The sequence below is a fragment of the Perognathus longimembris genome, chromosome 20 (assembly GCF_023159225.1).
Source record: "Perognathus longimembris pacificus isolate PPM17 chromosome 20, ASM2315922v1, whole genome shotgun sequence".
In the NCBI taxonomy this organism is placed as follows: domain Eukaryota; kingdom Metazoa; phylum Chordata; class Mammalia; order Rodentia; family Heteromyidae; genus Perognathus; species Perognathus longimembris.
In genome coordinates, this window is record NC_063180.1 from 37,727,268 (window position 1) to 37,870,852 (window position 143,585).

General features: G+C 45.9%; 2 protein-coding genes across 6 annotated transcripts; one reads left to right on the forward strand and one right to left on the reverse strand.

Moving 5' to 3' along the window:
• Positions 1 to 10,457: 10,457 nt before the first annotated feature.
• On the reverse strand, positions 10,458 to 24,600 carry Lins1 (lines homolog 1). 4 transcript variants are annotated; one of them, XM_048329462.1, is made up of 7 exons: positions 24,563 to 24,600; positions 20,805 to 21,292; positions 20,624 to 20,713; positions 18,728 to 18,869; positions 16,824 to 17,411; positions 14,891 to 15,062; positions 10,458 to 11,340 (listed from the first exon to the last, which is right to left on the reverse strand). In XM_048329462.1, exons 2-7 carry the CDS (start codon positions 21,186 to 21,188, stop codon positions 10,470 to 10,472), a joined length of 2,247 nt encoding a protein of 748 aa, XP_048185419.1. In that variant the 5' UTR covers positions 21,189 to 21,292; positions 24,563 to 24,600; the 3' UTR covers positions 10,458 to 10,469. The 4 variants fall into 4 exon arrangements, with proteins under 4 accessions (XP_048185419.1, XP_048185421.1, XP_048185418.1 ...); XM_048329464.1 differs by lacking the exon at positions 24,563 to 24,600 and adding an exon at positions 23,833 to 24,255; XM_048329461.1 differs by lacking the exon at positions 24,563 to 24,600 and adding an exon at positions 23,662 to 23,757.
• Positions 24,601 to 24,961: 361 nt separating this feature from the next.
• Asb7 (ankyrin repeat and SOCS box containing 7) lies at positions 24,962 to 63,805 on the forward strand. Of its 2 annotated transcripts, none has more exons than XM_048369219.1 (6): positions 24,962 to 25,504; positions 25,703 to 25,799; positions 32,573 to 32,693; positions 35,216 to 35,477; positions 49,611 to 50,138; positions 59,696 to 63,805. In XM_048369219.1, the coding sequence occupies exons 4-6, from the start codon at positions 35,267 to 35,269 to the stop codon at positions 59,833 to 59,835; spliced, it is 879 nt and encodes a 292-aa protein (XP_048225176.1). In that variant the 5' UTR covers positions 24,962 to 25,504; positions 25,703 to 25,799; positions 32,573 to 32,693; positions 35,216 to 35,266; the 3' UTR covers positions 59,836 to 63,805. The 2 variants fall into 2 exon arrangements, with proteins under 2 accessions (XP_048225176.1, XP_048225175.1); XM_048369218.1 differs by having other exon boundaries at positions 24,967 to 25,504; positions 49,611 to 50,216.
• Positions 63,806 to 143,585: the final 79,780 nt, after the last annotated feature.

Consider the following 143,585-nt stretch of genomic DNA (forward strand, 5'->3'; position numbering starts at 1 on the left):
GCCAATCAATAAATAAAAACACAAAAATTATTATTGCAATTTAAAAGTTAAAAATCTGTTATCAAAACCAAAACCAAGAGGTTGGGAAATATCACTCCATGGTAGAATGCTGGCTTAATGTGGACAAGGCCCTGGGCACAGAAAAATAAAAATATAAAAAGGAAAATTGCTTGGCTGTCAATATAAAACTCCTACAGCCTCAAGAATACAGTACTATATACAGCCTAAGCTTTATAAGAAAGTAATATAGTACTTAGAATAGAATTATTGGACTGCAAACTATTCTGCTGGGTTTCAGCAGGGACAGAGTAAAGCAAAGATCTGTGTGGCTACACTTACCAATAGAAGAGGAAATCATGTATTACTTTCATGGTAGCCAGGATGGCTTAGTTTCCACAATTGACACCTACCACAGTGACTCATTGCACACATTGATTCTCTTTCATTCCTTACGTGTCAAAGCTGATAATGTACTTGATATGACAGACTGGATACCCAGATACATGCCATGCTAATACTATTTAAAGTTAATGTACAAAAACACCACTTGGGTCTACTCAGTTTCAAGCATGTAAATCATTACTATTCAAGATAAATGATTACTACTGCAAAGGAACTTCCTGAATGTTCACATTTATCCAGATCCAGATAACTTAACTTTAGACTCATTCTATTAAAAATGCTGACTTGGATCCACTACAAGTTCCATCAACCCATTTCTTTTAATGCTTCTTTTAATTCCAATTGCAAAAGCCCAGGAAGGGAAAGGCAAAGATGAAAAAGCTACAGAGTCAGCTAATGGAGTTTGCAAGACAGAGTACTCAGGGGGCTGACATGAGGGAAAAGGTAACCCACACTGCTTCAGGCCAGAAGCTTGGGATCTGGGCTCTGCTTGCACAGAAATATAAAAAAAAACTTTTTGCATCACTCTGATCAAGGACAGGGGATGGGCTATGGAGATGACAAAGATGTTTTAAGCCTGCACCGGAACTGCAGGTCTTGTCCTCAGCTGAGCAGCAACAGCAGAGACCAGGCCCTCCATTGACAGAGAGCACAGGGAAGGCCTTGGCCTGTATGGGGAGCACGTGGTCAAGCCTTAGCCTGAACAAGGCCCGTGACTGGAAGGGCAGTCTGGGCCCGTGCTGGGACTACACAGATTAGGCATCCACCTGTGGAGAGGCATGAGGGGTTAGGACAAGACCAGACTTTGGCCTACACTGGGCCCACAGGATTTAGGCCTGAACAAGGACCACAAGGCCAGGCTTCAACCTATGCGGTGATTATAGGAAACAAGCCTCTGCCAGTAGGAGTACCAGAGGGACCAGGCCTTGGACTACATGGGGACTACAGGGACCCACAGAACTAGGCCTCAGCCTACGTGAGAACCATAGGGCCAGGCCTTGGTCTGCGAGGGGACCAGAGGACAGGGCCTTCGCCTGCACTGGGACCACAGGCCCAGGCATGGCCTTCATGAGAACCAGCCACCTGGTTCCATGCTGGAACCACAGGAACCAGGCCTCAGCCTTAGCCTGGATCGGAGGACCAGGTCTTGGTGTGCATGGGAAGCTCAGGACCAGGCCTTGGCCTGTGCTGGAACCACAGGGATTAGGCCACAGCCTATGTGGTGACCACAGGAACCAGGCCTCGGCCTGAGCCCGGACCAAAGGGACTGAGTTTCGGCTTAATCTGGGACCACAGGACTGGGCCTCGACTTGTACTGGGATCACGGAGACCAGGCCTCGGCCTATGTGGGGACCACAGGGACCAGGCCTCAGCCTGGCTCAGGACCAGAGGGACCAGGCCTCGGCCTGCATGGGGACCTGAGGACTGGGCCTCAGCCTGTGTAGGGACCAGAAGACCAGGCCTCGGCCTGGGTGAGGACCACAGGGCTGGGCCTCAGCCCGAGCGGGAACCTCAGGATCGGGCCTCAGCCGGCGAGGGCCCAATGGGAACCATACAGACAGCCTGTGTGGGGACAGCGGGACCAGGACACCGTGGCTTAGGCTGGCTCCACTCTCCGCGGGCTGGTGTGACTGGCACACAAGTGGCCAGCAGCCCCGGCTCGCTCACCTTCCCGGCCTGGTCCCCGGCAGGGCGGTCCTCGACGGCACGGAGATGGCGCCGCAGTGCATCCTGGGAGGGCTGCGCGCTGGCGACGCCGGGGGGCCCGCCGCTGGGCCTGGACCTGGGACCTGGGCCCTGGGCCCGGGCCACAGTGCAGCACTGGGCCGTGGGTGCCCTGGACCCCTCTCTCCTAATCACAGCCACCTCAGCGGACTTGTCCTGGTCACCCTGAATCCCTGGTGGTTCAGAGGGGCTGCATTGTTGATTGTCCAAAAGATCCCGCTTGGGGGAGACAGCGGGCTTGAACCTGTGTCCTTTTATGGTTGGGAACCCAGTGCCACTACACAACTCCTCCAGAGGACAAATAATTTTTCAACTGGTCCATGGGCTATTGACCATTCCCAGAGAGGGGGGCAAGGAAGGGCATAGCAATCTAGAGGAGTTCCCTTAGCTGCCATGTGCTCTTTCTTTCAGCTGGCAGCTCCACTAAAAAGGTAAACACATTGCTAAGGACAAGGCAGACACACCGCCTGGAGTTCAAAGCCCAACCCACAAAAATTAAAATACTAGAGTGCTGGAAGGTCAAAGCTTTTGATGCTCCCTGTCCTCTGTGTCTAGATGCTGGCAGGGATTGGGTTGGTTGATGTTTTTGCAACTGGTTAATAATTCTAGCAACACAGGGAGAACGAACTATTCACATGAGTCAGGGGTCCAACATACATATTGGTGTTGTGGGTGGCACGTTATTGTGTGTGAACTTAGCCTCCCACACTGGGTGTCACCACTGACCTACAACCATTAGAATGACACATCGCTCCTGGTGGCAGCCCTTTACTATAGCAGACCATTAAAGAACAAAATAAGCAATGGTATTTATTGACTTTTTACAAGACTGTTTAAAGAAATGCCTGGGATGAAATCCTGCTGGCTCCTTTCTGTTTGTCAACCCAGGAGGTGCAGAGTGCTTACTTCTGATCTATTTCCAAATCCCCAACTGATAGGTTGCTGATATTCTCTTGGCTATGTTGATATACTCTAGATTTTCCAGAGAATCAGGCCCTGTGTTTCCAGCCCCAGCCTCCTTCTCCCTGCCAAAAGAAGAGGGGCCATATTCTATATTCAAGCAAAGACCAAACACTGCAGACAGAAAAGATCTACTTGTCAACAATGTACTGAATAAAGAAACCTTTTCTTTCTTCCTTTTTTTTTTTTTTTTTTGGCCAGCCCTGGGCCTTGGACTCAGGGCCTGAGCACTGTCCCTGGCTTCCTTTTGCTCAAGGCTAGCACTATGCCACTTGAGCCACAGCGCCACTTCTGGCCATTTTCTGTATATGTGGTGCTGGGGAATCGAACCCAGGGCCTCATGTATGCAAGGCAAGCGCTCTTGCCACTAGGCCATATCCCCAGCCCCTCTTCCTTATTTTTATTGTGATGGTTTGATCACAGGGCCTCATCTCACACTACCTCTGGCTGATATTCTACTACTTGAGCCACTACTCCACTTCTGGCTCTTTGTTGCTTGGCTGGCTCGGAACCTTGACTTTTAGATCTCAGCCACCTGAGTAGCTAGGATCATAGGTATTTTCCACTAACTCCTGGTTACCTAGTCTCATTGTGGGGAAGGAAAAAAGAAATAGCAAAGTTGGGGGAAAATGCTTAAAAGTACAAAACAATGAGTAGTTAAACTTTATTTTAGGCAAGTACTCATTTATTTTACCAGGGAACAAACAAAAATACCAAGTGATTTAGAGATTGTTTTGGGAAACCTACTCTTTCTTACAATTTGTTGAATAATTTAAAAACAAAAATCGTGGGCTGGGGACATAGCCTAGTGGCAAGAGTGCCTGCCTCGGATACACGCGGCCCTAGGTTCGATTCCCCAGCACCACATATACAGAAAACGGCCAGAAGCGGCGCTGTGGCTCAAGTGGCAGAGTGCTAGCCTTGAGCGGGAAGAAGCCAGGGACAGTGCTCAGGCCCTGAGTCCAAGGCCCAGGACTGGCCAAAAAAATAAAAATAAAAATAAAATAAAATAATAAAAACAAAAATCACTAGTAATCCCAAAGGTGTTGCTATTCTGTTCACATCCCTGGGCCTCAAGGTAGAATTTTGTCTGGCAGGAAACTTAAGAGCATACACACACACACACACACACACACACACACACACACACACGCACGCACGCATGCACACACACACACACATCCAGACATGTCAATCCGGCACTCTAGGAATTGTGGTTTAAGCAACCCTTTCTTTTCTTTTTTTATTTCTTTATTGTCAAAGTGAAGTACAGAGGGGTTACAGTTTCATATGCAAGGCTGTGAGTACATTTCTTATACAACTTGTTACCTCCTCCCTCATTTCCCCCCTCCCCTCCCCATTTCCCTCTCTCCCCCCGTGAGTTGTACAGTTTTGTATAACTCCCTTATTTTAAATATCATTGCCTTCAGTGTTCACACAGGCTCTTATCTGAAACTTTTGAGCTTTTCTCCACTGAAGGGAAAAAAGGTACAGACCCCAAGTCACTTCTCAATGCTTCTAAGTCCAAACAAAGCAAATATACTATGAAAACTAAGCAAAACTCCTGAAAAAGGAAAAATCTGAACAATCCACTGCAGGCACAATCATGGATCAAACCCAGTACAAAATAAATAGCTTATTCCAATGACTTGCTAACATTCAGTCCATAGAAAATTTACAAAGAAAATCATTATTGGCCTTTTTTGTTGGATCTGCTTTTGTTTGTTTCTGGTGCTGGTACTGGGGTTTGGACTCTGGGCCTGGGCACTGTGCCTTAGCTTTTTCACTTAAGGCTGGTGGTCTACCACTGAGCCACGACTCCACTCCCAGCTTCTTTCTAGGTAATGAGAGGTAGCTTCAAACCTTGATCCTCATATCTCAGCCTTATGAGTAGCTAGAATTACACGCATGAGCCACCAGCACCTGGGTTCGCTGTTGGTTTTCTTCATCTAACTTTAAGCAATAAATACATTCATGACCTTTACAATTAGGAGGTGGTACATGCCATTGACTGTGAAGAGCTCTATTTAGTCTGGGAACTGGTTTGCTACTCTGACCTATGGTAATACAGCCAAGATAGGTATTTTACCAACTATTGTTTTCAAATGGCTATGTGTAAAACAAGGCAATTTTATATACTGTGATAAATGTTAATTAATACCAATCAAACTTCAATGTGTAGGTCATGTTTCCAAACACCTTGGAGCTCCAAAGCTGCCCACCCGAACTGCAGTAGGTTGGGCTGTGTGCAGGGTGAAGTGCTTACATGGAGAAAGAGGAAGGGTGGATACCAGGTCATGTATGCATCCAAAAGGTGCTTATGGGTTGGTACAGTCCCTTCCCATGGTAGACCTGGTTGTTTCTGACTTGATGCCATCATCGTTCCAAGCCTTTCTGATCCAAAGATATCACCCAAAGTGCTAATGAGGCACCAAGTGCAGAGAACACAGGTTAGATAAAAACCTTGTGGGTTCTCCCTCCTCCCTAGTTAGTGCTTTAGCTACACAGAATAGGGCAGGGGATCTGGAAGTAATTGTTCTTTTTTGGGGGGCGGGGGGAGGTTGGTTTTTGTGGACAAGGTCTTATTCTGTAGTTCAAGTTGGCCTCAGATGCAGGATCTTTCAACGCTGACCTCCCAAGTGTTGTGATTGTACTATGCTCTGTTTGGGCAATTTTTTTTCTTGGGTAGGCTTTTTACCCACTACCCCTTGGTATAATGAAAATGTGTATCCCACAAACTGCTGAGCCTTCAGGATGCTGCTCTGCAGTTCTTCATCCTAGATAGGCTTTAGCTTTCTGGGGTCTACTCAGTCTGTAATTAATTGAAGTTAAGAGATAATCTTCCCTCTTATCTTTTGAAAGTGCTTCCTCCTTTCCTGCTTCATCTTGGTGTATCTAGTTGCTTCTTTGCTATTATTGTCTTAGTGGGGGGTTAGAAGCGGGAGGAGCCATACCTGGAATTTAATCAGAAAGCTTGGATCTTGTTTCCATGCCCATTACCCTAGGGCCTGGGAACATCTTACAACAGACATTTGCAACCTCTTTGCTTGCCCTTTTACTCTTGTATTTCCATGTAAATTACTTCTTTCATTTTACTCAAACAAAACCACAGTAGCTCTTCATTCTGTGTTGTCATAATTCTTTAGTCTGGGAACCCTCGATTCATGGATAATCTCACCTTAATTAATATACTCCCCCCACTTTTTTTTTTTGATGCCAGAAGTGGGGCCTGAACTCAAACTCAGGGCGTGGATGCAGTCCCTTAGGTTTTTTTTTTGTTGTTGTTTGTTTTGTTTTTTGCTTAAGGCTGGAGCTCTATCACTTGAGTCATACCTCCACTTCTGGCTTTTTGCTAGTGAATTGGAGATAAGGGTCTCACAGAATGGCAGTCCCCAGATCTCAGACTCCTGAGCAGCTAGGATTACAGTCCACTGACAGCTTTTAACATTCTTTTCTAGTATGATTTAGCACATCACTATCCACCACCCAGATCCAAACAGCAACAACTTTAATCTGAATAGTAAACATCCATCCATCACTTTGTGACTAGAGGACAGGGAATAAATTACAGAGAATGACAGAATGCTGGAACCAGCCTACCTGGGTCCATTACCTCAGCTCTCCTATTTTATCAGTTGGGTGATCTTAGGCAAGTCTCTTAATCTCTATCTGCAGGGTGTGGTGATACATGCCTGTAATTACAACTACTCTGAAGCTGGAGACTGGAGGATCTTGCCTAGCTCAGACAAAGGTATCTCAAAAACCCTATCTGAAATAAAAATAATAATAAAAGCAAAATGAGCTGGGGATGTGGTTCAAGTGGATATTTGCTTTGCAAGCATAAGGCTGGCCTCTGTCCCCAGGTTTGAAAATAAAATTTCTAGTCTGCAAAATAAACAGGGCTTATAATAGAGCCCAACTTCTAGTTTTATTACCAGGGGCCTGAAGAGCACTTACAATACCAGGCAGCATCTAAGTGGTGCAGTGTAATTCACATTTACAACTCCCAGATGTCTCCCTTCCCCAGGAGATTATAAAGCTCTTGGAGAGGAGTCCTGTCTCCCTTACTCAATATTTGTGGTGGGCTTATCTTGTTTCCGTTGCTAGCCAGTGGGGACAATGGAGAAAGAAGCCAACAAATAGAGACAGGGACTCAAAGACAATAGAATCAAGATAGCCTAGAAGACAGAGCAATGTGCTAAGAACACATAGCCTATTAAATTAAATGGCCCAGAATCGATGATGGGGACTTCCCAGACCTGATCACCCCAGTAATGGAGGTTTGGTGAATGACTATATAAGCACAAAAGGTTGAGCTGCTAAACACAGCCACTGGGTGGGAGGACCAGAGGTGGGGCTGGAGAAGCAGGTTGGGCCCAATTGCACAAGGCCTGTGGAACCTGTTTGGGGCCTACCCATCAGGGACTCCTGTTTGTCACCCTCAACATCCAAGTGCTTGGAGCCTGCTGTAGATAATCTTGAGGAGTCCAAAGCAGTATGCTGACAAAATGTACTTTTATTTTTCCCTTTTGTGCCTCTACTAGGGCTTGAACTCAGGGCCTGATTGTTTTCCTTTAGGCTTTTTCATTTGAGGCTGGTGCTCTACCACTTGAACCACATACCTTCATCTGGCTTTTTGAAAATCAAAGTATCACAAACTTTCCTGTCTCTGGCTTTGAACTGTGATCCTCAGATCTCAGCCACCTGAGTAGCTAAGATTACAGCATGAACCATTGCTGCCTGGCACTAATTAACGTGAAAAAATGAACAATGATTAGGCTCCCAAAACAATGTTGAGTAAAAGAAGCCAGAAACAAACATATCTACACACTAAGATTCCAGTTTTACAAATAAAAGGAAACTAGCAGGCAAGGCTAGTCTATATCCTTAGTTGAAGATGAAGTTGTCTTTAGTGGTGGATACTGACTGGAAAGTCAAAGGAGTTGAGCGACTCACTGACGGTTTTGAACCTGGGTGCTCATACTGGGTGGCCCAGTTCTAAAAGTTCAACTAGTTGTGTACCCACATTTACAAGTTTCTGTATCTTGTACTCCCAGTCAAAACAAATAGAGTTAGATCATTCTGGCTCTCTGTGCTTACTTGTTTTTACTGGGAGGAAGATTCTAGATTGTTTTCCCCAAGTCCACTGGCAACACACCAGGCAGACAGGCAAGATTTGTTCTGTGCTGGGATCTAACCTGAGACCAGGTTCTGGATGCTCTGAAAAATTACGGGCAGTGTCACCATAGGCCAAAGTCATCATGGGTAAATGGAGGTCAGCCTTCTCTCACTGTGACCTCAGAGGGCTCTGGGCCTGCGTTTCCCCAGGACTGGGATTCAGCCGATTCAGTATACCCCGGACAGCCAAGTGTGCAGGCACCCATTAGGCAACCCTCCACCTCACCCCCACCCACAGTTGTTTGGGCCTGGGTACGCATGTGGTGCCTCCAGGGGCCACCCCTGGCCAGGTGCTGCTTTCAACCGAGGTGGTGTAGGCAGGTACCATGGGAGGACAGGGTGCAATGGGGTACTGCTGCTGGCAACAGGATGTAAGTTTGTGCTGACGGGCCTGTGAGTGACATTCTCCAGCTACCCGATCAGTGATCAGTGAATGAATAGAAGAGCCCGGAGTAAAACCTTGACCTCTGTCCCTACCTAGCCCCAGCATCTTTGCCTGAATCAAAAGGAGAACGTTTAGCAATGTGTGTACCCACGTGAACTGACTCGGACCCAAGAGTCGATCAGACATGAAGAAATTCTGAAGTATTACCGCACTCTCGGAAGCTCATTTTCATTCCTCACTTTAGAAGGGGTGGTGTCTCATTAATCTCATTAAGTGTACATCAAAACATACCTGCAGGACTTTGAACCCATTCAACACTCATAATCCTTAGCAACATCTTCAGCTTCTTTTATTTATCCAGCTACAAAAAAAAAAAAAGTATGAGAAGTAACATTTCCTTTTCTTACTTCTATGCTGGTACTAGGACTTGACTCTCCTGCCAGAGCTGGCTTGAAAGTACAATCCTGGGATCTCAGCCTCCTGAATGCAGGCCATGTACAGGGTTCTACCCACAACACTCAGGATATGGACTCAACCAAGACAAAGGAAAGCTTGTCATTCCCAGCAACATGGCTAGAACTAGAGAGCATTATATTGAGATGAGCTAGACTCAGGGCACTGCAGATCCTCACTCATATGTGGAAGCTGGAAAGTATAAAAGCAGAAAACAGGTCCCAGAGACAGCACAGCTGGGAGGATAGGAAGGGCAGAGACTGGAAAATGAGAACCAATGTACAGTGAGACATAGAAGTTATTCTAATGTTTTATAGCATGAAAGGGTAATTAAGGCCTACAAAAGCAGACAGAGTTCAAAGTAATGAAAGGAAAAGTGTTTCAGGGTTCTCAGCACCTAAAACGGAAAACATTTGTGGGGACGAGAATGCTAATTATCCTAACCCCGCCATTATACATCATAGCTATGCACCAAATTATATTACAGTAGCTCATATATACAAAAGTTAACTGAGGGGCTGGGGATATGGCCTAGTGGCAAGAGTGCTTGCCTTGTATACATGAGGCCCTGGGTTCAATTCCCCAGCACCACATATACAGAAAATGGCCAGAAGTGGCGCTGTGGCTCAAGTGACAGAGTGCTAGCATTGAGCAAAAAGAAGCCAGGGACAGTGCTCAGGCCCTGAGTCCAAGCCCCAGGACTGGCCCAAACAACAACAAACAAGTTAACTGAACTTTTGAGTGAGTGCGGCTCACGTGGTAGAGAGCCTACCTAACAAGTTCAAGGCCCTGAGGTCAAACCTCATGATTACTAAAAATAAGTCAATAAAAATCACGCTCAATCCAGGTGCCAGAGGCTCACACCTGTAATCCTAGCTACTCGGGAGGCTGAGATCTGAAGATCTTGGTTTGAAACCAGCTTCAGTATGAACATCTGAGACTTTTTTTTTTTTTTGGCCAGTCCTAGGGCTTGAACTCAGGGCCTGGGCGCTGTCCCTAAGCTTCTTTTGCTAAAGGCTAGCACTGTACCATTTGAGCCACAGTGCCACTTCTGGCAAAAACTGTTTGTGTGGTACTGAGGAATCAAACTCAGTGCATGCTAGGCTGGCACTCTACCCCTAAGCCACATGCCCAGCCCCCATCTATGAGACTCATTAATGCAATTAACCCCCAAAAGGACAGAAAGTAGAGGCCATGGTTCATGTGGCAGAGTGCCAAACTGCTTTCTTTTTTTAAAAAGATCATGTTCGTAGAGCACCAGCTTGCATCCAAGAAGACAAAGACTTTACTCAGAACATACTTTTTCATTCCTATTATTCACCGAGGAAGAATTTATACTAAGGAAACCCATTTCTAGAAATAAGATTCACACTTTATTATACATATCCTCTATATGTTTTAACAATCGCAAAAGTGCAGCTGGATTATATGGGAAGAGATTTCTTTTTTGCAAACGGTAGATGGCATGCTGTAGCTCTTCAAAGCATCTCACTATTCTGTGAAATATCCCCACTTCCAGGACAGTATTATCTGGGCTTAGTTCATGATCAAGGGAAGAGGGAAAAGAAGATCCCTTTAGAACCAGCAGTGCTGACTGAGGCTGCAGACTAAGTTCATTTGGATCCCTACTGTTTCCAGTTGAGTCTTGAATTTTCATAACTGCTTCTTGGAGTACAGATATGGGCTCATTGTGAGCTATACACTGGTCTGTGGATTCTGCCTCAGAATCATCGGAGCTGTCATAAGCCACCAGACTTCGCGAAGCCTGGGATGGAGGCAGGGGGTAATCGGTTCTGGGGTGGGTACGCTTGGCGGTCACAGCCTCAGCCAGCAGCTCAGGACAATCATCAGATGGCCTCAAGACTCCAGAGCAAACATTGGAATGGTTTTGAGAAGCACTCAAACAATGAGGTGCTGTCTGTTTGGTGCTTTTGTCTTGGACCCCTGAGGGAAACTGACCATGGTTATTTATGCCATGCTGATATTCTGATGCATCAAAGAACTTGCAAACTGTGAAGAAGTGATCCCAGTCCTTTTGAAGTAATTTTAAATACCTAACAAAGTACTCAAGAAAACAGGTCTCTGAGGAAATCAAGAAGTCCAGAAGAACGGTACAATCAAACCCTATACTTCTGAAGAAGAACAGGAAAACACAGTGAGGATTATAGCCATTTTCATGTGTGTGATGTGTCCAGGTTTCCTTTTCTTGGGTCAAACTTTCAGTAGCATCAAAGTCTCTGAAAATGAAGATAACGGAGAAATCAGATTCAAGACTTTTCTCCAATAGTAATGACATGTAATTCACACACCATACTCACCTGTCAGAATACTTTTTGTTCTTTTGGTGCCAGTACTGGGGCTTTAAACTCAAGGATCTGAGTTCTTTCTCCCTCACAGCTGGCACTCTACCACTTGAACCACTCTTCCAGTTCCAGCTTTTTACTGGTTAATTGGAAATAAAATTGTACAAATTTGTCTTCCCGGGCAGGCTCTGAACCCTAATCTTCAGATCTCCCGAGAAGCTATGACTTCAGGTGTAAACCACCAGTACCCTGCCCATCAGATTACTTTTTTTTTTGGCCAGTCCTGGGGCCTGGACTCAGGGCCTGAGCACTGTCCCTGGCTTCTTCTTGCTCAAGGCTAGCACTCTGCCACTTGAGCCACAGCGCCACTTCTGGCCATTTTCTGTATATGTGGTGCTGGGGAATTGAACTCAGGGCCTCATGTATAAGAGGCAAGCACTCTTGACACTAGGCCATATCCCCAGGCCCATCAGATTACTTTTTAATATATGCATTCCTTTAAAAGGAAAAAAAAATCTAAACCAATTCCTTTCCCCACAAACTCTAAATAAATTTGACTCAATAAAAAGCCTGATGACTTTGTTAGATCAACAAGTCTTCGGTCATTCTTTTTCTTCACGTGGAAGCCCTCATTCTCAAGGACAATCAAGGTGGTACAGGAGCTTAAACCACCTCCGGATGCAACGCCACACGGCTGGTCATGTGACCCAGACTGACCAATGGGAACACTTCATGCTCCTGGGCTAGTCAGATCTCTAGCAAAACTTTTGCTGAGTCTGCACATGATTCTAAATGCCAAATGGATGTAAGCCTGAGGAAGAACCCAGGAAACCCAATATGGTAATATACTGAAGAAGAGAAATAAATGTTGATTCCTTAGAATTCCCAATTGTGGCCGGTAAATTCTGCTTTTTTGTTTAAATATTTTAATTTTTATTGTTTTTATTATTTATTTATTTATTTACAGTACAAGAGTTTGAACTGGAGGCACTGAAATTGCTAGGTAGACAATCTACTACTTGAGTCACTATGCCAGTCCTTTTTGCACTGTTTCCCCCCCCCCCCCTTTTTTTTTTGTTGGTTGTGGGGCCTGAACTCTGGGCCTGGGGTGCTATCCCTGAGCTCTTCAGCTCAAGGCTAGTAGTACTCTACCACTTAAGCCACAGTGCCACTCTTATTTTTGAGGTCTTACTTTACACCCAGGCTAGCTTGGGCTGTAATCTTCCTATCTGTGTTTCCTTGAGACACTGGATTACAGGTGCAAGCCATGGGGCCTACTTACTGTGCTTGCCCACAGCCACCGCGTCCAGCTAATTGTCAAAATGGAGTCTCAAGAACTTTTCTTTTCTTGAACCACTGTCCTCTGAACTCTGCTTCCTATCCCTAAGCTAATAGGCCTGAGCAACTGAGCCTAGCCATTTTTGTCACAACTCTCCAAATATTAACAAATAAAATGATGTTAAAATTAAAAGTATATATGGGCACCAGTGGTTCACACCTATATTCCTAGCTGCTCAGGAGGCTCAGATCTGAGGATCATGTTTCAAAACCAGCCCTCGCAGGAAAAGTCCATGAGGATCTTGTCTCCAATAAATTGTTCAAAAACATAAAATAAAATATGGAAGTGGAGCTGTGGCTCTAGTGGTAGAGCAATAGCCTTGAGAAAAGAAGCTCGGGATAGTGCTTAGGTCCTGAAAACTGGGGGAAAAAAAGAAGTATGCTGTGCATTTATATTTCTCTGGAGACAGTGAAATTATGTTAAAGACAATGAGAAACTTACATATTAAACAAATTTAATCCAGAGGCTTGCTTTTTCCTGAGGAATAAGTTCACTTTGTATACAATTAAGATGCACTCTTCTGGACATGCATTTTTTTCAGTCCCAATTTATGTTTCACTGTCTTTGAGCCCAATTCAAATCACACGCAAGAATTCTGTGTTCTTGATTAGAAACTTCTGAAAACTGGACCCAAATACCATTAGTTTAACGGCGACATGGTCAGTACTGTCAGAACATAGTAAGTACTGGAAGGACAATGCTGCACAGAGCGTCTTTAGAAGAAATCCCTTTCTCCCAGGCCAAGACAGGCATGGAAATGAAACAAATACTTTAGAGCTTTAATAAAGCAGAGCAGAAAGAAGGGGAAAGGTAATCAGTTCTTAACTTTGTACACAAGTACAGATATTTGCCACAAAAAGATACTGCCACCGTACAGCTGTTTGGGGAAAGCACAAACAGAATTGCTACAAAATGGCATTGGAATCCTAACTCCATAACCAATTTCAGATTGCCTTTAAGAGGCAGCAGCCCAGATATGCAAATGCAAATTAAAGTGAACATTTGGAATAGTTCCTTGGACTATTTACAAATATATCAACAAAGCAAAAAAAAAATCATCTTGTAGAAATGTGTGTGTGTGTGTGTGTGTGTGTGTGTGTGTGTGTGTGATGTGCATAAGTACTGGAGTTTGAACCTACAGCCTTGTACTCTTGCTTGGCTTTTTCCTCAAAGCTGGCACTCTACTACATGACACGGCTCCACTTCCCGCTGTTCTGCTGATTAACTGGAGATATTAGTCTCACAGACTTTTTGCCTGGGCTCCCTTTGTAGCATGATCTTCAGATCTCAATTTCCTTAGTGGCTACAAAAAACAGTCCTGAGCTACCAGTGCCTGGCTTACAGAAGTTTAATACAGTTACAGAAAAGTCTCAGCTGTCAAGACTAAGAAACATACTAGCCTTTCCCTGACCACAGAACTCAGGTTCTAAACAAGAACTCGGGTTTTCAGATCCTGATCTAGTTCTTTTCTCAGAATAACACAAATGTAATTACATTTTTTTTGCATAAGGCAGGTTAAAAAATAGAGTTGGAGCCAGGCACTAGTGGTCGAGTCTGTAATCCTAGCTACTCTGTAGGCTGAAGTTGAGAGGATGCAGTCTGAAGCCCAGGCCCCCAACCCCAACCTCCAAAAAAAAAAAAAAAGGTTCACTAGACTCGTTCACAACCACTACCATGTAGTCATGGTGGCGAGTGCCTATCATCCCAGCTACATAGGAAGTTTAGATCAGGAGAACTATAGCTCTAGGCCAGCCTGGGCAAACACAGTTCATGAGGCTCTCAATGGAAGAAACAGGGCATGGTTGGCATAGCCCTGTCATTCCAGGACTACATTGTTACTTCAGGCAACCATGAGAAGCTACAGGAAAAAAGAAAAAAAACAAAAATAGAAATAACCAAAACCAAAGAAAAACAAAGCAGTGAGACTCTGTCTCCCAATAACTAGTGCAAAAAAAGAGCTGGAGGGAGGTATGGATCAACAGTCAAGCACCCATCTAGCAGACTAGCAGACATGAGGCTCTAAGGTCTAACCCCAGTATGGCCAAAGGAAAAGAAAGGACTTGGAAACCATAAGATCCCACCCCACACCCCCAGCACATTTTCTGACAGTTTCCAGATAATCCAGTGGTTCATTTGCATATTTACCTGGTCAGCTTCAGGTAGATGCCCAGGGATGCTTTGGCGGCCTCCAGCATGTCGTCGTCTTGCTCGATGAAGACCCTGGACAGCCACTCGCATGGATTGCGTTCTTGCAGACCCGGCTGAAGCTGAGGCTTTAGGAAGGCCAGTAACTTGGACATGAACCTCTGTAAGTCAGCTTCAAAAGATGCAAATGTCAAGGGCAGGCAACAGTTGATGAACACATGAATCCTATCTTGCCTATATATACTTTTATTACTCTTAAGCAGTTGTACAAAGAGGGTTTCAATTTAAAAAATTCAGTTTATGAGTATAACGCATCTTGATCGGTGTCACCCCTTCCATTATTCTCCTATCCCCATTCCCTCAATATATATAACTTTCTAGTTTCTTAGCACCTTAAGATGCATGATCAGAACACATAACTTTAGGGAAGTGCTGGGAATTGGAGATAATCTGTTTTTACAAATGAGGAAACAGGCTCAGAGAAAAAATGTGACCGATTCTAGAACATTTGTTTAACACAGAGTCAGGTCATCTATTTGCCACAACTAAGCAACCAGTTAGTTTGTGAGAAATCACAGGACTGCTTGAAAAAAGTGTTAACATAAGTGAGCCAAGAACTAAGATGTTTCAGGCCCCGTGGCCTGAAATTTTATTAGGTAATTTTACCTAATCAGGAGGCTGAAATGTGAGACTCATAGTTTGAAGCTAGCCTGCGTAGACAAATCTTAACAGATTCTATCTCCAGTTAACTAGCGAAAAGCCAGAAATGGAGGCATGGCTCAAACAGCACAGCATCAGCTGTGAGGGAAAAAGCTGAGGGAGAGTGCAAGGCCCTAAGTTCAAACCTGGTACTGGCAGACACATAAAAAAAGAAAACCAAGATCTCTTCTTCAGATACCAAAACTGCACAAAGCAATCAAAGACACAAAAAAACTGCCTTCTAAATAACAGAGAAAGATATTTTTGTTTGTTTGTTTATAGTACTGAAAGAAAAATACTGCTAATTGAGCTAAAAAGCCAACTGCTCCAGGTGATTCAACTACAATTTAAAATTCTGAATTATGTTAACAGGTGCCACCTAGTGTTGTAAATTATAACTGCATAGAATTATAAAAAGCTCGGTGATAAGGGAGAAATCACTGCTCACAATTCAGACAGGTATCTTAGAAAACACAACTTGTTGAGAAGTATTTACTGTTCAGGTTTCTCAAGGGAAATAAAGGGCTTGTCTTCCCAATACCTACGCTGAAAATCAGGTTTCTTGGAAATTACATGCAAAAATTTCCTTGTCAGTGTAACTTCTTATGTATTAGTTTCACTTTCGAATTCTCATATCATAAATATGTACACTGATTTTATAACATAAAATACTATATTTAAACAACTGTCTCATTGTTTTGTTATGACTTTAACAGCAACTTGTTTAAACCTAAGACATCCATTATGTTATAGATATTTATTTTACCCCCCAAAAGCTGACATGTTTAAGTTCATTTCAGTTTTCCTCATACTTATTCTCCCTCTTTCCCACTCTCTCTGAAAAGATATTTATTAAATATTCTGGATAAGCTAGGCACTGGTGGCTTATGCCTGTAATCCAAGCTACTCAGGAGGCTGAGATCTGCTAATCAAGGTTATGAAAGGCAGCTTAAGCAGAAAAGTGTGCAAGACTCTACCTCCAATTAACCAGCAAAGTGCTGAACTGGAGATGTGACTCAAGCTGTAGAACACCAGCCATGAACGAAGAAAACAGTGAAAGGACAAGGCTCTGAGTTTGAGCCTGTGAATGGACAACAAACTAAAAGTAACCAACCAATCAAAAAGCAAACAAGGTAACAACAATTTATGCTGTTCCTGAGACTGAAAAATTACAAACTATTTTACTATTATACTTGCATGTTACTTTGCATGAAAGAGGAGTTGGGAGAATTACCTCTCATTTCATTTGCTGAAGTGCAGTTTTGGAACTTGATTTCTAAGGATTTCACTGTAAGTAAGCTTGCTGCTCTCAGGATCACGTGATCTGGACCGGAAGTATGTCTGCATCCAGGCTGAATCTCATCACCTCCAAAGCAGGAACGCTTTCCAGGAACAGAGAATGTCTTCAACAATCCCAGATGCACAGCTTGCAAAACAGCCTTAGCTAAAGCCAGCGTGTCCATGTCTAGAAGACTGTCTGGGGCCACTGAGGCGGGCACAGGTCCTCGGCAGAGATCTTCCCCCACTTTTCGGATAAGGCACTTTTTGATGAACATGATCAACTTCCTTTTGACAAAAGCCTGGACAGGCCAGGTGAGAACGTTGATAACACAAGGTTTCAAAAACACAATCCTTTGGCTCCTCAAATGTAACTCCTGGAAGCTTCTAGAGGCTATGAGAAGTTCAAGCAATTCTAGGAAACATATCAAGCTGTTTATTATTTCAGAAGGCTCCTGGCAGTTTTCAAAATGCTGAGAAAGTAAGGAACTGTAGAATACTTCCAGAGTTGTATCAAAAGGAGTCAAGAATTGCTTCAGAATTTCTGCAATTATGAAAACAGTAATCATATGCAACAGGAAAAACACCTGGCTTAAACACAATTGTACACTTCAATTTTTATGTGTATCACTTTGTAAGATGGAAAAAAAACCACAAACAGACAGAATGCTTACCTTTAGCCAGGTGCCAGCGGCTTATGCCTGTAACTCTAGCTACTTAGGAAGCTGAGACATAAGGGTTGCAGTTTGAAGCCAGCCAGGCAGAAAAGTCCGTGAGGCTTTTATTCCCAACTAACCAGCAAAAAGCTGGAAGTGGAAGTGTGGCTCAAGTAGTAGAGCACCAACCTTGAATGAAAAAGCCAACCAAGAGCATGAGGCTCTGTGTTCAAGCCCCAATGAATGGAAAATAAAAATTCAGAATGCTTACCTATAACACAAGGCAATAAGGACACAGATAAACAATTGTGATCATGGTGAATGTTTACAACTATCCCGTGTATCAGGCCATGCAAAGGATATATAATAGTAATAATAAAAGCTTTAAACATTGCCCATACAACCTTTTGTTTCTTGTCAATACTAGAGTTTGAGGGCCATTTGTTTGTTTTAGGCAGGCTCTGTACTACTGGTCCATGCCTCCATCTCTGCTTTTCATGGATTGTTTTTTGAAATAAGAGTCTGGATTCCTGCCCAAGCATGGGTCTGGAACATAATCAGCCTATTTAAGGCTGGGACCACAGGAGCCTACCACCATGTCTAGCTTCTTCCCAGACTTTTCTTTTTTTTTTTTTTCTTCCCAGACTTTTCTTCTTTCTGTCTTGGCCTGACTACCATCCTCTCAATTTCAACCTCCCAAGTATCTTAGGATGACAGGCACACACCACGGCACCTTGTTAGGGGTTCTGCCCAGACTGGCCTTGATCCATGATCCTCCCATTCTCAGCCTCCTGAGTAGCTAGGATTACAAGTGTGAACTATAGCTTCCTTTTATTTTAAAAGAGGTTATCTTAAATAAAAAAGACATGGGGGAGGGGCTGGGAATATGGCCTAGTGGCAAGAGTGCTTGCCTCCTACACATGAGGCTCTCGGTTCGATTCCCCAGCACCACATATATGGAAAATGGCCAGAAGGGGCGCTGTGGCTCAGGTGGCAGAGTGCTAGCCTTGAACTGGAAGAAGCCAGGGATGGTGCTCAGGCCCTGAGTCCAAGCCCCAGGACTGGCCAAAAAAAAAAAAAAAGACATGGGGAAGGATTCTACAGTTTTTCAATAAGGCATAAGATAAGTTTTACTGTGCAGTATATATACAATGCTCCTGTAATGAGATGTTAGTGCAAGGTGGAAGAACAATGTTATTCATACCTGTTTTTTGTGGACATGTGTCTTTAAAGACTTCCTTGATTACAGCCGTAAGAGTCCAGAGGCAATGTAATACTGCACCACTCTCGGGGTATTCAGAAAGGGTTTTTTGGCAAAAAGTAATCCAGGAGTTACTTAATGGTATCTATAAGTGAGAGGATAAGAAAAGGTAGTTATAAACTCATCATTTTCTTCATAATTACAAATTACCTACTACATACAACTACATATGATACTGTTTACTTGTTTACCTGAAAGAAATATAATATCTGATTTTTTTTTAAAAAGAAATTGCTAAGCACCTGTAGCTTATGCCTATAATCCTAGCTACTCAGGAGGCTGAAATCTGAGGCTAACACGTCAAAGACAGACTGAACAGTGGGAGCCTTATTCCCAATTAACCAGCAAAAAGCTGGGAGTAAAGATACAGGCCAAGTGGCAGATGTCAACCCTGAGCATAAAGCTAAGACCCTGCATCCAGGCATAAAAACAAACAAATGAAGCCCAGAAATATCATTACATTCTTTAAGTCAAGAAATACAATATGCCATGGAAATGAGGCCATGAAAGTATTAGCAGTATTATTTACAGCTGATGGAGTAATGCATAATTTTGACTTTGTTCTTTATGCTTTGTTTCAGTTTCCAAATATTTTTACTAAAACACATTTTATATTCAGAAGAAATATCTTTATTTTGGACAGCATTGGGATTTGAACTCAGGGCCCTGCACTTGCTAGACACATGTTTTACCACTTCAGCTATATCTCCACCTATTTTTGTATTTTTTCTTTTTCTCTTTCGTCAGTATCAGAGTTTGAATTCAGGGCCTCATGCTTGCTCCACTCGAGCCATTGGAGGCTTGTGCTCTACCACTTGAACCACACCTCCAGCCCTGCTTTATGTTGGTTCTTTTAGAGAAACAAGATTTTCCAGATCTCAGTCTCCTGGGTATGTAAAATTACAGGCATGGCCATTGGTTTCCTGAATAGAGTTTTCTGTGTGTATGCCTTGGTTTGTCTGGACCATGATCTACTCATTTATACTTCGCCTGCAGTTGGGATGACAGATGCATACCACTGAGTCCAACTATTGACACAGGGTTTGGGGGTATCTCACATCTGAACCCAGGCTTGCTGTAAGCCACCTGATCTCCACCTCCTGAGTACCTAGGATTACAGGCATGAGTCGCTATTCTTGGCCCAGAAAAAAAATATGATCTTAAGAAACAAGTTATTATTTAAAGCCCTAGGCGAACTTTCTTGGGTATGGCCACGTGGCTACTGTATATGTTCACGATACATTGTATATTGTATATATGTCTACCTGACCTAGAGAAGAGATAGAAAAACAGGATGTAAGATATCACAAGAAATGTATACACTGCCCTACTATGTAATACTGTACCCTTTTTGCACAACACCTTGTCAAAAAATTTGTGTTCAATTAATAAACAAATAAATTAAAAAAAAGAAACACGTTATTATAGCAGAATAAGTTCTTAGATGATTGAATTTATTAAGTAGTTACAAAAGAAAATAATCTGATACTGAATTTTCTCATATTATCTTTTACTCTATAATCAAACTTATGCCAACAGCCCTGGTCTCAAACAGAAGTTCCTTAACCCATTTGTTTTTGAAGGGGAAGAGAGAGAGGCATTGTTTGAAGAACAGAAAGAAAATGATGGACTCTGTGATATCAAACCCTGAGGCTAAGAATGTGATTTATTGTGACTTACTATGTATTCAAGAATCTAACCTTTGACACCAGCCTTTGTTACCATTCTAATGATTTTGTGAGAAAATATTTTATTAGTACAAACCTTGAAGAAGTCTAGTGACAAACAGCAACTTCAGAGACATCATACCAGAAACAGTTGTGCGATTCCTTTTCTTACCTTCTCTCTCAACTGGAAATAGAGAAGCATTGCCAGACACTGGGCAGCCATGTGAGACAATAATTTATCCGGACTTTGGAGCATGCAGATCTATCGGAAAACAAATACATTATATCACCACTGGAAAGTATTTTTTTTTACAACCTTTATGTTAAATCATCTTTGAAAGAAAATGGCTTACGATTTTAGAATCTATTTCGGCTGATTGTAAAAGCATTCGAATTACATCTCTGTATTTCTCCTTTGCGTTGGTCTCTGTGCGGAGGGATGCTGTCCTGGTTATGATCATTTTGATCACAGTTAACTGAAGGAGCATCACTTCCTGGGCGAGGCTCTCCACACACGCAGGCGGGGCAGGAATGGCAGTCAGCATAACAGGGGACAGCTTGTGATTGCCCTGTGTATGCTCTGAGTTGGACCATTCGAAGGAGGGGGATATAGAGCAAAGAGGATCTGAGAAAGCTGGGTTGAGATAAAAGGCATAATCCTGGACTGCCCTGTCAAGTGGAGCGCCAGCAAGCACTTTCTGGTATAACTGTCCTAGGACTTCATAGAATGCTTCCATGTTGGTTTCGCCAGTGTATTTGGAAAGAAGGTTGACAACTACAAGCTGTATATACTGAGGGCTAAGAAGTAGCACACATCTTTCAGCTGTTTCGTCAGTAAAGCCTGAAAGAAGAAAAGCAAGTTAAAAATTACAATGTTGCACACACATGGCAAGGGAAAGACTACTGTTGCTACCTCATCACTGAGTCATAAGCTAAAGGTAATGTTGATCCCAGCATTTCTGTTTTTGTTTAGTGGCACTGAGACTTGAACTCTGGACCTCATAGTTCCTAGACAGATGTTTTTCCACCTGAGCCACATCTCCAGCCCTCTCTGCTTTAAGTTACTTTTCAGATAGTATTTCATGCCTTTTACTGGCGTCAGCCAAGTGATTCTATGACTCCTGTGTAGCGGGATTTATAGATATGCACCACCATAATCAGCTGCTTTTTGGTGGTATGGGGTTTCACTCAGGGCCTTGTGCTTGCTAGGAAGGTGTTCTACTTGAGCCATGCTCTCAGCCTTTTATAAATACTGTAGTTATTTTTCAGATAGAGTCTCAACCTTCTTGCTTTATCCGGACTGGACTGTGATCATCCTGTTTATGTTTTCTGTGTAGCTGGAAAAACACATGTGCACACCATGCCCAGTTTTTATTGATTGAGATAGGGGAGGGGAGTGTCTCTTGAACTTTTTGGTCCTTGCTGGCTTGAAATGGTGATATCCTTGATTGTCTCCTGAGTACCTAGGATTACACGCATGCTCAGATCTAGTATTTTTATTTTTGCAGATACCAGGGCTTGTACCTAGCCTTGTACTCGCTCAACTTTTCTTGCTCACTGATAGCAATCTACCACTTGAGTCATGCCTCCAGTCCACTTTTTTGCTGGTTAATTGGAAAGAGTCTCATATATATATTTTCCAGTTCTGGGGCTTGGACTCAGGGCCTGAGCACTGTCCCTGGCTTCTTTTTGCTCATGGCTAGCACTCTGCCACTTGAGCCACAGCATCACTTCTGGCCATTTTCTATATATGTGGTGCTGGGGAATCGAACCCAGCTCTTCATGTATGCGAGGCAAGCACTCTTGCCACTAGGCCATATCCCCAGCCCCAATATATGTATATATATATTTGCCAGCTTGGATTTGAACTGTGATCCTTCAGATCTCTACCTCCCATGTAGCTAGAATTGCAAGCAGGAGCTACTTGCTCCCGGCCAGTTTATTTTTTTGACATCGAGTCCTTGTAACTTTTTTGGGGTGGGAGCCTGGGTTGGCCTTGAATTGTAATCCTCCTATCTCTGCTTCCCAAGTGGCTAGATTGCAGGCATAGGCCATCATGCTCAGCCCCTTGACTGATGAATTTCTGAATGTGAAAACTGTAATAAGAGTATTGTTTTAATACCATAATGAGACAATATACACTTTGCATATAGATTCAAGAGCATAAAGTTAGTTGCAGAAATGATAGCCTTATACTAACATTTTTCAATGGTTGCCAGGATTTTCACCTTTGCCATGGCTGACAGGTGGAGCTCGATTCTTCTGCAGTGGAGGAACTGTCTTAGGTACTGCAGGATGTTAGTAACATTCCTGACCTCTACTCTGTGCATACAAAGCTCTTCTCACCTCAGTCACTACACTTGGACAACAAGGACTGTCTATAGTTATTGTCAGATGTTCCTTGAAAGGCAAAACCGTCCCAGTTCAAAACCACTGGGCTAGCTAGATGCCAATGGCTTACCCCTGTAATCTTACACAGGATACTGAAATCTGAAGATGAAGTGAAAAAAACAACCCAAGCAGACAGATCTATGAGACTCTTATAGTCAGTTAACCAAGAAAGCTGGACATGGAGACATGGTTTAAGTGGTGGAGCACTAGCTATGACTGGGAAAGCCAAGCAACAGCACAAAGTCCTGAGTTCAAGTCCCAGCAATCACACAAAACCAAGGAACAACACTCCCCCCCCCCCCAAATCCCTGGGCTAAGTCAAATTCATTCTTCTTGTCCTTCATTCTATACACTGAAGAAGATAGATTGCTCTATAGTTAAGCTGATTAAGATCCACCTTATAACTATATGGTAATAACAAGAATCAATGGCCATCATATCTGCCACAAAATTGAAACAAATTTCCACTAGGTATCAGTAGCATCCTAGCTACTCAGGAGGCTAAGATATGAGGATCTATGTTAGAAAGGTCAGTCAGACTCTTATCTCCAACTAACCAGCAAAAAGCCAGAAGTGGAGGTGTGGCTCAAATGGTAGAGTGTCAGTCTTTAGTAAAAAAGCCAAATTGAGAGCGGGAGGTCCTAAACTCAAGCTGTGGTCCTGGCACACACAAACACAAAGTAGCTTATACATTAAAAATGCTTCCTTTGTATACAACTGAGTAGCCCCTCCCCGTGTTTTTTTTTTTTTTTTTTTTAGTGACCTTGGTGGGAACCAAATGTCTGGTGTGTTGGGACCTTAAATCTAAGACACCCTCACCTCTTGCCTGGATTTGAATTCATCTAGCTCCCCAGGGCAGTTTTCTCTATTGAACAGCTATATATTCCCCCCAATAAAACATAAATAAGAGACAACAGCAACCAAGTCCTTCAAGCCTGCCACACTCTCATTTCTGATCTCTTCCCCCCCCCCCCACCCCCACACACTTACTATGTGTGCTTCAGCTCTGGTGATGTCCCAATCGCAGGGCTACCTCGGGTAAAGGGGTTCAGGAGGGGACTCAGGAGATCTCAGGGCTGAGACCCCAAGTCATGCAGGATTCCAAGTGCTAGCAATGGGGGTGTCCAGTCTGGGAGCTTTCAGGATGCTGTTCAGTCCCTGCGGGCAGCAAAACGTATCCCAACACCAGAGGAGTTGCCCTACCTGCAAATTTCCTTGCCCAGGTCTTTGGCTTTGCTAGCTCTGCGTCTTTCAAGACTGCTGCTCAACTGTCAACTTTCTTGGAAGGCCTTTCCCGGCTACCTAACACGGTCTCTCTCCGTCTGGAGTCAAATTCGACCCCCTTAATTTGTTTCTCTAACTCGTCTCAGGTCCTCTTGTGCTCATCTCCTCGATGACAGCACACGTGTTCGCGGGTACCCCGTTCTCAGCGGTCGCCGTCGGTGAAAGGCTAGCTCACGCCCCCCTCGCACCCCTCCCCACGCCCTTCCGTCCGCTTCATTCAAGGACAACCAGGGGATCGCTGTCCTGCGGGGAAAGTCCTTCGCGGGGGCCAATGACAGGCCGGAGCTCCCGTCGGTCGTCGGAGAGGAAGCTCCATCCTGCGGCCTCCGAGACCCACACACTCACCACGGCGCAGCCATGAGGAATCCTTGAGGGGAAGCGAGGGCGGGCAGTCCCTCCCCCCCCTTCTACTTCCTGGAAACTTCCGCCTTCCCACCTCCTCCGTGTCCCGCTTCCCTCGCCGCCGAACGGAGCTGGGTCAGTACACTAGGCCTCGCCACAGCCATTCGCGCCCGCAGATGTCCCATCCGAGCCACCGTAACCGCGCTCCACAGACATCTCCCGCACGCGCAGATCGCCTCTTCGCCAGCCCCACCCCCCCGCGTCTCTTAGCAACCGCTTCGAGTCCCTCGGCCGGAGGGGGCGGAGTCTCGGAAGCCACCGCGGGGGTGGGGGCAAAGTGAGAGAGACCAATCAGAGACGAGTCCCCGCCCCTATCGACGCGCCTCCTCTCACTGTCGCGAATCCGCAGGCAGCTTTACGGCACACAGGAGGCGAAGGCTGCTGGGGTGAGGAGGAGAGAAGGAAGCAACCAACCAACCAGGTCGTCCCCGCCCCCCCTCTCGCCCTCCCCACCCCGAACCTGGTTTACGGCTCTTGGCTCCAGCTCCAGTGCGGCTTCTGATTGGCTGCTGAAGACTTGGTCCCACCCCTGTGACCCCAAAGTGCTGAAGGGAGGGGGCGGGGGTGGCCCAGTGCAAAGTGCATCCCGAAAGCCCCCGGTGCGGACACCCCTCGCTGCTAGCATCTCAGGCCCGGTACGGCGTGGGATCTCGCTGTCCCGAGACCTCCTGAGTCCCCCCCTCGGTAAGGTGGGAGCCTCCGGCCCGGAGCGCGGCAGCCCCCGGCTCCGAGTCCCCCACACCCCGAGTCGGCACTTCCTCCCTGCACCCCTTCCCCTGGCTTGCCGGCGGGGGGGGGGGAGCTGAGACCGGCACCCCTAGTCTGCTGGAGTTACCTGGATGCTCCCTGTGCTGGGGCACTGAGAAGAATCAGGAACCACCGTGTCCGGCCCTGCCCGTGGTGCTTCTTCAATGGAGAAGTTGGTGAATGTGGAGGGGGCTGAGAGGAGGAAGAGAAGCAGCAGCTGAGGGGACAGGTAAAGTCAGTTGCCTTCCTCGAGGGGGGAGCTGGAGGCTGTCGGGGAGGTGGTGGGGGGCGAGGGAGGAGAAGCCCTGGCTCTTGATGTCTGACAGTCCTTGCCACTCTTCCAGCCTTTTCCAATGCTTCCCCTTCCCCAGGTCTCTCTTGTCTTCCTTGGAACACTGTGCCACTGACTGTGCTTTCTGACTGCCAGGTTTGAGCCGGCTGGAGGAATATTGCCAAAGGGGTCTTGCCCATCCACCCGCAGGAATCAGTAGGCAGAGTGCCTCTGAACAGCGTCCTCCGTTAAGGTAAAAGATAGACCGTCCCCTCCCCCATTGTTTATTCCTGGACCCTACCTCATTAAGCCATGCTTTATTTTCCAGGTTGGTTGCCTGGGAATGCCGATTTTGCTAGACCCTAGTTTCCTAGCAAAGATGAAATAACATTGCCAAGTGTTGTGTTGTTTTTTTTTTAACAACTTGGTAACTTTTGTACCCCCTCTTAAACTGTATCCTTCCCCATGCCCACCTCATCCTGTTTGGTGTGTTTCCCGGTTTTATTATATTTTGGTACACTCTGCCATTTACTGTAGCTGCTCTGAGGCTTTGAGACCTTTGGTACCTCCCCCTACCCCCACTTCCTTATTCTCTTAGGAATTCTTCAATTCCATGTTAATTGCTTGTTAATTCCGAATGACTCTGCTTTTTAATTAAACTACAGTTTACTGGGTTCCCCCCCCCTCTTTCCTCTACCTCCCTCAAGAAATCATTTGTGTTACCTATCTGCCAATGGTTTGGTAGAGGGAAGATACAAATTAATGGCTTCAAATTGAGAAGCTTCAGAAAATATTTTTTGTCCTAGAAAAAGTGAATTTGTACCTTAAGTGTATGAAAGCAGTATTACCCCCAAAGGCCTTAACTCTGGGATTTTGTGTGTGTGTGTGTGTGTCTTCAGTGTTACAGATATGGGTGTGCACTAAAACTGTAATAGAAATACTTGGGTGATCTAGGTGAATTTGTTTAAAAAAATAAAAACTGAACAGTGCTGTTAATAATCACCTGACAAGGTATCTTCAAACAAAGAATATTTTGATGTATTTAGATATCTATGTATGGTTCAGTATTTGGCAGTTGTCATATATAAAGTTTCTCATTTTAAAACCTTTTCAGAGAATTTGCTAGCATAAAATTTAAACATCTAGTTTGTGTCACATTTCTGCTGCCTATTTTGTTGGGGGTCTCTGAAAAGGCATTAAAAGTAAGTTTAGGAGTTTAATCCCAGAGAGGATGCAAGAATACAAATTATGTAAGAGTTAATTCAGAAAGCAGCCAGGAGTCATTTTCCTACCATCCACAACTAGCAAGCATATTAAGTCACTTGTTAGCCTCAGAGTTATTTTAATATCTCAGAACGTTTAGGGAATTTTTGGTACCAAGACTTACTTAAAATAGCAAAAAAATCTTTGACTTACTGTGTTCCACTGGACTTTCTGCTTTCCACATATTAATCCTTAAGACATAGCCAAAGATACTATCAGGGGGATCTGAGAGGCTGAATATTCTTTTTTAAAGCCTATTTGACTTGTGTTTGTGTGCTGGTACTGAGGCTTGAACTGAGAGCCTCTGGCTCTTGCTTGGCTTTTTCTGTTCAAGGCTAGTGGTCTACCATTTGAGTCACAGCTCTACTTCCAAGTTTTCGTACTCGTGACACTTGAAACTGGATGCAAAAGATAGTGTATTCTGAATGGGATTTGCAATTAGTCTCATCTAGGCGTGGCGGAACATGCCTGTAATCCCAGCATTTGTAATCCTAGCGTGCAGGAGGTGGAGTCTGGGAGTTCCGAAGGGGGAAGGATTGAGTTTGAGGACAGCCTGGACTCTTGTCTCAGACAAAAAAGCAATTTGTGTCTAGCAGTAACTGTTCCATGATGAAATTTTGGGGCAGCTTTTGTGTATTCATAGGAACCAAGGGTAGGTAACAATTTTAGTAGAAAGTGTGCAGAAGATCTGTGAAGTTAAAGGTTAGCTTTTATTATTTAACTGGAGTGACTACCCAGGTGATGTCTAATGGTGACTTCAGGACTTTTAGAAAATACTGAAATATGTGAGGCATATTTTTAAAGTTCAAGATGAAACATGTATTTCTTACTCAAGGCTTTTCTGTGAAGTACTTTTTTCTGTTTTAAATTTACCTCTAGGATGTTTCCTTAGGCTTCCTAGGTGAGGGAGGGATATTTTCATGTTAGTGGGAGTTGGGGGGGGGGGAGCTGTCTCACAATAGACTCAGAAAAGGTAGACATTACACATTGCCCTGATTTGCAGGCAGTTCTCATTGCTTAAATAATATTCCATGGAACTACTCAGCTTTAATAGTTTTTCTAAGACTGAGATATGAGTGTGTGTTTGGTGTGTGCGTGTGTGTGTGTGTGTGTGTGTGTGTGTGTGTAGTCATGATTGAGAATGGCTGGCCTAGATTATGCCGTACTATTAAGATAGAATATTTACCAACATGGCCAGTTAGGTAGTAATTGCTTTTCAGTCCAGCAGTCAACATGGTGTCAATTCTATGTCTAGTCACAGGATTCAGAAAACCTTAGCATTTTTGTTTGATAATAAATCTAGATTTATAATCACATAGGGAGAATTATGGATGCTATTCAATGTTGTTTATATTCATCCTATCTAATGCCTGGCTCAGCTTCATTCTCTTCATGCACTCATTCAGTGCAATACACTGAAGACATTGAAGCTCTGACCTGAGAGGCTGTTCAGATGGAATTGGCTGGCATTGGGAAAAGGACATTGACCAGGCTGCCCCATTTGTGATACTTATACAGACTTTGAGTTGAGTCTGGAAGAGTGAATTCTAAAAGTTCCTTTACCTCCACACATATAAACGGTGTTTGTTTTGTCCCTGCTGGTGCTTGGGAGCATTAGATGAGTTGGGCCTGATATAGCTTCATGGTATACAGACCCAGTGTTTAGGAACATAAACACCCTAGGATGTGGAGTGATGTTGAATAAACATTTCTCTGTGTTTATTTGGGGTTGCTGGCTAGGTCATCTACGTAGAGCCCCCCTACCCCCTTCAACACGCCTGCCAGCTAGGTAGGTGCTTTTTGATGGGGCAGTGTAGCATTTGTGTCTATCTTTCCCTGTTGCTTGTGAGCCATTGGTATTCCCCTCAGAGCCAATGTCTTTGCAGCTTGCTCATTTATATTTCTTCAGCCTGTGTCTTCCTTTACAAGAAATGTTGCTTCTGTTTTTTGAGTGACAAACTTACCTTGCTTCTGGTTTGTGTGAAGACAGCAGAATTCTGATTTGTATCACTTAATTAAAACAAGAGTGGCACTTTCAGTGAAACTAATATGCAAAAGCTAGTATCTAAAAAGTTAGGAGAGGTCCTAAACATGCTTTTTTTTTTTTTTTTAACAAGGATTAAAAAAAAAAAATCAACCTGGGGCTGGGGATATGGCCTAGTGGCTAGAATGCTTGCTTTGTATACATGAGGCCCTGGGTTCGATTCCCCAGCACCACATATACAGAAAACGGCCAGAAGTGGCACTGTGGCTCAAGTGGCAGAGTGCTACCCTTGAGCAAGAAGAAGCCAGGGACAGTGCTCAGGTCCTGAGTCCAGGCCCAGGACTGGCCAAAAAAAAAAAAAAAATCAACCTAATCAGCCAATTCTAGGTAGTCTTTGGTCCATAAAGCAAAAAATTGGGGGTTTCCCCATTTGAAGTTCATTACATCTATTAGAAAGAGAGGAGGGAGTTCATCTTAGTTTCTCAATTTGCAGTTTCTAACACAGTTGGGAGCCCACCATACTTTTGACCATAGATAGAGAAACAGAATTACCCAAATACCTATCAACATTGTAAATCTTGGGTTAGGAAAGACCTATAAGAAGAGTATCACTGAGAAACTAATGGCTATGATACAAAATTTCAGAATCTTGTCCCTTTGGTACCCTTCCTGCTTTTCTTCCTGACTCAAACCTGTGTGGAATTTTGAAACATTGTACCGTAAAGGGTTTGAGAGCCCCACTTACTATGAACTGAATTAACAATAAATTGTCTCCTTCGCAATTGTTTTGTGCTTTCAGAGGTCACTCTCAAGAGCCCCTTCCAATTTCAACTCCCAGGGGGAAGTAGCCATTTACCCATTCTCTGTGGACTTCCTTGATGCTTTCTTTTGTTTTGGTAGTATGAGGGGTAGGGGCTTGAACTCATAGCCTTATGCTTGATAGGAGGGGTGCTCTACTTGACTGTGTGTGTGTGTGTGTGTGTGTGTGTGTGTGTGTGTGTGTGAATATCAGGGCTTAAACTCAGGGCCCCAAGGTCTTGCTTGGCTTTCTTGTTTGTAGCTGATGCTCCATCACTTGAGCCACACCTCCACTTCCAACTTTTTACTGGTTAATTAGAGATAAAAAGAATTTCTAAGGTTTGTCTTCTGGTGCTGGTTTTGGACTGTAATTCTCAGATCTAAGCCATCTAAGTACCTAGGGATATAGGTGTAAACTACTGCCATCCAGTTTACTTTATTGTTTTAATAGGGTCTCACATTTATGCCCAAGCTAGCCTAGACTAACATCCTTCTATTCAGACTTCCTGCGCTAGCTGGAATAGCATATGTGTACAACTGTACCTGGCTTCCTTAATGGTTTCTAATAAGCACCTTTACCCCTGGAGACTATATTTGTTCTTAAATTTAATCTTTTTTTCTTTTCTTTTTATTTATTCCTACATGAATAACTGCTCTAAGAGGTGCAGCTCTCATAAAGCACCAAGAGAAAAGTAATTATTGCTTTGATGCTTGGGACTACTTAGTAGTAACTTGCTCCTTCATAATTGAAAGTGATACAGCTGACTGGTCACGTACCAGATAGTGCAAGGAGTGCTTTCTCAAAAATTTGAATCTCTGATTGACATTGCTTGGTATCACCAGAAGAAAAAAAGATTCTAAAATTTACAGGATCAAATATAAACCCAAAAGCCAACCACTTGTTTGAAGTATACTAATTGCCTGTGAAAATAACCAAGGCCAAGACCTCCCATGTTATGCCCATGGTGTTCTGAGGACATTGATTCCTCTGATGGAGGCTGATAATACAGAAGTTTCCCAAGGTGCTGTCCTTCCTGCATCTTTCCATGGGGGGCGGAGGGGGAATAACTGCAGTCACATAATCTTCAAATACCCTGTGTTCTGATAATGTTAATAGCTACAATTTCATATTTTCCCCGGCTCCCAGCCCTCCCTTCCTCTGTGGAAGTAGTGGTAGATACTTGGAAGCCAGTAAACCTCAGCGGGGGAAGCCTCACAGGCTTGAAGCCACATTGCCATCTCTGGAGAGGTAGGGGGTGCAGAGGGCACGCTGGGGGACAGACTCTCACAGCGCGCTCATCCTTGGCAGGTAGAGGTCACTCCAGTGACACTGAGGTCATACGTGGAAAGCATAAGGTCCACCTTTAGAACTCTTGATTTGCATTTTAGAAAGAGATTTTCTTTTAGCATCTCTAGAGCACAGAATTCCAGAAACTGACAACACTGTACCTTCATGTGGTTCCTTTTCACTGGTGCGGGGATTGTAAACAATTCTTTCAGAATTCTGAACCAAAGTCTCATTCTTTTCCCCCCTCCTCCTATTTACCCAGTTCTTATATCAATACAGACGCCAAGTTTATTTTACACTTTGGATTCTAATCCAGTTCTATTTCAAGTATTTCCTCGCTCTGGTGATTTCCATCTTGGACCGTGGAGCATCCTCTCCATTGGCCTCTTGTCACTCCGATGGAGTTCACTTATTTGTTGTATCGTGCTTTCTTCTTGAGGATGTCCTTTGTCTCAGTAAGAGTAAGGGAGGAGCTTCAGGCCCCTTCCTTTCATAAGGATTATTTTGCATCCTGTACACTTGGGCCCACCGAATTGTTCCTGATTATTCATTTGTTTAGAAATATTTCTAAGCTCAGGTAAACAGTCTACCTTCCTTAGGGAAGTTTGATAAGAAAAGGAAAGGAAGGACCTGGGCTGTTCAAACTTGGATTAAATTCTAGACTACAGCCTGCAGCACCTACAACTCTACTTTCCCTCTGCAGTATATTAGGTTGGCAGGTGGTCTTCCCTTTCCTCCCTTGAGGGTTTAAGTGACACAGGGCTCAGCACCCTCGACATTACCAGCAGGGGTCGCCATTCTCCCAATAGTTAATACCTGGAGTGATGGATGGATGGAAATCACTTTTCACCTGCCCTAACTATAATGCCTCATACTATTGTTCCTCATTTCTGCTAAAGGCTGCTAGCACTTGAGCCATACCTCCACTTCCAGATTCTTGCTGTTTAATTGGAGATGAATCTCAAGGACTGTTCTGCCCAAGCTGGCTTCTAACCATGATCTTCAGCTCTTCACCTCCTGAGTAGCTAGAATTACAGGTGCAAGCCACCAGAGCTTGGCCAAGTGTACAGGGTTTAAAAAATTTTTTTTTCAGAATTCCTGGAGAAGCTGGCAGAAATCGTGTTGGCTAATGATTCACCCAGTTTGTTGCATGCAAAATGTAAACTTCCTGACTTGATACTTTGGGGCACAGGATGAATCCGGGGTTCAAGCCAGTCTTCCTTTCATCACCCCATTGCATTTTGGCCCTGGGCACCTGTTGTACTGAATGCAATGGGTTCCTTTTTAGTCTTGTTTCCAAAGATCCTGTGAGTAATATTGCAAGTTAAAAAGCAATTGAAATGGGAAGTCTGAAGATACTTTCTCTGTAGAAGAAAAAGAGTATGTGCCTACATCCAGATTCCAAATATATGATTTATTATTTTCTTCGTTTTTTCCCGTGACCCCAGACTACATTGTTAGGCATGAGGGGCAAAGAACTCTAGAAGGTAAATCCTGTTGCATACTACCTTGATAACTAAACTAGGTAACAATATCATTTTCTCTGAGTTGATCTGGAGTTGCTTCCCTCTCTGTAGGTTTGTTGTGAAGTTCTGAGATGTGAGGGTATCATAGCTGGGCACTGCAGGCATTTGTGACTCTTTATTACTGTTTTAGGGAATTTTGCTGTGAATGCTATTTGGTTTGTTTTTAGGTTGAGAAGGCACTTCGCCTCTGGAGGCTGGACACACTCAGAACGTTTTCCCATGATGCTGTGTGAGCACCATGGTTACTAGACAGCCCATAGACCAGGAGAAGGAACCCTGTTCCATGAGGTAAGATGGCCGAGCCTGGGGGTGGAGCTTCACAGTCAGGCGGGCCTGGCTTCCATGAATGGCACCTAAAAGAAAAATAAATCTGGTAAAGCTTAAGAATCTCAAAATAAAATTAATCAGCTAATGGATATTACGTACAGCAGCCACTAAAAGAAAATCTGGGCTTCCCTATTGTTTTTCCATTTTTTTTCTAACATAGAAGACTTCTAAGTGCCGAGGTAATCACTCCATTTGCATACATACATTCTGTTAAAGATGGCTGTTGTGAGCCTAGAGTAAGAGTTTCCACAAACCGTCTGGCCCTCAACATTTTCTCTACGATTCTGGGAATAAGCATGAACCGCTGCTGAAAGAGTGTGTGTGTGTACATACGTGCATCCTGGGGCTTGAACTCAGGGCCTGCTCAAAGCCAGTGCCACACTTGAGCCACAGCTCCACCTCTGGCTTTTTGGTGCTTCATTGGAGAGAAAGGTCTCATGTGGACTTTCCTGCGTGGGCTTGCTTTGAGCTTTGCCCTTCAGAGCTCAGCCTCCTGAATAGCTAGGATCACAGGCATGAGCCACCAATCCCCTGGAATTTTTAAAAGTGGGTTAATATATCTAAGATAAGAGAATTTCATTGAAGTAATTCAGAGAGGGGAAGCCTTGTTTATAAAGAGAACAAGTTGTCAATGTGTCTCTCACTTCTCAGTTTTGAGGACACAGCTGTTTGTAGCATAGCTTGCTATTTTTTTTAATTACATTGCTTGGTGTAAGAGTGGTGATGATTATGGTATGTAATAACAGTGTTTTCTGAGGATTAAACCCCACCAGAGACTTATACGTACCCCGTGATAATTTCACTTAAATTTGATTTAGTTTACTTATGTACAGTCAAAGTGTGAAACTGCAGGATGAATTATGATTGGTGGCAAAATTATCCCGAGATGGTTAGCATACATGTGAGAACAGAGTGTCTTTAAAGACTTAATATGTAATTTTTGTGTGTGTGCTTCTATGCCAGTACTGGGACTTGAATTCAAAGCCTCGCACACTTTGCTTAAAAACATGTGAACCACACCTCTATTTCTGGTTTGAAAATAAGAATCTTTCATATTTGTCTGCCCAGGCTAACTTCAAACCTTCATCCTCATATTTCACCTTCCTGAGGATTATGGTAGGAATCAAAAACCGAGGTAGCTAAGATTATAGTCCTGTACCACCACACCCCACCTTAAGAAATCTCATTTTATATTAGTTTTGAGTACACCTTCATTTGTGACTTATTAAAGATTGTAGAAGTCTCCTGTACCGTATTTAAAAAATAGAGTTGTATCATGTGTTTAAATCAACAGGCTTAGATTCCTGAGAGTTTAAAAATATATTTTATGAACTTGCTACTTGAATATTTATAGATTAATACTTACAGGAATGGAAATTTCAAAAAAATCTTTACAGATGTGGCAGTTTAAAAAGAGGGGTAGTAGCTAGCTGCGGTGGCTCAGGCCTGTAATTAATCTCAGCTACTCAGGAGGTGGAGATTATTGGGAGGGTCATGGTTGGAGACCAGCTGGACAAAAAAAGTTCCTTGAGGCCTCATCTTAGTTAATAAAAAGCTGGATGTTACCATTCACACCTGTCATTCTAGCCACAGTGGAATCTTAAGGAAGATGAAGGTCCAAAATGGCCTTAGCATAAACGAAAGATACTATTAAAAAAAAAAAAAAACTAAAGCAAAAAGAGCAGGGGACATGACTCAACGAAGAGTGCCTGTCTAGCAAATTCATGGTCCTGATTTCAAACCCACTACTCCCCCCCCCCAAAAAAAGGTAAATTTACACATTAATCTGACATGGAATACACTGATAGAAATAGACAAAGAGGAAATAAATATAATCCATTTTTCTCCCATTTACCTAAGGCAGCCTACTTCTCTCCTCAACCTTCTACACCTTGAGCTAAAAATAAGATATTGTTGAACTACTTTAGAGAACCAGCCTAAAGGGTTTTTTTTTCCCCCCTTTCTTTTCTTTTTTTAAACTCCTCTCTGTAGATAGAGCGCCTTTAGTCTTTATATTGTAAATAGATTGATCATTTGGTCCTCCATATTTGCTGGCTCTGACCTGAGAATGGGATCCAGGACTCCACAGTGGGTCACGTAAATCAGACATGTACTGAGCAGACCCTTAACGGTGCGTGCCATCTATCACGTGCCTGTCTCCGCCCCCCCCCCGCCCCGTCCCCCCATTTTCTCTAAAGCTATCATGTTTATACAGTGTTTATTGTGAGTTTTCAAAAGGCTACAGAAGGAATTTTCTGTTCTAGAAGTTCAGAGCTTTCTGCCTGGCTTTCCTTTTGAAGTCATTTGTCATCTTAACAACAACAACAACAAAAAAATTGCAAGTTTGGATCTGAAGAGACATGTGTTAACCAGTGGTCTCGAACTGCTGGCACTTTGAGTGACTAAGTTCTGTGACCTTGGGTGCAGCAGTCTCAGAAGCCACCTACATTCTAAACTTGCTGTGTTCTGCCTTCCCCCAAAAGGCTGCTTCCTGTGACTTCATGACTCCTTTGTGAAAAGCAGACTTTGCTAGGATGTTACACCACCATTGTCGAAGGAACCCTGAGCTCCAGGAAGAACTGCAGATCCAGGCCGCCGTGGCGGCTGGGGATGTCCACACAGTGCGGAAGATGCTAGAACAAGGCTACTCTCCAAACGGCCGGGATGCCAACGGCTGGACCCTGCTCCACTTCTCTGCAGCCAGAGGAAAGGAAAGATGTGTCCGGGTATTTCTAGAACACGGAGGTGAGTTGACTTACAAGTAAGGCCTTTTATTCCCATGGAGAAACTGGAAATGAAATTATATTAAGCTGGGTGCTGTGCTCATGGCTGTGATCCTAGCTACTCAGGAGGCTGAGATGTGAGGATTACAGTTTGATGTCAGCCTAGACAAAAGAGTTGGACTCTTCATCTCCAATTAACCAACACAGTGCCAGACTGGAGGCATGGCACAAGTGGCAGAGCTTTAGCCATGAGTGAAAAAGCTAAGCAAGAATGCAAGATCTTGAGTTCAAGACTTAGTAATGGCACACATAAACACACACACAGAGCATGTTTAGTTCAAAATTCTTGATGCGTGTTAATTTTTAATAAAGGCTTCTCTTCCCTTTGTGAAGATTCTGTGAGCAAAGCTTTTAGTTTTGTTGGAAGTCAGATTTTTTTTTTGCCAGTCCTAGGGTATGGACTCTGGGTCTGAACACTGTTCCTGGCTTCTTTTTGCTGAAGGCTAACATTAACACTTGAGCTACAGTGCCACTTCTGGCTTCTTCTGTTTACGTGCTACTGAGGAATCGAAAACAGGGCTTCATGCATGCAAGGCAAGCACTCTACCACTAAGCCACATTCCCACCCTGGAAGTCAGATTTTTTTTTTAAATTTTTTATTTTTTTGCCAGTCCTGGGGTTCCACAGCGCGACTTCTGGCCATTTTCTGTATATGTGGTGCTGGGGAATTGAACCCAGGGCTTCATGTATACGAGGTATGCACTCTTTGCTACTAGGCCATATCCCCAGCCCTTGGAAGTCAGATTTTTAAAAGATCATTTAGGTGAGTGGTTTCAGTCATCTACATATGTATGAACAGCTAAGTAATTTCAACTAAGCCATCTTCCCTAGGGCTGGGGTGGTTACTTTTGTCTCAGAAGCAGAAGTAGTTCTGGTACCTTAAAACTAGAGAATTACACAAGGCTCCTCTGCAGATAATTGCTCAAGCCGGGGGACCTAGTATGGATCCCTTTATTGTTTGAATTTTCTTTTTTTTTTTTCTCCTTTCAGTTTAGATAATTTTTCTTTATTATTAATTTAAGAGCCTTTTCCTTTCCAAAACTGTTTATAGTTTCTACATATCCCATAAGAAGATTGATTGTCTGGAGTCTTAATTTCTTTCTTTCTTTCTTTTTTTTTTTTTTGCCAGTCCTGGGCCTTGGACTCAGGGCCTGAGCACTGTCCCTGGCTTCTTTTTGCTCAAGGCTAGCACTCTACCACTTGAGCCACAGCGCCACTTCTGGCCATTTTCTATATATGTGGTGCTGGGGAATTGAACCCAGCTTCATGTATACAAGGCAAGCACTCTTGCCACTAGGCCATATTCCTAGCCCCCCTTGTCTGTTTTAATGATGGTGTAAAACCTCCTGGCTGGGGCTCAGATGCCTCATGTGTCACTGCAGAGCCCAAGTTGCTCTCAGCAGTGATTTTTCCTTCCTGCCTGGGCGGGGTGTGCTTGCCTCAGGACTAGTCCTAGGGTGGCATGTGCTCTGAAGGGCAGAAAAATAGGAATTCCATGGCTGTCCTGCGGATCTTCTGAATGATGTGAAGGTCGGAAGGCAAAGGTATGAGCGTGGACTAATTGCACAACTGGGCTGACCCTGAGAGAAGCCGTGGTTGCTGTCCCGAGGCCCCAAAGCAGGCGTTACATGCCTGGATTAGTTGGTAGCCCATGGGGCCAGACGTTGCTGGCCTGTGCCTACTTTGTAGTTATCTTCCATGCCATGCTCCTTGCACAAGTTCAAGCCTGCGTTCTAAAGTTACTAATGGGGAAATATAAGTGGAATGCTAGCAAAATCAAAACAAAAAAAGAACCTAAGGATTTAGTGAAAGCTGGGTGTACCATCAGAGCCCTTAAAATTCTGGCAGTGTTTACAAAATTAAGACCAAGGTCAGAGATCGCTTTTTGTGCTGGTACTGGGACTTAAACTCAGGAGCCTTACACATGCTTGGTTAGCTTTTATGCTCACACTTGTTTTTGTTCACACTCAACCACTTTAGCCATGCTTCCGTTTCTAGCTTTTTGCTAGTTCATTGGAGCTTGAAGTCTCTCAGAGTTTCCTACTGGAGCTGGCCTCAAACCATGATCCTCAGCTCTCAGCCTCCTGAGTAGCTGGGATTACAGGCGTGGGCCATGGGGACCAGCTGAGCTCACACTTTTTACACTAACCTGTTCTATTCTGCTTCCACGAATATATGTCTTTTTATCACTTACTAAAGAAAGACAGGGCTGGGGATATAGCCTAGTGGCAAGAGTGCCTGCCTCGGATACACGAGGCCCTAGGTTCGATTCCCCAGCACCACATATACAGAAAAAAACGGCCAGAAGCGGCACTGTGGCTCAAGTGGCAGAGTGCTAGCCTTGAGCAGGAAGAAGCCAGGGACAGTGCTCAGGCCCTGAGTCCAAGGCCCAGGACTGGCCAAAAAAAAAAAAAAAAAAAAAAGAAAGACAATTTAAAAATCCTAAGCTACAATAGTCAGCTAGTATGTGACATATTCAAATAAAGCCTACGTCTCATCTGATCCGCCCCCAGTCCTTTTTGCCTGCCCCTGTCCACAAGTAACCATGAGCAGAATTAGATTTGGTGCTTATACTTCCAGAACATGTCCTAATATACTTGGAAAATTCTGGCTGCATCATGTGTGATTGTTGAATGTAACAATGCATTTTGTTTTATTCCACACCAGTGTTTTTCTTTTTAAAACTTGGAGGGGGTGAGGTCTGTTACTGTAATGTGAAAGTAGCCACAGAAAATAGACAATGGATGTGATTATGTTTTGTACCACTTTATGTATAAAAACCAATGGTGAGGGTTAAAGAAGAAAGCCAGTGGTAGCCACAGGTGACTTATGGGTCACAGTCTGTAAACTCTGTTGTCTTTTTTCTTCCCTCTCTTATCTTTCCTCCTCTCCCTCCCTCCACTCCCACTCTTCTTTCCTCCCTCTCTCAACCTCATTCACTTCCGTTTCTTTAAACCTTGTTCATTCATTCATGTGTACAATCTGTGTGTGTGTGTGTGTGCACGCACACGTGCATGTATATGACCAGCTTTATTGGTCATCTTGGGTCTGGGATGAAGCAGAGTGGTAGAACACAGGCTTAGCATGTTTGAAGCCCTAGTTGGGAGCCCCAGTACCCCCCCCCACACACAGTAGAATTCACATACTGTACAGCCAACTTAATATGCTGTTTAATGACAGTTTAAAGTGTACAGTTTAATGACTCTTACTCTGTTCATAGAGCTGGGCATCTATCGCCACAGTCAATTTTATTTTGTCTTTTTTTTTTTTTTTTTTTTTTTTTGCCAGTCCTGGGCCTTAAACTCGGGGCCTGAGCAATGTCCCTGGCTTCTTTTTTGCTCAAGGCTAGTACTCTGCCACTTGAACCACAGCGCCACTTCTGGCTGTTTTCTATATATGTGGTGCTGAGGAATCGAACCCAGGGCTTCATGTATACGAGGCGAGCACTCTTGCCACTAGGCCATATTCCCAGCCCCCCACAGTCAACTTTAAAACATCAACCTCACTTGTTTTGTATGAATACATGCACATTTACTTGGTTCTCTTAAATGTGGTATTAATGGGATATGCTATCCTATGTTTTGCTATTTTCTTATTTTAGTGTTTGAGAGATCATGAAATTTTCTCTGGAGATTTGATTTCCTGAGAAGGTCCTGCATGTATGCATACCTGAAGCTCAGATTTGAGGTAGCATATGTACTGTCAGAGGAAGAAGCACCTTTGTCCTGCTCCTGTGCCCTGCTGATGGCTGCGGTTGGCCCAGCCCGTGTCTCTTGCACAAGTATTCCTTGTAGGTGGGCATAGGTAGTTTACCATACCTGCATCACTCTTAATATCTGGCCTGCATCTTGACTTTTGTCACCATTAATAGATTAGTTCCCTGTCCCCATACAACTCTAGTCAGATTCCACTGTGTGGCTGTAATTTATTTACACTTAGGTCCTACGCTGGGCGTTTTTTTTTTTTTTTTTTTTTTTGGCCAGTCCTGGGCCTTGGACTCAGGGCCTGAGCACTGTCCCTGGCTTCCTTTTGCTCAAGGCTAGCACTCTGCCACTTGAGCCACAGCGCCACTTCTGGCCGTTTTCTGTATATGTGGTGCTGGGGAATCGAACCCAGGGCCTCATGTATACGAGGCAAGCTCTCTTGCCACTAGGCCATATCCCCAGCCCCTACGCTGGGCGTTTTAAACGGTTGGTTACAGGCATTCATACAGGGAATGTCCTCCACAGATCTTCTTTACCTAGAGGAGCGCTTCTTTCTGGAATAATACCTAGAAGGTGAATAATAATACCTTACCAGGTGGAGGAAAAAAATGTTTTTCTCCACACTGATGAATTGCCCTCTGAGGGGCTTGTCACCACTTCTGTGCTGTAGGCAGCGGGTGGGTGCAGGTGCCCCCCCCCCCGTGGCCTCTTTTATTTTTTCCATAAATGATATACCAAAAAAACAAAACAAAACCATGCATGACAGGGCCTATCTTTCTTTCCCAACTTTCAGGCACAGCTTTCTGTCCTTTGTTAGCTTCTGGCCCTGTGGTCACCTCCCAGTTTCTAGTTGCTTCTCATACTGATGCTCTTGTTGGGCAGAAGGCTTCTCCCCCCTGCCCCTTGTTTTTGGCCAGTCCTGGGGCTTGAACTCAGGGCCTGGGCACTATCCCTGAGTCTCTTTGTGTTCCAAGCTAGTGCTCTACCACTTGAACCACAGCGCTACTTCTGGCTTTTTCTGAGTAGTTTATTGGAGATAAGAGTCTCACAGACTTTCCTGCCCAGGCTGGCTTTGAACCGTTGATCCTCAGATGTCAGCCTCCTGAAGGCTCCCTTTTAATGTAGTTAAGGTTTTCTCTGGCCATATGTGTTCTAATTAGGATCTACATCCCTGCAGAGTTAGCACTTGCCTCTTGTTTCCTCCCAAAATGTTATGTGACTTCAGTTTTTTTTTTTTTTAATTTGTGTAGAGGAGTTTTTTGGTATAAAACAGGAAGTGTACAGGTTCAATGCCCCCCCACCCCTCCCCCACATAAAATAGCCATGTCAGGGCGCTGCTTGGCTGGGTAGAGAATTTTCATACCTGTGTGGAAGGTTCACCGGAAAGGAAAGGAAACCCGCCATATGGTTCAGGCAGAAAGGTGTTTATTGGGGGGAGAACAAACTGCCAGCCTGCACAAGATGGAGGTATGGGGAGACAGAGGGGAAGGAAGAAGAGAAAGAGAGAAAGGAGAGCAAGAGAGGGAAAGAGAGAAAAGGAAAGAGAGGGGAGACTCATATTGAGCCGGACTATATAGGGAAAGGCGGGAGGTATGGCTAGGTGGATTGGATGTGACCTGAGAGAAGGAGGCAGTAACTGCCTCCAGGTGTGCCAGTTACCTAGGTAACCTGGGCACAGACTTAAACAGGTGGGGGACATCTGCTTGGAGCCCTCCGGGGATGGACCTTACATTCTGGCCTTTTAATAATTGTGATAAAGGACATTGACTCTCTCTGACCACGTCCTGCTGGCAAGGGGCATCGATATTAGGGGCAAATGTAGAAATGTGGCCCCTCCAGGAGAAGGCAAGCAGCAGCTGTCCCTTGGTGGTATATACTAGTCCCTGAATGAAGCCTGGAAGAAGTTTAATGAGGCAAGAGCCACAACTCAGTAAGAATTGACCACAAATACTTGTCAATTACCTCTCTAAAACTGCCCGCTTTTTCCTTCTGCCTGTGGAGTCAGGCGATCTCAGAACTGCTTTAAGGGAGATTAACTGTGATTCTACCCACCACCATCTGGCCAAGATGGTGAATTTCTGAAGAAAACTTAGGTCAGTGATTGCAATTATTTTGCTTTTAGATCAAACCCAGAATGGCTAGCCTTTGAGAGGGAACCTGGGGGTGGGGGGGGGGGCGGAGTCTGGAACCCAGCGCCACACTCTCAAGGGCACAAGCCGAAAGGTTGGGTCATTAAGATTGATTTTTCTAGCTATAAGGTGTTTTGACTTTATGGAGTAGTCTGGTGAGGACATCGGAGTCCAATAAGGGCGTGGCGGGGGAGGGGTGTCTATAAGGATTGTAGAATGGGACCCACAAGGACATAGAGTCAAATTCTTGCTTCAAGCATCCCTGAGATGAGAACAGACTGGCCAAAAAGGCATAAGGGGTCCCTCTAGGGTAGTCAAACAATGTGGGCCTCCATTTCTGAGTTCTCAGTCTGAAATCTTGTTAAAACAACAGATGTTTTCATTTATCCTAGTGTTTGCATGTCTTATGTGTTCCCTTTATCCTGCTAGTTTAAAGAGTCTCAGAGAGTACTTTCCCTGGCACCTTAGATCCGGTGTGGGAGCTCACAGGAGCAGAGTCCTCCCTTCCTCCCTTCCCCCCTTCCTCCCTCCCCATGGGCCGCACATAACAAACACTCTAACAGGTCCTGCGTGGGGTCTGGTCCTGGCTTCCGCCCCGCGCCCACCCTGTGCTTCTCAGCCAGGAAGCTACTGTGGACACTTTTGTCCTTGGCCCGGATAGGGCCCGTTGCCAAGCCTTGTTGATTCTGCCTTGTGAGTCACTTTGGTATTTTACCGGGGGCCCTGCCCTACTCCTCGGCTTGAGAACCCTAGCTCCTCACCAGGACTGTTGAGTTGGTCATCACTAAGTCTTACTGCCCCCATCCCCCACAGTCCACCCAGGCCTGTTCCCCAGCCAGTCTCCAAATAACGTGATCCATTAGAAATGGAAATGGAAACATGGCCTCTTCAGACTCCATCCGTGGTTTCCAGAGGCATAGGCTTCAAGCCCTCCATGTGGTATGCATGACCCTTCATGATTGCCACTTCATCTCATGGAGACCCAGTCTTCCCACCTAGACTAGACAAGATCAGAGGAGATCCCGGAGACCGACACTGCGCCTTCTCTTCACAGCACCTCTTGCTTTCTAGCTGGTGTCTATCTATAGAGACTCTCTATAGAATCTCTATAGAGACTGCATGAGGATAGAACCCACATCTGTTTTGCTCCTAATGAAACAGAAAACACTACCAGTCAGCCACAATTCAGAGGCTTATCTTTTTTTAAAAAAAGAAAAAAAATATTAACTGACAGCCAGTGCTGGTGGCTCATGCCTGTAATCCCAGCTGCTCAGGAGACAAAAATCTGAGGATTACAGTCAGAAGAAGCCAGCACAGGTCTGTGAGACTCTTCTTTCCAACTAGCCACCAAAAATGCAGAAGTGGAGATGTGGTTCAAGTGGTGAGTACCAGCCTTGAGTGAAAAAGCCAAAGGAGAATGAGAGGCCCAGTACCAACACACACACACACACACACACACACACACACACACACACACACACACACCCTTACTACTCAGGAGGCAGCCAGCCCAGGCAGCAAAGTCTGTGAGACTTATCTCCAGTAAACTACCGAAAACCGTCAGGAATGGAGCTGTGGCTCAAGTGGCAGAGCACTAGCCCTTGAGCAAAAGAAGCTCATAGGCAGTGCTCAGGTCCCTAGCAAAATAAAAGTCACTAAATAGGGGTAAAGGAGGGAAAGGACTCAAAAGATGTGGGAACTCACTTGGATCTTCTCCCTGCACCCCCAGTGCCTGTGCAAGTTTGCACGTTTGTGTGTACACAAGAACTTGCAGATGGAGATGGCCATTTGAGTCACTTTAAATCATTAACTCAGGAAATACTTACTGAGCATCTAATAATATATGCCTGGTCCTTGTATCAGCACTGAGATACAAGGATAAACAAACCTGGTGCTAGCCTTCTGGCATTTCCTAGTCTAATTGCTGATAGGCTTATTTCTTAAGCATTTAATATACCCAGATTCTTCACATCAATTCTTTGTGGGTAGTAAGTTTTCCTTTTTGCATTGAGGGAAAAAAAAAAACAAAAAACTTGTAGCATGGAAGAGTAAGTGATTTACCCAAAGTGGTTTACCTGGAAAACAGTAGAGCAGGAGTTCAAACCATCACTTTAACCGTGACTGTAAGGGAGAGCACAAGTCCATTCCAGTAGAACAAGTTCAGTACCATGAATAACAGATTCTGCCTGTTGGAGGGGTGGTGGGGGGAAGGATTTCTAGAGAAAGAAAGCTTTGAGTGGGGTTCTTCAACACTGAAAGACAGGAAGGGAAGCTGGAAAGATAAGAGACATAGAACATTGTAAACACATGGACATAATAGTGTAGGAGGTTGGAGGAGAGGAGGATGGAAAAATAGTTGAACATGCTCAGTGGTGCATGCCTGTAATCCCAGCACTTGGGAAGTTGAAACAGGAGGATTGGATATTTGAGACCAACTTGGGCTGTACATAGTGAGTTCAAGGGCAGCCTTGAACTGTTCTATATACTAGAGACCTTGTCTTAAAAGGGAGAGGGAGGGGGTAGCATTGAGTATGACTGGACATACCCAATGGGGAGGAAAAGAGAAGCAGATTTGTGTACTAGAAAGTTCCTGGCCACCGAATGTGAATGGATCAGAAGGACAAATGCAGGCGAGATCCAGAAAAAGAATTGCCATTTACGGTGGTGAGAAAAGTGAGCAGTGAAATAGGGGAAGGTTAGCGGGATGGAGCTCAGGAGTCAGGACAGAGGCTATTCACACAACTAGAAATGGTTTATCCAAACTCTGTTTAAAGGGTTGGATTTTATCACTTTTAAACTGGGACACCCACCCGCAGTACAATTAAGCTGATGAATGGCCAAACAGCTAGTGAAAGTTGGAGATCCTGGGGTCCTGTGGGTGACTGACCCCAGGAGGGGACCTCAGGAGAGGCCCAAGGCTGAGATGGAGAACTCGTGTTGTCAGTAAGCCAAATGGAGTGAGTGGGACGCAGGCTCAGTCTACACCCATGCTGTCATAGTACAGGCCATTGAAGTGTCAGGGAAGTTAGAGAAATCCAGTTCTTAGTCACATGGGCTACTGTTTCAGTAGCAGCCACATGTGACTCCTGAAGTAGGAAGCAGAGGTATAAACCTGGCCTGCCCAGAGAAATGGAGTGACATTTTGTTGCCTTTTTTTTTTTAACATCGTGCTTCAAAATAGGGAAAATGCTGGGTGTTTTCATATCCCAAACTTGCAACATGAATAGCTGTCTGGGAACTTTTCTGACTGGGTTCGCATATTGGTGGTTTTCCAAGACGGAATCTGTTACAAAGGGTTAGAATTACAAGAAGCCTGTTATAGTATCTGCATTTTCCACGGCTGAACCTTCCAAAAAAATTCCAAGATGGTGTTGAGCATTTCAAGAAAATCACACAAAAAATCCAAACCAACAACTTTGGAGGCATTGATTCATGGGCCTGGAGGGCGTTGGACTGGGGCTGTGGGACCTGTGTATAGAGCAGACCCTCAGAGGAACCGGAGAAGCACAGTTCTGCCCCCCGACCCCCCACCCCCAGTAAACGAGGTAAAAATCTCCTTGGTGAACAGCAGGAAAATAGGAAGTAAGGGAATCATCAAAAGAGCCACAGGGGAATGGTCAGAGCTGGTTTTAGTTGTTTTTTGTGTGTTTTTTTTTTAAATGAAAGGGTTTATAGACGATAGTCCCTAAGGTGGTGACGTACACACCAGTGGGAATCGGGGAAAGCAGTCTGGAAGCACACATCGGAGCCTTAAGCATGGGAGATACATCAAATCCTACTCCTGTCAATTTAGTTAAATCAGCAACTAGCGTATGAAACTGTAACCTCTCTGTACATCACTTTGACAAGAAATAAGAAAAAACAAATCCTACAAAGTTATTCCCAGGACATAGTGTTAAAAGCAGGTGCCGGTGGATCATACCTATAATCCTATCTACTCAGCAGACTAAGATCTGAGGCTCCTAGTTTAAAGCCAGCCTAGGTGGGAAAGTCCATGAAACTCTTATCTCCAACTAACCACCAAAAAAGAAAAGCCGCAGTGGAACTGTGGCTCAAGTGGTAGAGTGCCAGCCTTGAGCAGGAAAGGGACAGTACCCAGGCCCTGAGTTCAAGCCCTAGTACACACACACACACACACACACACACACACACACACACACACACACACACAAACACACCACCCTTTTTAAATATAACATAAGAACAGAGGCACTCAGTGCCCAAGTATGGAGAAAGCACTCAGTGAGCACAAGAACAGACAATTTCTATAGGAAACGTGTAGAAGGAAAACAGGGTCATTGTAGTATTGATGGTAGTTACTAGTGAATACTTAACCTGTCAGTGGTTTTGTGTGTAAATATTCTTGAGGCTCATTTCATCTCCTACAAGACAATGACATAAAATTACTTTTGAACTATTACTGACCTTACAGTACACAAGGATGTCATATGCATGCCAGTAGTAGCACAGACAAAGGGAAAGGAAATGGAATTATATTGGAATAATTCCTATATTCTCAATTGAAACCCAAAGCAAAAGTAAGAATGAAATAATGAGGAAAACTGTCATCTATGTAATTAAAACTGGGCACACGATACAGAAAGTTGATAGGGGTAAGAAAAGGCAAAGCCTAGTTCTTTGACGAGCTCATTGAAAAGATGAAATCTCTATCTAGATTGATGGAGAAAAATGGAAAAAGATACTTGCACAGATCCTATAGACACCAAAAAGACAGAGAATATGATGAATACCTAGGTGCCGTTTAGAAGACTCAGACGCTTTGAAAGAAACAACTTTCCAAAAACCTAAGGGAAAAGTAGAACAATTGATTAGCCACGTATTGATTTAAGAAATTTAGCTCAAAATTTTACAACTTGCCCTGAAGGAAGTTTTAGGCCCAACTGAATTCCCCTTTAAGTATGAAAGGAACAAATAGCAATCCTATACAGACAAAGTAAGCTGTACAGATTTGCATTGCCTAAGAAGAAACCAAAGGCATGGAAAGAAAAGAAAACTGCAGACCTTCCAGGACAGGAGATATAAAAGTTCTTAGAGACTGGCTCTTAAAGAGGGATACTCCATTATGGTCATATAATAACCCCAATTCAGGGTTTAACAACTCAATAATTTACTCAATAATTTACTACATTAATAGAATAAACCTAAGAACTGAGTGATCATTTCAGGAGAAAACCTAGAAGTAGAGCTGTCACTCAAGTAGTAGAGCACTAGCCCTGGGGGGGGGGGGGCGGGGGGAAGGTCAGGAACAGCATCCAGGCCATGAGTTCAAGCCCCAGGACTAGCACATATCCCCTTTCCCAAAGCATAAAAACAAAAAGGCATCAGCATATTCACAAAACATGGAAAGGAGCGACATCAAGGCACATTGTGCCCATAAACTGATTTGCTGAATGGTAACTCCATTGTACAACCAGAGATAATAAAAAGCATGTCAGAGGGCTTGTATGCAGCTCCTGTAAAGAAGTCCTTTCAATTCCCATAAAAGTGAGACATTCTCATAAAAATAGGTCAATGACATGAGCATCAAATTTGCAAAAGACAAAAACCCAGTTACCATGAGTTACCTGAGAATTGCAAGAGATCCATAAGCCACTGTCAGCTTTTAAGGGGTAAAATTTTGAAGTATGAAACTCCTGAATTGCTGGTGGGAAGATAGCATCGTTAACCAAAATTGTAGGAATATCATTTTGCTTTCATTTTAATATGTATTAAAATTTTTCAGTAAACAAAATAAGTTCAAAAGTTATTTTAGATGAAGTGTTTGAGGACAGCTTTTTTCTTTTGTTTTGTTTTTTGCCAGTTCTGGGGCTTGAACTGCCTGGATTTTTTTTTTGTTCAAGGCTAGCACTCTACCATTTGAGCCACAGCGCCACTTATGGATTTTTCTGTTCATGTACTGAGGAATCCAGCCCAGGGCTTCATGTATATGAGGCGAGCACTTTACCACTAGGCCATATTCCCAGTTCCCTCCAGGATAGCTTTTTGGTAAAGGGTTTTTGTGAACAGACAAAGTTAGGTAAATCAGTTAGTGAAATTGACTGCATGTACTCAACCCATGTTTTACTGAACTTGGTATTTCATAGTTTGTATTTCATAGTTTCTGTGGCTATTACAAAGGAGATCATTTCTTATTGCATTGGCTAATACTAATCCTAAAATCCTGGGTTTTCCCCCATCTTCCTCTGCCTTATAATCTCACTTTGCCATTAATCTCCAGAGGGCAGTGACTATTCCTACTCCATCGCTCTTTCCAGACTTGATTCCCAGGTTAATGTATTTGAATGATTTTTACCGAGACCAACCAGAGGACCAAAGCGTGCGTTAATCCGTCTTTCCTTAGCTTAGTGAGGCACCAAAGTGTCCATAGAAACAAGAAAGGCCTTCAGAGGGAATAAAAGATGCTGGTGCTATTAGAGTAAGTTTCAGGATGCAGGTGAGGGTGGGGAGACCATGGCCATGACGGTATTGATAGATGTCACTCAGATGTGGAAAGACTGGCCGGGAGTAGGTCAGACATGATGCTTTGGCAAGATTAATGATTGTGTTGAATGGGTGAGGGGGAGCTTTTCTTTTTCCTGCCTGTCTCTCCTTGGTCTCCTTTGGGACAGGTGAGGTCTGTGAAACCATTTTTTAGAGGGGTTTAAGAACTGGGCTTGTGCTGTACAAGTGTAACCTCTTCGTGGTCATATCCGTGCTTCTCCAGTAGGTGGCAGCAAAGCCACCTTAAAAAAAGTTACATGGCACATAAGTCCTGCAGAGGGTGCCTTTATTGTCCTTAGGAACAGATAAAAGCGGTGTCGCCACTGTATTTCAATTGATGTTAAATGTCTTGAGAAACTAAAATGATTGATCAATTATACCTAAAAGTGTTACTCTTTTTTTTAAAAAAAATACAAGTTTTGTTAGCAACTCCTGACCTAGAATCTTCACCCTGTGCAGTATGATGAATATTTTGACATGCCATTTTCTGCCTCATAAACTTCTCTTAAGAGAATCCAGCTGTTACACAGTATATTCCCGAATAAAATGGCTACATCACATAAACTTGGAGGCGTTTTGTGCATGTGAAAAACACCAATGATGACGTTTTCTGTTGCATAAGCTATTGAGGGTGGGAACTTTCCTAAGAAGACAGCATTTTTATCCAAGTAGTCAGGTATGGCGAATTAGTCTCTCCCCAAACTGCTAGCCTTCCCAAAGAGGCTGTAGAGGGAGAAAGGCCTAGTTCTGTCCCATCCTGCCTTCCACTCGGGAATGCGAGCCATGGGAACTGCACAACAAAGAGGCAGGCACCTTTGAGAGAGGTCTGTGATTACAGGAGTCATCTCGCTGATAAGTTCTTGTCCCTTTTCCCCCTTTGGAACTCAGTTGAAGTTTTTTTAAAAAAAATATTATAAAGGCAATGTACAGAGGGCTTACTGATTCATAAGTCAGGTAATGAGTACATTTCTTTTTGGACAGTGTCACTTCTTCACACTCTTCCAATTTAGAAGAGTTGGGTTGTTGTTGTTGTTTTTTTTTTAACTCTTTAACAAATAGTGTTCATCGAGTGCTGAGGTTTCTCTGTTTTTCACATAATGTGCTGTTTAAGTCTGATTAAACTCAAGACCATGGAAAGAAACAAAAGAGTTCAGAGTCGTTTTTAATTTTATGAAAACATGATTTATCACAATCATTTACCATCTATCTCACAAGCTTTGGAATTTTAACAGACCACAGAAAACCTTCTTCTATTTTTCTTAAACCTAATCCACCCTAAAACAAACACAGTCTGCCAAACCATCGTACATCCGTAATTCAGAGGAGCAGATGGTGCCGCACACATGCTTCTGTTTAAGACCAAGAAGGAGCACAAGAGAAAAAGAAAACAAAAGATTCAAAAGCAAAAAGAAACATGCAGTCACACAGAACTGAGGCTTGAGTAGCCAGAAGCACTTGGATAAATTAGAGATGGGAAGATGTGGTGGTCCAAACTCTGTTGGGTGTGTATATCATTTTTAAACCCTGGGTAAGTCCTTCCCCTGCCTCTAACTCAGACTTGGTAACTTTTGTACCGACACTTGCTTTCCTTTGGAACTAGACTCAGGGTAAACTGAGGGCAACCGTTCGTAGCGATCCTTATGCGTGATCCCTTTACATTTTTTTAACATGAGAATTAGCCGAAATGTTGGGTTCCACGGTAGAGCGTGTGTTTTTTTTTGTGAGTATCCCCTAACACCTCCATGTTGGTTTTAACTGCAGCTGATCCCACGGTGAAGGACTTAATCGGAGGCTTCACTGCTCTTCATTACGCAGCCATGCATGGCCGGGCCAGGATCGCACGCCTGATGTTGGAGTCGGAATATCGGAGTGACATTATTAATGCAAAAAGCAATGATGGCTGGACTCCCCTCCACGTGGCTGCCCACTACGGTAGGGACTCGTTTGTCCGGCTCCTCCTGGAGTTCAAGGCCGAGGTCGACCCGCTCAGCGATAAAGGTACCACCCCCCTTCAGCTCGCCATCATCCGAGAGAGGTCGAGCTGTGTGAAAATCCTCCTGGACCACAATGCCAACATTGACATTCAGAATGGTTTCCTGCTGCGATACGCTGTCATCAAGAGCAACCATTCTTACTGCCGGATGTTCCTTCAGAGGGGAGCAGACACAAACTTGGGGCGCCTGGAGGACGGGCAGACTCCTTTGCACTTGTCCGCCCTGAGGGATGATGTTCTGTGTGCACGGATGTTGTATAACTATGGCGCAGACACGAACACAAGGAACTATGAAGGTCAGACCCCACTGGCTGTTTCAATAAGTATTTCGGGAAGTAGTCGGCCGTGTTTGGATTTCTTACAAGAAGTCACAAGTATGTAATATGATTATTACTATTATCTCTTTCTTTAAAAAAAAAAAGTGTACATCTTCTGAGGAGCTTAAGGTGTTTTTATAACATAAGATGACAAGACATTAGTCATTCCTGTAAGTCCTGCTGGTAAGTAATGCCTCATTTATTTAAAAAAAAAAAAGACCTTAGAAAAAGTTCTAAATCCAGATGTGTTACTGAAAGGAATGGGAAGGAGGTAAAGGGTGGGGAAAGAAAGGGACAAGGACTGAAGGGAGAATTTTCAGAATGAGTCAAGGTCCATGTTGGACTGAAGCCATTCCTGTTGGTCAGAAGAATGGCCATTCTAGGGTTTCATAGAATACAGAAATTAGAATTGGAATTACTGGGAGAGTTCTGGGCTTTAGATACCTTAGCTATGAGAATGTTCTAGAAGGTTGGTTTGGGGTTTCTTGTGTGGTTTTTTTTTTTTTTTTGGTGTTTATGTGTGTGTCCATGTGCTGATTCTGCGGTTTGAACTCGGGACCTGGGCACTACCCCTGAGCTTTTGTGCTCAAGGCTAGTACCACTTGAGCCACAGCTGCACTACTGGCTTTTTTGGTGTTTAATTGAAGGTAAGAGTCTTGTGAACTTCCCTACCGGTGATGCTCAGATCTCAGCCTCCTGAGATGAGAGGCATGAGCCACTGGTGCCTGGCTAGAACTGAGGCTTTATTCCTCAGTCATTCACATCGTATGTAGTGGTTCTTCTGTGGGTGAATGGCGTAAGATGGGAAGGCAGTATATTTATTCAGGCATGGCAGTTCAGGGAACTCGGATTGTAAGAAAACCTTGCCATGGGTGGGGAGTTTGGTCCCACTGTTCCCAGGCCACCCTGAGGCCATTGATTGCTGCTCTGGTTTTAAATGGCACTTCTCTTCATGCCTAGAAGTGTCTGCTGTGCCGGGGCATCTGGGTCTGAGCTGTGTTCTGACGGGAGCATTCTTTGTGTGGACTTAGCTACCCTCTGGCTCAGCCCCTTCTTCCAGAAAGCTAAAGTCCAGAAACAAAATGGATGCCATACTTTTCCTAGCGCATGCCCTCGTATGAGTGTGTGGTCACTTTTGCCAAAGGTGGATTTATGGCCAGGGCATGAGGCACAAGTGGGAAGGGATGTTGATTTCGGTGAATGGCCCCCTCTGCCGGAAGCTTTACGAAGAAATCAGATGTAACTGGAAGTTTATGTGTTTGATACCAGGGCACCCTCCCCATTACATGGATGCCGACTATGGCATAAAAAGAAATCACCTTCAGCTCCAACTCCGTTGCCCACGGCCCCGCACAGCCCGCGTGTGAGAGGAAGAGAAGCTCCCACTGCTTGTTCAATATGGCAGCCTTTGGCCCTGCATGGCTCTGAGCCCTTGTTCTGTGGTTAATGTCCCAAAGGGGACTGAATTTTAAATTTTATGTAGTCATAATTAAAGTGGCCATTGTGTTCATGGAGCCAAGAACCCCTAAAGGTGTTGGGGGCTGTGGATATGGAGCCAGGGCTGCTGGTTGACACGCCTGCATCTTTCCCTTGGGTTCAAGCAGTGTGGCTTCCTCAGGATGTCAGTTCGCTTCACACTCACAGTCCGGTTTGGTAAATGTCTTGCCCCGTGGACAGGGGCATAGACTAGATGTGTGCTCAAGGCGAGCGCTGTACCATGTCAAGCCACGGTCTACTTCCAGTTTCTGGTGGTTCATTGGAGATGAGTCTCACCAACTTTCCTGCCTTGGCTGGCTTTGAGCTGCAGTCCTCAGATCTCAGCCTCCCGAGTAGCTGGGATGCTGGGAGCCACCAGCGCCTGGCAGCAGCTACTTTCCAAAGCAGTGCTTTTCTGCTCCTTGTGGTTTTGAAATAAGCTTTAGAACTTGGGCACAGGGCATTCTTGCAGGGCTCCTCAAGACCCTGGTAGAGTCCACGAGGTCCAGACTGGTTTCCTACCAGGACTGAAGGCGTGTTTGCCTTTCCCACTGGGATTGCATTTCCTCTGCTGGTCTACAGGCTACAGAGAGAAACTGCTGACAGGTGAGCCCGAATCGAGCCAGGGGCCAGGTTCCTTCTCCCCAGGCAACCTCAGTTGAAAAGGAGGAACATATATCTCTATGCATGTCCATGTATGTGTGTGTGTATATAATAAGCTTACTGCTTTAGCGCTCTTTTCCCCAGTATCCTTAGTCTGGATAGGTAGATTATCTTCTTCGTTTGTTTTTTTTTTGTTTTATTCTAGAGGTAATGTCTCCCTATGTAACCCAGGCTGGCCTCCCAACTCCTGATCCTCCTGCCTCAGCCTCCTGACCTGCGCCACACACCACCCACAGCCTGCTAAGGTCTCCACTGTTTTTAGGACAGAGCTTAAGCTAGTGGGTTGGGCTTTGTGCCTCACACTCAGAAGTGTGAGCAGAAGCAGTGGTTGTGTTCTGGAAGATGACATACAAAGGTTGGAATCCCACCACAGGTAGGCTCTGGTGTGGTGAGATTTCCATCTGTATGCTTCGAGGAAGTAAATGGCTCACATTTCTACAAAACATTGTAAGTAGATTGGAATTGAGTTGTGTAAACTGTTTCACAGGAGACTTAATCCGTCAAGTACTTAAGCGGGTTGATTTCTAGAACATCAGTCACAGATGTTTAAAAATAATAGTTTACAAATATCGTAGTAACCAGAAATATGTTTTTGTTTAGATTTTAGCAACAGTTAAGCACCGTGGGTTTTTTTTTTAAATAAAACAAAAGTACTATGTTTGCAGAAATAAAATCTTGAAAACAAGATTTCAGACTTTGAAAGAAGAGCTCAGCAACTTTGGGGCCAGAAGTTTGTCAGTTGTAGAAAGAAGACTCACCTAAATAAATAACAAAATTATTTTAAATACAATTTAAAGATGAAAAAATTAAACAATTTTAGCTAAAATAGCTAAATAAAAATTTAAAAATAAGGACTGGTGGAAGTCATGTCTTTTTTTTTAAAGAAAGCAAAATAGACCAGTCTCGTCTGAGCTAAATTGATTATAGTGAAAGGTGTGAGTAGGTGGTCACATGATCAGTCTCCACATCAGTTGTTCTGACCTACTGTACACCTCTCCAGTTCTTGGGTTGTTTTGTAGAATGGATTGTTGGTAGAGTATCATATAACATAATGGAACTCCCTGTCATTTATAGAGTATCCTATAACATGATCTAACTCTCTGTGATTCTTTTTGTAATTGTAGAGATACTAGGGTTGAACCCAAAGGCTTCCTAAACATGGTCTCTCTTCACTTTGAGCTATACCTCCAGTATAAGATTACTTTTTTTATTGTTCTGGTACTGAGTCTTGAACTCAGAGTCCCTGAGCATTTTCACTCAAGGTTAGCACTCTACCACTTGAACCATAACTCCACTTCTGGCTTTTTGCTGGTTAATTGGAGGTAAGAGCCTGACAGACTTTCCTGTCCTGGCTGGCTTCAGTCTTCGATCCTCAGATCTCAGCCTCCTCAGTAGCTAGGATTACAGACTTGAGCCACTGGCGCCTGCCTGGTTTTGATTATTGATTTCCCCAGACATTAGTATTACAGTCTTACTAGATTGCCCTTTTATAAATAAAAAAGTATAGTTTTAAGTCAAGTTACACCACATTTTAAGGTTATTTGATACAGAAAACATCTTGTCATACACTTTTGCAGTATTTTCTTTCTTTTTAATTTTGTGCTGGTTGTAGGGCTTGAACTCAGGGCCTAGGTACTGTCCATGAATTTCTTTGCTCAAGTTTTTCCACTTGTGCCACAGCTCCACTTCTGGCTTTTTGGTGGTTCTTTGGCGATAAGAGAGTCATGGACTTTCCTGTCTGGGCTGGCTTCAAACTATGATCCTCAGATCTCAGCCTCCTGAGGAGCTAAGATGACAGGTATAAGCCACCAGGGCCTGGCTACTTTTGCAGTATTTCCATTCCTGTCTCTAATGTCAGCATCTAGAGATTTCTTGTCATTTGTTAGTAAGCTATGTATGGTTTTGTTTCACTCAACACAAATGTTAAGCTCTAAGAACTCATTTGCCTATGGAAAAATTAGAGCCAGTGGACAAATGTCAAAGTCTTATACTTGTATACATTTGGATTCCAAGAGAATGCCGTGATTTATTTTTAAGGGGAGCTAGAAATTGCCTTTGGTTCTGTGTCCTATGAAGTAAGATTTGTTTAAAGCACTTCATACAAAGTCCCAGAGAAGGAAAAAAGAGGCAAGAACAAAAGAGCAAAGTATGTTCCTGGTAGGATTTTACAATAGGAAGCTGAGATAAAACAAAGGGAGGTGTTGTTGATTCCAGATGTTGGCCATTCCAGATGTTGACCTTTGATGGGGAGGGTCTCGAATAATGGTCAGGTGTGGAGAGCAGTCCAGAGTGGGCTAAACCTTCTTCCTTAGCATTCTTGCCTCCATCCCCAATCTCCCCTTGCCCAAAGCTATCCACGGGGCCCCTCAATCTTTCATGCCATTGACTTTGGCTGTCCTGAAATGTTTTGTCTTTATTTTTGTGAATCCAAACATTTTTTATCCAAGCAAATAAATGTATCCTATCATAAAAAGCACAGCACTGACATCAAAGAGAAGTGGTTAGGAGATTAAAATTTTGTTTTTAATTTTGCTGCTGGCCCTCATTTTGTAATTTTTCCTAACACAGACCCTTCAAAAGCTGATTTCCTGTTTTATACCAGCCCAATTATTAGTAATGATTGGCTGCTTCGCAAAAATGGGAAGTCTGACAACCCTTTGAACTGTGAGGTAATTTCCATTGCAGTTCATTAGTCTGAGCGCTTTGTCATTTTTCTGCATCCCCCAAAGTGTACTCATAATCCCTTAAATTCTACTTTCTGGGGAGATGTTCTCTACGTTTCCCTTGTATAATCCCATGGACCAAGTGGCTGTTACTTTACAGGGCAAGAACTAATTTCCTGAAATGCTAGTGTATACGTTTGTGTTGATTCTTCTGCAATCTTTCCCTTGTTCTTTCTGTGCCTTCTCCTCTACCCTCCTATTCCTTGCCCTTTTAATCTCTAGGACAATGTTTTGACACACTCAATGCTTGAGTGATCTGTTAACCAGCCCCCAATGGTGGTAATCCTTGAACCTGTAATCCTTGAATCCTGTAATCCTTGAACCCTGGAGGCTGAGAACGGGGATCATAAGTTAGAGGCCAGCCTGGGCCATATAACAAGATCTAGTCTTATAAAATGAAAAACAAAGCTAGGTGCCAGTGGTTTACCCCTGTCATCCTAGCTACTCAGGAGGCTGGGAACTGAGGGTAGTGGTTTGAAAGCCAGCTAAGATGGGAAGGTCTATGAGACTCTTATCTCCAATGAACCACCAAAATACCAGAATTAGAGCTGTGGTTCAAGTGGTAAGAGCACTAGCCTTAAAGAGCAGCAAAAAAGCTCAAGGACAATGCCCAGATCCTGAGTTCAAAACCCCCAGGACTGACAACCCAAACCAGAAAAATAAAAATAAATAAGTACTCCTTTGAGGAGGACTCCTGAAGTATCATTCCTGAAGAAAGAATTCTGAGCTCATCTGCTCATAGCAGTACTTAAAATGAGTAGTCCTTCCTTATGCCTCTTATGTTTTTTTGTCCTGCTGTTTATTCAACAGTGCTAGTATAAGACAGGATGAGTTAATATATCTATGTAAACGGAGAACCTGTAATTCCACCCCCACGGCATCATGGAGTGCTTTTGTACAGTTAAAATCTCTGTTCCATTCTCATCTAGTAATGATTGACAGAATATAGTGTCCATCCATTTATGCCAACTGTTTTCCTAGTCATGGATGACCACGCCCTCCTTAGCCACAGGGTAGTGTTCTCATTGCTTTCAAACTGGAAGGTCACGGTTCTTCCCCAGGGAGGAGACTCTCTGCTTTTCTGGTAACAAATAGCAAACATCCTTACACCTATTTAGCAATTCATATTTTGAAATATTCTTGCATGACTCTATCCCAAGACTTTACCAAAATTAACCTTTATTTCCTGCTTAAAAATCCTTTGAGGTGGGTACTGGTTTTATGAGGAAACTGAGGCAGGAGGCGCAGTATGTCAGCTAAGATCATACACAGATTATAAGTAGTGGGGCCCGAAGCCAAACCCAGGCAGTCTGGCTCCAGGGTTGATCATTTTTAACCATGATGGTATATCTCTATCATTAAAGATAATTCTTCAGACAATTGCTACAGATGGTCAAGAAATCTTTTAAAGATCCCATTCTCCCCTAATCATTAAAGGAGACCGCAGCACCCTTGAGGCCAAGCATTCCAGGGTATCGAAGGACTCCCAGTATCCACTGAGGAAAGCATGCCAGTAGTTAGACCTGGATGGTCCTGGCTGAGGGCCCAGCCTGACACCAACACTAACTTACCAGGCCACTGAAGTGAGCCATGTTGCAGAGGGAGAAACTGGCTCTAGAAAATACTGCATAGAGCCTAGACCTAAAATACATAAAAGAATCTTCTAGTGTTTGAAACCACTAAACTACAGAAGTCAGGAAATATTAAAGGCAGGAGAATCGTTGATGTCACAATGGAATTACTATCATCCTTACAAGTCCTTTATCTCACGTGAGTCTTTTCCAGTCACAAATTGGTAGGGACTGCAGATACCAAGCAACATGCACCAGGACTGGGAGGGGGGAAGTATTTGGGGTTTGTTTGGAGAAGAATATCTACCATTCAGCAAGACCTATCAGAAGATCCCCCCCCATAACCTTTTGTCTCCTTCCTTTTTTAACCTTAGCTAAGCAAATTCCGATAATTTTAGTTTTTTAACCTTTATCCACTTAGTTGAGAATATGTTTTCATTTAAGCATGCCTGGGTACTTAATGTATGTCAGCTTAGCCTCCTCTGCTTTCTCTGGTGGTTCTTTTTGTTAAATTCGTAGTTGAAAAGAACCTGCCTTCTATTAAGAAAATCACATTCTTTAGCAAAAAAGAAGAATCACATCTAATTTGTATAAACCTGCCATTTTTGTAGGAGATGAGATTTCTCTAAAAAAAATTATTGTTAAGGCAATGTACAGATGTCAGGTAATGAGTAAGTTCTTTTTGGGCAGTGTCACCCCTTTCTTTGCTTTCTCCCAGTTTCCTCTCCCAGGAAAATCAGATTCTTAATCACATCTAATTCCTATTGTAGTTTGCATTTGCGGATCCAGTTCTGTCAGCGTTTACTGAATGATGACTCTGACAAGTCTCTTCCTAAAGTAGTATTCCATGAATGGTGATGGAGAATAATTCAAAACAGATGAAGACTTTACTAGCTGCCCATGTTTTAGAGTGTGTTGGTGGTTTGATACTCTAAGGGCAAGCTGTTAAGTCTTCATTTGTTCAACTAATACTTGTTGAGGACTAAGACCATTGGGTTTATGTGGGACGGAGGAGTGACACAGGGCCCACCTTCAAAGACCATGTCACATTGAGGAAGGTGGCTTTTAATGCAGAGACCCCAAATATGTAAATATAGCATCTCCCAATAGGTAAACGCAGAGACTGAGGAAAGGAGCTCTCTGCTCTGGGATGCCGAACCTGATGCAGCCTTCTCTGCCATTTTAGCTAATCTGGAATCGAGAACAAGCAAGAGCCCTAAGCACAACGACTCTCCACCTGTGGCCTGGGTACCCCAGAGGGTCCCCCTGGGTCTTTTGGGGGTACCTGTGAGGCGTCCCAATGATTTCCTTAGTACTATGAAGGCATGACTTGTCTGTTCCTCATTGCTTTTCTCCTGAGGGTCGGTGGGCTTATTTTAGTCACGGATGTGATTTATTTCGCCAGCCTGATCACAGAAACACCTAAGAAATCTCAGCTATCTTCAGCCAAGCCTTTAGGAAGCACTGTCCAGATGTGGAAAGGGTGTCATTCCTCTCACCAGATTTTTTTGTGGAAAACTTACCTTCTATAATAGGTTGTTCATTTAACATGCTATGGATTTTTTTCTGGTACTACTTTGAAATGAGCTTAAAATTTTTGTTTTAACTTCGATACAGTCATTAGTCAGGAATCAAAGCTTCCTTTGGGTCCTCTATCTTTTTTTTTTTTTTTTAAACCATAAAGATTGTGAGACTAACATGTTGTGGAGAGCCACTGAAGTAGGGCATCTAGTTTTACCTTAGCAAGTTACTTAAGCTCTCGGAGAGTGTCGGTACAACGAGGGTGTTGATCAAAGTACTTCCCTCCTAAACTGATTAAAGGAGGGAGAATATGTCAGGAGCTTAGAACATGGCACTGCCCAGAGGACACACTGGAACAGTTAGCCTTGTTCTTATTATTGCCATTTAATAAAACTACACCATATGTAACTCCAGATATTCAAGCATTACTGAAGAATTTTGCTTGTGGTTTGTGGTCACTACATTGTTCTGGTCTATAAAACAGGGCATTTGAAAGTAAAGGAGGTAGAAGTTTTTTGGGGTTTTTTCCCTCTATTTTTATTTTATTTATTTTCGAACTGTCCTTAAGTAATTGTACAAAGGTTTCAATTCAGCATGTCAGTTTATGAGCACAGTGTACTTTTTGTTGTTGTTGTTGATCATGGGGCTTGAACTCTGGACCTGGGCGCTGTCCCTGAGCTCTTCAGCTCAAGGCTAGTGCTCTGCCACTTGAGCCACAGCGCCACTTCCAGTTTTCTGGTGGTTCATTGGAGATACAAGTGTCCCATGGACACCTGCCTGGGCTGACTTTGAACCACCATCCTCAGATCTCAGCCTCCTGAGTAGCTAGGATTACAGGCATCAGGTGCCCGGCAGCACAGTGTATCTTCATGTGACCCCCTCCATCCTTCTCCCCCATCTTCCCCAACTTCACCCCTCCTCTCGATTCTTCCACTTCCCTTTCCACGTAGAGACATTGGCTATTATGATCACAGTAGACTTTTACTTCTTTTCCTTGGGGTTTAGTGGCTCCTGGTCAGTGGAGGAGAATACACAGTATCACAGCTTCAGACTAACTTGGGGTTCCTTGCCAAACTCTCCCTGCAGCCCATCACCACCCCTCCCCCTACTCTCCCAGGATTCTTCTCTGTCCAGACTGACAATGAACAGGTAGGCAGATGCTATTGGCAACACTCCGAGATAATAGTTAAGTGTCAACAGTTCAATGTCCTTAAACGGAAAGGGCTCACAGTGGTGGAGGCAGTCTCATTCATCCACACTGTTGAAGTGGAGAAACTGAGGCCCAGAGAACTAATTTGCTGAGGGAGACTAACCTCATTATTACAGGCCTCAGGACAAAGACTAGCATTCTCTCAATTTGTAGTGGGAAGAATGCCAGGCTTGGAATCAAAAGAACTGGTTCTAGTCTCAGGCTAAGATTCCAGCACCCCCCAGTGAGTAAGCAGCTCTTTCCACACCTTTAAAGCCCACTTTCAACATTGTGTCTAATACCCTCATCACCTTCAGAGCTCATCTTAAGTCTGGTGCTTTGTAGCTTTGTAACATTTTTTTTTCTTTTTTTTTTTTTTCCCTGTCTTTCTAGGACAGCCCAGAAACTTACAGGACCTGTGTCGAATTAAAATTCGACAATGTATAGGCCTTCAAAACCTGAAGCTACTTGACGAACTGCCCATCGCCAAGGTCATGAAGGACTACTTAAAACACAAATTTGATGATATCTGACAGGCCAGGACTGTGAGCAAGATGAGGAGTTCATGTTCCAGATATTTAAAAGGCGCTTTTTTTTTTCTGCCTTGCACAAAGTATATCCTATGCAATTTCTGATTTGCTCTAAAGTCAGAAAGCAGGTATACACGTTGGGGGCGGGGGGAGGGTGGTTTGTTTGTTCGGCTGGTTGGTTTTCCTCGGAGAAGAGGGATTTTTTTTATATATATACATATCTCTCTATATATAAACATACCACATGCTTGAAGGTCTTAATTTGGTTTCTTGGTCCAAGTTTATGAGGTCCAAGCTTTCTATACAATATTGCATTTAGGAAAATTGTGTTTGGTTTTGTTATTTTTTTTTCTTCCTAAGTGATGTAAGCCGGTTTGAAGTGGAGAATTTTATCCTTACACATTTATGATTTTATTTGTGAGTGCGGTACTAAAAGCCAGCAGAACACTTATCAAGGTTTGCTGTCGATTTTATGGGGTGGGGGGAGGGATGGGGGTGGGGCTCCCAGGTTAATATACTAAAAGTACCCTAAGAAAAGTTTTTTAAAGTCATGGCTGTCACTTTATTCATTCTGAATCGAGGACAAATTGGCGATTTCAAACTTTTTTTTTTTTGGTCCTCTCTAATTAATGTAGCTTTCCAATGACAGAAACCCAGTACCTCTGCTTTTCCTGTTGGTGTGCTCTTGTTTTTTAACTTATTATTTTTTTTAACTGTAAGACACTACTCTGAGACATGGTGTTGTGACTTTCTGTCTCTGGTTGAATTGTACTTTTTAAAGAAATTAATGGGAAAGAAAGCAACTTTATAAAGCCAGTGTATTTTTTTTTAATCACTCTTCTAGTGCAATACACTTCCGCTATGTCCTGTTCATATGTTTCTCTGGCTCTTCCCCATTCCCCACCAGTTGTGACAGACCCCCATCATAATGGGGGCTAGCACTTTTCTCACTATGACAGAACCCAGGCTGTGTCCCTTACAATGAACATTTTAAGTTTGGTCTTTTCTTTCCCTTTGAATAGCAGATTCCATATTCTGGTGGTTGAATGGACCCTAAAAAAAAAAAGAAAGAAAGAAATAGCTCAGGCTATTGTTAAACCATTTGGCTTTAATGGTTAAATCATTTTAAATGGTTTCTTGGTGTTTTCTTTTTATTTCCTTCTTCCTGGTAATATATACATATATACATAGATTATATTATGGGTAAAGTCTCTAATGGTGCACATTTGTTAAGTCTGGCTGATTCCTAATATGCTAACGTAAATAGTCACGGTCTATTTTACAGTTAGGTCCAGTGGAGCTCTTGAGGACAGTTAACTTATTTTGAGGGCTGATTGGGTGGGTGCGTGCAGTGTATAGATGAGGCCGGGCTAGAGCTCTGGTAAGCAGAGGAGAAGGTCCTGGGAAGTGGGCTCCATTCTTTAGTCACCATTCTGTTCCTTTCAGTTTCAGCTGTCCCCACGTTCTCTTCAGGGTGGGAAACTTCCAAACATTTACATAACATTGGTAAATCTGCCATCTGAAGTTTACAAGGCCTAGGAAGGGCTACTCTTTTTTTTTTCTTGTCTGAATTGCCAGTTGTAAGGTCTAAAGTGCAAAAGCTCTTCCAGCTACAAGTGGCCCGCAGCCATGCGGAGCCGTCTCTGGGCTACCTTTTCCCAGCCAGCAGTACTGCTTTCCTCAAGCACGAAGTTTGTTCTCCTGGCTGTACACAACTCAGCCTGACACCACGGGTGCCCCCGCCTGCTTGTCCCCGGACACCATGTGTGTTGCTGAACAGGCTGGGGATTATTTGGAGAATTGACTGGTTGTGGTCCTGTAGATTTGGGTCAATAGTTGTTCCAAAGGTATCCATCACCACCCTCAACATAGCTGGAGCCTGATGGGTAGGAATGGGTCCTCTGACCTGTTCCTAATGGCCTTCTCCAGGGAGAGTCCCTTAGTGAATTCTAGCAAGACCCAGGTCAGAGCTTATTGGCAGCGTTAGGGACCACGAGATGGCCAGAATGGATGGTGCCTAGGGCTGCACTCTGAACACTGATTTAACTAATGGACCTTTGTCCAGGCCTCCTTTCCACAAATGCCAATAAGTGTTACTAATTTATTCAGCTACTATACATAATGATACTCTCTCCCGAGCCATTCAGAGGTTTCCAAACAAAGTTAGCCACTGAGTTTGAGTCAGCTCATGAGTAAAAAGATCCGATCAAGGTAAATTCTTGGTTCTATATTGCTGCTGTGACTTCAGAAGAAGAAAAAAAAAAACAGAAAAAGAAAAAATTATGAGAGCTCTTCCTAAAATTGAAATTTCTATTTAATGAAGAAGTATATAATTTCATTATTTATTGTTCTGAGGTTTGATTTATCTGAAAGCTTAAAAAGAATGTTTTATGTTTGCTGTTAATGAAATTGCAATCATAACTGTATTTAACGACAACGGAAATGTCTTGCAGTTGGCAGTGGTGGGGCATTTGTGCAAGTGATCTGGCAAGTTGGCACTTGAATTTGATTGGCAGAGAAACATTCTGTTCCGTTCACATGCGTGGTACGAGCAACTATTTTCAGGAAATTAACCGATTGGGTTTTCCAGAAGTTTGAACACACGGTGTTCATTCAGCATTACCAAATCTTGCAAATTCTTCAGTGTTTCTTTTGAAATTTATTATTTAAGCGTAGCACTAAATTTTTATAAAACTGTATTTGGCAAAGTACACCAAAGACACCAGCTCATAGAAGATTATGATCATTAAAGAACTCCAAACCTCATCTTTTGCAAACAAAGGGTTGTGGGGTTGTTTTTTTTTTTTGTAAATATTTGTGTTTATAAATGTATAGCAGACTAAGAGTGTTGTGGGGTTTTTTTAGACCATTTAATTCCATATTTCTGAGCGACTTAACTACAGAATAACCCACCCATGCTCTTTAGTTTGGAGGACAAATTGTTTTCCTCCTCCTTTAGTTCATTACCAGTCATGTTTGGAATGGCATTTTGGTGAATTCTCACAACGTCGACATACTCTTGGCGTGTGAGGGAGGCTGGTGGCATGGCTTTGTCACCTGTTCCGAACCCCCAAGAGTCATATGGGTTGCGCTTAATGGCCAGAGTGGACCCCACAAAATTGAGATTTTAAACTTCCCTGCAGAATTGCTCATTATCCCGAGATGTGATTGGAATATGGCTATCTGCCCTCAAATTTAGCTTTCACCTCATGCCCCGTGTGTTATATCATAATCTTATTTTGTTCTGCCTTTGTAATGTATGTTTTGCTTTGGGTCAATTTGAATTAAAAAAAAAACTTTGAATCTGATTTTTAAAATGTATTGGAATTGTATTTTCTTTCTAGTCTGCCTTAATACTTTTAACTGCTTGATGATAAAAGAAATCATATCCATCACTAGTGTTTGGATCGCTAAGAACTGGCCAAGAATGTGGTGCAGCAAACAGCACCACACTGCATTGTCAAAAGCCAGTTTGGTTGGTTTGGGTTATGGTGGTCCGGGGTTTGAACTCTTTAAGATTCTGTCCTCGCTAAGCAGGTGATCTTACCACTCAGCCACACTTCTGGTCCTGATTTTGCAGGCTATTTGTTCAGATGAATGGTCTCACTTCCTGCCCTCGTATACCCCTGGGCATAGCCAGTGTTAGTTAGGCTTCCCATTTAGGTAAGAAGCTAGGTGGGCATGACATCATCCAGCTCTCTGTTGAGAGAAGGTCTTAGGAACTTTTCTACCCTGGGGTTGGTCTCAAACCATGATCCTCCCAAACTTGGCTTCCTGAATAGCTAGGAGCCCATGCCTGAGCCGGTAGTGCCTGGCTGAAGACTGTAGTCTGCAGTGTAGAGGTCCAGCACGGAGCCATCTTGGGCCACATTCATCACCTGTCTCACCTTGAACAAACAAGGATTCTAAACACAGAAAGGCCAGTGCAGTCACACGCAGTGCATTTGAGGTAGTTGATTGGCTCTCAGGAGAGAGGAGCAAAATAATTTGGATATCTTACTTTTTTTTTTTTTTTTTTTTTGCCAGTCCTGGGGCTTGGGACTCAGGGCCTGAGCACTGTCTCTGGCTTCTTTTTGCTCAAGGCTAGCACTCTGCCACTTGAGCCACAGCACCACTTCTGGCTGTTTTGTATATATATATATGTGGTGCTGGGGAATCGAACCCAGGACTTCATGTATAAGAGGCAAGCATTCTTGCCACTAGGCCATATCCCCAGCCCCGATATCTTACATCTTTGAATAACCTAAATACAACTGGATTCAGGAGAGACTGCCTCTTCCCCTGAATGATGATGTGCCTGAGGCAAAGGAGCACCGAGCATTCAGCACCCTGTGCAGGAGGGGGGTGAGGAATTGCAGCCTTCCTCATCATATACGTAGGAACATTTGGTACCAATGAAAGACCAAGATTGGGACATTTGAAACTTTCTAATAGTCCTCAGGGAAGCTCAGCTTTGCAAAAGTGTTATTATGTTGCTTGCAAATGTTGAGGTCATTTCTTTTGCAACATGATGTGGAGGTATTGTTTTCTCAGCTGAAAGACAGTTTACAACTTGCTATTGATAAAACAGATTAACTTCTCAATAAAAAGAAATATGTCACCATCTCAAATCGTTGGGGGTACCAAGATAAAAAGAGCAGTTTTTTAAAAAAAGTATCTGCCTGTATTTATGTAACTTTGTGTTCCTCTAAGATTTTGATGATAGAATTTTTGTGTTCACATGTTAATAAAGACGTGCTGTGTAATCAATCACATGGACCCTCACTGACATTTAGGCCAGAGTTGTAGGTTCCTAAGCTACAAAGATGATTTTGACTTCGTTTTCACCAGGCAGGTGCTATACTACAGAGCCACATCCTGGCTTTTTTGTTTTGTTTTTTAACAATACTAGGGTTTAAGCTTGGAGCTTCACGGCTGGTATTCTACCACTTGAGCCACACTCTAGCCCTGCTTTTTGCTGGTTATTTAGGAGATGGAGTCTTGTGAACTTCTTTGCCTCGGCTGGCTTCAAACCAACATTCTCCACATCTCAACTTCCGGAGATTTATATGTGTAAAGATTTAACGCGTATGCCACTAGTGCCTGGCTGATAGTTTCTGAGTAGGTTCTCGCATTTACGCTCTGGCTGGCGTAGATGGCAATCCTCTTGTTTAAGCTTTCTGCATAGCTGGGGTGACAGGCATATACCACCAGGCCCAGTTCATACTAGTTGAAACAAGGGGTTTTGCTCTCCTTTGCTCCTGATGTCCACTTCCTAAGTAGCCAGGATTGTAGGCGAGAGCCACCTCCTCACCTAGAAGTTGGTTTTTCTTAAAACTATGTTATCATTTGTAGTTCTGTCGCTACCTATCAGGTCACCCAAACAGTCAGCTGGCACATACTTTTTTTTTTCCAATATGCCACTTTCTAAACCACATTGGAAAAGACACACGACTTTTGAGTGTCCGAAAGAGCTTTTCATTATGGAAACAAAACCCTGAACCTGGGAGGGGGGGCTTAGCTCAAGTGGTAGAGCCCCAGCCTAGTAGACATGAGACCATGAGTTCAAGTCCTGGTACCAACAAAATCAGCCTTGTTACTGGCATTTGGGTTCCTGCCATCCTGAGAGTTCTTACACCAGGGACCCTTCAGTGTGACTTCTGCCCAGCCTGTCTTGTTTGTATTTCAGTCACTGCATCTTCCAGCCACATGGTGGAAGACCCGAGAACCACAAGAAGTAAAGGATCTAGTCAAGCAGATGTTTTTTTTTTCGGTTGCAAAAAATAAGTTGAACACTGGTGGCCTATGTTTGTCATCCTAACTACTCAGGAGGGTGAGATCTGAGGATCATGGTTCGAAGCCAGCCCAGGCAGGAAACTTCATGGAGATGCTCTCCAATTAAAAAGCCCAAAGTCAAGCCAGGTGTGAATGGCCCATACCTATAATCGTAGCTAGTCAGGAGACCGAGATCTGAGGATCGTGGTTCAAAGCCAGCCCAGGCAGGAAAATCTGTGAGGCTATTATCTTCAATTAACCACCAGAAAACTGGAAGTAGCACTGTGGCTCAAGTGGTCGAGTGCTAGCCTTGGGCTGAACTGCTCAGGGACCCAGACCTAGAGTTCAAGCCCTACAACCTACAAAATAAATATAAATAAATAATAAGAAGCCAGAAGCGGAGCTGTGCCTCAAATGGTAGAGCACTAGCTTTGATTTAAAAAGCTCAGTGACAGTGCCCAGGCTCTGAGTTCAGGCCCCAGGACTGGAATAAGAAAAAAAATTATTTGTAATTACTACAAGTCTTTGTAAAACTATATCTTAGTGGATTCCAGCACTTTAAAAACCTTACTTGGATTTCTGTGTGCAGTGTGGTGTGTGTGTGTGTGTGTGTGTGTGTGTATTAGGAAATTACCTAAAATGAATATGAATATCCTAACGTCCTATCTTTTGTGTCCTGTAAAGGTGACTCACCTTCTCATGACACAGAATCTGATCAACCAGACAGAAGGTGTCTGTGGACAGCAGAGTTCAGTGGAAGGGGAGAAATCTGGCTGAGTCCGTCTGCCCCCATTTCCTATTTTCTCTGTCAAGTGGAGTTGTGTCTGTCTTGTGTGCAAGCCTGAGCTAATGCTGCTTTTCTTCCTCTCGATGTTACAGGTCAGGTCATTGCTTTGTTTTCTTTTTCTTTACCAGAAAATAACATTTGAAGGGCAGGTGTTTACTGTACTTGATGGTTGCCGATTTCTCTAGAGGGCTTCAAGATTTTTCCCTTGTACTTTTGGCCCCTTAACTCTTTAGTGAAGGACATGCTCATCCAAGAGGTATAGACAGCCTCATCTAGTTACTTTGTAATAGTGGGGTTTTGTTGTTGTTGTTGCTTTGAGTTTCTGAATTGTTAACTGCTAAGGAACAGATAAAGCTCAGTGTCAGTTGCAGTCATTTTCTGTATGGGTAGAGGAACACATTATTGCTGTTCTTGGCCAACTGCCAGTTTTTGTGGTGTATGTTCGTGTGCATGCGTGCACCCTCGTTACTGGGGCTTTAACTCAGGGCGGGGGAACTGCCCCTTAGTTTCTTTTTCTCAAGGCTGGTGCTCTACCACTTGAACCAGAGTCCCACCTTCAACTTTTTGGTGGTTAATTGGAGATAAAAAGTCTTCGATTGCAGAGGTTGGCTTCAAACTGAGATCTCCATATCTCAGCCTCCTGACTAGCTATGAACTATAGGCACGAGCCATCTGCCAGGCTACTGCTGCTCTTCTTAAGAAACCATTTGCTCTGAGTCCATGTGGCCAGGAGCTCCTTGACAACAGACCCTAGAGCTGTCCAAAGACTTCTCCCATCTTCCAGAGATTCAGCTCCAAGTGGCCTTGGCCCTTCTTCTTGCCACCACTCGGGAGCCAGGTCCACATGAGTGACAGCAGCCCTGCTTCCTAGTGCCAGGATGACTTCCAATCTCAGGTGAGCGCTGTCCTGATTTCCTGGTGGAATCATTATTTCCCCTCCCTTTTCTCTTCCCTCTGTGCCCTTTTGGCCCATCACAGTTACTGGGCAATGAACTCCCTGGTCAGCTCTCATGTGGACACCTTAATGCCAGCCCATGGAGCAGTGATACTACTGTCATCTGGGTCCTACTAGCTGGGAGGACTGAAGGTCATTGTATAAGCAGCACAGGGCAGCCATAGCCCATGCACAGTCTGGGGTGGGGAGGGATGGAGGAGGAAGGAAGGAAGGAAGGCTGGCACCAAGTTCACACCTTCAGCCCATTGCCTCATCCCTGAACCCGGCTGGCTCCCCGGGGCATTTAACTCATTGCATGGTCTTCTGGGCACCTTTGTGCATGGAGATAAAAGGGCTGGTACAGAGGCTCTGGCATGTTATATCCAAACCCTCTATTACCCAAGGATCCTCATGATTCCTTTGAGAATTCCGTAGAAACATCCAGGAGCCTATAATTAAGCATCTTTGGCTAGCTTCGTGGAAATGCTTGATGTTTAGGAAGCTATTAGGGTGTTGGAATTAAAGAAAAAAAAAGGTGTGGGGGGCTACCCTGAGATTATCTGATTCCATTGCTTCCTGCTCCATTTAGTAATTGTTTAAAATTAAAAAGTGCTTTAATCGCCTTCTGTTTTAATGGGAAGTAATAAAATGCCTGCTTAGCAAAAGCCTATCTTTACAGGAGCAGGATATGAAAAAGATTCCTCAAATCAGTGCAAACACCCTGGAAGTGATAGGATAAGGGTACTAGCAGGAGCTCTAGGGCGCCTGGGAGAGTTCCTTACATGGTGGTTCAAGTTCCCCTGCCTGTGTTTCTCCGGAGCTTCTTCAGTGGGGGTCTGGGAAGGATGGGAAATGAATCAGTGGAGGCTTCCTTGCTCATTGAGTACCTGGTTTTTGAGAGCCTGTGCCAACGCACCAGAATGGAGCCAGCATTTAGAAGGGGCCGCTGGGGAGTCCAGCGGAGAGATGAGAGGCAAGATTGAGGTGGGCGGGGAAGAGCCGCGTGGGACAGTCAGTGCCTGGCCAGGAACTCGTGTTGTCTAGGTTCCAAGTGGAATGTAGAGGAAGTGGAGGTTGTGGCTCAAGTGGCACAGTGCTCACCTTGAGCACAAAAGCCAAGCAAGAGTTCAAGGCCCTGAGTTCGAACCCCAGTACCAACACACATTTAAAAAGGCAGGAAGGATACAGTGTACAGTTTTGGTGCTCTACCCATTAATGCAGGTGAGCGTGAGCGAGCAGCAGTGGGCTCGTGAGACATCCCTGCATCCCCTCCCAGCCCCTGGTGGATCTGGGTGGAGCCTCACAACCCAGGTTTCTAGTAAGTTCCCAGGGGACGCGGGGACTGCTGGGAACTGCATGTAGCCCCCTCTACTAGAGCATTTAGAAGAGAAGAGGATGGGGAGGGGAGGAGAGAGGAAAGGAGAAATCCAACTGTCACTATGAAATGGTTCTCAAACCACATACCTGTCTGGGTTCAATAGCGCCGTCCTCAGTGCATCTCAGGGCCCGTGTTACGTGGCTCTCACTTTACAGGCCAGCCTCGAGTGGTTCTGTATAACATTAACAGAGGCCACAGATCTCTTCCTGCCATGTTCACAGCCACTTCCACACCTTCATGTCTCCTACGGTCTTTTGCAACAACTTAGGTTGGGCATAGACAAAACCGGTAGCTTGCAGCCACGGTCCTCCATGGAAATTGTTCTTCAGCCTTTGTTTACTAGTAGCTCATAAATAATACATAGGCCAGATGCTAACAAGGACAGCCTGATGGCTTCCCTGTCTCTGCCCCCATGTGCCAGGACACAGGCGGCCAGGGATTTAGCACAGAGATCGCCCCAAGTGTTAATAGCAGATAGAAAACACTGCCAGGGCTTGGGAATATGGCCTAGTGGTAGAGTGCTTGCCTTGCATACATGAAGCCCTGGGTTCGATTTCTCAGCACCACGTAAACAGAAAAAAACAGAGGTGGCACTGTGGCTCAAGTGGTAGAATGCTAGCCTTGAGCAAAAAGAAGCCAGGGACAGTGCTCAGACCCTGAGTTCAAGGCCCAGGACTGGCAAAAAGAAAAAAACAACAACACTGCCACATCTAGTGGAAGTCAGAATTTCCCCCAGAGCAATCAGGGGAAATTGCAGTCTCCATAAGATTTCTGGGCTCCTGGGTCCAGCCTAGAGATGAGGTGATTTCAGCTGGCATTGCCCACTTAACCAAACCATCTTGATTCACAGGGTAGCCTGGTACCACATACTGCTGGTGCAGGAAGCCTGAGACTCGCCCCACACAGAGTCTCTGCCTGTGAAAACGAAGACCATGTTCCATTTTTCCTTTTTCTTCTTGATTGGTTGGTTGGCATGGCATTTGAACTCAGGTCCTTGCACTTGCTAGGCTCATACTCTACCTCATTCTATGCCCCGGGCTGGCCTCCACTGTAATTCTCCGAACTCCGCTGTGGTGCTGGAGGTGACCGGAATGCACTCAGCACTGCCTCCAGCCATTGTGTTTCTCCTGTCGCTGGAAGGACAGGCGTCTGCCACCATGCCCAGCCATTGGTTGAGATGGAGTCTTGAGAAACATCCCTTTCTTTCTTTGAGGTGTTAATGTAGTGGCGAAAACAGACTCAAGAATCGACTGTTTCAGTGGAAAGGCTCCTTTCTGCCCTCCCAGTTGTATCAGAGCTGCAGCTGGCAGTAGAAGAGGACCAGTGTCACGAAGGGTCTTCTGCATGTCAGACTTGAAGAGAAGCGAAAGAGGGGCATGACCAGCGCGTGGACTGGGGGGCCCAGGCCCCCGAAGGCTCCAGGTAAAAGGCTGTTCCAGAGTTTGCGCTGCTTACGTTCTTGGGCTTCAGACTGAGATCTGGTGACTTGGGCATCTGAGGTTTGGAGCTCAAGTCCAGCTTTGCTGGTGACTGGTGACATTGATGGCTCTGTACAGGTCACCTGCCCAGGATTAAAGGACGAAGCCGGAGCTCCAACCCTAGCTCTGACCATGCTGTATGAACCTAACATTCCTGATGTGCCAGAGGCGAGGGGGCGGGGACGGCAATGGCTCCCTAGAAACGATGCAGGCCCCCAGCCCACTGTGTGTCCATTACCAAACCCCTTCCTCCCCCTCCTGCCCCCCACGACAATGGCTTATTAGAGAGGTGGCTCCGAGTCCACGCTGCAGGGCCCGGAGCTCTCTGGCAGAGGGTTTAACACCAGCAAACTCACTTTGTAAAAGTGCAGCGGCTGTGATAAATAAGCTTAAGCCTCCGTAATCATTGCTTCATTTTCCCCAATTACCCTGGGCTGCTATGTGACAGAAGTTAATACCGAGGAAGAATTTTGAAAGAAGCCTCGTTTTTCTTGTCTAATTAAATTAAATACTTGAAAGGTGATTCACGTATTGATTTTTTTTTCCCCTTCCATTTAAGTCAACTGAAAATTACAGGGTCTTTTGGGAGGTAGAGTCACCTGATTCACCCCCTCGCCTCTGGGGTCAGGGAGCCCTGGCTGGAGAGAAGCTCCTGGAAACCCACCCGGTGGCTTTGTGGGGACCGTGGACATTGGAACTCTTCACCCACCCTGCCCAGGAGGACCTAGGGAAGGTATGCCTTGTTTAATCTCCAATACACATGCCAAAATCTGTTCAAGATGCCCTTGTCTCTATAGGTATATTTTTAGATCATTATCACCATCATTTTAACAACAAGCAAGAATTACTACATTTCTGATCATAAAAATAGGCAGCAAAGTCAGGCACCGTTGATTCATTTCTGTAGTCTGAGCTACTCAGGAGGCTGAGATCTGAGGATCATGGTTCAAAACCAGCCAGGTGGGAAAGTCCGTGAAACTCTTATTTCCAATAAGTTACCAAAAAGCCAGAAGTGGAGCTGTGGTTCAAGTGGTAGAGCACTAGGCCCAAGGAAATAAAGCTCTAGGTCAGCACTTAGGCCCCGAGTTTAAGCACCAGGACCAGCGTGCTTGTGCATACACACACACACACACACACACACACACACACACACACACACACACCACAAAGGTAGCAAATTATATTAGAAAAGTATATAATAAAATCCTTTAGAAAACTCAGTACATGGAAGCCTGAAAGTTCTCTTAGGTAAATAGATGACAATCAAACTAGTCCTGGGCTAACTCCTATTGTTGTTGTTATTTTCTTTGGGTTTTTCTCCTGGTCTCTCTGTTGTGGTTTCTTCAATCCCTTCTTTTTTCCTGGTTCGTCATTCACTTAGACCTTGCTTCTGCCTGTGAATCCTTCCTTGTCTCCTTCTTGTGGGCTTGAAGAGCATTTGGCATTTTCATCAGGAATGGACAGAGGTCATGTGATGTGAGGTGTGTCCTCAGCACCAGGTCCTGTGAGGGTGGTCCCCATTGCTCCCAACGCGACCCATGGCATTCTGCAATCAGATTTCCTCAGTAGCAAGTTCTAGCTCGACAGGAAAGCCTTCAGTCCTGTGGAGTAACATACAGAACACACTCAAATCCAGCCCAAGCAGATATTTGATACCGTGGGACCTGTAAGAGGTGGGGATCTGTGATATCTGATCCTTGTATGGTCGTAAAATATTTTTCTTTGTCTATGGAACACCGAGCAGTGTTTTCGGGGATACACGCCTTCCAGGACCTGTGTCACGGTGGCATTTGCATGAACCCTTTGATTGCATTGCTAATATGTTCACTGCGTTTTGTTCCTGTATGGAATCTCTTAAACCTTTCTGTTTGGGGTTTTACAGTTCAATGTTTACAAAGTAAATGGCACTACCACAACTGGAGTCAGGTGAATGCACATAGCTCCATTTTGTTTTTCTTTTTGTACTGGTCCTGGGGCTTGAACTCAGGGCCTGGACACTGTCCCTGAGCTTCTATGCTTAAGGCTAGCGCTCTGCCACTTTGAGCCACAACTTCCAGCTTTTGGTGACTAATAGGAGAGGAGTCCCACAGACTTTCCTCCTAATCTGACTTCAAACCTCGATCCCCAGATCTCAGCATCCTGAGTAGCTAAGATTACACTCCTGAGCCACAGACACCTGATCTTTATCCCTGTTTAACCACCAAAAAGCTGCAAGTGGAAATTGTATAGTGTCAGTCTTGATCACAACAGCTAAAAAGGACAGTCAGTGCCCAGGGTATAAGTTGAAGCCCCAGTATACTCTCTTGGACACAGACACACACACACACACACACACACACACACACACACACACACACACAGAGTCATGAAATCCACCTGGATCAAGTTCATTGGACCAGAGCCCTTTATCTCCCTCCTTCAGTGCAGCTCTGCTTATTTAACAGCTTTTAGATCCTGACTCATTACTTTGGCATGTGCAAAGAGGATCCTGAAATTAGAGACTTGGGATACTTCCTTCTCTGTTCTTATGTCTCTTGTCTTCGTGGCTGAGATAAAGTCATGCTCTCACAATTGACTTGGACCCACCAGAAGCTTCGGGGAGTGTCTGGAGCCTGTTGCTGCTTCATGTGAGCAGGCTGGCCTTGTCTGTACCTCTGAGATGTCATTGTCTGCAAAGTGACTCTGTCTAGTGCTGGGTTTGTGACTGAATCATTATTCACCAGCATTCCTGCTTCATTTCCAGGTCACATCTCTTGAGACAACTGATCATCCATCTCAGCAAAAGCCTGTTTCCTTTTCAATTGAGCATATGCCCTTTCACTATAATCGGTGAGGCAGGCCATGAGAGAATGTGAAGGATTTCTACATTTTCCTTAGCCTTCTCTCCCATGTTGCCCAGTTATTGCCTGTGGCTGCCTCCTCCTCTTTCTCTATGGATCTCTCTACGTGTGAGTTGGGTTTGATCTCCCGGTGGCTCACACCTGTCATCCTAGCTACTCAGAAGGCTGAGATCTGAGGATCATGGTTCAAAATCCATCCCAGTAGGAAAGTCCATGAGACTCTGACCTCCAATGAGCCAGCAAAAAGCCAGAAGTGGAGGAGAAGCTCAAGCTGAAGAGTGCCAGCCTTGAGTGAAAAAGCTAAGCAAGGGCTTGGGGCTTGAGGTTGAGTTCAAGCCCCAGTGTCAAAACAGCACACACACACACACACACACACACACACACACACACCCTTAGGATAGTTAACTGGAAAGTCCAGAAGATTTGTCTTGGAGAATGGCTGTCATGCGGGGCCTTTGCTTGCTCCTGGTGACATCGAGCTGTTCCCACGTTCAGTGTTTGCGAACACCTGGAGAAGCAGCAGGCAGCGGGCTGGTCCAGGGCGAACATTCTTGGCAGGTGTATCTCCTGGCTGACTGAAGGCATCCAGCTCCAGCTTTGTGGAGTGATTACCGGTCTTCTCTAGGATTAAACAGGCAAGAGTTGTTTCTACCCTAGGAAAACACTAATGAGCAAAACAGCTGGCCCTTTGCAGAGGCTGGCAAACGCTCGTGTCCCTTCCCAGAGCTCATGGGTGTGTGGGGTAGTGGTGAGCAGGGCTTTGTCTGACTTGATTTCCCTACCTGTCTGTGTTCATTTGGTGGAAAGGGGATATTGGGCACTCAGAGGAAATGAAGGCTTCATATGAGGCCTGTTCATTTTTTGTTTGTATAGGGAATTTGGTTCCTCGTTCTGTCTCTCTCTCCCTGTCCCTCCCTCCTCCTTCCCTGTTCTTTTTCTCTCCATACTTTCTCTCTCAGTCCAGACACTGAATAACAAAGTAAACAGTTGAAGAGATGTCCACAGAGTTGGAGCTGCAAGACGCACTTGAAAATTCCTTTCCTTAAAGTCTAAATGTTGTGACTCTGTCTTGTTTGTGTCAAATACTTGCACACACACACACACACACACACGCACACAACACCTATTGAGTTGCTTGGATTATAGGCACGAGTCACCATACCTGTCTGTATTTTAAATGTTTGAAAACTCTTGGAAGAAATATCTTGTGGATAGTTATGTCCCAGGGCAAATGGAGGAGTTACATAGCACGGATTACATTGTTCTGTCGTAATTAGATTACTTTTCTTCAGTTTGTGGAAGCCACTGCCCCCCCCCCCCAAAAAAAAAAATCAGGGAAGCTCTTTAGAAGCTCTTTAGATCCCATACCCCATCTCAGTTTATATGTCCCAAATGGAGTCCACTTCAACACAGAGAGATTCCAAGCTAGGGTGTATATCTTGGCTTTGGGTCCTTCCAGATTCATTCTGAATTGTGTGCCAGAGGGACATTTTAGTAGAGAGGATGTATAATGTTTGCGTACCCTCAGAACCAGCCAAATTTGAAGAGCAAAAAGATCGAGCGGTTGATGCATTCTAGGGAAGACAGATGTTCCGGAAAAGAGAAACTATATAAGATGTTCTTTGCCAGTGATTGCAGAGACGGCCTCTGGGAAGCCAGTGCTGGCCACTTGATGAACGTTATTGTCACCGTGTAATTCCTGGGCCAATCACTCCCTGGGTACACCTCCCTAGCCAAGTGCTGGTTCCTTCCAGAATGCCTCAAGGTGCCTTGCACATTTTGGGAGCATGGCCAGTTCTACAACATGAGGAGACATAGGACCCCCCCCCCATCCAGGCCTCCAAAGAGCCACAAAAACCTCCCACCGCACCACAACCCCCTTTCTTTCCACCATGGTGTGTGGAGTTTTAGACATTTCCTTTATGCTTTCTGTTGTTCTTTCAAAAAGGATTTGAAGTTATCTGCTTTTGTCAAGGTGTTGTGTTTGAATGCTTTGTATGTCTGACAAATGTCATTTCACCAAGCATGGTTCAAGATGCTAAAGCAATACTCAATTGAATTAGGCCAAGTGCAGTGGCTCATGCCTGTAATCCCAGCTGCTCTGGAGGCAGAGATTGGAAGGAACAAAGTTTGAGTCCAGCATGGACAAGAGGTTAGTGAGATTCCCATCTCAACCGATAAGCCAGGCTAGGCTAGTGCATGCCTGCCGTCCCAGACCAATCCCAGGGAAAATCAGGAGATCCTATCTGAAAAAGCAAAACAAAAGGCAGAGCACCTGCTAGCAAGCATGGGACACAGAGTTCAAACAAACCTTTGTACCACCAAAAGTGAAAGAAGAAGAAAACAAATCAGTAGCTCAAATCATCTGATTCAGTTGAATGAATAGAGGTTGATCCAGTGGATCACAATGGTGATTCAATTTCAGCCTGAGTTTTCAAACCATAGCACCTCTTTATAAATCTTTCTAGATTACTGTAGTATTGTTCACTTGAAAAGCAAGAAACGGTCAGGAAAGAGTCATATGCCTCTTCCTGTGAATTCATACCACTCTCTGTCTTAAGGGTCCCTGATCGAGTGGCACCCTCAGCTTTGAGGAGCCTCATCTCTTACGATTTGCTAAGCACGGCCTCAGAGGGAACAGAGACTCAGTGGCGCTCAGGACAATGAGCTGCCGCCCTCACGCACAGCCCTGGCGACATGGGAAGACACTGCCCTGAGCAAGCACAGAGCCCAGTCCTCCTCTGAGAGCTTCGAGCTGTGCACATCCCTCAGGCAGTGGCCTCCTAGAGCAGGTGCTGTGATAGCGTCATTCATAGGGGGTTGACTCGTGGGGTGGGGGTGGGGGATCTCTTCTGTCCTAGGACACTCCCTGTGGCCTCAGAGACTCGGCCTTCATGGGGAACTTTTAGATAGTCTCTGGGATAAACTACCACTCTACAACTCTTTATTGAATAAGACTACCATGTGGAAGGAAATTAAAATAATTATAGCTCAACGGGAATGCCAACATGTAGGCAGTGCCAGGCACTTTTCCTTACATAGGAACCTTTAACCCTTCCAGAACCTTCTAAGGGAAAGAGACTTAGCTGGGGGAACTGGCTCTCCCTGGGCCACAGGGCTGAGGTTAACGACACAGTGAAACCCAAACTTGAGGCTGTGTTACTCCAGCATCTGCACCCATCACAGGAGCCCAATAGCCTTCTGTGTTCGTTTTTTGTGTTAATGGTGGCTTAGGGGTTTAGGGGAACTGTTTGCATCAGATGGGTGGAATGGTAGGACTCAGAGAAATGGGGAGGAAAAGAAGAAGCTAACCAGGTGGGGCGGAGCAGCAGTTACAAGTACACAAAAATGGGTTTTGTGAATGGCAAGGGAGCAAGTCTGGCTAGAATCAAGCAGTGGGTTTTGTTTTGGTGTGGGGCCGTGTGTGCGTGCGTGCACGTGCACACGCTGCTCCTGAGACTTAAATCAGAACTTGGGTGCTGTCCCTGAGCTTTTATGCTCAAGACTAGTACTCAACCTCTTGAGCCACAGCTCCGTGTCTGGCTTGCTTAATTGGTGCTTAATTGGAGATGAGAGTCTTGCAGACATTCCTCCCAGACGGGCTTCCAAGTGAGACCCTTAGATCTCAGCCTCCTGAGTAGCATGGATTACAGGTGTGAGCCACTGACACCTGGCCAAGCAGTGCTTGTCCACAGGGCACCGCTGCCATTGGGGTGTAGGGTAGGCCGGTTAGTCAGTGTGAAACCCTCCTGGCTGCTGTAGAGCGATGATCAGATCTGGATCATACCAAATGCCAGCTGTCACCCCCATCCTTGTAACCACCAAAACTGCTTTCATATATTCCCAAATACCCTGTGCCTCAGTCTGAGAACAAAGAGAGCTAGTGGGGGTACTGGAAGTTCTTTTGGAACTATTACTGGGGTCAGGGGAAGGAAGAGCTTGAAAGCCAGTTAACAAGTCTGACCTTGAGCATGGAGATAATGGGAAGTCATTGACGGCTGAGGGTTGAGGAGCAGGAGAGCGTCCAGGCTCTTAAGGTAGCTGAGCATGCTTGTGAATTGTCTACCTCCTCTCCTATGGTGGGCACTTGTATTTGTGGGAAGCAGGGGCTCTGCTCAAAGCAAGGTGGGTGTATTAGTCCATTTTTTGTCACTGTAATAATTTACCCGAGGCTGGCTACTGTACAAATAAAATGACCATATCCAACAGTTTTGGAAGCTGAAAATGCCAAGAGTGTGGCACCCTGGCAGGTAGCATTAGGGATGGAGGTACATGGGAAGGACAGACCATCTGGTGAGAAAGGAAGCCAGAGGGAGAGATTGAGAATTCAGCGAGAAACCATTATAACAACATGATTAGCCCCAAAGACCTAAAGACCTCCCACTAGGCTCCACCTCTTAAAGGTCCCATGACTTGTAAACATTGCCACACTGGGGCCCACATCAAACCGTGACAGTGGAGAATGAAGGTTATCTACTACAAAGATCTGCTACTCTGACATGCCTAACAGGAAGGAAGAAGGAAGAAAGGGAGGGAAGCTAGAAGAAAAATGATGGGGAGACTTGTCAGGGTGAACTTTTTTTTTTTTTTTTTTAGTTCGTTTGTTTAAACTGTCTCTGAGCCTGCATCTCTTTATCCAAGAGGTCATCAAACTTTATCTTGTAAACTTTACTGCTGGGTTAATTTGCAAACAAGGAACAAGCTGTAACCAGCTATGGATACTTGAGCCAGACTTCTCAGTGCATTTGGCCCTCCCTCGTTTATTTTAGGCAGAGCGGAATCGCAGGCTTGTAGCAGGGAGGAAGAAGCTCTCTTGAGGTCCACCTGTGAGCTATCAAGGGGCAGATGGGACAGGTCCTGCCTGCATGGGGAGCGCCCCATTGGGGAATGAGAATGAAAAATTGGGGGACCATGGGCATCAGTCTTTAGACAGGAAAAGGGACGATGACTGCTTGCATTCCAACTATCAGACGGCTTCAAGAATGATATGTAGTTTTGTTTATAAAGGAAAAAAAAAAAAAAGCCAACCTCTGAGAAAATTCCCAGAACAATGATTGTAACTCATGACAAGACTCAGAATGTGAAGTTTTTCTGGCGCCCCAAATCTTGTGGGATTTTCTTCCCTGGGCTCTGAGGAAGTTACGCATTTTCACAAAAATACTGATTAAAAAAAAATGAAACCTCATGGCTCTTTGGGGATAATTCAGAGGAACCCTAATGTAAGTTTGCTATTTCCAGAGAATTCCACCCCCCCCCCCCCCCCGCTCCACCATGCCCTAACTGGGCTGGAAGCCATCAAGCCCCATCCAGAGTGGAGGCTGATTTTGTAGCATGTTATCACAATGACATTAGATTTTAACTCAGGGGTGGGGTGATATGATTCTTGTTTAATAAATGCTTTAATTCCCCAAGTCCTTCTAATACCCTCAACTATATGACAGCAAGGCAGATTTTTGTTCTGTATTCAGAGAAGAACGATATCCTACAACCTATTCCAACAGATTTCCAAATGTTTTCAATTCTGAAAACATTTAGTATCCTTCCAAGTATCTACTTTGTCTCTTTCTATCCATCCCTTCCACTGACTCTGATTAAATAAATGGTGGCCTTTCTCTCCATTCCCAATATCTCTTAAACTTTCATATTTGGTATTTTTTCTTTGTCTCGGTGCTTTATTCTATATGATTTCAACATACCTACCATCCCTTCTAAATTCTCCCTTTGGCTTTACCTTATCTTTTTTTAAAAAACAACAGCAACAACAAAAGCCTATTGACTGAGTTAAACATTTTGCTAATTCTTTTTTTCCTCATACCCATTTGGTTCTATTCTGATGTCACTTTTTCTAGTTACCTAATTCTTTTAAGCTTTAAACATCTTTTTCACATTTAGATGGCGATGCAGAATTGCAGTCAGGTTTGATCTGCAAAAGGGCAGCTTGCATTTAATTCCCTCACTTGAATGAGAGAAGTTTAGTACTGACTCATCCTTATGCTGAGGAGACAGCTTTTTAGGCTTGTGTTAGTCCAACAAAATACCTGAGAGAAGGCACTTAGAGGAGCACTGATTAGGGGAGTTTGGATCACAGTTTGGGAAGTCATCGTCTTTGGTTGGCTGGCTCCATTGTGTTGGCGCCTGTAGTGAAGCACAACATCCTGGCAGATGGGCATAATAGAGCAGAGCTGTTCACATCATGGCAGCTGGGAAACTGACAGGAAGAACGAGCCAGGGACCAGACCCAGTCTTTAAGGATACACCCCCTCTCTCTAGACCCCATCTGCACAATCGTCCACTGCCTTCCAATAACCCCCACAAATTAAGACTCCATCAATGTGCAGACTTGGTCAGACTCTCGTGATCCAATCACTTCCCACGGATGAGGTTTGGCTCTTTACTATCAAAGAATAACCAAAGTTCAACTTTATTGGCTCAGCAAGTTCCCTCAGAGCAAAAGCAACTGCACTATGGCCCTGATCTCTCTGGGGGTCCTTCTTTCTCTTCGATGTTTAGCCTCTTAAGTCCTTACTATTGGATCAAAACATATGAATTGGTTGTTAGTGGCGCCATTTTGACTGTCAAATGGTAAATATCATAAATCTAATATTTAGCCAGCCTTTGGATGCACTTTAGGGAAAAAAAAATGTTTCGTCTATTTTATCTGGTACATTTAATTGTTTGCAAAAGGAGAGTTGACTCAAATAAGCTAGTGAGCCAGATTCCCAGAAATGGAGGTTGTCAGGCTTTCGCCTGACGATGGTTGTGGGAAGTTATTTTTCTCTCCAATGCCAGTTCATTCATGTGTGATCTTTGGGAACTCCCCCCCCCCCGTACCCCCACACACACACCCGGTTCTGGTCTACCTCCTTATCTTGGGTGACTACAACTTCCTTCTTTCAGCTAACTCCTTTTTGGGCTAATTGTTCTTGTTTCCCTCTTCACAAGACTTTTCTAATGCAGGGAATCTATCTGGAAAAGAAAGAAAAACCAAACAAGAGAAATGGGAAGTGAATCAGCACACAGTTTGAGAGGCAAAGTTAAGTTGTTTTGAAATTTTAGTATGTCCAGAATGATGGCCATGAAGTTGCTTATATGAGCGCTTGTTCACATTGGGGCTAGGAATGTACAAGGCCACAGATGATAGATCTTTAAAAGAGGAAGAAAACTGAGAGAAGATGTTGGATGTGCTTAAATATATTGAGAGAAAAATCTACCCAGAGATGTTAATAACTAAGCAAAACAAGCCGGTAACATTATGCATATACAAAAAAGGAAAGAAAAAAAATTGAAAGCCATTATTGATTCTAGGAAAAAGAAAAGCTACACATTGAATGAAAGATATCCAGTGTTTGTATCACATTTACAGATACAATTTGCATATGTATGACTGTGAGTAAGCAAATGGGTCAATTGTAATAAGGTCATATTAGGATTAAGAATATACATGTATGACTGTGAGTATGCAAATTGGTTCATTGTAATAAGGTCATATTAGGACTAAGAATATACGTGGTCGTGGTCGTGGTGGTGGTGTGTGTGTGTATGATGTGTGTAAATTCAAAGAAGCTAAGGGACCTTGCCCAGGCCCTGAGTCCAAGCCTCAGAACTGGCACAAAAGAGAGAGAGAGAGTGTGTGTTCAATTCTTATGCTCACTGTAGTAAGTCAGTGGCTCATATCTTAACAAATAAAAAGTCAATCTAAGCACATCACTAACCAGTATAGATAGCAAGGTGGTATAGGTGGCTCAAGCCTATAGTCCTAGCTACTCAGGAGGCTGAGATCCAGAGGATCTTATTTGAAGCCAGCCTGTGCAGAAAGTCTGTGAGACTCCATTTCCAATTAACCAGCAAAAACCTGGGTTGGAGGTGTAGTTCAAGTGGTAGAGCATCGGCTGTGAGCAAAAAAGCTAAAAGACTGGAAGCCCTGGTATTGGAAGTGGGGATGGGAGGAGGGAGGGAGGGAAGGAAAGGAAAAAGGAAAGAAGGAAAAAGGAAGGAAGGAAGGAAGGAAGGAAGGAAGGAAGGAAGGAAGGAAGGAAGGAAGGAATTGCTAAAAGAAGCCAACGTGGCTGCGTAGAAGGATTTAGAATAAAAGAATGAATGTGGCCAAACCAATGTGAGTATATAAGGAACTTCTGTTTTAATGTCTGTGGTGCGTGGTGTGATGTGGTCATGGTGGTAGTGTGTGTTTGTGTATGTGTGTGCTCAAGGCTGGTGCTCTACCATTTGAATCACACCTCTACTTGCTTCTGTTTTAAAATTTATCTTCTAGTGTCATTTGGCTTTATAAGTTACTAAGATAAACCAAAAAATTAAAATTTAAAATATAAACATTAGAAGACAAAATTGTCTATATGCCAGTGTTATGGTTGATTATGTATCTTAAAAGCTCCAAACACCAATTGTAAACTATAACTAATAAGAAAATTTAGTGTGCTCGATGGATACAAGGAAAATATATAAAAATAGACAACCCTGCTCTATATCAACAATAGTTAGCTAGACATGAAAATGGGAAAAATTCTCATGTTTGTGAAAACCATTCTACAATATTCATATGAATAAATCTAGCAGAGGATTATAGTAACTATTAAAGAAAAATGGACAAATTTACTCAAAGGAATGGAAATAATGGTGAAGAGATATAATGATGAAATTACATATAAAAACAGCAAAATGAAATACAATCTTAAATGGAATACCCTGTAACAGAAGTCCTTTAAAGGTAAAATAAAAGAATAAAGTCCTAGCGTATATGTAGATATAATAATGACATCAGTCAATACTACAACCTTCTTTAAAATTGCTTTCACAAAACCGTATGGTACTGGCACACACAAAAATAATGCTCTCATAAATCAGCAGGAAAGAACAAAACCCAGAACTATTAACATTTGCTTCATCATCTTTGGCTTATTTTGTGTGTTGTAGACATGTATTACTTCATAATTTAAAAAATCTAATAAAGATAATCAAATGACAACCCAGTGAAATATTTTTGTTTATATGCCTTTTAAATATCTCCTTAGAAAAACAGTGGTATTTTTGTCAGATGGCTTTCTCTTTTCCTGCGTGTTTATCTTCTTTTGAAATCCCAAGGCTCCTTGTCAAGTATCCAATAACCACATCTCCCTTCAAGCCCCAGTGCTTGTATCCACCCCAGAGAAAATTCAGGGTGTAGCCCTTCCCTGTTGATTATTAAGACTGCTTTGTATGGGTTCAGATCACATGATTACTTTTATGGTCCCATAATATGAGGCAAAGGAAAGATTGCTGTATATGTACTGAACGATTGGTTTTGTTTTATTGCTTTATGAGACAGAATCTCACTAGAGTCCAAGGTAACCGTGAACTTGAAATCCTTCTGCTTCCAGAGTGCTGAGATTACAGGTGCATACTACCACACCCAACTAGAATGTATCTTTTAAAAACGAAACCACAATTATTCTCTACTCATTGTGAGGCTGTCATCCTAGCTACTCAGGAGGCTGGAATCAGAGCATCCCAGTTCAAAGCCAGCCTGGGCAGAAAAATCTGTGACACTCTTTTCATCAATTAACCCCCTAAAAATCCATGAGACTCTGTATCTCCAATCAACCTCCTACATGAATTGGAGACTCTTATCTCAAGTTAAATTCCCTAAAAATAGAGCTGTGTCTCAAGTGGTAAGACACCAGCCTTGGCCAAAAAAGCTAATTAAGAGTGAGAGTCTCTGAGTTCAAGCCACAGTACTAGCACAAAACCAGAAGCAAACTTCAGACAGAATGAGGTAATTAATTGGAGGGTGAGCATGAAATGAAAAGTAGCAAGAGATCTCTGAATACTACTTATTCTTGTTACGGTTTTAGATTTTTCCCAAAGTTATTGGACAAACAAGGCCATGCCACGCTGTGATATACATTAAACCTGTCATGACCAAGCTGTATCTCTTTTTTTTTTCCTCACATAAAGTCTCATGAGAGTTGACATTGGTCCTGGCGGGGGGGAGGTTGGGGGGCTGGGAGTTGGGGAGAAATCATTGGTGTTCTCAATTGGTCAGAATCAGTCACATGACCTGGCCTAACCACAAAGGAGGCTGGGAAACATGGTGAGCTTACAGAGGTAAGGGCTGCTCTCAGCACTCCAGGACAGCCATGCTGCGTGGTGTGGGCAGTCTGGAGCCTTCACCAGGAAGTTTCAGCCACAAAGACTGGCCTTGCAGCTACCCAGGATGTGTGCCGAGAGTGCCAAGCCCAAACCAGCTCCGAGGTACCCAGTCTTCTTCCTGGATTTCCTGGAGTTTTTCCTTCCTTCCCTGTGTTCTCTCTGAATCCAGCGTCCATGTGTAACCGCTCAGTCCTTTGGCTTAGTCATATCTTCTCATTCCTCATGGGGCAGTGGTTTCTGAGAGAGCATCTTGCCAGGCCCTGGGTGATTTGGGGTGAGGCTTCCGGTGACAAGCAAGACATTTTGGGGGACTGTGCTCTTGCAAGTGCAAGCAACAGAAACCCACTCAGCCTTGACTTCCCTCCTTTCTCTCCTGCCACAGAAAATCCTGTGGATCCTTCCAGAAGCAATCCTTGGTGGTTTGTCTGGTTTGCGGCCCTCAACTTTGTTGGAACACTTTTGGTTTACCCTTGGGTTCAGCGCTCTGCCACAGGACATTGGAGGGGAGCTTGGCAAAGCAGGCCAGCTGCTTTATTTTGGAAGAGGATGATGGAAATGCATGATGTTAGCACAGTGAGCATGCATTAATGAGTACCTGCTGTATGCCCTGATCTCCAGCTAGGAAGAACCTTGCCTGGACATCTGTCCGGCCTCCGTTTCCCAAATGGGCAGATGTACCTTCAGGTGTACAAGGACTCCGGCTCATGCCAGCTAAGCAGGAGAGACAAAAACTACCAGACTCCAGCCCTGCCACCCCCAGAGGCCGGGACAAGAGGGCACCCTCCCCTGATGCTGACCTTCGCTGGCCCCTGATGACCAGGTCCCAGGCAGCTGGGGAATGATTACAGTCCTACCCACTGGCCTACAGCAGAGGGATAGGTGGAGTTCCACAAAGACCATGTCCTGGCCTCCCCTGAGGCTGCCGTGTGTGAAAAGAGCCCGAGTGTGTGTGTGGCTGTGTGGGTCAGAGAATTTCTAGAATGGTCTCCCAATATTAACAGGTATAAAGGCCGGATCTTTGTGAGCAAGTGAAAGCCAGATGATCTCGTAGCTGAACACGGGCCCTTTGCTTAAATTTCGACTGGAAGAGCTTTCCCAGCTCTGGTCATCACTTAATTTGTTTGAAGGGAAATAAAGATGAAAAAGGTTTCAAGATGTGTTCCTACTTAAATGGATTTCCAAACACTTTTTTCTCTCTGGGCGGCAGCATCCATGGTGTATCTTGTTACTGCCCAGCATGCAGGTCCCTTCTGGGACCCTGGAACCGGCTGAAGGGCAGAGGCCTCCCTGTCCTGACCCAGCTGCGGCAGAGCCTGGGCCCCGCCCCTCCCGGCCTGTTTACCATCTCTAGCGGAGGGATGAGCAGACTTGTCTGGTAGGTTGCTGTGCTGATTAATGGCACGCCATCCCCTCTGTGCAGCCCCTGCAGGCTCCCAGCATTAGCACTGGCGTGCGTACTTCCCAGTACTGGCTGGGAGCTGTCTGGAGGCAGGAATTCCCTTAGAGGGATTCTGCATGGTGTAATAACCACCTATCAGGAAGCAGCTCTCACAATGGCCCTTTCTCTTCCTCCCACCCAGCCCTCCCAGCCAGGACTATTTATATCACCAGAGGATTCCTGGACTGTGACTCATAGGCCAAGGGCCTCTCCTCAGGAGACCTCATCTGTGGGACACCTGGATCACCTGTTTGGGCCTGGGCTCCCCATGTGGCCTAGCTCTCACCTCAACTGACCCAGCCCAGGGGTGCTGGTGATTTAGGCCCCCCCCCCCCCCCCCGGGCACCACAGGACCTTGCGAGTCATACAGAAGCAGGAGGAAAGAGGGGATCAGAGTAGCAGGGCATTCTGGGAAATTGAGTCCCAACATGGCACCTGGCACCAACATGGCGTCACTACATAGCTGGACATCTCAGTCTTAGCTACACAGTGGGCTCAAGGGGAGGGCTGATAGCAACTTGAAACCTGAGGGTTTCTGAGGCCCTGTCTTGCTTCCAGGCACATGTAGTATCCAGACAGAAAAACAGGGTGTGGATCGGCTCCACTGACCCTTCCCTGCAAGGTCCTTTGCGGGGTGCATGCAGAGAGCTCCTCAGTGTGGCACTAGAGAGCAGAGACTGGTCCATGGTGGCCACAGAGAGAGGGGCTCTGGTTAGGCCATGGGATGGCTATCTTGGGGAGGGAGTGGCAGGGACTCTAACTAAGGGGTGCTCAGTGTTTTCCCTCCTTTCCTTCCCACAATTGCTCTGGAAAAGCCAACAAAGTCATGCCTAGTAAGAAGGAGTAGCTGCAATTCTGGACCAAATAAGCATGGTTGAACCTCATCTTTCTTGCCTCCCCTACCTGTGTAAGTGTGCATTTTGCCATCTGCCAACAGGCCCTGGGCCTGGGAGTGTCCTCAGGGCCAGTTGGTGTCCATGACCAGCTGGTCAAGCTCCCTGATGGCGGTTGTCCCCATGCTCACTGTGGGCCATGCCTCACATCTCTTCCTTTCTGCTTTTTTTTTTTGGCCAGTCCTGGGCCTTGGACTCAGGGCCTGAGCACTGTCCCTGGCTTCTTCTTGCTCAAGGCTAGCACTCTGCCACTTGAGCCCCAGTGCCACTTCTGGCTGTTTTCTATTTATGTGGTGCTGGGAAATGGAACCCAGGGCTTCATGTATACGAGGCGAGCACTCTTGCCACTAGGCCATATTCCCAGCCCCCTTCCTGCTTCTTTATAAAACACGATATCTTAAAAAATCATATGGAGCTGGCTCATACCTGTAATCCTAGCTACTCACAGGATTGAGATCTGTGGACTGAAGTTTGAAGCCTGGGCTGAAAAGTCCCTGAGACTTTTAGCTCCAATCAACCATCAAAAAGCCACAAGTGAAGGTGTATAGTTCAAGTGGTAGAGCACCAGCCTTGATTAAAAATCTGAGGGACAGCACCCAACCCCTGAGTTCAAGCCCTAGTACTGGTACACACACACACACACACACACACACACACACACACACACACACACACACACGCTATGGAAACTTAGGTAAACTTCCATTGTTAGAATTGCAAGTATTGCAGAGATGCTGAATCCTTTAAAGGTCTTATAGATAGTGCAGAAAGAAAACCTAGAAACGACCACCCAGCATTCTAAATCTAACAGTCCCCCAGACAGTCCCCTTCCTTCCTTCTCCTGCCAGCAGAACTGAGCTGGGTAGCTTGATGGAGATGGCAGATTCCATCTTCCTCTAGCTCTTTGTCTTATCAGGAAATTGTAGAAGAAGGTACACTCATCCCTGCCAGGCACCTACTCGACATTTGTAACTGCCTACATCGCTGCCAATGTACAGAACACAGAGCTGATGTGAACTGGCAGTGCCTAAGAGCTTCGGGATAGTGGAGCTCTTTTTTTTGTTTTTATGGGGTTTTTTCCCCCCTAAGCTCTTTCACAAGAATTCACCCACTCATTCCTCTTCACATCCCACAGGTGGGGCCTTCTTAAGAGAAAGACGTGGAAGCCCACAAACGTTATGGGACAGAGGATGGCCGTGTTTGTAGGTGGGGACTCTGCAATTTGGCTCCCAGTGTATGTGGCTCTGTGTACACTTCCAATCCTTTCCTGCCATCCTGGCCAAGCGACCAAGTCAGGATCTGAACTCGAACCCTTCTGAGATGAAAGAGCCCATTTATTTCCCTGCTTTCTCCTGCCTATCTCTCTGGAGCTATGAAAGAGCACAGCCTTCCTTACGTCCTCCTCACACGTGCTGGAGATGGAGGTGGGCCGTAGTTTAGAACACCAGGTTTCTTGGATAAAGAAGAAGAGCAGGGAGAAAGGGGCAGAGGAGGGGAATTTGGTGGAGAAGGAACTCATGCCCACAGCTCTGGGCACAGGGCAAGTCCTGCGGTGTTTTCTTTGCTGGTTAATTTGGAGGTTCTAAGAAAGATGAAGCACACTGATGCCAGGAAAGGGACATCTTCGTGGTGGCAGGGCTAGCTGCCCATGGCCTCCCACATTGCAATGCACGGTAGAGTGGCCACCTGGATTCTCTGCCAAGCCACAGCCAAGTGCATGGCTGGCCTCCCTCTTCTTCTCCAGCTCCGCTCCTTGAATTTGTGTCTGGGCATCTGTCTTCCAGAAGGCACAGGGGACACAAGGCCTGGTTCTGTCTTGCATATTGGCACAGGGCCTGGCCATCAATCAATGTTTGCAGAAAGAATTAATGAAACTCTGAGTATTTACTGGAGAGAGGCCACTGACCTCTGGTTTGAGGACCATGCGTCTGACCTTCTGTCATCAGATGGAGATGCGATCAGCGCTTCTGAGGAGACCCGGTGACCCTTGGCACTGAACCCACAGTTTCTCGGAGGTCACTGACAGGGCTGACCTGGCGGACAGCCACTGCCTGGGAGCAGGAAGCTGAGAAGCTGGGCTTCGCTTCAGCAACAGCCTGCCAGGCTTCTGAGCCATCGCTGTGTCCTCCGCTGGCTTCTTGCTCCCAAGGAAGTGGTGGTTTCCCCACACAGACTCCACGGTCAGATGCAGCTGTCCACCTAGCATGCTGTGACCAGGAAAAACACACCATGGGGTGTGTGTGTGTGTATGTGTGTGTGCCAGTGTATGTGTGTGTGCCAGTATTGGGGCATTTGGTTGGAAAGAGTGGTTTCGGGGACACACAGTCCTAGAAGATCTGTCTCGTTTCCTCGCTGGTGAAGTGTCGGTCTACACCCTCATCCCATCCAAGTGTGTGAAGAGGCCAGTCCACATTCCCTTCCAGCCGTCCTATGCTAACGTTTCGTGACGTGAATGGAATGGAGAATTTCACAGCGCACTCCCAGGTAAATTAGTCCTTGAGCTCAGTAAGACAGGCAGGCTGGGCACGGAGGACAGGTGAGTTCTCCCAGCGCAGTGGGCACGACTGGCAGGGGAGGATGCGGCCAGAGTGGGCAAAGACACTGGATCTGTGCTACAATGGATTCCAGACTGGAGTGGAGAGAACTAGAGAGATTCTGAAGCGTGGCTGGGGGGCGAGGGAGCTGGACACGGCGCCTTGTCCTCTCCGCCGTCATCCCCCGCCATGGACACGAGCACCTTCTGATACAAATGGCTAGAAGCAAGTGTCCAGGGTGAGCTCTGGAAAAGAGCTCTACAGAGAGGGATCATAGAAGGACCGACAATAAACCTGCGCACCCACTTTGCTTTGCTTTCCCTAGCAGAAGAGGGGATCCCCAGTTCCATTTGAGATCTAGCCTAGGTGGGATCCCCAGGAGGCAGCTGGGCTTAAGAATACAGATCAAATTCTAGAGACAACCTCTTGGTTAGAAACCCCAGTATAAACCTAGGTGCTGGTCACTCACATCTATAGTCCTAGTTACTCAGGAGGCTGAGATCTGAGGATCAAGGTTCAAAGCCAGCCGGAGCAGCAAAGTCGGTGACACTCTTATCTCCAATGAACCACCAGAAAGCCAGAAGTGAAGCTGTAGTTCAAAGTGGCAGAGCACACTAGTCTTGAATAGAAAATGTTCAGGGACAATTCCCAGGCCCTGAGTTCAAGCTCCACAACAACAACAAAAGATGAAAGAAAGAAACCCTAGTACATTGGAAATCTGAATCTTGTCGCTCAGAAAGCAAGATGGAGAAGAGGAGAGAACCTGGGGCTAAGTCCTCCACCCTTCAGTGGGGAGCACGGGGACAGAAGTTGGAGCCGACCTGAGTGGACAGTGAGGCAGCAGGAAATTCAGTGTGCGGGAGGTCTAGGAAGTGAAGAGCGAAGGGTCAAGTAAGGAGAAAGTCGACACTGTGGGCCAGGCCCAGAGGAAGAAGGCACTGTCTGTGAGGTCTGGTTAACAAGGTGATTCCCGTGACTCTGGCCAGGGCAGTTTCGGTGGAGGAGGGGACGATGTCATATTGGAGAGAGTTGAAGAGGTGTGCATTGTGGGGGTGTGGAACTGGAGATGGGGATAGAGGAGGGGCAAAGGAGAAGCGGGGAGCCAGTGCTAAGGCAGGTGGCCTAGAGGACATGAATCACGGCTGTGGGGACATTGAGTCAGAGGACTGGAAGGATGGGGTGTGACAGCCATGGGAGGGTGCGGAGATGGAGATCTGAGGTATGGGGGGGTTATTAGAAATAGCAGAAATAGGACCAGTGGTGAGAGGCCCCCACATTCTGTAACCCACTCCCCTCTTAGCTTCTCTTAGACCAGAGTCCCCCCCTTCCCCCAGAGCCTACAAGGGGAGGGAAGTGATCCTCAGGGTAGGAAACAGCCTCCAGGTAGGGGAGGATTCAGAGGAGAGGCAGGGAGAAGGGCTCATGGTGGGGATTAAATGGGGGTCAGGCCAGATGAAGGAAGGAAGAATGAATTACTAGTGAGTCCTAGAGGGGCGCCATATTGGTTCAGGGGGAAGGAGCGATGCCTTAGATGGTGATGGTGTCATACTGGGCTCATTCTTCACCATTGTTCATTGTTGAGTGTGCTGGTGGGCGTGGGGGTGGGTGGATGAATGACCGGGTCCCCTGGCTGCTATGACGTGAGGAGTTTCTCTGGTTACATTTCAGTTCTTGGTAATCCCATCTTGAGATTCACCAAATCTAGTTCCGCAAGCTGTCTGTATCCTTATTTATATAAATGACTAATCCTTTCATGGGCAGAGCCAAACTTTCTGTCTCACCGACAGAGAGATACTAAGATGAATTACTCATGAACGTTCCAGAAGAGATGGATTATCTGTCTCGTATGGAGACCGTTCCCCTATGTAAATTATTGGATGTCTCACTTCCTTCCAGGTTCAACCAGACAAGAAGTGGGTAATTCAAAGCCAGTTACTCCTTTCATACATGGTACAGTCCCCCTGCCCCCAGCCTGCCATGTCTATATGGCAAGGTCACAACTGGCTGTGACCTCAGGACAAGACCGTACTGTCACCTGCCTGTCTGGGTGAGTGACAGCTTGTTAATGGAACAGGTGGAGGGAGCTATCTCTCCAATTCACCTGGTAGGGGAATTCATTTTGCAGTGCCTTTCTTTTCTTTCTTTTCCCTCACCCCTGTGCTGGTACTGGGGCTTGAACTTAAGACCTATTTGCTGTCTCATTTTGGTACACTTAAGGTTAGCCTTCTACCCTGTGAGCCATAATGCTACTTCCAGTTTCTGGTTAACTGGAGATAAGAGTCTGTCGGAACTGGCTTTGAGCCATGATCCTCACATCTCAGCCTCTTGAGTAGCTAAGGGTTACAGGCATGAGCCACCACCATCTGGTGACATTTTAGGTTTTTGTAGCCCAGTCTCTGTCCACTGACTCATCTCTGCCGCTGTTGCTGCCCCTTTGGAGATGGTCAGAACTCCTACATGAATGAATTAGGGCAACTGTGCTCCAACGTGGCAGCTCCTAGCTAGAAGGTTCTTCCAGTGCTGCTTCTGCAGAAAGAACCCAGGGCTGTGGCAGGGTCTTTCTGGCCTGTGCCTGCCCGGTCTCATCTCCAGGGTCTATTTAGGGGCAGTGGCTAGGTAACTCACATCATTTCCCCCATATCCATTTGTCCAGGAGCCAGGTATGCAGCCCTTCAAACTACCAGAGAGAGAAGGGGGAAACTGAGTCTAGGTGGGCATCCAGCAGGATGTGGACAAGAAGCTTGCTGTTCCATGAATCAAATGCATGTGATTTTCCCATGGATTTGTGCACTGTGGCCTTACTTCCCAGATGGAAGACTAAAAGTGAGGCGGGTCTGTCTTACAGGGTGCCCCAGAGCCCATGGGCAGGGATGCCCTGGGGCCTACGAGGGGTCTCTATGTCCCCTCCAGCCTTGTCGGTCCCAGAATGCAAAGCTCTTCCTCCGTTTCTGAGGACCTGCCTGGGAAGCTTTCCCTGGAAAGAAAGGCAAGGAAATGGCGCCATCACTCTGTTAGTGGACAAGAGAGATACCCAGGGCTTGGCTAGCCAGGTCTACCCACATTCCGGGGGCAGGAAGGATCCATCCCAGCTCTCCACCACTCCAGAGCATGGGAGCCTAGATGCCTGCCCTTCTGGGCCTTTCCATCATCCTGAGTTATCTGCACAGAGAGAATGGGCGCTGTAGGGCTTAGGGAATTTATTGACAAATGGCATTGAAATCCAGGTGTCAGCGGGCATGGCTGGCGAGCACCTGCCGACTATTGAGTTGTGTCCAGCCTTGGGCCCTCAATTCCCTTTGCTCTGTCATTCGCAAGGGGGAGAAGATGATGCAAACCGGAAAGATGAGGAAGTGGAACGGATGGGCTCAAACTGTGATGCCAAAGGAACCAGACACAGGAAAGGACAAGGACCGGCAGACTCGCTGGGAAGACACAGTGGACTCGGATCTAGGCTCAAGTGCGCATGATTCCATAACTGCACAGTACCCAAGCAGGGTGCTCCCGGGACCCAACCCTGTTCACCTGGGCGAGGGGACACCGAGTGCTTTAGGACAAGTGTCCTTGAGGATCAGACGCAAGGTGGAGGTGGTGTGCAGCCATCATTGTCTTCTCTCCAGGCACAGCCACGAGGACCTAGAGGACCCATTGGAAGAGGGGTTACTGAGGTTCCCCGCCCTCCCCCAAACGATCTGTGTCCACAGCTGCTGCCTACAGGGCTGTTTTAGTGAGCTGTTCCCAGAGCCCCAGAGAAGGAAATGTAAAACACGTGTTAGGGACTTAATGAGCCCAATAAATTCCTGAGAGCCCTGCTCTGGCGAATGTTTGTTAATTCTGTCAGCCCTTCTGACAAGGGGTCTCTAGGGCTCGGGGAGCTGGATGGAGTGGGAGAAGTGAGAAATACACTCGTGAGCAGAAGCTGTGTTACAGCAGGCGCATTGCTACATGTCTCTGAGCCTCCGTGTGTTGACTTGTAAAGTGAGGAGAAAAAAAAAAAACAGCTCTTAGAGGGCTCTGTCAGGGCTGCGTGAGGTGTGACGTTCATCTCATGACTCGCCACTGTCCTTGGGCGGTCGTGTGGATTGCCACATCCATCTCCAGGTTTCAGCCTCAGTCTGGGAAATGATTTCTGCAACTGGGGCTTGTGCCTCCTCCTCTCCTGTGAGGCTTGGGAACCGCTGGAGGTTGGGGTAGGGACTAGAACCCCTGCACATTCCCTCTCCTAGTGATCGTAGGCAGTAACTCACTGGAGTGAGCAACAAATGAAGAAAAGGATACAATTTCTGTAATCCTAGCTGTTCCAGAGGGCTGAGATCTGAGGATCACAGTTCAAAACCAGTCTGGGCAGGTAAGTCCCTGAGATTCTTTATCTGGAGATGAGGTTCATGTGGTAGAGCACCAGGCCTGAGCAATAAGTGAGAACATAAGGCCCTGAGTTCAAATCCCAGTCCCAGCGCAAGAAAAGAAAAGTGTCCAATTGCCATGAATTTATTATCAGGACACAGGAGCCTGAAGGAATGCCTGGGAGAAATCCGGGCTCAGGAACGGAAGAGTCAGGGAGAATCTAGGCAGGGTTCTCACATCTCCTTCTTCCCCTCTCCCTTTCCCTCAGTCTTGGGGACTAAACTCAGGGCTACACACTTTCTAGGCTAGAACTCTGCTTGAGCTCCTCCCACCCCCACCCCCCACCCCCCACTTTTGCTTTGCTAGTTTGTCTTGCAGGTAGGATCTTCCACTTCTGCCTAAGCTGGTCTCAATCTCTGCCTCCCACGTCGCTGGTCTTACAGGCATGCCAAAGTGGTCAAATTTAAAATGTTCTTGGATTGGGTGTCAACAGCTCTTACCCATAAGCCTAGCTACTCAGGGAAGAGAGCTCTGAAGATGAAGGTTCAGAGCTAGCCTGGGCAGGGAAGTCCATAAGACTCATTATCTCCAATTAACCACCAAACAGCTAGAAATGGAGCTGTGACTCAAGTAGTAGGGTGCCAGAGATGAGCAAAAAAAGGCTAAGGGATGGTGCCCAGACCTTGATTTCAAGACCCACTACACATGTGTGCGCACGTGCACACACACACACACACACACACACACACACTCTACAAATAAATAAACATAAATAAATAATAAAATGTTCTTGGACCTGTTGAGTTAAATATTGATTCACACTTAGGAGAGAATCAATGGAGGAAACGTTTCATTGTAAACTGGTCAATGAGCAATGAAGCCAGGCTATGAAGTGCTCACAGTCCCCTTATTCAGTGTCCAGATTAGCTTTTCTCTGAGGACCTTTTTTCAAAAGGGACACTAAGAGTCAATAAGGCATTTGTTCTAGACATTTCTCCCCCTGATACTACAAAGGGTCGTCCCTGGGGAGCAGGAAAACATGTTCTTAAACATAAACGACCACGTGAGAATTTTAAGATTTTGCCCTAAGATCTTTTCTGGGGTCTATGCCTTGCTTGATTGGCCCTGCAGAGCTGACATATATAAAGTATGTTGAAAATACATTTTTGTTATTTAAAGTCAAAGAGAAGACTGCATCCCATTCAAAGGACCTGTGCCAGCACAGGATACGAAAGACCGTAGTATTATAGTCCTCCAGAGAAACAATGAATGGGGTATGGAAGGATGGATGATTATTATCTATCGATCATCTATTTATCCATCCATCACTTCGCCATCATCTACCCATAATCCATCCCTTATCTACCTATTCATACACAATCTGTCCATCCATCCATCCACCCATCATCCATCTACCTACCTACCTAGATATTTTAAAGAATTGGTTCACGTACGTGCACTCGTAGGCTAGCAGGCTGGAGACTCAGGGTAGGACTAAACTTCATCACACATCTAGAAGTCTTTTGGCAGAAGTCCTTCTTCCTTAGAAAAATTCTCTTAAGGCCTTCAGTGGAATAGATGAGTTCAATGTACTCAGTAGAACAAGATCTGCTTTATTCAAAGCCTATCCATCTTAATACTAATCTCATCTGAAAAACTAAAAACTAAGCAACAATAACAACAACAATACAACTCTATGATCACAGAAGCATCTAGAATACTGCAGGGCTAGATATCTGGGGGATACAGCCTAGCATGCTGACATATAAAATCAACCATCTCAAGCATTCACTGAGCAACGTGCAGGGAGTGGGAGGAGAGTGTAGGTGTTTCCTGGCCCCGAGGGGAGATTTGTAGCCAGATTCTGGGATGCTCTAAAGGGAGCTTCCTCCACCAGGCCCTTGAAATTCCAGCCTCTCCAGTCCCCATGGGCTTGGGCCCCATACCTGAGTGCTGAGTGCAATGTTTTGCCAGGAGACTAGTTACACCTTGCTGAAAATCGACAGTGGCATAACAGCCAAGCAGCACATAGGGCCGTCATAGCATAGGCACCTGGGCAAAACAGGCTAGGGGGCCTTGGTTCTGCAAGGCTTGCAGTGACCTGGGCATGTCTCTATTCCTGCAGCAGAAATGCTCCAGAAAGTGCAGACCAGGTTGCTGTTGAAGGTTAGCCAAGGTGGAGAGATGTCCCAACTATCTAAGTAGAGCAGTTGGCTTAGAGAATGTCCAAAATTGTTATCTGGTTGGTTTAAAGCGATGCGTCCACCCGGGAGCTCTCACTTTGGGTTGATAACATGCTGCAAGGACTTCAGCCCCTGAGATGCGATCGGATCATCACGTACTTCTTCCTTCCTTATCATGGGTAACTTCTCGTGTGACCGGATCATTCTCAGAGTCATCAGCCAATGTTTTGTTTTTGTTTTTTTCCTACAGTGCCTTTTCCTCCAGATCATCACTTATTTACTTCACCTCAGGGGATGTACAAAAGATCATGAATACAAAAAGAAGTCCAGTGTTGCCTTTGAGCATGCCCACAGAGGGCCTGGTCTGAAGGACAAACGTGAACAACCACAGGTCAGGTTCAGTTGCTCTAGCCTTCCAAATTAATGGAAATTCTAGTGGGCTGGTGGGAACAAGGCACAAGGGAAGGCAGCAAACAGTCTCACATGGGGGTCTCTGAGATGGTTGTAAGGCTGAGAACAGGGCAGCTTTGGGGACCTGAGAACAATTGGACCCTGGCTAATACATGGGTGAGACCTGAAGAGGTTCCAGACCTGAGGAGAAATCCTTGCCGAGATGAGAAGCAGGCAGCAACAGGGAAAAAATAGTGCCTTCTCTTTACATCATTTAGATCCTGTTGGTTGATGGCACTGAGTTCTCTATAGCTTCTTATTCTTCTCGTTAGCTTTATAATTGTTGAGAGGGGACTATTGTAATCTCCAATTATCATTGACGATGTGTCTACTTTTCCTTTTAGTTTTACCAGGTGACGTGTGTGTGTGTGTGTGTGTGTGTGTGTGCGCGCGTGTGTGTGCCAGTACTGGGTCTTACACTCAAGGTCTCAAGGTCTGAGCACTGTCCCTGAGTTTTATTCTACCTCAAGGCTAGTGCTCTACCACTTGAGCCACAATACTGTTTCTGACTTTTTGCTGGTTCATTGGAGATAAGAGTCTTACAGAATTTCCTGTCTGGGCTGGATTTGAACCATGACATTCAGAACTCAGCCTCCTGAGTAACTAGTATTACAGACATGAGCCACTGGCACTTGGCCCAGTTTTATCAAATTCTGCATCGTTGGAGCCGATGATATTATTTCACTCTTAGCTCTGTGAGGTTTTCTTTTATCAAATGGCATTTACATTCCTAGAAACACCATTTTTTGGTGTTGTTACAATGTCTTATTAGATTTGTGCTTAGGTTTTTTCCCCCTACCATTCTCCTATCAATATTAATAAATAAGATTGGACTATGGTTTTACTTTTCATTCAACTTTTTGTCATGAGTTTCAAGTCAGTGATATTATTGGAGCTTCATTGAGATTTGAAAGCCTCCTTCTTTTCTCCGTGGGGTGAGGTAGCTTATCCCTGAAATAAACATTTGGGCTTAGAGCTCTTTTGAGGGGAGATAGTAGGAGGTGTGCTGGTTATTTGCTCTGTTATTTCTGTGATACTGGGTTCCTCATACTTTTAAAACATAAGACTTAGAGGCATCTCCTCCTGAGGATTGTTGTGGCAGTTGAAGAAGGAAAGAAAAATCTTTTTTGTAACTGAGAAATCATGGAAACTTCTTTCTATTGGAATATGGCTTTGCTTTCACAATGACTGCTTAGAAAGAAGAAATTCTTCTTCACAACTTGTCTTGGAGTCTGCATGCCACTGATAGTGTTTGATGGGACCTATCGTATTCTCCAAGTCCCATCTTCCTTTGGAAACAAAAACGAACAAGGATATATTGTAATTCAGAACAAGTCACAAAAGAGCTCCAGGCCCACACCCACCAGTTACCTGTTTCAGTCTCAAATCAAGGAGGTGGATTTAAAAAAAAAAAAAAGGAGGCAAAGATTTAAATTTTGATTAAAAATCTTTAGTAGTCATTCATTTTAAAATGATGATTATGGCAGGCACAGGTGATTCATACCTATAATCCTAGCAACTCAGGAGAGTGAGATCTGGAAGATCAAGTTTTGAAGCCAGCTTGGGCAGAAAAATCTGTGAGAATACATCTCCAATTAACCACCAAAAAGCTAGGCTGCGGGCATGATTCAAGCAGTAGAATGCCAGCTGTTGAGTGAGCACACTAAGCAAGAGCACACTATTGGGGTTCTGTGGGAACTCCCAATTCACCCCTCTCGTTCCTTCTTCCCTTGCTTTTCTCTAGGTAATATTTTCCACTAGAACAAAGCAAATGCATTTTAAATTCCTTTGTCTGAACTAATGACTTGTTGCTGGACAGAAAAATATTACCATCCACAGAATTTTTTTACACTATTATACAGAGTTTGGTTGAGGCCAGTGGTGTGGGATGGGGATTTAGTCTCTGCCTTTGCCAAGATGTTTATGCATCAGGAATGTTACTTATGTAAGCTAGGATGTGCTGCTAACTTGCTAACCTCCCTCTCTCCTTGCAGCTTTTTTTCATTAACAGGCTGCTCTTCCTTTCATGATCCCACATTAAGCGGCTAAAAGGAAAAGAAAAAAATATATTGTTTACCATGCAAAATACCCCAATTCTACACACACACACACACACACACACACACACACACACACACACACTTGGCTAAAGGAGCCACAAGGAATTCTGGAAAACGGGGCTGGAAAATATTTTTCTGCTTTTTTTCTAGGTCCCTAACTTACTTCCTATTTCTCTCCAGAAGCAACCAAATTCAGATGCGGAGAAATAGAACACGTTTCAAGGAAAATAATAACAATAACAATAGTAATAGCAATAATGATGATGATGACTAAATAAACCAAATACCTTCTTTTGCACTTTCCCCTTTGGAGATGGAGGGAAAATGTTCCATGAGACAGAAAAGTATCACAGAAAGGAAATCATGAGTGTTGACCATGAATAAAATCTAAACTCTTTGGTAACTGTGGGAGTTAGGACTCTCTTTGGCATGGATGTGCAAAGAACTCCATGTTTATATAACCCACCAATGGAGGAGAATGGGGAGCACAGAGGACGTTTGGGGGTGAGCTGAGCCAGACACGCCCAGCCCTCCCTACTTACCTCATCCCCTCGCTTTTCTGTGAGTCACTGGAAATGAGAAACTTGGATTCTTTTAAGCAGATGTGTGCCAGCCCTCTTTGATAAAAGCATGCCAGAGCCATCTATGTCACAGTCCCCATCGCCAGCCATCGTATGGCAAAGCAACCGTCCTTCCACCAAGATGGGGGAAGGCCGGGCTAGGCTTCCTGCAGCCCTTCCTTCTGTGTTCTCAGCGGTGGAGGGGAGGGGAGGACCTCCCCACTGTGGCTGGAGCTCTGCCCTGGCTCTGTGAATGTTCTGGATGAGTGCTGGGGCTCCGAGTGTTCTGTTAACCTGGCTTCCTGTGGAGGGCAGGGAGCGTGGGCCACGGTCCTGGGAAGTGGCCTCCAGCTCGCAAAGGACAGTCTCTTTGGGTGTCATGTGTAGGAGGAGAGGTGCAAGGTGGAAACAGAGAAGGGGGGTGGGTCCTCCTCTCACCGTTTGATTAGTCCTCCGATTAGTACGTATCACGCAGCTAGAGAGCGGTAGGAAGGCCAAATACATACAGTTAAGCAGGCTGCACGCTGCACAAGGACGCTGAAGACATTCTACAGCAAGTGATGTGAGTCTTTCTCTTTTTCAAGTTGCACAAAAGTGCTGCATCTCCTGGAGGTTAAGGTACTTACTGTGTACACAGTACTAAGTGGAGTTTCCCAAGACGCATGGAACACAAAAGCCTTCTTACGATTCTGGAGTTCTTTAGCCAGAGGAGCTTGAGAGGGTGAGGTCTTCTACATAAACCTCCCCGGTTCTGAGGACAGAAGGCTTGACTTCCTATAACCATGCGCACGAAAAAGCCATACCAGAAAACCATTGTCCAAAAGAAGCAGAAGGCAAGCCAAAAGTGCATGCCTAGCCAATTTGTAAAAGTTAAATTTGGCCCGATACTATTCAATGTATGTTCATTCCCCACATAGTTGGTTCTCCATTTCCACAGGTTCTGCATTCTCGGATTCAACCAATCTCCAGTTGAAAATAAAGTGTTTAGCCAGGCGCGGTATCACATGCCTATAATCCCAGCTGCCTCTGGAGGCAGAGGTAGGAAGATCATTGTCCAACGCCAGTCAGGATAAAGTGAGCATAGACCTATGTGAAAAATGAGCTAGATGCAAATAACACTGGAAGCATGGTTCAAATGGTAAAGCAATGGCTGAGCCAGTGTGAGACCCTGGGTTCAATCCTCAGTACCGGGGAGGGAGAAGAAAAGCAAAGAAAGAATAATCATTTGTTTGCATCAAACACAGACTTTCCCCCTGTGATTATAAACAGTATAGAGACTAGGATTTGAATTGAATCCGGTATTACATTTATATCACAATATTTATATTGCATTTATTATAAAGTCATCTAGAAATGATTTATAGTGTATGAGAGAACATGCAGAAATTATGTGGTTTTGTTACAACATTTTTACACCCATGCCCTTGTCCTGGAACGAGTTCTCCTGGACACCAAGGGACTGACTGCCTCATCCACATAATAATGCGAGTGAGATTGTTTATTGTTATTTGCCTTCTCTGCACATAATGTCTGGACTCTGTTGCAGAATGTATGCAATTGGTCAGCGTGGATCTGGACCCGCCCACCTATCAGACTAAGCGAGTCTTACTGGGTGAGTCACCTCTCAAGTTTGAGAAGGGCTGATTTGGGGAGCACAGGTTCTCGAGCTTTCCTTGGGTCTCCAGAGGCCCCACCATCTGACTGGCTGCTGGGGCACCATGGGCTTGAGAAAGTGGGTGTTCTCACCCCTCTCCCAGTGCTGTTTCCTAGGTCATCCCATAAGCTTAGGTGTTTAGGCTTGAGGGGATTCAGGGCCTTGTGCTGGGCTCATCGAAGAAACAAAATAACATAAAACTTTAAAGCACCGCAAACCGTTCTTGTGGGAGCCCCGGGCGTGAGCTGAGGAAGGCAGGGCTGGGTGGAGCCTTCAGAAGTGCCCGGATGAGCTCGCAGTCCCAGCGCCATCAGCCCCTCACCAGGGCAGAGTTTGGCACCTGGTCTCCCTTCCAGACCCAGTGGGAGGAAGGCCCTGGCGCTCAGCCCTGCCAGGGGGGGGGGGGGGAATGGGAAAGATGAGGGCTCCCTTCTATGTGGGGGCACAACATAGGCCTCACGAAGGTGGAGAATAGAGGGGAGTGGGGGGAGAGGATGGTTCAGGGGCCTGGGGGGGGGGTGATTAGAAGGAAAGGGTTATTCTAATGCTCTCTACACTGCAGGACAACTATAGTTAGGAGTAACTGATTATATATTTTGAAATAGCTAAGAGTTTTCAGGGTTCCAACACTTAAGAAATGGTGTGTTTGAGAGGGTGGACATGCCAACAGCTAATATTGCACATTGTGTACACGCACTGGCATAGCACCCTGTACCCCATCGATATGTGCAATTAAGAGTGGCTAATTGAATGTTTGGAAAGTTTAAGCTCCCCCACCCCCTTCCTCATCTCAGGACCCAGCAAGCCAGACTGGCCACACCTCCTTGACCCCCCCCCCCCCGGCAACCTCTTCCGGGTCAGCAGCAGTCGCGGGGTGCCATGGTAATGGGCTGGTGACAGCCTGGCAGAAATGGCCTTGGAAGGTCAGAGGAGGGTCTCCCTCTGGGTAAAACACATGGCACGGTCTCAAAAACAACAAAAAAGTGAAAGCACTGGGGTTGTGGCTCAAGGGGAAGAGCACCTGCCCGGAAAGCACAAATCCTTGAGTTCAAATCCCAGTGCCACCAAAAAAGAAACACCCCAAATAGTGTCAAGTTCCTCAAGCTGATTGTGGTTCTTGCCCAATTCCTGGAAAAGGCTCAGCAAGGTCCTTGTGGACACAGATAAGATGGCACCAGCATTTATAGAGAAAGGGAAAGGCCTAGAAAACTATCTTTGACAAAGAATGCAGTGGGAGAACCACATACCAGTAGCTACAGCCAGCAAGAGTGTGGAATACTGGTGGAGGGACAGGCACAGAAGTCAGGGTACATTGCTGAAGAAATGGGGACACATGCTCTGGAAGTTTCTTGGACCCAATCCTCGTTTACCTTTCTTTTTCTTTCTGTTGGACTGTCTGTCCTCCTCCTCCTCCTCCTCCTTCTCCTCCTCCTCCCCCTCCTCCTCCCCCTCCCCTCCTCCTCCCCCTCCCCCTCCTCTTCCTCCTCCCCTTCCCCTTCCCTCTCCCCCTCCCCCTCCCCCTCCTCCTCCTTTCTCTTGCCTCACATTCTAACTTGGTTTGCTTGCTCATAGCTGATACTCTACCACCAGAGCCACACCTACAGTCTGGCTTTTTGCTGGTTAACTGGAGAGTCTTGGGGATGTCTCTGCCCAGGCTATCTTCTAACAGCAATCCTCTAGGTCTCAGCATCCTGAGTAGCTGGAATTACAGGCATGAGCCACCAGTACGTGGCTTCTCCTTCCTTGGTATCAACTCCTTTTTTGGTGGGTGCTTAACCCACCACAACCCCATCACATGGGTTTGAACTCTTGTCTGGAAGAAGGATGTGAGGTAGGCGGAAGCACCATCCACCTCCCCCCGCCCCATGGATTTGATTCAGCCCAATAAGCAGAAGTCTCTGCACGTGTCTCAAGCCCATACCTATTTTTTTATTTTTATTTTTATTTTTTGGCCAGTCCTGGGGCTTGGACTCAGGGCCTGAGCACTGTCCCTGGCTTCTTGCCACTCAAGGCTAGCACTCTGCCACCTGAGCCACAGCGCCCCTTCTGGCTCTTTTCCATTATATGTGGTGCTGGGGAATCGAACCAAGAGCTTCATGTGTAGGAGGCAAGCACTCTTGCCACTAGGTCATATTCCCAGCCTCAAGCCCATATCTAGATGCGCTGCTTGACCATGCTCCTTAGAACCTTCCAGAGAGCCAAGCCAAGCCAAGCCAAAGAAAGCTAAGTAAGAGAACTCATCTATAACAGGAGAGAGGCTGGCTCTAGCTATACCTGAGGGCTATGTCTTAAACCTTAATAATATGAATCAGCTGGGTGTTTTTTGTTTGTTTGTTCATTTGCTTAAACCAATTAAACATGTGTTTCTATTCCTTGAATTTTCCAAGTTCTGGCTAATCTAGCATCCCTGGCCCAGGCCTACATTTTCCTCATCCTTCCTGTCACCATTAAAAAGAATGGAGCCCTCCTGGGCTCCTGGGTTTGGTGATAGGAGCGTGTACACTTGCTTCAATGAGCGGCCGGTCCGTTGGGAGCCTCTCGCTCTTATCTGCACAGCCGCTGGCCTCGGACCATCTGAGGTTCCACTACACGTATCAGCCTTTACCCTGTGTGAGGCACGCAGCCTACTTGCTTAGTCCCAGCCCCCGGGCCCGCTGAGCCTGCAGAACCATCTTCCCTGAGATGAGATAAGCTGTGTGAAAGGCCGCTGGCCCAGGGCTGCCTCCCACCTCCCAGGCCCCGCTGCCTCCCCCCAGCCCAGACCCACAGGCCAGCTGTGGACATGCGGACAAACACACTTTGCAAGGAGAGAGGAGAGGGAGGAGGGCGCGCAGGGTTGAGTTTTCCTCCTGCCTTTTCCATGCCAGAAAGAGCTGAAAGGTGCACAGCTCCCCATGACAAACCCACGGACATCTGCCAGCCCACCAGGCTCCTTCCGTGTACTCAGAACCAGTTGGGTTGGGTCTTACAAACAAAAACTTGCTAGGTGGATTGTCTGAGGTGAGGGAAGCTTCCAGATCCATCCCTGCAGGGGGGCAGGGCGCCTGGCTTAAATGGGAACCTTTCCTGCTGGTGTGCCTGGGTTATATTGGGTATGGCAGCCACTTCATGGGGTTCGGTTCCAAGCCCCTCCATCCGGGGCTCTGAGGCAGTGTGGAAAGTGGGGAGTCTCTCTGAAGAGGGGGGACAGCACAGGTGGGAGAAGGCCATTCCTAGAGCGGATGAGAAGCACGGAGTGGGGGCGGGGGAGCTGAGAGCTCTGCTAAAAATCAAAGCCGTCCGTCCACCTCAGGTGAGAGAATTGGGGCTTCGCAAGGAGACCAAGTCCACGCCAAGCCCCAGGACCCGGGCGAGCTGGCGGCCTCATGCGGAAAAGCTGTCCATCTCCCAGGGAGGCATAAATCTGCCTTCGGGCTGGGGCTCGGGTCCCTGTCAACCCCTAATTCTTCACAGCTGTCCCTGGGAGACACCTGCGGGTGTGGGGGGGGGCGGTAAATGTGCGTGGCAGGAAGGAAAGGAGGGGACCTGGAAACAGGCCCTGGGAGGTGTGGGGGTGCGGGGAAGGGAGACAGAAATAGACACAGGGAAACTGAGAAAGGGAAACAATCATGAGGGGAGACCAAGACATTGAGGGACCCCTTGCAGTATAAGACCACCCTGGAGAGAGGGCCGTCCACAGCTTTAGAAGGGTTGTAATCAAGTGATAAGATAGAAATCAAGATGAAGCCACGGTTGTGATGGGGTGCCAGCCTGGAGCTGCCTCTGTCCCCCAGCTAAAGGCCGCTGTCCTGGGGCCGGGTAGAGAAGAGTCAGCACTCGCCGTCAGACGCAGGCCGCAGGAAGGACGCTAGAAGCATGGAGGCCAGACAGAAATGAATCACATCCAGCGCTGCGAAGCTTCTAAGGACACATGGGCTGCCCTTGATTGATAGCTGGGCCCCCTCTGCTGACCCAGGCTGGACAAGCCAGAGCCCATCCCCCAGGCCTGGGGATCTCAGGCCTGCCGTGGTTTCCTTCCCAGAATGCTGCTGTAGAACTTGGATTCCATTGAACCTGTGTTTGAACTCGGGGTGCACACGGGTCAGCTCTTCTGGATTTCAGATTGCAGGTTTTCCCTAGGATATGATTGACACTGGGGGCATGGCCTGTGTGTCTGTATCCTGACATCCTGAGACTCCCCCCAACCCCCCTTCATAGTGTGAGGTCCAAGGCTGCCTTGTGGGTACCAGGGAAAGGGCTGAAGGAACCTGGGGGCTGAGGGAGGAGGAGGCATATCTAAGAACTCAGGGACCCTGGGGACAGGATCTGCCCATGAGTGCCCTTTTATCTGTGGGGACAGGGGTTGGAAGGGGAGTCACCCCTTCTAATCTATGCCTTGATGGAGGTAGTAGGTTGTGTGGCCAGTGTAGGGCATTAGGTCAGCCCTGGAGCCTGGGGCGCTTGGCCAAGTTCATTACAGCACTGCTGTCTGGAAAGACTCCCGCAGCCCAGCCCAGCCCCAGGGCTGCCTCTGCAAGGCCTGCCTCTTGCCAGAAGGGCCCGCCCAGCCCAGCGGAGCCCAGCACTGGAGGCAGAGGCCTGGCCTGCTGCTCGGGGTGGCAGGGAGCCTGAGTCACAGAGGGAGAGGGACCCAGGACTAGATCTGTGGGGTCCCCAGATCCCCATGACAGAGCAGGGGACCAGGTGGTCCTGCACCAGCTCCTGAGAGCTAGGGACAGCTCAGAGTGCTTAGTGTTGCTCCAGAGGCCTCCCCACCTCTTATTATTTTTATGAGGTAGACATGATTGACATGTCCATGGTATGGAAGATGAAACCAAGACACAGTGGGCAAGAAAGATACCCTGGATTGTCTCCTGAGGGTTTGGTGTTGTCACCCTTCCCACCACCTCCTCACCTCCCCCCTCCCACCCCTGCTGCCAGGAAAGAAAAGGGAGGAAGCCATTATTATTGTCTTCTTTTACAGTTCACCCATGGCTGGGACAGCCCCCAATAAGTGCCACCGGTATACAGGTGACACGTGGGCCTCCTGGAACAGAGCTGGTGAGCAGAACAGAGCAAGTTTCCCAACCTCCATGACTCTGTCATTTCCTCCTCCTGTCCATGCCTTGGGCTTTCTGGAGGGACTTGGCCACTTATGGCTCTGAGTCCATCTAGCCCCAAAGCCTCTCAGCCACCCTTGGTCTCCATGAGCCCAGGACCAGCCCACCTGGCATGCCTGGGGCCGGGGGCCTTTCTCAGCCTCTTCAGTCCTCTGAAAGGTGGCTGTGTGGAATCATGCTTATGTATGCAGTGTGTTCTTTTAGTTGGACTGCTACAGTTTGGAATTTGAGAAAAACAAGGCAATAATGGGCAGCTGCTTTTCACCGGTTCCACTCTGCTTGGTTAGTACAGGGTTTCCTATGATTCTACCCAAGCTTTCTTGATGGATGAAAGGAATCATTTATATCTCTCCCAATTGGTCGGATTGTTGTATCAGTAATTTACATGGAATACAGGCTGGACCAATCAGAGACTTCCAATTAGAGGGTCAACCAATCAGAAACTTCCCAGGACTTTAAAATCTGGAATCAGAGCTACCTAAGCTGAATAGTTCTAGTTGTTGTCCTGGAGAAAAAGAAGAAAGCAATTCTGATTTTGACAGGCGGGGATACTAACGACTATACTAACGAGGAGCTATCAATTCTGATTTTGAAAAAAAAGATTCCGTGATTTTTAAAAAATGACATTAGAAAAGAGGACCTCATCCCAACATTGCTTCCTGGAAAATTATCATGAAATGAAATTACTCTGATGGAATTAACTCTAGAAAAGACTTTCTTCTCCAAAATCACCAATATTGAAACATTGATGGCTAATTTTTAAAATATTTATAAGCAGAGCCAAAAAGCCCTTGGGTTTGAGATAGTAGACTCAAGATAGTCTGAATTCAAGAAACATGCCTACTCCCCCGGCTCTTCCTCAGCTCTGACCCTGCTACTCCTCTGAGACATTACCATATAGGGTTTCTTACGAATACAAGATACAAATAGCATATTATTCTTAACTCTTTTTAGAGCAATGCTTTCAGCAAGGCTACTTAGCAACTCATGATTCGTTTCTTCCAAGTTACTTATGTCCGTCAAACAGTCATCAGAACTAATCAGCATGTAACTGCTCTTAAAACGTTCTAGAGGGCTGGGAATATGGCCGAGTGGCAAGAGTGCTTGCCTCATATACATGAGGCCCTGGGTTCAATTCCTGAGCACCACATATACAGAAAATGGCCAGAAGTGGCGCTGTGGCTCAAGTGGCAGAGTGCTAGCCTTGAGCAAAAAAGAAGCCAGGGACAGTGCTCAGGTCCTGAGTTCACAGCCTAGGACTGGCAAAAACAAAAAACAAAAAAAGTTCTAGAATTCCCATTTTCCTCTTCATTTTTTTTTCTTCTCCCAACTTGGCCCACTTTCCAAGATTATGCTCCTATAAAATCAAAATTTTGAGCGTGGAGGCACATACCTGTAATCTCGGGTCTCAGGAGGGCAGCTTGGGTTACACTGTGAGATTCTTTTTTAAAAAAAAATCTAACATGACTAGTATCTTCATCATCATCGTGCCATGTGTTCTGAGCATGCGAAGGCATTCCCCAGGCCTCCTCCGAGCCAGTTTCCCCTCCCACCTTGCACACCTGCCTTTCCTCCTGGCTCCTTCTTGGTCCCATTAAAAACACACACACACACACACACACACACACACACACACACACACACACACACACACACACACACACACACACACACACACACACACACACCAGCGGGGCTGGGAATATGGCCTAGTGGCAAGAGTGCTTGCCTCCTACACATGAAGCTCTCGGTTCAATTCCCCAGCACCACATATATGGAAAGCGGCCAGAAGGGGCGCTGTGGCTCAGGTGGCAGAGTGCTAGCCTTGAGCGGGAAGAAGCCAGGGATGGTGCTCAGGCCCTGAGTCCAAGGCCCAGGACTGGCCAAAAAAAAAAAAAAAAGCAGCATCCCAGCACCCGCTCACTCCTGATCATGGAGAATACCGTTCACATTGAAGACATTTTTATGAGCTGCCTGTGAAACATAGCTTTTTATGCATGTTGAATTACAAACTCAGAATGAAATAAGCCGCACAAAAAAGCAAAGGTAATAATATCCAAGACTCACCAAGTTCGTCACTTCCCTAATGATTGGACTCCGCTTGAGTTCAGTTAGGTTTATATCCATGATGGAAAGACCATAATAAAATGTATCGTAAAACAGTGCCCACCTTGCCTCAGTGCCTAGTGATATCAAGTTGACAGGAGCGTTTACACCATGGGAATTGGCAAATGCTATAAACCCGGACACACATCCCCACCCCCCCTCAACCCACAGCTGTCCCTGGGAGTTCTGGCTATGTCTCTTTCTAGTGCATACCACAGCTGACTTCTATTCCAGCTCCTTGAGGCAGTATGGGTGGCTCTTCCTTCTGCCTCCCAGACAAATATGCTCAATATACGGCTCTAGCTGTGGCATTCAGTGCCACAGGCATTGAACTCAGGATGCTTGCAATTTGTGGAGGTGTGTGCTGGTACTGGGGCTTGAACTCAGGGCCTGAGCACCATGCCTCACTCAAGGCTGGCTCTCTACCACTTGAGTCACACTTCTACTTCCTGGCTTTGGGGGTAGTTAATTAGAGATAAGAGTCTCACAGATTTTCCTACCTAGACTGGCTTGGAACCACGACACTCCGATCTCAGCCTCCTGAGTAGCTCACAGCCACCAGTGCCTGGCAGAACTCTTGGAGTTTAAAAACAGCTGTCTCTCTATGGGAGACTGATCCAGGACACCAGGCAGACACACACATCTGTGGGTTCTCTAGTTCCTTGTATAAAATATTGCCTCAGACTATCTGCTTTGGAATATCTCTAGACCATTCAGAATACATAACATGAATGCTTTTCAAATGATCGTATCACAGTCTCACCACATCACTGAAGGAATAATGACAATAAAAAGTCTGAACATAGTCAGTACATTGTTTTCTCATTTTAATATTTTCCATCCTTGATTGGCTGACTGTGGGTATAGAGCTTGTGGGAGGAAAGGTCAGCTGTATTAGCTTAAATTAGGGCTTAAAGAAAAATGTTAGGGGGCTGGGAATATGGCCTACTGGCAACAGTGCTTGCCTCCCAAACATGAAGCCCTGGGTTCGATTCCCCAGCACCACATATATAGCAAAAGCCAGAAGTGGTGCTGTGGCTCAAGTGGTAGAGTGCTAGACTTGAGCAAAAAGAAGCCAGGGACAGTGCTTAGGCCCTGAGTCCCAAGCCCCAGCACTGGCAAAAAGAAAAAAGAAAAGAAAAGAAAATGCTAGCTTCATGAATGCCACTCTGAAATGAACAGCTGCTTTACACACTTTCATTCTGTCTATTCTCATCCCCTTCCATTTTTTTTTTTTTTTTGCTGGTCCTGAAGCTTGAACTAGGCCTGGGTACTGTCCCTGAGCTCCTTTTGCTCCAGGCTGAGACTACTAGTTGAGTCACAGTACCACTTGTGGCTTTTTCTGTGATTAATTGAAGATAAGAGTCTCACAAACTTTCCAGCCCAGTCTGGCTTTGAACGGCAGTACTCAGATCTCCTGAGTAGCTAAGATTAAAGGTGTGTGCCATTCATGTCTGGCCCCATCCTTGTCTTTTAATATTGCTTTTAATCCTCCCCCAATTCAAGTCAAAATACTCAATTTACCCAGATTTATAGGCATCGAAATCTAATGTTAAAATCTACAGAATTGGGCACCAGGAAGGGGAACTGGGCGCCCGTGGCTCACGCCTGTTATCCTAGTTACTCAGGAGGCTGAGATCTGTGGATCACAATTTGAAGCCAGCTAAAAGTGGGAAGCAGAGGTGTGGCTCAAGTGATAGAGCCCCAGCTTTGAGTAGAAAACAAGCCAAGTGAGAGCACAAGGCCCTGAGTTCAAATCCTAGTAAGAGCACACAAAAACAATCCAGAATAGGGAAGGGGAACAGAATCAATCTGTTTCAGGGTGAGATTTGAAAATAAGCAGTAATAATAATAAAGCTCCCAAAGTGTAAGATATCTATGGCCAACTTTGAGATGACAGACAGCAACCCACAAACTGCACAGCTGGTGACACCCCCGTCCCCCAGGCTAATTGAATTAAAAAATAAAAACTTGAGAAAGGCCTGGTCTTTCTCTGGGCAGCCAGCTTAGTGTACTTCCCTCCCCCTCGGCTATAAGCTTGCTTGGCCACACAAGGCAAATAAAAACCCCATTTGGAAAATCAGTTCTTTCCCACGTGGCCCTGCCGTCAATGTGATTTAGGAAACACACAAATCCTGCTCCCAGCTCGGGAATCACAACTGCACACCTGAGAAGGGAAATGAGGAGGAGGTGGCTTGTCTGTGTGTTTGAGCCCTTGATCTAGCTTCTCGACATTGAAAATACATTCCACCTGAAAGGAGTTGATGTACGCAGTTGGGGCAACAGGGGACTTGTAAATTCCACATGGGAGACTGAGGCTCCAAAAGCTATCAGTGACCTGCAGGAGGTTTGAGAAGGACCTAAGACAGAGCATGAACCAGCTTGCTTTCTGCATGGTCAGATTGCAGCGACTGGAATTTCTACTTTGTATTTCTCTGATGTTTTTTTCCCCAAGAGCTCTAGGATGTGGAAAGATTCGGTGTTTCTTTTATAATTTGAGAGGGGAATATTATTTTCTCGTTGTTGTTGTTTGTTTCTGGAGATTGAACTCAAGATCTTGTACTTGCTAGACCTTATCTCATCACCATCAACTCCCACCACCCCCAACAAACAAGGCAAAAAGAAAACAAAAATAGCAACAAAGAAAAGAAAAACAATTCTCGTTTCCATTCCCTGGAGCTCATTATTTTCTATGATCAGTGGCACAAAGGCATTGCACCTTTGTGTCCATTGTACCTTGTGTCCTAAGCATATCCTCCTTTATCTCCCGCGTGTGAATGTAGAGTCCTGTATCATTTGTCATGCCCAAGTGTACTTTAGATCTAGCCTCTCTATATCAGAGAAAGCATATGCTGTTTGTCTCTCTGAGCTTGGCTTACCTCACTTAACACCGTTTGTTCTAGGTCCACTCATTTCCCTGCACATGACATAGCATTATTCTTTCTAATGGTGTGTAAAATTTGATTGTGTATAGATTCCACATGTTTTAGATCAGCTTATCTATGGAAAGTTTTGGGGGCTGTTTCCATGACTTGGCTATTGTGAATAGTGCAGCAATAAACAGGGATGCTCAGGTATACATAGCATTCTTAATGGCAGGGAAGTGTTGACATGCCAAATACTTCCAACTCCGCCAAGCAGTGCAGAGAGCCCAGCCCCAGTGTCATCTCTTCTGTGACAGATGCTGTTAGGTACCAATGCAATTGCAGCTCTAATCTGCATCATGACTAATAGCCATGCTGGGGGGGGGGGGTTCTTTTTCTTTTTAGTCCATTCTAATTATTACCGGCTGTGATATCAATATGCCCAGCAAAGAATATAGTCACCTACTAGACTCTCTTGCAGCTTGATCGCCTGTGGTGCAGTTCCAGAGGCTCAGATAAAGGGAAGAACCTGGTGGATAGGCCCCGTGCCTGCTCTTTCCAGCCTGCCTTGATTGGTTCTGTTTGGTGCTTATTAGCTACTCTATCCATGGCAGGACCATGATTCAAGACCAGCCTGGGCAAAAATGACAGTGAGATCCCCATCTCAACCAACAAACTAGGCATAGTGGTGTATACCTATCATCTCAGCTATGTTGGAAGCACAGTTAGGAAGAGTTTGGTCCAAGGATAGCTCCAGGGGGTGGGAGGAAAATCCGTGGGATCCTATCTGAAAAATAATTAAGACAAAAAGGAGGGGGGGACTGGAAATATGGCCTAGTGCTCCTCTAGTCTACATGAAGCCCTGGGTTCAATTCCTCAGCACCACATATATAGAAAAAGCTGGACGTGGTGCTGTGGCTCAAGTGGCAGAGTGCTAGCCTTGAGCAAAAGGAAGCCAGGGACAGTGCTCAGGCCCTGAGTTCAAGCCCCAGGACTGGCCAAACAAAAAAATAAGGGGGGGTAGGGGTATGGATCAAGTACTGAGTACCTAACCAGCCTGTGCAAGGCCTAAGTTCAAACCCTAGTGTGTGGGAAAGGGGTTAGAGACATAAAGTGAGTTGTCTTGGTCACCTCCTTTAGACAATCAGAAACACCTACCCAGCATATTAAGGGGGATCTGGGGCTCTAATTAATGCCTGTTTGTCATCACACAGTCTTTTGGGGGAGGTTGGCAGCCAACCCCCTACACACACAACCCGCCTCTGGGAGGGAACTCAGACCCGGCAATTAGCCAACTGGTTTATCCTCGGGCTTCCTTCACAAACAGAGCCTGGGGAATCTCTGGTCCCACTTGCCAAGGTCAAGGGCAAATGTGTCGTTTATCCTTTATTCCAGCACCCCATGGGAAAGACAGGACACCACAGAGCAGCCAGGCCTAGGACAATCAGAGGCGTAGTCACCAACTCTCAATTCTGCCGCAGAAGCTGAGTGTGGAAGGATGGACCTGCCTTCCCCGGGTCCCAGGGTGGCTGGGCGCATGCGCGTTGGGCCTCCTGGGCCAAGACCCTGGGAGGAAGTGGGCGGGGCCTGGCCAGGTGCGGGCCCTCTCCATCAGGCCGCAGCCGCCTGACGCAGGCCTCCAGGTGGGAAGTGCAACATCCTGGCGTCTTAGGGACCTGTCCAAAGATCCAGATGTTTGGCGTGCACAGCCCCCAAACCTGGGTGATTGAATCTGACACTTTTTCTTTCTTTTTTTTAATAGCATGTAGGCACAGCTGTCCAAAGGAAGTTCATTTGTATTCCTTCCTTCCCTGCTGGCCCCAGTGTGCTCCGAGTTCCGATTCCAAGCAACCTTTGGCAGCTCATTCTTCCACTCTTACCCTGGGAAAGACCCAAGAATCTCCTCCTCCCATACACCCCTTCAGGCCCATAGGAGAGGGGGGGACACGGAGAACCTGGCCTGTGCAAGAGTGGGGATCCCGCCTGTAGATAGGGGCTCTGCTAGACAACCTTGGTGATGGTTCTCCATTCGGAACAGACCCGGTTCTCGAAACCCCAGGGCACTGCTTTCAGGGGTGGGTGGGGGCCTCTGAGGGGGTGAGGGGGTAAGGGATGTGGGGGAGGAGCCTTGTTGCTTCTTACTCATGTTTTTTCCAAACAGTCCACCATCCCAGGGGAGGGGCAGCCTGGCCCCGTGGACAGACAGACCACCTTCCTTTCCAGAACGCACCGTGCACTCTGCACCTCCCTGGCCCTTCCCTCTTCCATGGGGGCCTCTGAATCTTCCCTGTGTTTTGTGGCTCCGTTCCAGCCGTCTCTCCTCCCTGCGGCCTTGCTTGAGTCATCAGTAGAGCGATTGCTCATCTTTCCTGAGCCCATGGAGCCATTCCTGGGCTAGCAGGTCTCTCCATGGACTGGAACAGGGCCCATCCATTGCTGTAGCTTCTGCCCCAGCCCAGACCCAGAGAGCAACACTTACTCAGCAGAAGTTTGTTGAAATACAACACACACACACACACACACACACACACACACACACACACAGAGTCTGTTGGAGGGCAAAGAGATGGTACCCGGATCAGGAAGAACCAGCAAACAGGCCAAGAGGTCATCCTCAAACAACTGATCTCCTGAGATTAAAGCTAACAATAGCTTTTTAGGCCCGCAACAAAGGTTGACTCCACTGAGTAATCCTTCACCCGGGCCCCTCTGAAGGCAGCTGGCCAGGCCTGGCCTAGCCTGGGTGGTCACCCTCCCGGGCTGGCCCCTCTATTTTGGTCACTGTGGGCAGCCCACAATCGCTGCACTCCGTCTCTCTAATGAACTCTGACTCTCCTGGAGAGCATTTGTTTTCATAATATAGAACCAAGACGGCAAATGGAGGAGGCAAGCAAAAGCCTGCTGCTGTGTCCCAGCAGCCCCTGGGAAAGGAAGAGGCAGAGCTGTCCAGGCAGAGCTGCCTCTCTGCAGTGTGGTTCAAGCTGCAAGGCATTCTGGGACCTCCATGGCTGGCAGGCAAGGGCTTGAGAGAGCTGAAGGGCCTCCACCTGTGGACTCTTCTCTGCCCTTGGGCTTGATTTGGTGGAGCACATCTCCACTCTGAATTTGCACTACACTCTTAGATCACGGTGTAACATGTGACTGTCAGGTTTCCGGTGGCAACAGCTCTACCCAGAAGAACCCTTACAGGCGATGCCCACGGGCTCACTCAGGCCCACATGGAAGACCAGCTCTGCCATCTTCTGATGTCCAATCTCCAGAGCTGGAGAAAAACCCATGTCTGTTGTTTACGCCGTGGTGTGTTGTGCGGTATTACTGTGGCCCCAGGGGACAGGTACACCAGCCATCTGTCATCTAAGTCTGCAACGTCTCCCAGCTATGTCCCCCTGGGTACCATTTTGTCCTCCCCACCCCTCCCTTTAGGAAGGTTTCATGCAAGGGGATCCTTACGGGTCACCTGGCTAGCCCCTCAAGCCAAAGTCCTTTGTCCCCCAGCTTCATAGGACAGGGCTGAAGCACCTCAGGGCAGTGTGGTCTCACAGGGTGTGATTGTCCATCCTTGCTGCATAGAAGAATCTGGAAACTCAAAAGCATGTCCTCGCACCTGGGGCCCCCTGCCCAGAGTGACTCCAGCAGACTCAGAGGGCAGCGTGCATGCTGGGCTTGCTTGCTTTGTAACTTTGGTAGTGTGTGTTGGATGGGAAGGAGTGGAATCCTGATGTGTAGCCGGGACAGAGAAACCACTGGAGGGGTTCCTCTACACCCCAGGGGCTTCTGAGCGTGTATTTGCATGGACAGCTTGCTGTGCCAACTCATTTCTTCTTTGAGCAACCAGTAAGCGCTGTCAACATGACTTCTCTCTGTGCTCTTGTTCTTCTGGTAGAAAGCAGAACCCTTGGGTCTGCCATGTTGAGACCATGTGTTAAGGTGCATGGAGGAGGATTCTGGTCCCTTCTAGGCACCCTGCTGCTTTCCTTCTCCATCCTCCCAGGTGGAATGAAGTCAGCCATCTTGGGAATGCACGAGCCTCTGCTTCCCTCAGGCACACTGCACATAAAACTAGTGCAAGGATGACATGAGGAGCGGGCAGGCCGGAGGTCTAATGCTGGCCTCGGCCTCTCAGTGGTGGAGTCATTGGGGTGGCATTGCTGTAAAGTGGATCCAGCTGTGGCCAGCTCCGCATGGACACGCGGGGTGTACCAGGACCGGCAGGGGGATGGGTTGGCCCCTTTGCTTTTAAATGTTAGCTCCTGCTGGACCTCCTTTTGGCATCTGGTGATCCTTGCTCTTCAGCTTATCAGAGGAGGCTCCGGGTTGCTAGGGAGGACTCATCTCCCTTGGGTTTTTCCCGAGCAAATTCTGGAAACTCCCTCCCCTGTTTTTCCTTCTGAGAAACTGGAGTCATCTCCACCAGGCTCTACCAACCCGGAAGCATGCCCAGGGTAGAGATGAGAGGAGGGAGAGAGGGAAGGAGGGGAAGGGAGAGAGGGGGCATGGGGAAGGGAGGGGGCACGGATGGCCTCTCTTGGCTGCCCACCTGCCTGCCTCTGTCTCCATTCACTCAGTCTCAGTCCTCTGTGGGAAAGCAAGTTCATCACGCTTGAGAGCTTGCTGATGTCTTTGTGTGGACACTAGAAGGCATCCCTCTGGACGCAGCATGGCAAGGGACATGGAGTGGATTTCAAGTCCTATTTGTCTCCTAGCTGGGCACTTTTTTTTTTTTTTGGCCAGTCCTGGGCCTTGGACTCCGGGCCTGAGCACTGTCCCTGGCTTCTTCCCGCTCAAGGCTAGCACTCCGCCACTTGAGCCACAGCGCCGCTTCTGGCCGTTTTCTGTATATGTGGTGCTGGGGAATCGAACCTAGGGCCTCGTGTATCCGAGGCAGGCACTCTTGCCACTAGGCTATATCCCCAGCCCGTAGCTGGGCACTTTTGACATAACTACACATGGGAACAGAAGGGTCCTGAGAGTCATTGCCCTTGAGGTAACACCCAAAGAAACCATTTCTACGAGGAAGTGTGGCTTACCTCCAAAGCCTGCTTTGGAGGGGAAGGGGCAGGAGGGAGCGTGTCCACATGATAGACATCTATTCAGGTTCCCGTGAAATAAATCACTATTTAAATGCAACACCAATCTCCACAGGTTTGGTGAATGATGAGTTGCATTCAGTATGTTTACCATGGCGAGGGTGTACAATTGATTCCTGAAAAATCTAAACATTTATCTAGGTCTGATTTTCCCTTTACTTACAGGCAGCAAAATCCAACAAATGGCTCAAGCCTCTAATCCTGTCTGCTTGTAGCCATTTTAGAGGCAGATACAGGGAGGATCAGGGCTTAAGGCCACTCTGGGTAGAGAAGTTGAAAAGAGGGGCTGGGAATGTGGCCTAGTGGTAGAGTGCTTGCCTAGCATGCATGAAGCCCTGGGTTTGATTCCTCAGCACCACATACACAGAAAAAGCCAGAAGTGGTGCTGTGGCTCAAGTAGTAGAGTGCTAACCTTGAGCAAAAGAAACTCAGAGACAGTGCCCTGGCCCTGAGTTCAAGCCCCACAACTGACAAAAAAAAAAAGTTCAAAAGATTCCATCTCCACTAATAGTTGGTCATGGTGGTGCACTCCTGTCATGCCCTGCAGCATGAGGAAGCACAAGAAGGAGGATCACAGCTCAAGGCTGGACTGGGCATGAAGCAAAACCCTACTTCCAAAAAGAGGTCTGGAGGCGTGGTTCAAGTGGTAAGAGCACCTGCCTAGCAAGTGGGAAGACCTGAGTCAAATCACCAGAATGGCCAACAACAAATAAAACCACAAATAAAAAACAAACAAACAAACAGGATACGGAGGTCTGAGGAGGTACCCAGGCTTTATACCCAAGGGAAGGATCAACCACCCTGGGCATTTGTCCCAAAGGCCAAATGGAGGAGGCAGGAGAAGGGGGTGGCCCAGCGTGGCTGAGAGTAAGGGAAAAGCCAAGTCACGTTTTAGGACTTGCTCCCGAGGGACAGAGGAGAATGGCCGCGTCTGTGGTGGTACTCACAGGGGAGCAGGCAGGAAGCCGGGAGGAGGCTCGGCCCCCGGGCACCCTTCCATCCATCTGGCCGGCTAGGGCAGGCCTGGGTGGGCTGAGGAAAGCAGCCCAGCCTGGAGGGGCTGCAGACAGGGCCAAATGAGCTGAGTTAAGAGAAATGAATTGTTCTGTGGACAAAACCTGGTATTTGTGGGGTAAAATAAGGCAACCCGTGGCTGCCCGGGGAGCAAGAACAACAACAGTAAACCCACAGCATCTAAAGACTCAGAGTCAATTTGGTCATGTCAACTGGGGTCCCACGGAGGCAGGGTGGGGGTGGGAGCCGAGTAACTGATGCCAGAATCCTCCGATGATGCCCCCCCAAAAAGCCAAGACTCCGGGGTGTACAGAGGACATAATTGCTATCAAAGAAATAGTGGTTTCTGCTCTGTTCGTGCATTTCAGGCATTCCGTGTAGGCTTTTATAACTTCTGAAGATTCCAGAATATGCTCAGCAAACAAAAGATTCCCAGCTGGGAAGCGGATCGTTTCAGACTTGTGTTGGTGCTTCCTAAGAAGGCTTCTATGCTTTGATAAGAAATTCACTCATCCTTGGATTTTTTTTCTCCTTTTCTTTTTTATTGTGCCAGTATTAGGGCTTGAACTCTGGGCCTTACACTGTTGTTTAACTGACATGTTATATTTGTATAGGTTTAGGGATTGAGTAAGACAATTCTAGGTATGTATATACTGTGCGATGACCAAAGCCGGACAATTAGCATATTAGAACTTTCCTTCTCAACTATTATTTCTATGTGCTGGGAATGTCTTTTGACTCTTCCAGTTATTTCAAAATGTCATGATCTTTTCGTTCCTGTGGATCTCCGCTGATAAAATCCTCCTCCTCCAGGGAAGTGAGAATGGCCAGTCTGTGTGTGTGTGTGTGTGTGTGTGTGTGTGTGTGTGTGTGAGATGTTGGATGTCCATTTGTGCACACCTGCCCTCAGCTTGCCTGAAACAAGTAGGGCCTCCATAGCCTAGGGTCTAATAACAGTCGCTTGAGACCTCTCTGCTTTCAGCCCCTGGGTCTTGGGGGTCAGCCACCCTCAAGGCACAGGGGACATAAACATTGTTGAGCCATTCAGCTGGAAAGTTTGGGCTGGGACCCCCCCACCCCCCCACCCCCGTCACCATGGATGGAGATCAGACGCCCAGCCCTTCCCTCCTGACACACAATCCCACAGGCTTGTTTTTCAGGCAGACAATCAGCCACTGTCCCCACCTGCTGGGCCTCCACTCGGCTGCCTGCCCTGGAACACGCTAGACTCGGAGCAGCTATGTGCCCAGCACCTTTCCCAGCATCTCAGTCTCCTGGGCTCGAGGTGAGAAGGTGGCCAGGGCCTCAGGAGATGTCCCTGTGTGACAGCCACTTTCCACCACCCATCGAAGGCAGCCAGGTTTCGAACCCACTTCCCTTTTGCCACAAGGCCCACGTTAAGCAGGCCTGGGTGTCCTCTCATGTCTCCTGCCTGGGTTTGTTTCTGGGATCAGCCTCACAGATAGGCTAGAACGGTTTCTCAGGATGCCCAAATAAGGCAGAGTGAGCCATGCCACAGATGGAACAAGAACGGGAGGGAAAAACAAAGCAAAATTAAAAGGGGGAGGGAGGAAGAACTGAGTCTTTGATGTTCATAGCTTGAACACAGCTACTCCAGTCTCAACTGGACACAGGACTCCAGACCCGGGTACGCCGGCCGAGAGAGTGCGGTGAGCCTTTGCGCCTTGCCTGGGTGGCCCTGTCTTTCATAGTGATGGCCATCAGTGGCTGTTTTGCATTGGGGTTTAGTAGCAGGAGAGCAAATGGATGGGAAGAGTCTAGAATGTTCTCTGAATCTGCACTTGGGCCTGGCAACAGACCACAGGGTTGTGAGGTGCAATGATACAGAAGGAGTCTCCACAGCAGACATTTCCCAGCTTTATTCAGCCTGAGCCTACAGACCTGCCTCTGGAGGCAAGGTTGGCTTGTGAATTCTGGGGGGACAATGGACTGGGAGATGGAGGAAGGACTGGTCAATCCTTGGTCTGTCATGATGGGGCTAGGGGCTCCCTACTCCCTCCTCCAGCAAGCAAGTGAGAACGTGAGCCCTCCCAAGACCCTGGCCTCTCTCTTTCTCCTTTCCTACCAAGCAAAAGACCTAGTGATTCCATTAAGAAGTTCCTACCCTGACTGGTGGCTCACGCGTATAATCCCAGCTACTCAGGAGACCAAGATCTGAGGATTGTGGTTCAAAGCCAGCCTGGGAAGAAGAGTCTGTGAGGCTCTTATCTCCAATAAACGACTCAGAAAAAGCCAGAAGTGGTGCTGTGGCTCAAGTGGTAGAGCACTAGCCTTGAGCAAAGGAAGCTCAGGGATAGTGCCCAAGCCCCAAGTTCAAGCCCCATGACCAGCATAAAAAAAAGAAGTCCCATCCTGGGGTCTATTTAAGCCATGTAGGACCCTCTCTCCTCAGCTATTCTTAAAGCAGAACTTAGGAATGTGGGCTAACCTTCCACAGGCTAATTCACGTGAGCTGTCAGCCCCCTGTATCCCTAACGATGTCGCCAAAGGGACTTGTCCACCCCAGGTCGACCTCTAACTGGAGGTACTCAGGGGCCACTGGGCATCTCTGGGCACAAAGGGCTGCACTCACCTCCCGGGCTGTTTATGAAGCACGTGGTTCCAGCTGTCGGAGGCTTTATGAAGGAAGGTCTTACAATTCTGTATGTATAAGGATGCTCCACCAACCTGGAACATGTAAGCCTGAGTTATCCTCCTCAAGTTCTGTGTGAACCTGGGATTCCCAGGCTGGAAGGCACCGTTTCCTGTCAGTGATTTGAACTTCCAGGCCAACCATCCAGGAATGCTGTGGATACACACACAGGGACCTGTTAAACACGTAGCTCTCAGCTCAAGTGTGTTTATCCATTTCCCCCAGTCAGGTATCAAATGTCCACTTCACGGTCCATGGGGGACCTGGCCAGCAGCCGCCGGGGGTGGGGATGGGGGGTGGGGATGTGCTTCCCATTTAATTGGAGTGGGTTTGGAAGCAGATGGCCAGTGTACAGGGAAACGCGGATGACAGCTGAAGGTCTCTGGCCACAGAGGCTGGAAACACGGAGAACACAAGCAGGAGTGACTCAGTCCAGGGCTGAGCCATTAGGCCTCAAGTCTCCCGCCCATGGTGGCATCTCTCTTAGCTAACTACCTTTGACATAAAGGGAAGAAATGTAAAATGACAAGTGTCCCGTTGTCCAGCCAGATGCCAACAAGGCCTAGAAAATGTCCCCTAAAGAAAGCGTGGTGTGGGAGTGTAGAGCTATCCTGCTTGCTCCTGCTGGGGCTCATCTTGGGGGACTCTGGAAAACACAGATGCAACAGCTGCCTCTGAGTAACTGGCAGCACTTTTGCAGTAGGCTTGAAATTGGGTCGTGTTTAGTGTTTGCATGGGAGCCAGTATCTTGCAAGTAAACAGAGAGAGAGAGAGAGAGAGAGAAAGAAAGAGAGAGAGAGAGAGTACGAATAAGCAGGCTAGGGAGAGAGAATTCAATACCTAAAAACAATATTTTAACCTGGGTACTGGTTGTGCATGCCTGTAATCCTAGTGACTCATCAGGAGGCTGAGATCTGAGGCAGAGAAATCTGAGAGACTCTTATCCCCAATTAACCAGCAAAAATAAAAAGCCAGATATGGAGATGTGGCCCAAGTGGTACAGCACTCGCCTTGAACAGAGGAAGCTGAGCCAGAATGTAGGATCTTGAGTTCAAACTCTGGTAGTGGCGCGCGCACACACACACACACACACACACACACACACACACGTGCATGCTCAAGCCTGGATATTTATTGAAGAGCCATGACTGGGTTTTTTTTTTGAGTGTGTGTGATTCAGATTAGATTTTTATTCCCTCGATGTAAATAACATTTTGTGTTTACACAGATCGAGTCAGGATGTCATAGGCTTCTGATCTCTCTCACTTCGAGGAATACTATGATCTGCTTCTCACCAGCACCATGAAAAAGGTGGTCTCACTTCAGCTTTGATGCTCCTATAAAGGTGATGGGGTGAGGGTTTGGTTACCGTGTTGTGGCCACCTTGCCTTTGATGGCTGAGTAAGCATTTGATTCCCGTAGTCCTGAAATCCAATATCCTGCATTGCATTTAGTTGAAGCAACGTTGTGACTGTATTTTCCACTGACTAGATCGCATCTCCAATTACCAAAAAGCTGGGCTGGAGTGCGGCTCAAGTGGTAGAGCACTACCCATGAGACAAAAAAGCCAAGTGAGAGTGTGAGACCTTGAGTTGAAGCGCCATACTAGCACACACCCAAAAAAGAAAAGAAAATGTTCCTTAAGAACGCTTAATTGCACATCATTTATTGATGAATACAGTTTATAAGATTTACCAGAAATTTGTTGTGGTCATTTAATGCCTAAAATTATGGTTGGCACATTTCTTGAGTATAATTAGGTATGTTTTACAGCATTTTGCATTGTTTATAAAGAGGCAGTGGCGAAGAAAGATTTTCTGTCTGGATTAAATGAGAGGACAAGCTACACAGACATCTTTTGGTTTTGGAACTGGCATTTGGACCCAGATTGTCCAATTATCTGGGCAATCAGCCTTGGGCCTGAGCTGTTTACCCTGCTGCTTTCTGGGCCCATGCCCAAGGCCTGCCTCTAGGCCAGTAAAAGCTTTGATTGACACCAGGAGACTGAAACTAGAGTGGGAAAGAGGGAGATCTTCCCCTCCTCCATGGTTGTCTTGGAGTTTCATTGGACCATGTTGCTCAGGACAAGAGTTTTTATCTTTCCAGATGAATTCACAGCAGTGGTGTTACACTCAATCAAACACCCCATGTGTACTGAAGAAGGAGCACAGAGCCTGTCATTCTAGCTACTCAGAAAGTTGAGCTCTGAGGATCCCAGTTTGAAGTCAACCTGAGGGTGGGGTGGAGGAAGCCCATGGGACTCTTATCTCCAAATTATCTAGGAAAATTCCGGAAGTGGAGGTGTGGCTCAAGTGGTAGAGCACTAGCCTGAAGTGAAAAAGCCAAACAAGAGTAAGGCTCTGAGTTCAAGCCCCAACACCAACACACACACACACACACACACACACACACACACACACACACACACCACACACATGAGAGAGAGAGAGAGAGAGAGAGAGAGAGAGAGAGAGAGAGAGAGAGAGAGAGAGAGACCAGGTAGACTCAGGGAAGATTGCAGGTAGAAGATAAGCCTGTTCCCAGCATGGAACAGACTTCTGCCCTGTGTCCTCATTGCCTGCTTGATTTGGGTACCCATCTCAGAGAAAGCGTTCTTGCAAGGATCTCTATTACTGGGCACAGCCCTACCCAGGCCTGGGATTTGAACATCCTGGGTTGAGTGGAAAAGTGTTATAACAGAAAGTAGAAAAACTGCTAGTCCGTGTCCAGTACCAGCTCAAACTCCCACACCTGGACAATCCATCCTCAACATCTCTCCCACCCCCAGTATTGCAGAAACTTGGCACCACTTCCCACGTGACAGTTTCCTTTCCAGGTATCATTAGGGATGACCATTGTTTAAAACATTTTATATGAAAAATGTTCAAATGCACTGGAAAGGAGAGATATTGGCTACACAGACTCACATATGCAAACCATCAGTTTCCACAAGTATTTAGTCAGGGATAATATCCTTTTATCTCTGACCACCCCCCTCCCAATGCCCCGCTCAACCCCACACATTGGATTATTTCAAAGCAAACCCCAGACATCATACCACTTTATCTGTAAATACTGAAGTAAATCAATTCAGAAAGTTAGAATTGTTTTTGCAAAGATATAAGCACAGCCTCATTACTAGATGAAATTTTTAAACAAGAAGTTCTAAGAACCACTGAATATTTGGGATTCCTCACAAACACGAGCCTTGGACTGGGGAAGGCAGGAGGCAGAACAAGGCTCAGGAGTCTAGGATGGAGCCAGCCTAGAAACCTAACAGCCTGGCCGGCACCCACTGTCCCGTACTTTGTCCACTTGCCTTGCCTGTGATTGGCAGTTGCCCCTGATTCTCTACCAATCATCTGCCTGGTCTCAAGCAAGCCTTGAGTCAAGAACTAGAGTAGCAATATCCTCACTAATGGAACAAGATGTCAGATGCCTTAAATATTTTGCCATAATGCGTGATCATGCTGATGACGATATTTGCCAAGTACCCATTTTATAACAGGAGCCGAGGACTCTGATTCTGAACTTGATGATATCCTTGATGGCTTAGCATCTGACCTCACCTTGTCCCCTGCCTTCCCAGGCCAAAGTTATTTTTTGTCTCTATTTTTTACTTTCAAACTACTATGCCAATACATTGGAAGTCTTTTAGTCAGCATGTGGTGAGATGATGACCTTTAATCCACTCTGGAAATCTCCAGCTGATTTAGATCATTTATATTTAGTGTAATCTTGATGTGTGAGGCTTGAGTGTCTGTTCATTTGTTTTCTCTTTGTTTTTTTTTTCTTACAGATTACTTAAACAGATACTATGGTTTGAAGATGATGGGTATCCCACTGGCTCATGTATTGGGAGGTTGGAGTGGAGTTTGGTAGCCAGTTCTTACGCTTCTGAGAAGTGATCAGGTCTGAAAGCCTGACCTAATCAGTTGATTGATTAGTCCCTCGATAGATTAATAATATAGTCAACAAATCGGTGGAGGTAAAACAAGGGATAGGATCTACTTGAAGAAGCCCTGGGAGAATGTCCGTGTGGGTTTTATCTTGCCCTCACCCCTTCCTGTGTCCTCTGCTATCTGTTTCCTGTCCCCAGAAAGGTGAAGAGGCTGTGTCTCATATCCTATCGCCATGATGCTCTGCCTCACTCCAGGCTAGAATCAGCAGCACCAGGAGCTATGCACTGACACAAATGACTCCTTCTTCCAGCGAATCAAGTCAAAACACTCATTGTGGAGCCACCCGCTCCCCTTCATCCCTCATTTTAGGAGCAGACTTCTCTTTGTGGGCAAAACTTCTCTTAAGTAACATAGAATTCCCTATTATAATAATGTACAACTACAGAATTTTCCATCAGCAAAAAGGCAAATTCCAGAACGGGGTTGGTAACATGGTTAATTTAGCTTGGTAATGACATATAGTATGTAATCAGATGGCCACAGATAAACCTGGGCAGTCAGCTCCTGGAGAAAGGTCCTGATTTTTGCCTGTGGTCTTTTAAAGATTGTCTCCTGGGGCCTTGGAGGCATGATGGGGGCCTCCTGATTGCTAGTGACCCAGGTCATGGAGGGACATGCCCCCCCCAACTTCTGTTCTGGCCAGGACCCTAGTGTGTATGAGTATTGTCCTGGCCAGGCAGGAGGCACACAGTGGTGGAACACCAGCACACTATGTGAGGACAGAGAACCGCAAGACCCTGGGCTGAGCCAGGAACCAGCCCTCGGTGGTATGGGAGAGGTGAGGGACTAAGCAGCCAAGATTTTTCCGTTCAGGGGGAATGGTGGGCACCTCTGTGCTGTCCCTGAGGACGAACTCTTGGCTAGAGACTCCTGGAAGAGCCCCAGAGTTGCAACATGGTAGAAGTGAGCAAGGCACTAAGACATCGACATGGGAATGATCATATAAAAAGCCAGAGGTGCTGTGATTGGCTCGTGGGGTGGTATTGGGGAAAGGGCTCAGCCTATCACTGAGCTCTGACTGTGAGTATTCACCCAGAAGGGTGGGGACAAAGAGGAGGAATGTGGTCCTCCCTTCCGCGGGCAATTCAATCATCCACAGCATGTGCCCCACTGGCCTCAAAGCCCCAGGTTGATCTGACCCAGGTCTGTCCTCGGGGGCTGGTATAAGACCCAGGGTGACTTAGGACAGAATGTGCATCGGGGGCAATGGATGCCAGGAGAGCTCCAGAGGCCAAAGATTGCAGGGGAAAAAATGCAGCCCAGGTGCCACCATCTTGAAGTAAGCAGGGAGGCATAGGCAGGCAACAAGCAGTGCCAGGTCACATGGGGCCGCCATGATGAGTGATTGAATAGTAAGGAACTGATAGGGAAGAGGAAGAGGATGCATAAAGCACAAGGATCCAGGTCTCTTTACGCTGCCCCCCCCACTAGCGTGCCAGCTTTGTGGGGCACAGAGACAAATGTCTTCAGAGAATCTGTTTACCCCATTTGATTTCATCCCAACTCGCAGAGAGCACAGTGGCAGTACAAAGTTCCTAGACAACTTTGATACTTCTAGAACTTCAAAGAATACTTCTAGGATGTTCTAGAATGTCTAGAACCTTCTAGAATACTTCTAAAAAGATCTCCAGCAAGCACTGGCATTCTGAAAGCTTCTCGGTGAATCTGTATTCTCAGATGTCACTCAATGAGTGATGGATCATAGACCTAAGTCCTGGAATACATGTAATAATTTCTGGAAACACATTAGCATTGCACTAACTGGATTCGGAACATCATCATTTGAGTGAATCTCTTCGTTCCAGAAATCCATATCAAGCAATTAGTTCCTGATGGCCCCTCTGTGCTCACTTGTGCTCTCTCTCTCTCTTTCTCTCTCTCTCTCTCTTCCTTCCCCCTATTTTGTCTTTATGTCTCTACCACCTTGCCCTCCAGAAAGTCACTCAAAAACAACTCTAGAAACAGAATTGTAAATTTTCTCAGGAAAAAGTCCCCAGACTACCATTGAGTCTCAGAGCTTCATTGTAAAGGTGGAAGAAATAAGGCTACAAATCAGAACTAGAGGGCCAACAAGAAATGTTTTGTCTCACCTAAGCACATTTTGTTAGTTGGCAATGTGGGATTTGAACTCAGGATCTTAAGCTCCACGATGGAGCTATGCCTCTGGCCCTCTAAAAGCCTTTTAGGAACCAGCACAGAAGCCACAGGAAAAGTCAGATTTCAGCACTGTGTTTAAAGATAGTCTCACACTAGTGGCCAATTAAAACAATGGGCAGGAAAGAACTTGAACTTGAACTAGTCTCCGTTGACAGCTGTCTCATGATGGAATTTGCAAAGTGAAAACAATCAAAGCCAGAGGCTTGAAAAGCATCCATGTTCCACATGAAAGACTTTTAGGTAGCAAAAGAATGTTCAGTGCTGTCATGGAGAAGGTAAGAAAAACACAACATAGTGGATGTTCATTGCTTAATGATCAAGCCATCAGAAACACAAGGAAAAGAGAGTGAAGGCTCCCAACTAATTATGACAATGATGTGTATTGTATCCACCAAATGTTGAAATTCTGAGGCAAGTGACACCTCATTCACTGTGTGCCTGGCTCCTCTCACCTGCAAAGTTCTCTTGCTCTCCTGTCATGGGACTTTTAGAAGATGTGTTCTTCAAAGAAGAAGGCAGTAATTGGGCGCTGGTGGCTCACACTTGTAATCCTATCTACTCAGGAGGCTGAGATCTGAGGATTAGGGTTTGAAGCCATCCTGGGCAGAAAAGTCCCTGTGAGACTCTTATCTCCAATTTACCACCAGAAAACCAGAAGTGACACTGTGGCTCAAGTGGTAGAGCACTAGCCTTGAGCACAAAGAGGCTCAAGGATAGTGCCCAGGCCCTGAGTTCAAGCTCCACAACCAATAACAACAACAACAACAACAACAGGAGGCTGTAAGCCAAGAAGGATAAAGGTATGGAAGTCAAGACAAGGGCCTCGGTGAAGGAGAAAGCAAAGGGGATTTGCAGGGTGAAAAAGAGACTGCTGGATGCAACAATTCACACCCTCAATCCTAGCTTCTCAGGAGGCTGAGATCTAAGGATCACTGTTCAAAGCCAGCCCAGGCATACAAATTTAAGAGACTATTATCTTCAATAAACTAGCAAAAATCTAGAAATGGAGGTGTGGCTCAAGAGGTAGAGTGCCAGCCTTGAGTGAAAAATCTAAGGGATAGTGCCCAGGCCCTGAGTTCAAGCCCCAGTATTTATACAGAAAGAAGGAAAGAAGGAAGGAAGGGAGGGAGGGAGGGAGGGAGGGAGGAAGGAGGGAGAAGGGAGGGAAGGAAGAAGGAAGAAAGGAAAGAGAGAAATAGAGATAGGGAGAAAGAAGAAAGAAAGAAAGAAAGAGAGAGAGAGAGAGAGAAAGAAAGAAAGAAAGAAAGAAAGAAAGAGAAGAAAGAAAGAAAGGAAGAAAGAAAGAAAAGAAAGAAAGAAAGACTATAGCATACCGCCAAAATAGGTCTCCATCATCCACAAAAGTAAATTCTGGAGCCAACTGAGAAAGTGTGCAATGCTTAGAGCTGCTAGTGAGTAGCCATCACTAGCTCCCAGGTTGTCCCTATTGAGATCCTGCCTTTAGAAACATCTCTAGCCTTCTCTAAGCACAGGGCCATCCCCTCTGTCCATCCCTGTCTAGTTAGTGGTCAGATGAGTGCCGTTACAATGAACTGGCCCCAGTTGACACTGAGCTCAGTTCTCAGTTCCTCTGGAGCATGGCCGACTCAGCACGGACACACACACACACACACACACACACACACACACACACACACGTGCTCGCACATTGTGTGCCCAGCTCACTCCTTCTGCCTTTAGGACAACAGAACCTCATCCAACTAAAAGCTCCTTTACTTTCCTACATGGCTAGTGTCCTGATTGAATGGTTCTTTTATATCACCCTCAGCACCCTAAATTGGAGGGCAATCCAGCAATTATACTGCAGGATTCCAGGCTGCACCTCTACTGGGGGCTTCTGGTCTGGGTGGCCCAAGCTGCCCTCCAGGGGACTGTGGAGGGGCCCCAGAGAGCCCCTCAGCTCTTCCTGGAGTCTGCATGCTCAGCCCCCACCCCAGCCCCAGATCAGGTCCTGTGCACCCTTCACTGTGGCCCCTGAAGTTCATTATCTTGAACAGGCAACTGCATGTGTGATTCCCAAAGAAACTACCCTCCCTCCCTCCCTCCCTCCCTCCCTCCCTCCCTCCCTCCCTCCCTCCCTCCCTCCCTTCCTCCCTCCCTCCCTGTAAGGGAATGTAATTAGACAACAGAAATAAAATGCATAAAAATAAGAACGGAAGTATATTTTTCATTATCTGCAGATGTTACAATAGCATTTTCCTTGAACACATACAAACACATTACCCCCCCCTCCGCCATGCACACATGTGAGCACACACACATGAGAAGTGACTGAAAAACTCTTACAAAGAAGAAAGGGATTTCAGTGGCAAAATGATTCAGTCAGTACCTTTCCCTACCCAAGCCATAATTGATAAGAAACTATGAAGCGGGGTCAGGTGGGAGGCGGAGTCGGGAGGATCGCAGATCAGATAGAGGGCAGGTTGAGCAAAAAAAGTTCAGATGACTGTTTCTTGACCCATGGGTAAAATGACATATGCCTGTCATGGCAAACTCCAGGCAAAGACAGGGGAGGATCCTGACTCCAGGCCAGGGCAGCCAAGTCCCAGAGACTATCTCCACAGAGGGAGGCTGGAGGCGAGAACTCTTACCTGCAACCCTAGCCCAGAACCAATGCCTAAAGGAAAGGGATCATGACTCAAATGCCTACTAGGCAGGAAGTGAGACCCTATCGCGAAAGCAATCAGTGAAAAACAAAGCTGGAGGAATGGCTCGAGCAGGAGAGGGCCAGCCTAGCAAGTTCACCCCCAGTACCTCCCAAAATAAAAACAAAACCTAAAAGGTTTATGGACGTACAAGAGGTAACATGGCCGAAAATGTTAGGGGAAACATTAGGCACACTCTAAAACAGCCTTGACTATTTCGAACAATTCACATTATGTTAATACGATATCGATTATAGAGAGACACGGATATAGATTCTTTCAAGTATCAAGCCAAGAAAAACACACAAAACCAAGTTTGTATTCTTGATCCAGAATGACCACAGCTATGAGAAGAATTTGATAGCTATGAGAAGAGTTCGTGAGTGGTAGAGAAAGTAGAGGAAGGGCTAGACTTTGTAAACTAAAATATCTACGCCCATATAAATTAGATAACAGAAGGGAACACAACGTGGAATTCAGGGTTGAAGGAAGACTGGCTTTCTATTAGACACCGTGCACTCCCCTCCCCCCACCCCCGGCATGTAAATTACCTTTTTAATTAAAAATAGAAGTCTAGTATTAAGCCAGTAATAAGTGGAGCGTTTTTCTGCTCCGTCTAGGAGGAATTCCACGTGCCCATGGCCCTTTCTCTCGGCCCACTGATGCTTTCAATAATCAGAGAGCTGAATGCCGGGCCAGTTCCCAGTCCTGTTGACAGACTCCAGCTCAAAAGTCCCTTTATGAGATTTCATCCCTCAGGAAGGCCTGCAAATTGCTGTGATCTTAATAGACAAAGCCATCGCTCATTCTTTGAATCTCTGAGTATCCTACACAATAACGTAAGAATTGGCGAAAATGACCCCCAGATAAAGCGTCTTTTAGAACATCAAAGTCTCTGATTTCCAGGCTGTAGGCTGCAGGTATTTGACAAGGCTGACAGCCCAGATGGACAGCCCAGATAAAGGGAAAAGTGAAATTCTCCTGGGAGCCAGAGCGGCGGCCCCCATGGTGGATTTAGTGGCTAGGATTTCTGCAGAGAAGATTAATGTGGTCCTCAGAGGTGTGAGCTTATGTTGCTCTTACTTTCCAAACCAGGTAATCAGCAGCAGATAACAATCAGAGAAGGATGCTTTAAGCACTTCCCCAGCAGTGAAATCTTGCTTTCTCCTGTCTGCTTTGTTTAACTCTGGCTGTGAGAGTGTGGGGCTATATGCACATACTTTCAAGCTTTTGTTTCCATCCATTGTTTCTAACTTTACCACCTGAGTCTCTTTCCCTTCCCACCACCATCTTGGGGCTGTCAGGGACAACTGAAGCTCTGCTTCTAATTTATGAAAGGCTCAATTTGTCCAAAAGGAACACTAGCCATAAACACAAGCAAGATGGAAACTTTACCCACGATTCCCAGAACACATCCAGGTAAGCGCCTGACGTTAGTAAGGTCAAGCAAAGCAAGGGTGTCTCCCAACAAAACAGGAGGATCGTGGTTCCAAGACATCAAGGGCAAAAGTATGCAGACCTACCTCGAAGACAAACTAAAAGCAGAACAGGGGTACACCTGTACTATGGTGTCTGCCAGGCAAGCATGCGGTCCTGAGTTCAAACCCTAGTACCACCAAAAAAGGAGACAGACTGACAGACAGACAAGAAAGTTTCGAACCGTCACCTCCACATTGATCAGGTTTCAGAAACGGGCTTTTCAGAATTCCTAGTGAGGTCTTCCAAGATACCTCAGCTCTATGCACATTCGGAATTCTAAGCCTGTTCTGAAATTAAGGGGCGAGCTGGTCCCCAGGGCAGAGGGCAGAGGGGAGAAGAAGGCAGACAGAGGATGACGATGCCCCATGAGAATCCATCATCATGATGCTTTATGGGCAACCCCAAATCTTCTATCTCCCGCTGTACCTATGAACCAAAAGGAGGAAACGCACATCTTCAGTCCCCCTAAGGGAAGGCTGTTACTTACTAGAATTCCACACCTGCCAGGTGTGGTGGCTCACGCCTGTCATCCTAGCTACTCAGGAGACTGAGATCTGAGGATCATGGTTCGAAGCCAGCCTGAGAAGATAAGTTTGTGAGACCCTTATCCCCAGTTAACCAGCAAAAACCCAGAAGCAAAGGTGTGGCTCAAGTGGTAGAGCACCAGCCTTCAGCAAAAAAAATAATTAACAGAGAGTTTCCTAGACCCTGAGTTCAAGCCTAGTACTGAGAGAAAGGTGGGGAGAAACTTCTAACGTATGTCTGAAAGCACAAGACATATCTAGTCATTTTTTAAAATTAAAAAAGAACAGTAATAATTCTATTGTTTCCTTTTCTTAAAAAAAATGTCATGAATATTTTCCTCTGCATCTAGTACTTATATAGGTGTGTGTGTGTGTTGTGTGTGTGTATGTGTGTGTGTGTAGCTATACCAGGGCTTGAACTCAGGGCCTGAGCACTATCTCTGAGCTTTTTTGCTAAAGGCTGGCACTCTACTACTTAACCCACAGCTCTACTTTCAACTTTTTGCTGGTTAATTAGAGATGAGAGTCTCCTAGACTTTCCTGCTCTGGCTGGCTTCGAACCATGATCCTCAGCTTACAGCCTCCTGAGTAGCTACGATGACAAGCATGAGCCGCAGGTGCCTGGCTTCAGCTTCCTCTTTTTCCTTAGGACCTTGGAGCTCGCCAGCACAGGGGTGTGTCCTTCGAAGAGTGATTTTCAAGTCGTGTCTTGAACATCACCCGGTTTCCAGCCTCCGTCTGTCATTACGCTCATGCAACTCAGAGAAATTAGCAACCTGATTCTTCCCCTGCTGTCATGTGAAATGAAAAGCTTTCTTCTTCGCCATCTGAGAAAAAGTACAGTAAGGCGAGTGGCGGGCCAAGCTGGACCAGGAATGAAACCTAATTAACCCAGTTCAATGGGCTTCGAGTATCGTATGCACCTGTGTTTCTCTGCAGTAGAGCCCAAGGCTGGTATATATTTACAGTTTGTAATTGTGGTGGTCATGCATCATGCAGGTGTGTGTGTGTGTGTGTGTGTGTGTGTGTGTGTGTGTGTGTTTGTACTGCACTGTGACCCCTGATAAACTCAGGACTCCCAGGGCTGGGTGAATTAACAGGACCACTGTGTGCTATCCACTCAATGCAGAACCTCTATTGCACTCTGCTGTGGACTTTGGTCCCTTCACAGGGGCTGGTAACGGGGCCTTCCTCGGTGATTGAGGCTCTCCGCCAAAGCTGCCTGGCTCTGTTTGGCTGGGAGAATTCCCCTGGGATTGTGGAGTGCATGCTCACCACAGAACTATACTGAAGACCCTGCCATCTGCCCCAGATGAGGAAACTGAGGCACAGGTATCTACATAGGCAAGCGATCCAAGTGGGTAGCGGGCCGCAGTTAAGTGCCAGACCATCAGGCCCCAAGGCTCCCTTCAGCGGCTGCAGGACAACCCTAGTACTTCCTAGTGTTGCCTTTCAGGCTGCTCCCTCCTGAGAGCTGGGGGCCTGCCCTCGTGGCAGGGCCACTGGCTCGTGATTTATGTTGGCAGCGCTTGTATTTCCTGACTTTGCTGGTCTGTAGGTAGACGGACGCTCTCATCTGATTCTGAGCTCATTTAACGGAGATGATGCATTTGTTCTGTTGGGTGTCTTGGAGGCATTTCTGACATAAAGTATTTATTTGTTTTCCACAGACAATGAATTTACCAGGATATGAGACCCTCCTAAGTCCAGGGCTTGAATAGCAATGCCAAACTGCAAACTTACATTGACAAGCTGGGTCTCCAATTTTCCCAAACCCCCACCCCATCTCCCTGCTTTCCGTTTCCCCACTTACTCCATGAATCAAATTACGGGCACCTCTAGCTGAGTTTCCTGTGAAACAACAGATCTTACTGTAACCAAATATTACCGTCTCGGCCGAACCTCACGCAGCTGCAGCCAGTGAGGATGCTACATTCTCACACCAACAGAGAAAAGCATCTTTGTTCTGTGATCAGACACCTGTGCCATGGTACCCTGGGCGGCCATGGTGGAGAGGGGGCGACACAGACCTGTTCTCAGAGGAGCCCCCCACCCTGCCACCCCATGCTTTGTCTTGGCTCTGTTTCATCGGATCTGGTCTCTGCTTCCAGCTGTGGCCATATGGCACAGGACACATTGGGGGAACAGAAGAGACGGGACTAAGAATGTCAAGAGGTAGCAGGCCTGAGATCTGCCCTCCCTATCCTAGACTGCTTGGCCTCCTGACACCCAGAAATGATTGTGAGTGTGTGTGTGTGTGTGTGTGTGTGTGTGTGAGAGAGAGAGAGAGAGAGAGAGAGAGAGAGAGAGAGAGAGAGAGAGAGAGAGAGAGGCAGCACTTGGCTGAGACCACGCAGCTATTCCTGTGGATTGCTTCTCTGAGAACCTAGCAAAATCCTCTTTCTACCTCTGCTTTGAAATATTTAGAAAGTGATCTAAGAGAAAAGCTAGCTTCGTTTCTTCCATGTTTTTGTCATGTGAGATGAGGCAGTCACAAAAAAAAGGATGCTGCCAGGTGCTAGTGGCTCATGCCTGTCATCCTAGCTACTCAGGAAACTGAGGTCTGAAGAACATGGTTTCAAGCCAGGCTAGGCAGAAAAGTCCAAGAGGCTCTCGTCTCCAATGAACAGGCACAAAGCCAGAAGCGGAGCTGTGGTTTGGGTGGTAAAGCAACCAGCGCTGAGCAAAAAACCTAAGGGACAATGCCCAGGCCCTGAGTTCAAGTCCCAGTATTAGCACAGGAAAAAAAAGGGTCTGGGGGAGAATGCTGTAGGAATCCATCCCAGGGCCGCTTGGAGATGAGACTCACGGCTCAGTGTGGCAGAGCTCAGGAGGACGACCTTGAGCTGACCTGTAGGGGACATCCTGACACAAAGGCAGGTCCACACATCGATGTAACGTTTTTGTTGCTAACAAAAAGATGGAAGTTCCATCTTCTTAAAGTGTGGGGTCCTTGTTGGAAAGGAGAAGTTCTTAACTCATCTCCAGAAGCCGTGCTGAGCAGTGGTCTGGGGTGAGGGAGATGCAGACGTCCGCCGGACGCATGTGCGGCCTCCGAATGTTCCTAGCTAGTGCCAAAGGGACACTGGAGGGAGTTCAAAAGGGGTGCCCCAGACAGCAAACTGCCTACAGAACGAGCCATTTACTCCCCACATTGAGCAAAATGCTCATTTTTTGCATTTATTTATTTAGTTAGTTGTTTAGCTAGTTCATTAGTTATTTGTCAGTGCTGAGATTTGAACTCAGGGCCTCAGACTCCTTAGCTTAGGCTTGTTCATTCATGACTAACACTACACTTGAATCCTACCTCCAGCCCTGCTTCTCGCTGGTTCATTTTGGAGATGGAGTCTCAAGGATGTTTCTGCCCAGGATAACTTGGAACTTTGATTCTCTGGCTCTTACTTTCCCAAGGAGCTAGAAATACAGGCGTGTGTCACCAGTGCCTGGCTCAAGGGCTCACTTTTGATTGTCTAAGAGAGTTGTGATTGCAAAGCTTCCTTGCCGAGTGTGTGGTAGTGTCTGCATGCTGGTTTCAGTGTCATTCACTTGTTCCATGGCTTACATCTGGGGCTGAGAGGTAGCTCAAGGTTAGCATATGCGAGGTGTGGTACAAACACACATACACACAGATACACAAACACACAATCTAAGTCACTCATCAGTCAACCTGTTCATACACACACACAAACAGAATAAATCTGAGTAACCACCCAACCCATTTTCACATTGTCTCATACAATTAGTTGAGAAAAATAAAGCTGATAGGAATACTCTTTTGCCAGAAAACTGAGAAATGCTTTCTGTTGAGCTCTAGTTATTTTGAATAATTTTAAATAAATTTTAATGAAGTCGTTAATGCTCACTTCTGCACAGGCATGCTTTAAAAAAAAAATCTACCTTTGAAGCTCTATCTTTTACACAAATATGGCCCAGAGCCCAGGCCTGGATAAACCTTTAAACACTTCCCCCTTAACATGTTGTCAGGCTTTGGGATTCAGTGAAGGGGGGCAATGAAAGGAGAGATAAACAGTGGGGCCAGGCAGTCATCGTATTCAATGTACACGTGTGAAAATGGAGCCAGGTAACTTGAGGGGATGGGTGGGGGGATTGGGAGAATGGGGAGAGAATGATGGAAGGGCTGACATTGATGCATTGTACTCATAAACTGACATGTTGAATTGAAACCTCAGTACAACTACTTAAAGACGTAAGATTAAATAATAAGAGAAATAAAATTAAAAAGATATAAAAATTAAAGTTATCTATACATATAATATATTAATAAAATAATATATAATAAATAATATATTTATGTAACATAAATTTTATATATATATACACACACACACATACATCCCATACCCCTTAACTTCCAAACAAGGGATGGGGGCAGTGAATTTCTTTGCAAACATTTCCCTTCAAATGATAGCAGTCTCATTGTTTCCTGTACAGTGTTGGATTTCACAGAATCTAGTGTATTTTTACTCGTTTATACTGATCTTTCTAGTAAGGCTCAATTGGGGCTGCTTCATTCCACTTTAAAGCAAGTTCAATTTCCTTGATTAAATGTACGCCGCCATTCAACACGGTCTCACGGGCTCAGAAGGGACGTGAGTGAGGAGTTTCCCTTTGAAATAAAATATACAGATTTTGTTTCCCGATGTTTGCACATCTACCCTCCTTGCTGTCTTGGTTCGTCTGTTGGATCGGATTTCACGGAGCGGCAGCAGGGCCAGGCAGGGTTTCTCAAGGCAGCCGTTCTCCAGGCTTGCAGTCTGAGCATGTACCTTACAGGAACAATGAGGCATCGTTGAAGATCCACCATTCTTGATCCCCTGAGAAAAAATGGTGGGGATAGAGAGTAAATGATTATTTTTAAAAGTCCTTACACAAAGAAACTATCTGTCTTATTGGAATTCCCCATGCCTAATAAGTGCATTAATTTGGGGGAAAATGATGTTCCAGTTGTCATTTTCTGAGAAGTGTTCTCGCTACTCTTCACTGCCTCTCACAAAAGGAACACAGCAAACACTTCAACTTCCTGATGATCTTTCCCAAGCCCAACCAATATTAGTAAAACAACAACAAACACCCCATTCGTATTAATTGAAAACAAAAAAACCTGGAATCCAATGACCAGAATTCATTACAGTCAGAAAAATTGTTTCCTATTTATTTGTATATTTATATCTTTCAGAAGGAAATATCCTGTGTGTCTTATTTTCCCCCCGCTGTGCAGAAAATCCTTAAGCAAATACATAATTAGACCCTTTAAAATATAGACATATTTATTTATAGCTTACATCCACACATTTATTTTTATTTATCTGAAAGATCAAACTGACTGTTTCTTGAATTAGTTCCTTTTGGGGTTTCTTGTTTAAATATGTGATTAGGCAAATTTTGAATGCACCTGATGACCCTGAAGAGAATGAGCAGCCATCTTTTTGAAATTTAAAAAAAATACTGGTAGGCAATAGCTATGTGCATCCGAACACATAAAATAATATTAATTGAAACAGACTCTAGGAGATGAAAACAAGAAGTCTTTTTCTTTGTTACTGTTTTTATTTTCATTTCCTTTTGTCTTGTTTGTTCATTTATCTGTCTTTGGGAGGGTAAGAGGAGCCCAGAAAGAGATGGACAAAGGGTGAACAAATGTAGCAACGATACTTACTAGACATTATGTAAAGAATGAGCCATACAACTTGTGGGCAGGGATGAGAGGGAAAAACTGGGAGAGAGCGAGGGAAGGGGGACATTGTCCAAAAAGAAATTCTGTTTATCTGACTTACGTAACTGTAACCCCTCTGTACATCACCTTTACAATAACAATAAATAATTTTTAATAGAAAGAAAGAAAAATAAGGTAGCAAGTTGTTCTCTTGAGGTTCTTTTTTTTTTTTTTTTTTTTTGTCCATCAAGTTCAATAACTTAGCTATTCATTTCCTATTGCCAAAAGCCAAGGTAATCAGACCATAATGAGAACTCAGGGCTTAGAAGATATTATCAGAAAGTTGAAACTATTTTCTGCTCTGTGAAGGAGAGGCAGAGAGGAGCATAAGACCCCTCCGCAGGAGCAAGGAGGAGTAGGGGGCTGGCTGGGGTGTGGAGGGGAGGGATCCTTCCTCAGAGAGAGAAAACTCAACAACCGGAACTACATCCACTCCTTAAAAAAAATAATGTCTTCCTGGAGGAACTCCAAGGCTCAGGAGACTAGTACAAAGTGATATTTGTGCTGGTTTTTCTTTTAATTAAAAACTTTTTGTTGGGCTGGGGATATGGCCTAGTGGCAAGAGTGCCTGCCTCGGATACACGAGGCCCTAGGTTCGATTCCCCAGCACCACATATACAGAAAACGGCCAGAAGCGGCGCTGTGGCTCAAGTGGCAGAGTGCTAGCCTTGAGCGGGAAGAAGCCAGGGACAGTGCTCAGGCCCTGAGTCCAAGGCCCAGGACTGGCAAAAAACAAAAACAAAAACAAAACTTTTTGTTTGTGTCAGTACTGGAGCTTGAGCTCAGAACCTCAATCTCTCAGCTTTTTCCCCTCAAGGCTGGTGCTCCAGCACTTGAGCCACAGCTCCACTTCTGACTTCAGGGAAATCAGTTAGAGATTGGAGTCTCATAGACTTTTCTGCTTGGGCTGGCTTTGAACTGTGATGCTCAGAGATCTCAGCCTCCTGAGTAGCTAGGATTAGGATGACAGGCGTGAGCCACTAGCACTGGGCTAGTTTTTGTTTTAGAATGATCAATCCTTTATTGGCAAGGAAGTGTCTTTGAAAGCTCCAGAAAAGTCCAGAACATTCAAGAAAACCACCACTTATTATTTCACTATTTTTTCTTTCTAGACCCAGTGTGTGTGTGTATAACACACACACACACACACACACACACACACACACACTAAAATATACATGTTTTTCAGATTCTTTTTTCTTTTCTCAAGGAGATAGGTTTCAGGATGTTGAGCATGCTTGGAAGGCATTCTACCACTAAACTACCTCCCCAGCCCTCACACAGCCTTCCGTATTTCCTCACGTGTATACATACCTCACAAACATCAAGAAGTAAACCATTTCCACCCCTCTCAGACGCTTCCTATCTACATCCCATTGGAAGCAACCACAGTATTCATTTATCTCCCCGGGCTAGTTTTGTCAGCCCTTTGATTCCTCAGAACCAGGATGATGAATTGTAAACTCTCTCTAGCTTCTCTCTTTCAGGCTTCTGTGATGGAGACCCACCCTCCCTGCTCAGCACTCAGTTCAGGTGGCCTCTTGGCATTCCGACAGCAGTGAACTTGACTCTTTGAGTGCCTAGCACATGGTTTATGCATCTGTTCTACATGCCGGAGGACTTCCTGGTTGGGGCTGGTGTTAGTCAGCTTGCTAATGCTGTGATAAAAACACCTGGTGCAAACAGCTTAAAAACAGTGAAGAGTTATTTTTGACTCATGGTTTCAGATGGTTCAACCAGGGTTGCATGATCCTGTTACCTCAGACCTGCAATGAGAACCTTATGGGAGGATGTATGTGGTTAAAAAAAAAAAGAGAAAAGCAAAACGCTATTCACATTATGATAGCTAGGAAGAAGACAGAGAGGAGGGAAGGGAAACAGAGAGAGTGGAAGAGAGGGGGGGAGGGAGAGAAAGAGAAAGGGTCAGGGCCAAAGAGAGAGAGGGAGAGAGGGGGCAAAGGGAGAGAGAGACAGAGAAAGAAGAAGAGAAAGAAAGAGGAAGAGAAGGAGAGAGAAAAAGAGAGAAAGAATATGGAGCACTGGAGTCTCAGTATATCTCCAGTGATCTAACCTCTTGTGCGGGCTAATCACACCATCTACTACCAAGTGACACCTCTAGCCACAAACAACTTTTCTAAAATAAAAATAAAAACAGTGCAATGGTTAGTTTAGTGTGTGTGCAGAGTCCATTTCCCACATCTTTCCTCGAGAATCTTCTATTTTTATCATGAATTCCCTTTTAATCAACTGTAGGTTATTTATAATAAATTCCTACAACTTAACGGAAAAAAACAGTGCAATGACATTTTAAAATTTATAATCTTTCAATTCCTTCTCTAAATGGAGAATCATCTTCTAATCGCTGTATGGGTGATCCAGAGAGGAGAAAACCTCAATTCATGCCCTGGCTTCCTTTGCTTCCTCCTGAACAACTTCATGCAGGGATTTTCTGGGGGCTTTCACTGTGTCCTTTCCACCCCTGACCCCAAATGGACTAACATCTCCTGATGAGAGTTCCACCTATTCCAGGGCTCTAGAGTGTCACCTAGAACTCTGGATACAGGATAGTGGTTTGTCATCTTCCCATAAACAAATTTGATATGATCGTCCCATAAACAAATTTGATTCCCATAAACAAATTTCATGCATTGAATTGAACTAGGCGAAGTGAGGATCCTGACTGTCTACCTTTTGTACAAAGCTAGATCTGCCCAGGAAAAGGCCTTGACTCCAGCAGTCAATGCCCACCAGTGACAGAGCAAGCTGGGTTAGACAGAGAAGAAGTTTCACAGAATTCCTAGACTGTGGGTATCCCTGCTCTCCATTTCTCTGATCTTCTTTGCCATGAGATTGTTTTTACCCTCCTCTCAGTAGGAGAGGGATAGGGACAGATGGAGAAGCCCTAGCTGAATCAAGGCCAGATTGACTGGCAGCCCCACAGGTGGACCCCAGCATGCTGGCAGTTACCCGAGTAGCCTGTCCAAGCGTGCCAATCTGAAGACAGAGTCCAGATTCTTTGATATTCTCTCTTCAGGAAGTAGGATGGAATTCTCCTCTGCTTATGTGTGGGTTGGTTGGTACTTTACTTCCATGAGTAAGATAATAAATGTGGTGTGACATTCAGATTAGGTTATAAATGAAACTATTACTTCTTCCTGCTGTCTCTCTCCTTCTCCTTCTCACCCCTTTTCCTTCGTCTCCTCTCCCTTCTCCCTTTCCCTCTCTCTTCCTCTCCCACACCCTCTCCCTCTCTCCCTCTCTCACCACTGACTCTGGGGAAAACCAGCTGCTCTGTCATGCATACACTCAGGCTTTCCAGTAGACAAACCCATAGGATAAGAAACTGAGGTTTCCTGCCAAAAGCCACATGCATGGGCATGCCATCTTGGAAGTTCTGGGCCCATTCAGGCCCTGGAATGCCTGCATCCCTGGCCAATGTCTTAACTGCAACTTCATGAGAGATGCTGAACTAGAGGCATTCAGCTGAAATGACTCCCAGATTCCTGAGTAAGAAAACAAACATTTATGTCTTCAAGCCTCCATATTTTTGATTTGTTACACACGGCAATAGATAACTAAAACAAATGGTTCTTCATGTTACTAACCAAACATCTTAAGTTACTAACCAAACACGACAGAATGCCATGTCTCCCTTCCTTGTAAGTTAGAAATGAACATGTAATTTCCCTGGATAATGAAGCTGCATGAGACAGAATTGTGTCACCTCCGGGAAAGGCCCTCATGAGCCAGGATACTGTTGCCATCTCTTTTTGTAGCCTCTACCAAACAAGGGATAAGTGTTGTAAATGATGGGATAGTCTTCCATCACATTGAGGTAAAGAGGGGGAGTGGTCTGGAACAGGAATGGTAGATGACTCAACATGGACACATGGCAGAAAAAATAGACCTAACCTCTGTATATTGCAAGCATCTATATTGTATGGGTGTTTGTTACTGCAGCACAACCTGACTTGTACTAACTGATGTAGACAAGAAGATGCTGGGAATCTCTTTCCCTCCACTTCCAGCTCTTCAGATTCTTTGAACATAACACAGCCAGCATCTCCAGTGAGGTGCCTTAATATGGGATCCTGTGGTCTACAGAAGGCCTAACCCTCCCCCAAACCCAGATGGAAAGGATGGAGCCTGGTTCATCACAGAGTTGGGAATTTAGCCCAGTTCTCTGATTCCCACGGATCAGGAGCCAGAGGAGTGGAAGGTGTTAAGTCACCGCTTCTGTGAACCTTTTCTGAAAGTCACAAAATCAACAACGATTGATCCTTTGCTTTCTTTTTCCAGAACCACGGAGAATTTAGGGGAAATTTACTGTCTGGCCCACCCAGAACACAGAGACCAGTGAGGATTGGTTTTTGTTTTCTTTCTTTCCCAGATCAATCCACAGTTCCTCACCCCCAGGGATCTGATGTGGTTTAGAGCTTCCTCTGGGCCTGCTCAGATGGACTCCATGCACCCCTGGCCCCCTCCCAGCCACCCTCAACCGTCTTCCCCTTACCCACAGCCCCTTCCTCACCACCCCCACCCCCACCCCACCCAGTGCCCTCATTATGAAGTGTTAGGAAGCTGCTGGAGTGAGAAATGAGCCTGTGAAAGCTCCTTGTCCTAATTAAACTTCCACAAGGAGAGTGACGAGAGGCGACGGGGAGGAAAGAGTGCCACCAGCGGTGGTCCACCCCTGGGCTCAGGTTGGAGAGGGCCTTTGTCCCATAGAACAAAAGCATGTGTTAAACCTCATCAAACTTCATCAGACCCAGGTGCAAATGACCCACGTCCCAAACACCATCCCGGCTTATAGCACCTCCCGGTGCATTGATGGGCCCCAGCTGTCAACCCCGATCAGAGCTGGACCCCTACATCAAAGCTGCAGTCCCTCCCTAGACAGCTTCTACTGCAAGACACATTGTTGTCAAGACTTCCTATGCTTGGCCCTCGCCTGATGAATTAGGGCACCAGAGCCCCTCCATGGCACACCCGGGCCCTGCGGTGTTTTTAATGAGGTGGGAGGATAGAACCAGCCTGGCCTCTCTCTGACAGAATCACATGGAGTTGTGGCAATTTCTCACTTCCAGACTGGCCAAGCTGTCTGGGGAGCACGAGGCAGATACAGGGAGATCTGGAAGGGGCCCGAGACACAGTGGCTGGTGGCCTCTCGTGGGGAGCTGGGTGGCAGCCAATGTTGGCCCTGTGAGATATGCTCAGTGTCTGGACCAAAGCCAGAGGATGTACAGCCCCCGCTGCCCTCCCATACCAAGGCCCAGGAGGAGGTGGCTGGGGGTGGGGAACCAAGGGTGGGAGGACCCAGGAGGCCCACAGAGAGCACCTGCCTGGGAAGCCCTGACCCCGACCCTCATTCTGCATCTCCCTTATTCCCTCCCTTTCTTCCCTTCTTCCCACCATCTTTCTTTACTCAGTACCTTCCTTCATTTTTCTTCCTTCCTTTATTTTCCCCATTTCCTTTCTTCCCTTCTTTCCTCCATTCTTTCCTTTCCCCTTTCTTCCTTCTTTCCTTCTTTTTCCCCCCTCCTTCCTTTCTTTCCTTCTTTTCTCTCCCCTCTCTTCCTTCCACCTTATTCCCTCTCCCCTTCCTTTCTTCTTTCCTTCCTCCCTCTTTCCCACCCTTCTTCCTTCCTCTTTCTTTTTTCCCTTTCATCTCTCTTTCTCTTTCTTCTTTCATTCTCCTTCAGGGCTGGGGATCAAACCCAGGGCCTCATGCATGCCTGGTAAGCACTCTACCACCGAGCCCTAACTGCTGAGCCATATCCCTGGCCTACAGCTTGCATTTGTCCTTAGCACTCTGAGCTACAGCTTCCTGACTCTCCACTTACTCTGTAACCCTTTCTTCCTCCTCTTCCTGAGCTTTGCTCCATCCTGAAGTTTCACCAGAGTGGCTATGCTTGAAAGCAAGCTCCTGTGCCCCTCACTGGAGGCCTCCACTCACCTCAGCCTCCCTCCTGCTCAGAATGAAGGCCCAGGGTACCTGGGGAGCCCCAGGGAGGCAGCGCAGAGCCTGGGGTAAAAATGGAGTCAGGAAGAAGGGAAATGAAAGACAAGGCTGGCTAGGGTTGCAGGACTGGGCTGAGCACTGGGTAGGGAGTCAGGAGATTGTTCTGGATGCTTCAGAGTGTTGAGGTTGAGTGTAGCTTCTGCTACATTCACTGGGACGCCAAAAGTCTCTAGAATGTTCTAGATTACTGAGATTCTAAGGTGGCTCTCACCGTAGGGAGTCCTGCCTGCAAACAACCACATATAAGCCGAGATAGAAGGCTCCAGAAGGCTCTGACGATGGTGCAGAGGAGGGGTAAAGAGAAAGATTTGGTGCAGGAAGATGAAAGGTTCTGGAGATCTGCCCTGGCTAGCAAATTCCCCATGTCACAGGAGGATTTTGCCGAGAAGGCAGAGATCACAGTGAGCTGAAGTCTTAGCAAGCACAATACTTTCTCCCTGAAAAACTATGATTTTTCCCTATCTGTAACCTCCAACCACCTCCCACCCACATCGCAGCCTGGGGTCTGGAGCCAGCACCCCAGAAAACTCACTGACCCTGGAAAATAAAAGGCTTTTTTGTTTGGGGGAGGGGGGCCCCCAGGAACCAAAAAGATCCACTGGAGCCAAGAGTTCATTCTTGGACACTATCAAGAATGAAATCACTTACTAGGTATTTTATTATATGTTTCTTTCCCCACCCCGCCCCCCCCCAAAAAAATTATCTATATTCTATGAGGGTGCTGTGTAAACCAAACCCCAGAATATCTTAGCTCTGACTTAACTTTGATGAAATTTTAAGAAAAGATAAAACGTTGTGTTCGACTGCAATGCCAAGCTCTCTCCAGAAGCCCCATCAGGTCCTAAAACCAATGCTTTAAGTGAATGTACAGTTCTACCACACACTTTTGCAGGGTGTAATTATAAATATTTTGCCCACTATGAACAGCAGCCTGGATCTCTAATGGCAGTGTGTACATACTCTTTCATTCCTAGAGGAAGATATCCCTGCCCTGCCCCCCCCCCACCTCCTGACCCACTTCTCCCCTCCCCCCCAAAAAAAGTCTGGAATTACTTGGGGGCTGTGCTGGCTGGCAGAGCAGGGTGGCGTGGTAGCCGCATTACAAAGTGGCTCGCTGGTAAACCCACTTGCTGATGGCTCTCTGGCCCCTGCTGCACACACTGGGGGAGAGAGGCAGGGCCAGAAAGCGTGGAGTATGTTGTTGCTCCAGCTGTGTGGCTGCAGAGGCCTCTGGATAGAGCCATTAATGGACAATTATTGGGCACTCGGCCCACAGCAGATGTGCTAGGGATTCAAGCCAGGAGAAGCGAGGATGCAGCCGCCCCACAAAGACACACCAAGGGCCTGAGAAGCCTTGCAAAGGTAACCACAGGCGGAAACCTAACAAGAAAAAACCCAACAACAAAGACTTCTCACCATCCCAGCAAGCTTGAAATGCAGCTTCTTTCCTTGCAATGAGCTTGGCAGACCCCACTGTGGAAAAGCAGAGAGAGAGAGAGAGAGAGAGAGAGAAAATCAACATGTTTTACATTTGTCTGGCCAGCATACCTAGCCGACCCCCTCGTGTGCCGAATTTAGGTTCAAGATCAAGGTCAGAACAAAGAGACTGGGGAATGGCTGTTGTGAGAGGATCCAGAGCAAGGAAGGAGGGGCTTTGAGGGGCATCTATATCTTGGGGGTACTCACATTTGCTCTCCTGATGCTTGACCACTTGAACCATGCCCCCTTTTGTGCTGGTTCTGTGTTTTGAACTCAGGTCCTGGGTGCTGTCCTTGAATTTATTTATTTGTTCAAGGTTAGTCTTCTACTATATGAGCCACAGCTCCACTTCCAGTTTGTTTGTTTGTTTGTTTGTTTGCTTGAGGGCTTTTATTTAGTTTTGGTTTTGGTGAGTTTTTGTTATTGCTGTTGTTCTGTTTTATGGTAGTTTATTGAAGATAAGCGTCTCACTGACTTTCCTGCCTGGCTTCAAACCATAATCCTTAGATCTCTTTTTCTTCAGTAGCTATGATTACAGGCAACTTTTTGGTGGTTAATTGGAGATGGAATCTGGAGAACTCTACTTCCCCTGACTGGCCTTGAACCATCAGCCTTCAGATCTCAGCCTCCTGAGTAGCTAGGATTATAGGCATGAACCACTGGCACCAGGTTGTGCATTTTTTAAGACGGAGAGAATAGGTAGCAGCCTGCTGGGTCTTCTGCAAATAATCAGAAGATTCGCAGCTGGGGTGGGGTCTCTGGGTGCTGCCTCTGGCTGCTACCTGTCCCTTCAGCTATCTCAGCTCAGAAAAGGAAGATGAAGCTCCATTTCCTCTAGTGTGGGGAGCTCCTGTTCACCGATCCGTGTTCCTTAGCCTCGGCCCCCTTGCTTCTCTCCCCCTCTGCCCCGCTCCACAGATTAAAGAAGTGCAGGACAATGTCAGCCAGGGCCCACAAGAGGCCACCATTCTGTCTTTACAGAGCCTCCAAGATAGCAAACCACCTGTTTGTATGGGGTCACAACATAGCCGGACATTTCCAAGAGCCTGCCATGGCCCGTGCGCTGAAAGCCCATCTTCCCAGCTGACTGCCCCCTCCTCCACCTGTCTGAGCAGATGAGACCAGCCTCACCTTGAAGGTTTTTGTGTTAAAGCAGCAGCAAACAAACCCACAGTTAGCACGGCGGAGGTTAGGTGCACAAAGATGGAGACTCTGGGAGATGCCGTTCATAGGACTATGGGGGGGGAGCTGTTTCACTCCAGGGTTATGTGTGAGTTTCCAAAAGTTATAGGTGATAATATGGAGGCTGCGAGAGGTGAGGGGGTTCATCTGTGCCCCCCTCCATCACTGAGAGTGAGAGAAAAGAATCCAGGACACCCTACCTGCATAGCCTGCTGTCACTCATCGCCCTTTCTTGGCCTCTTGGACAAAGATTGTTGTCTTAGTGTATTTCCATGGCTATCATGAAATGCCTGGGATT

Excerpts from the sequence above, each read along its gene's own strand:
- Lins1 (XM_048329460.1), bottom strand. The coding sequence starts at position 22,781 with ATGCACAGAGTAGAGGTCAGGAATGTTACTAACATCCTGCAGTACCTA. Across the intron at positions 17,412-18,727 it reads CACATGTCCACAAAAAACAG|AAATTCTGAAGCAATTCTTG; the intron begins GTATGAATAACA and ends TCATAATTGCAG. Across the intron at positions 15,063-16,823 it reads TTCAGCAAATGAAATGAGAG|CTGACTTACAGAGGTTCATG; the intron begins GTAATTCTCCCA and ends CATCTTTTGAAG.
- Asb7 (XM_048369218.1), top strand. The coding sequence starts at position 35,267 with ATGTTACACCACCATTGTCGAAGGAACCCTGAGCTCCAGGAAGAACTG. Across the intron at positions 35,478-49,610 it reads GGTATTTCTAGAACACGGAG|CTGATCCCACGGTGAAGGAC; the intron begins GTGAGTTGACTT and ends TTTTAACTGCAG. Across the intron at positions 50,217-59,695 it reads TTTCTTACAAGAAGTCACAA|GACAGCCCAGAAACTTACAG; the intron begins GTATGTAATATG and ends CTGTCTTTCTAG.